Source organism: Podarcis raffonei, chromosome 15 (genome assembly GCF_027172205.1).
Source record: "Podarcis raffonei isolate rPodRaf1 chromosome 15, rPodRaf1.pri, whole genome shotgun sequence".
NCBI classification, from domain to species: Eukaryota; Metazoa; Chordata; class Lepidosauria; order Squamata; family Lacertidae; genus Podarcis; species Podarcis raffonei.
This window is the reverse complement of record NC_070616.1, coordinates 11,810,611-11,927,662: the sequence shown is the minus strand read 5'-3', so window position 1 is coordinate 11,927,662 and position 117,052 is coordinate 11,810,611. Positions and strand designations below refer to the sequence as shown.

Genomic DNA, 117,052 nt, shown 5'->3' with positions numbered 1-117,052 from the left:
GCATCCTCAGTGCACACACTACCCAAGTCTGCTTTGGTCATTATGGATTGCTTTGGAAGAAGTTTGGATTTCCTGCATCTTGGGTTGCATCCTGCATTTTGCCTTCTCGAGATGGGAAGCTAAAAAGCCTTGTAGGTCTGAAAAATCAGCAAGTTGTCTAACAAAGAGGCAGCTATCACCAGAACTGTTTCTGGAGTGCCAGCCCCCCAAACCGTGCAGATACCCTCGAGTTTCAAACACCTGCTCTAGCTGGGGGGTTGGCATAGACTAAAGGAAGCCCACTGCTGGGAGTTGATTTGGAGCTCTCCTAGAACTCCTCAGCCCCAGCTGTATACAATCCTCACATTTTTGTTAATGCATCTTCAGAACACAAAACAGACATTTAACAGGGATCGTGTTTTTAAGTCCCAAGACAGGGCATAACAGGCAGCCAGTAAGCCTTCCACAAGAACGGGTAATAAGAGTTCACCTCACTTGTCGAACTGGGAAATACAGATCAGAATTTCAAACTCAGAAGCCCCACAAAATCTTTAGGGTTCCATTTCACAGCACGTCAACTGATCAAATGATAGTGCAAGCTACAGCAGAATGAGATTTGGTGGACGTTGGAATCCTCTCTGAAGATCCATTTCTCTCCCTGCAAGGGAGTTTGAAACAAGGCGGCTTAGGCTAGGAGAAATAATTCCTGCTGCAGCCTCTTCCAGCCAATTCACAGGCTATGGTGGATTTCTCCCCTGGTAACACAATCTTCGGGCCAGTCATGCAGACTCAGGCTTAAAAACTTTTATTAAAAGTGCTTTACAGTGATTAGTTTTGTGCAACCCGACAAAGTCCACCTAGAACCCAAAAATGCACTGCCATCCTGGAAACACCCCCATTCTCAATTTCCAGGCTCTGTGGGGCTGTGTGCACAGGAAGCTTTTGCAGTGGATCATTTGCTCAAATGCTAACAACCCAGAAGGGGCGCTACTCTGCTTTTCTGGGTTAGTCACACACATGATGCCAGTTCAGAGAAATGCCTGTGAATCTAGAAAGGGGAACTTTTAAGAGAGGATCGGATTCATGGTGCATGACCGAGCTCCATTGCCGGCACCTGTGCAGTGTTAAACTGGCCTTGGAGAGGCCATCTGACGTGTCAAGAGACCATTCCCAGGTGAAATGCTACTTCCGCACTGCTTCTTTTTTCCTCCCCGCGCTCCTCTGGAACAAGCCTTTTGCGAAAAGGGCACCCCTTCCTAAATGACGTTCCTCAGGGGCAGAGAGACAAAGGCAGGTCAAGAAGGTGTTGAGACAAATTATTTTGGAGCAGAGGGCTGGGGGCAGGAAGAGGAGAGCAGAGACGAGCAGGAATTCTCCCCACAAGGTGATGGTGTGAAAAACAAAGTAAACCCACACATAACTGAAGAGGGTTGGAGTTCCAGTTCTTCCCCTGACAGAGGTCAGAAGGGCTAACCCCATTTGAAATGTATTGTTTTTAGCATCAATCTTCATAGATTCCCCCCACCCAAGTTGTCTTTTACTGCACATAGCCCAGGATTTTACTGAACATATAAAGCTGTTATATCCTATAAAAAAGTAGCACTGTGGTTTTTCAGGTCTTTTTACACACGAACATATGTAAGTAGGGGATGACACATTAGTATTCTGGGGGGGGGGGCAGAGGGGAAGAAAGAAAATGAGATCTGACATTATAAATGATATTTCCCTCTCCCCCTTATATATATATATATATGTACACAGAATGAAAAAGTAGTAGTGGTTACTAAGGTTAAGAGACACACATCCCAACCGATTCGTTCTGGAGCAGCGACAGAAGACTTTGCCACGTCCACCTCCCAGGACTTTGTTGTGTTTCTAACAAGGCAAAGAGCTTTATCTCTGAGCACGTGGGGCGTCTTCTTGCTTGCTGTATCAGAGTCTTCAGCGTCCGGGCCTGCTTTCGCAGGGACCCCCTTGTGCTCCTTTGGAAGAAACGGACCCAATGGACAAAATTAGCCATCGTGGAGAAAATGTGTGTGTGTGTGTGTGTGTGTGTGTGTGTGTAAAAAAAGAAAACCAGTTAAGGCCAGGTGATATTGGCCTAGCGTTGGAGCTGCAGTGATCTCGGCGAGCGCAGCTTGGATGCAGAGCTCCTCAAGAGGGCCAAGTCACTAACAGCATCTTAAACGGAGAAGGCCTCAGGGGAAAAAACCATGACAGCTGGAAACTCCGGGTGGTCAGCAGAGGTGCAGCTAGGACACGGCTGCCTTTGCGATCAGCTCCCACTGGATCATCACCCTCACATCAGGCTCTGTGCCACCGTCACCCCTGCCTTGTCCCACCCCGTCCATCAAAGCAACTAGCTGAATCCAGATGCTCTGTGCTAGCTCCTACACTGTGTTCCCCAACGCTGAGCTAGTCCAAACCGCTGAACCTTCCTTCCAACATCGCTGTAAACCAGCCTTTGCCCAGCTGCTGCCCTTCGGATGATCTGGACTCATGTTGGCTGGGGCTGATGGGAGCCCAGAACATCTGGCGGACACCAGCTTGGCGAAAACTGCTGTAAACATATGACTATTTGCAAAGTTATTGATATGTGCTGAAAGGGCCAGCCAGCAGCTTTTCCTCCCTTCCAGGAGCCTTTAATTTGGTAACGAAGCTCGCTTTCTCTTTCTGTCTGTCTGTCTGTCTGTCCTCCTCCTCCTGCTGCCTATTTTTTAATCTTTATTTTTAACATGGAAGAGAGCAGATTGGGAAGGGAAGATATCAACATTCTGACAGCATGGGAGCTGCCGTTGAGGCTCCTGTTCAAGCAGGAGAAACTGTAAAGCTTCTGTCGTAAGGCCACACAAAGGAATTCTTCAGCAAATGCATTTAAACGACAAAACCCTGTTTTGAAGACAGCAGCTTCTTCTGGGAGGGAACACTCACTGTGCATAGCACAGTTGCCCATTTTAGGACAAAAGCCAACGAGGGAACCAGAACCTTCTCTTCAGGAAGGTAACAAGAGGGGCTGGTTATCACAGAGTTACCCAGGAATTTCTTAAGTGCTCACAATATTCAAACACCCACCCCTCCCGCACCCCACAGTGTGATTGGGCTTCGAAGAAGCCCTGCTCACAGCTCGGCAGCCATTTGCACAGGCCTGCTATGTTACATGATCCACAAATGCAAAATTTTCATTTTCTCTGCCCCGCGCCAGAGTAAGGAGAGGGCCTCTCACTCAGTTCACATTTGTTCCCGCACCAACTTTGCAAGAGTTCCAAGTTGTTCCCGATCCAGTTTTCTAGCGTTAGCATTCGTACAAAACCCATTTATACTGGAATATAGTGTTTGCGTGGTCCCTTAAGTCAATCAGTTTCGGCCATTAACAGGAAGACAAAATAGGTGCCCCACCCCCTGCAACCCACATCCCTGCGATAGGCGGTTTGCAAGGAGGAAGGAGGGGCGTGGCCCGGGAGTCACTCTCCTTTGCGCAGGGGAACTAGGAAACTCCGCCCAGAGTCAAGACGTCAAAGCAGATGTTGCAGACCCGGACAGGCTTGTTCAAGTCGAATTTGATGATGGGGATCTCCTTGGTTGAGCACTTGTGGCAGAGAAGGCGCCCGCAGTGCCGGCTGCGAGAGAGGAAAGAAAATTTCAGCTGTGCTCTTTTCTGCCTAGCTGTGCTTAACAAGAAACCTCTCCTTTGCTTCCCAGTTTCCGAGGAAGTTTAGAAAGAGAGGGGGGGTGTTGCTGTGCCTTCAGGGGATCGTACCCCTTTGCCACCATTTATCAGGTGCTTACTCTGAAAGCTGGCATTGTGTCCTGAGCCCCACCTAGCAGATAGACCCCTGCCTGGACCCAAGACGACACAGTGCCAAAGGGAGCCATTTCTCTGAAGGGGAGGCCTCCTGCTGATTCATAAAGTAGCTTGTGACCGGGGATGGGAACTGGGCTGCCCAGAATTAAAAAGTCTGCGGTACCTTCATCGAAAGCAGCTCTTCAGTTAACTACAGTGCTATCAACAGAGATGGGGGAACCTGGTGACTTCCAGGTAAGACTCCCAACTCCCATCTGCCTCCCATGGCAACAGTCAGAGACCATGAGAGTTGTAGCCCAACAGCATCGGCATGGCCACAAGCTCCCCACCCTTGGCTTACCAAATCCCAAGAGGAGCAGAAAGGAGGGAAGAGCCCCTAAGAGCTCCAAGAACTCTCCTTCCTTGGCCTTCCAACCTGCTTCAGGCACTTTGGTGGTGGTCCAAACCAGGATTAAAAGTTATAGAGTTAAGCTACCTGGCCAGGTAGCACATGCCCCAAATGGTCCATATTGAAAACACTCCCCCACTGCGTGCAGAGCTAGGATGATGGGTGGGGTGGGGGGGAAACTATGGGGTGGATCCTGTGTTTTGGACCACAACCAAAGGCACATGGTCTTTATGTTTCTGTGCACAAGATCGCTAAAGCAAGCACGCTACTGTCTCATGCTGCATAGACTGCAGTGCTTCAGTGAAGAACTCTTTGTCCTGTCCACACTGCCCATGCCCTGCCCTTGCACAGCAAGTCTGTGCTGGCCCTAAAACCTCTCTCAATGGGCTTCTCTGCCTCTCCTCCCCTTCCCCAGGCCCAGTCTAGAAAGAGGTGAGAGGCGACTTTTCGCCTCCTCTGGAGGGAACTATGCCTTCAGCCCAGGCAGCCTTCCAAGGGTGGCGGTAGGTTCTGAGCGGAACTACCTACGAAACAAATCAAAGCTGCGTCCAAGTGGTGGATCAATCTGAAAAAGCCGCCCCTTACCAGTGATGCTTCCTTGTCGTGACTCCAAACTTGGCGCTGCATTCGTAGCAATTGGAGCCGTCGCACCAGGGGGGTTCTTTGGACAGCATGTCTGCGGAAGAAAGAATTAAATGCAAGAGGCTCCCCGCCAGCCTTGGCCACTGTGGCTTGTGACCTACCCAAGCCCTGAATTCAGCCATGTGTACGGCTGCCTGCCCGACACACTAGGTATCTCATCTCACCCTCTACATCTCACCCCATTTGTGCAGCCCCCTCAAGGGCTTGAGAACTGATTGTGCCTTCTGCTTGCCTGGGCAGAGAGGACAGAGAGGGGTGTGTGTGGAAACTAGTTTATGGGGCAGAGGGAAAACTTGCATTTGTTGTCACGCCCACTTTTGCCTCTGGCCACACCCACCCCTGGCATGTGGCCCCTGTAAGGTTGCCCTCTTTCAAATAATTTCACTAGTAGATCATCCCACTAGTAGAGATCTGGTCTAACTTAACGTGGCCCTCAGACTGAGAAGGTTTCCTGCCTCTCCCTCCCTGCAAGTTTTGCCTAAAAGGCCTCCTTCTTCTCTATGCACAGCCCACCTGCTGCATGACAGCAGGGCTCAAGGGCTCTTACCCAGCAGCCGGAAGAGAAGCTGTTTGGTCGCAACTTGATAGTTGAAGATGTTGACGCCTTGGTTGTTGTTCACGCCCAGACGAGCGCCGGCTCTCACAATGGCCCGGCACAAGTTGGCGTTTCCCTTCATGTAGGCCAAGAGAAGCACTGGGAAGAGAGAGAGAGAGAGGAGATTTCATTGTCCGTGTCTCTGCTTAGCCAGTCCCTGAACTGCCAATTGTCCTGCACCCAGGCAAGCAAAATTTCACAGGAAGCACCAGGAGCAGGTCGGCAATAAATCACATGGTGTCAGTGAAGTTAACTCAGGAGGCTAGGCAACTCTTCCCAGCAGGTCTTGCCCCAATGAGACAGTTGTGAGGACTCAAGGTCCCCACCGCTCTCTAAGGCTCCTCCTCTCCTAGGTCCTTCCCTTGAAATCTGAGACTTATTCGCCTTGTCTGTGTTTGCTCTCCCCTCTTCATCCCTCTTCTGGTTCTGGGAGATCAAGTGGGATGGAACTGGCTGCAGCAGGAGGGGGAGACCTCCTGGCTTCTTCTGCAGCCTGCTTCATCTCTGCCTCTTCTCTCTTCCCCCACCCGCAGCTTCCACTTCTGGACTGCTCTCTGCCACAGCCTCTCCCTGCTCACTAAGCCCTGTTGCCTCTTCAGCTTCTGACACCTCCTCCTCCTCCCTGTCTGTTCCCCTCTTCTCCCTCTGACCACTCATCATGGTCCCAACACCAAACCCCTGACTCTGGGCCTTCTCCCCTTGGGGACTCCTTCCACAACTCCTCTGCATCCAGCTAGTCCAGGACAGCAAGACACATGCAAAAGGACTTTGAGAGGCTACTTTGATGATGGCAGCTGCATGGCTTTTTTAGCCAAACCCATCGGCCGAGGCTTACCGGTGTTCCCTTCAGCATCTGGCTTGTCAAGAGGATACTCCGGCATACATTCCAGGAAGAGGTCAAAGATGGCTGCCGCATTGTCCTTCCCGTATTGCCCCAGGATGTGCATCGGGGACTGACCCCTGACAAGGAGACGGAGACGACGTCATGCAGGACAAAAGCCACGGCACAGACCCAAACCATTCACACATGAAAACAAAGTTCAACACAGCCAACCACAAATGAACAACCACACCCTAGGCCAACCCCAACCTCTCTCACCACCAAAGGAACACAAGTGAACAGGAAAGAACCTGCAGAAGCAACACTGACACCGAACCCTACATATAGTAAGCAAAATAGAAACATCATCACCCGACCCCACCCTGAGTCATCTTCCCCCCCCTCCACCCCCCTTTTCTTCCCAATGTCTCAACAAATGAAGCTGACTTGTAAAAATGTTACATGGGGGGAAAATGTAGAAGAGAGAGACATTGCACACACTTTTGAAAATCAAGAAAATCTTTAATAATGAAAAAAAACACCAAAAAAAAATCCACGGTGCAGGGCAAGAAGTCCTCTGCTCCCCACAGCAGGGTTACATTTTGGGGGTGGTACTTTTGGAGCAAAAGGGGAGATTTCTAAACCTCCTATGGCCCACTGCTAGTGCTTGCCGTTGCAACGAAATAAATATTTACGAAAGCTTGGTCCAAGTCCTGCTCCAAGACAAGACCCGGAGAGGGAACGGAACATCCTGACAATACTGTACTGCAAAATTACCAAGGAATCCCTTGCACAGCCCTTCCCCTGAATGAAGCAAGCGGGGGGGGGGGGGGAGAGAGAAGCCCGCCCCCCCACTACTGAATGAGAGAAAAAATAGTACAGAGATGCTCAGGGTCCCTTTTCCCAGCAAAGGCGGCTGTTACACTTACCTGAGGTTAAAAGCTTCTGCGTCCACAGTGCACTCTGTCAGGAGGGCACGGATGTTAGTCAGACGTCCCTGCATCACTGCCAGGTGCAGGGCTGAGAAAGGAGAGAGATGGAATGCATGATTCAAAGGGAAAGGGAAGATCTGTAGCCACCTCTCCGTGCCACTTAAAACCAAAGGCTGCATTCATATCATGCAAAAATAAAAATAAAAATCAGGTTGCATTAAGCCAGATTTCCATCTGTGCAAGAATTTCACCTTGAGCAATGGAATGTTTCCCCCCCCACATGCCCCCCCAATCTGTTCTAGAGGTTCCCTGAATGCTCCACAGCAGATCTGAGGGGCACACGGTTAGGGAGGGAGAAATCCCTCCTGTGGTAATCCCTGCGCTGGCAGGACAAATTAGTTTAATACTGTCCGTAGGCCCTTTTTTTTTGCTTTTTTTTTTTAAGAAATCATTTTAAAGAGAGGACTCTACACAAAAAGAGTCCAGCAAGAATAATGTAACCTGTCTGCATTTTACAGATTAGTATGATATTCGTTTTGCATTGCATAGTTTCTTCTGCACTGTGCCCTACTTGCATTTATTTAGCTGTGAATCCTACATTGCAGGACTCCGTGACCCTTTGGGTCCCTTCTAACTCTACAATTTTTTACGATTCTATGGCTTATCTTCACTTCTGCTCCTTATGGGCACACCTGCCCACCTTCCTGTTTCCAGGATCCCTTCACAAGCTTAGCAGCTGGAAACTTGGCAGTTCCTCTTTATAAGGAAAGCTAAAATACTAAGGAAACAGTTCTGAAGCCGATGCCATTTGCTACAGATGCTCCTACACAAAGGCAGCAGACACAACACAGACAAGGAAGCAGCTAGCCTCCAGGCTCCAGCTCCCATCAGCCCAAGTCAGAACAGGATGGCAGGAGTCACAGTCCAACAACATCTGGAGGGCCCCATCCCGACTCTGGGCCCCGCTGAGGGAGGCCTGGCTGGAAATAACACTATAGTGCCACCACAAATGCTGATCCAGCCTCAAAAGAATCCTGAACGGGATCTGTAACAGTACCAAGGTATCTGTTCTGGCCCAGGAAATCCTTTCCCTACAACAGCTTGGAGAAAGGCCTGGAAACGATGCCTTATGAGGAACGGCTAAGGGAGTTGGGCATGTTTAGCCTGGAGAAGAGGAGGTTAAGGGGTGATATGATAGCCATGTTCAAATATATAAAAGGATGTCACATAGAGGAGGGAGAAAGGTTGTTTTCTGCTGCTCCAGAGAAGCGGACACGGAGCAATGGATCCAAACTACAAGAAAGAAGATTCCACCTAAACATTAGGAAGAACTTCCTGACAGTAAGAGCTGTTTGACAGTGGAATTTGCTGCCAAGGAGTGTGGTGGAGTCTCCTTCTTTGGAGGTCTTTAAGCAGAGGCTTGACAACCATATGTCAGGAGTGCCCTGATGGTGTTTCCTGCTTGGCAGGGGGTTGGACTCGATGGCCCTTGTGGTCTCTTCCAACTCTATGATTCTATGATTCTAAAGGGGGAGGAGCAAGCTGGAGCTAATGATTTTGCCAGGAAACAAGCAAAAAAAGATCAAATCCACCCATCTTTGGACATCAAAAGCAGAGCTTACCATTGTTCCTGTTTTCATCCACAGCTGCAAAGTCCACTCCGTTCTCCAGGAGAACCGAGCAAATGGTGGGAAGGTCTTGCTGGGCAGCGAGATGGAGGGCTGTCTGGCGGTGCTTGTTCAGCTCGTTGACCTTGGCGCCTGCAAGCAGCTGTTGTGAGGAGAAGACAAGGAAGGAGGAGTTTCTCAGGGTCTATTCTAGCGGATTATATATGGCAGCCACCTATAGGCCGGTTGAAAATGTAACTCCTGTCCTCAAACAGCTGCTACACTGGTTGCCAGTTATCTCCTGGGACCTAGTTTCTAGGGCAATCGGATGCATTTTATTCTTCCTTACACCCCTGCCCCAGCCATGATGAAAACGGCAGATTTCAGACGCCACCGTCCACAACACGTACCAGGTTACGCACAATGATTTCAGAGCCAGCCTGCACGGCAAGATGCAACGGAGTTAGCTTGGAGGCGTCCTGGACCCTGGAATTGACGTTTGCCTGGACACTGATCAAGAAGAGCACGCTCTCGATATCGGAACTCTGAACGGCCACGTGAAGGAAATTCCGGCCTTTGTTGTCCACCTATGGCAGTGGCAAAACCATAATTAGTCACGTTTGTGAATTTCAACACATCTGCTTAGAACAGGGGTCAGCAAACTTTTTCAGCAGGGGGCCGGTCCACTGTTAAGACCTTGTGGGGGGCCGGACTATATTTTGGGGGGGAAAATGGAACGAATTTCTATGCCCCACAAATAACCCAGAGATACATTTTAAATAAAAGGACACATTCTACTCATGTAAAAACACGCTGATTCCCGGACCGTCCGTGGGCCAGATTTAGAAGGTGATTGGGCTGGATCCGGCCCCTAGTTTGCCTACCCATGGCTTAGAATGAAACCTAGTTGAATACCACCCCTGGTTTCTGACACACCCTGAGACATGTTTTCTAGTTTGAAAATTTGCCAGTGACTACCCTGTTCCTCGTGGGTTTCATACAGATTTTTCCTTGTCAGGAGGGGAACAGAAATAAAAGACTGGAATTTCTTAGGCATTGGATTGATGCAGTGTGTTTTAGGTTGCTTGCTTACACAGACACACACACACAGACACACACGACTCTTAACAAGAACTGCAAAATGCCAACTGTTCAGTGGGCTGATTTGAAAGATTGGTCATAGAATCAGAGAGCTGATTCTATGACCAAGGGTCATTTAGTCCAACCCGCTGCAGTGCAGGATTCTCAGCTAAAGCATCCATGACAGATGGCCATCTAACCTCTGCTAAAAACCTCCAAGGAAGGAGAGTCTACAACCTCCCGGGTCAGACTGTTCCACTGCCAAACAGCTCTTACTGTCAGAAAGTTCTTCCTGACGTTAAGTCAGAATCTCCTTTCTTGTAACTGGAAGCCACTGGTTTGAGTTCTATCCTCCAGAGCAGGAGGATAGGACTTGAACCAATGGACAGCTCCTTATTTCTTACAACAGCAGTTTACAGCTGGAATGGGGAACCACTTGCACTCCAGATCTTCTTAAATTGTATCTCCAATCACCTCTGACCATTGGAGATGCTGCCTGGGGCTGAGAGATGTCAGACTCCAGCCACATTTGAGGGCCAGAGGCTGCCCATCCCCAGTCTATGGATGCCATACACGCACATCCAAGTTTAGAGAGGATATGCAGGAGAAAAATGTTGGCCTAAGGATCCGCAAAAGGGGAGGAGGGAAGTCAAAGGGGATTTATTGATTATATTCTAATTGTTTTCTTTGTTGTCGTTTGTTAACCTGAAAATGCAAAAATAAACTCATTTTAAAAAATAAAAGTTTTTTCGTTTTGTTTACACCTTCTCTCTCTATCCTGGATGCAGGCCTAAGATGACACACTGACAGTGACCGTGATGCCTCAGTCACCGGGCTAACAACACAAGAGCGTGTATGACGGGGTGCACTTTGGTCCCCTGTACCTGCTCGGCCGCTCCCGGTTCCCGCTTCAGGATCGCCTCTGCCGCCTTGTTGTTCTTGTACGTCATGGCGCAGGCAAAAGGGGTCATGCCTTGCCGGTCCCGTATGCCGAGCTGGATTTCCGGGTGCGAGATCATCAGCTGGATAATGACACCGTGCTGGTTGATAATGGCAACGTGGATGGGCGTTCTGCCTTCTGCATCCTACAAACACAGGCTGGGTTAGCCAGCAGCGTGAAACAAGCATGCAACGCATGCAAAGGTGGGGAGGACATCAGTGGCGCAAGAAAGGAGCCGCCAGCAGAAATAGAATAAAGCCTACGAGGCTTTTTCTGTTTCATACCTGTGCATTTACATTGGCTCCAAACTCTAGAAGGCACTGCACCGTTTCTTCAAGGCCCCAACAAGCCGCCAAGTGCAAGGGCGTCTGTCCATCGCGGGCTTCCTCATCGCCCTCGCCGTTGGCCCCTGGCTGCCTCGGGCTGTTGACGTCGCAGCCGCTGGGAAGGAAGCAACAGTGCTACCGTCAGCCTCGACAACTGGAAGCACGGCAAGAGAACCCTGGAAGCTGCCTTGCACAGAGCTGGACCAATAAGCCACCTAAAGGTCCATAAATAGCAACACCTTAGTGGTCCCGGGCCCTAAGGAAGTTAGATTAGCTTCAACCAGAGCCCAGGGCCTTTTCAACTCTGGCTCCGGCCTGGTGGAACGCTCTGTCTCATGAGACCAGGGCCCTGCAGGATCTGATTTCTTTCTGCAGGGCCTGTAAGACAGAGTTGTTCCGCCTGGCCTTTGGCTTGGAGCCAATTTGATTCCCTCCCCCTCTTTCTTTTTCCTTTCTCCTCCTGTGATGAGGCTGCATTTTAATATTTTAATGTTTCAATATTTTGATGTTGTATTTTAATCTTGTTTTTAAGTTGTATTCATTCAACTTGTTTTTATTATTGCTTGTTAGCCGCCCTGAGCCCGGCCTTGGCTGGGGAGGGCGGGGTATAAATTATTATTAATTACTATTATTATTATTATTATTATTATTATTATTATTATTATTATTATTACTAAAGCTCAGGGCTGCCTACAATGACTGGCAGCAGCTCTCAAGGGCAGGATTTCCCAAACGTGGGTCGCCAGCTGGTTTTTTTGGACTACAGTTCCCATCATCCCTGTCCACTGGTCCTGTTAGGTAAGGATGATGGGAGTTGTAGTCCAACAACAGCTGGGGACCCAGTTTGGGAAATCCTGCTCTAGGATTTCAGTCAAGGGTCTTTTCCCACTCCTATGTAGAGACAGAACATGGCACTTTCTGCATGCAAAGCACGCTTTCCAAGCCCTTTCCCTAAAAAAAGAGCAGGTTTCCAGTCCTCAAGGTTGTGAGTAAAAGATTAATGGAAAGGAAGACATAGAAAATGGCCTTATGTGGCATCAAACCACTGGTTCATGTTTACACCAACAAACTGTATTTCTGGCAGGGGCCTTCCCAGCCCTTCCTGGAATCACAGACTCATAGAATTGTAGAGCTGGAAGGGACCCCAAGGGTCATCTAGTCCAACCCCCTGCCATGCAGGAATCTCAGCTAAAGCATCCATGGCAGATGGCCACACAACCTCTGCTGAAAAATCCCAATGGAGGAAGAGTCCTTGCAGATCCAAGGGATTTAGCCTGGGACATTCTGCATGCAAATAAGGCAATCTCCCATAAGCTGCACCCCCCTCCAAAGTATATTTGGCCCATTGGGTCCACACACAGCGGCTTGCCAACAGGTTGGCTGATGGGGAAGGAAAGACATTGTTTTCAGTATCCCACCAAGTCAATGTCCTATTGGGTTACAAAGCCTTAACTGTTGGCTCAAGCAGTTTGGACAACAGGTTTGTTCCCCACCTGCGGATAAGGAAGCAGGAGATCTGTTCGCTGTTCTCATCGATGGCCCTGTGCAGCAGAGTCTGTGAGCAACCTCCCGGTCCTGGACCCCAACACGTTGCATCGCAACCGTGTCTCACCTATAGGAAGAGAAGAGATGCTTAGGGGGGAACGTAGCACAGCGGTGCTTAATGTTTGGGTTCTTAATTTAAAACATTTGATTTTGATTTTGTGCTGTGAACCGCCCCAAGACCTCTGGATATAGGGTGGTATATAAATTCAATCATCAACAACAACAACATGGAGAAATACAAAGACTGGCTTCCGAAGGGCAACAGAAATCAAAGCTCTTCAGTTATTTCCCCCCTCTCTTTTAGAAAACAGCTTATTGTAAAGCAAAATAAAGTTATTTTTTACTAGAACTAAAAAGAATTTAAAGAAACAGATTTGAAAATAATGCACATTATAAAGCAGATGATATTAACAACAAAACAGAAGGAGCAAGCCATTTCTGGGATGAAGTTAATGATTTGGCACTTTTTTTCCTGCTTTTCTTACACAGGCAGTTAGTGGCAGCGAGGGCTTCTGTTTCTACAGTCTGTTCGTTGCTGAATAAAGACAACTGATTACCGAAGCTCTTTTTAACAACATGGCTTGCCTTTGTTATTCTAGTTTAATTTATAAGAGTACAGTATCTATCTATAAACCTGGAAGTCATTTAAAAATAGTCATTGTGGTGTGTAGAAATATCCACACCATAGAATTATAAAATCGTAAAATACAGAACAACCAGAAGGGGGATAAAATGAATTATCTAAAAAATGGGGTTTGCGTGGGTTAAGGCCGATAAAGGTTAAAGATACAGGGATAGTCTGGGAATCTGGAGGTCCCTAGCTCTATCTCTTTTAGGTGAGACTGATATTCTCAGGTTGCATCCTACTTATAATTTCCTCCTCCTTATACCTTTCTTGTTTGGACCTCAAGGTGAGAGGTCCTCTTTAATTATCCTCTGAGAGAACCAAAGAGAAAGCATAGATTCATATGGAAGTAGAAACTTTTCTATTGCAAATCACATTATTTCCTATGATGAACAGCCTTATTATTTTCTTACCTACCTCTCTGTGTGTGATTGCAAGAGGCCCACTCTCAAAGATCCACTAGTTTAAACACTGCTCACTCCGCACACCCAAAAAGGTTTCAGCAGATAATTGACTGTGTTATCTTATTAAAAACCATTGAGACACAGTGAAATGATAAAATAATAAAATACAGAACAAGATGACCAGGAGTGAATCAAAGGAATTCTCAAAAAAATGCCTGGACAACAAACATGTTTTCAGCAGGGGACGGAGTATCAGAATTGTAGGAGCCTCCCTGATTTCAATAGGAACGGTGCTCCAGAATACTGGTGAAGAGACATTAAAATCCTTTGCATGCATAGAAACTAAAATATGAGAACTGTGGGAGTGTTGTGCACGCAAACTGAAGGTGCGTAGGCTGCTCAACCTGTTAAATGAACAGCGTTTGTTCAGTCTCTCCAGTAAGCTATTAGGGTTTTGGCAGAGTGTGCGACCAACCAGGCCTTCTCAATATTGTACTGGAGTCTCGACGTCACTTTCTGTGTAGCATTTTTCTATCTGGTTTTAGGAACCTTGCCTGCTTTAAACATTTTACACTCCCCCGCCCTCTTTTTAAAAATATAAATTTAACAATGCACTCAAAATAGTGTAACCTGTTACAAAATCACTGAACGAACTCAGATGAGGAGAAAGAAGAATACAATGAGGATACCTTGTTTTTAAAGCCCTCATGGTGGAACGGAGGCTACAGGAAAAGCTCCGCCAGGAAGGCAGCAGCTACTCTCAAGCTGTTGTCGCTGATAGTTGAATACAACAGCCTTGCCTCTCGTTGCCTCCCTCTCTCCTATTCACAACATCTAGGCCGCTCTTTCCCAACCTGGTGTGCTCCACATGTTTTGGAGGACAGCAGGGTGGGAATGGCTGCCCCAGGGATACTCAAACCATATCCATCTGCTGTTTCATTGATTCTGCAACCAGTGCAGTGTCTGTGAGCAGGGGGGAAGCAGCTCACAACACTGTCATGCAACATCATGCATTATAGAGAGCGGGAGAGAAAATAAGGTCTGTGGCTCTCAACACCAGCCACAAACAAGCTTGCGATGCAGATCCGTCTCGGACTTCTCCCTAGGTTTCACCTCCCACAGCAAAGCCTTCTTTTTCAGTTCCTCCCTAGTTTCCTTATGCCCAATGACTTGAAGAACAAAACAACGCCCCCCCCCTCCACTTTATCCTGGCATGCATTTTGTACAGAAACATTTCCAAGTTGATTGGTTAGAGAAGAGTGATGATGACTGTGAAAAGGATTCCAATCTCTGATGGAAGAAGAAAGAGACTGCAGCAGTCACCGCTCTTACCAGAGTCGAAGCAATATCTTCCAGGTTGTTTTCCAGAGCGAGCCAGAGCGGAGGGTTCCCTCTGTCATCTGGCACAGACATGTCTGCTCCCCGAGTGCAGATCGCATCGACCACAAGAGGGAGCTGGTTTTTGATGGCCAGCTGGAGGGCCGTCTCCCCATCCTGAGTCCTGCAAACAAGCACATTGTGCTATACGCAGGCAGATAGCCACAGGCGTGCATCACCGACAGATTGGGGGAGGGAAATACAGTGGTACCTCCGGTTGCGAATGGAATCTGTTCCAGAGCTCCGGTTGCATCCCAAGGAATTCACAACCGAAAGTGCTGCTTTTGCACATGGCACGGTTTAGCGCCTCTGCGCATGCGCGAGCGGCGAAACCTGGGGAAATATTTCCGGGTTTGCCGTGTACGTATCCCAAAGGATACGTAACTGGAGGTGAACGCAACTAGAGGTACCACTGTACTATTTAAAAAACTGCAGAAAGAACAAAAGAGATGACAAAGGCTCAAAATGGTACTGAAAGATAAACCTTTATCAAGAGCCAAAGATTAATCATCCCTGAACTAATCAGCGAAGGCACAAGTGAGTCTGTGGTACTCCTTATTTTCTTTGAGGTTCTTTTAAAAGCACCATACAAAAACAAGTTGCCGTCTCATAACCATAGTAGAATATAAACGAAGATCCCATCCTTATGATGCCAAGATAATAAAGGTGGCATTTTCTGTTATCATCCTTGGTTCTCTGTGGTGTCAACCTCCACCCACCAGCAGAACCCACTGATGCCCCCTGAGGCAAGGGGGTGTGGGAAGAGCAGAAGCAACCTGCTCAACCCAAGACAGCGCCAATTCATTTGCCCAAGTGTGCCTTGCGGTGGGCACTGGGCCTGCCTCTGTGCTAAGACTCTCACACAACTTTGCAAGTACAACCAAGGCCTTTTTACCTGACGCTGATATCTGCTTGGTGCTCCAGGAGGAAGAGGGCGCTCCTGCTGTCCTGCCTCTGTATTGCCATGTGCAGCAGAGTCTGCCCGTCTGACATCGTGTCATTGATGGAGGCCCCAGAGCCAAGCAGCTGAGCAGCAATAGTGTGCATTCCTGCCAGGGGGGTAGAGGAAAGAAACGTGCAATTTATCCATTAGATTTCTGCCCTTTCTTTCCTTCAAGGAACTCATGACTGCCTGTAGAGCTCCCACTCTCTCCCCTCTCATTTTGGACCGTCAGACAAGGCATGAGAGAACAGGGTTTGAATCCCCAATCAGTCATGAAGCTCGCTGGGGGCCGGTTGCTCTCAGCCTAACCTACTTCACAGGGTTGCTATGAGGATAAAATGGGGGGGGGGGGATGAATGATGTATGCTACCCTTGAGCTCCTTGAAAAAAAGGTGGGGTCTAAATGCATTGTCCGTAGCTTTCATTGTCTTTTAGAAAAGTGGGACAGAAGCACTCGAAAATAAACAAATCCTTACTCTGGGACACTTCACATATTATGGTATTTAACAATAGGACTCCCCGAACCTGGTGACTTCCATATGTTAAGAAGTGGCACTCAACATCTGGGGAAGGTTACTGTATACAGATGAACCTTCAAACTGCAGTCCTAGGACCTGGCCTGCAATCCTGAGACTGTGCTCCCATAGTTGGAGTATGAAGCCATGTAAATTCACCTGTATTCCCCTTTTTTCTCTTGTCAAGATACTGCGAGAGGTTAAGGTTTTCAGGGATTTGCAGGCAAGTTGGAGTTTGAACTTTACTCCTCCCAGCAGCTTTAGACGCAAAATTTGCTTAGGTACAAATATGCCAGATTAAAGGGCTCACATATTGCACTGCCAGATGCACTTCTGTCAGACAAACACGGCTTTCTAGCTGTCTGCGGTCGGAGGCCTGTTAGTTTGTGCTACGTTGAAACAGGAGAGCAGATTTGTTTACGAGAACAACTATGACGGGTTCCACTGCTGCTGCCATCTACATAAGTAGACGCTGGTTTTTTAAAAAAATGAAAGCCCAACCTGTGGCTTTCCAGGTGCTGTTGGACTTCCAACCCCAAGCAGCCCTGGCCAGCCCCACAGCCAGTGAGCAGGGATGATGGGATTTGCAGTTCATAGTCTGTACTATGATGTACAAGTGGAGCAGATATGGCCTGCACAGGATGAGGGATGGGATCAACTAGCTACTCAGCATTAAACAGTTCACCTCCCCTCTTATTTGAAAGAGGCTCCAAGGTGGTTGTAGGGACGCGGGTGGCGCTGTGGGTAAAAGCCTCAGTGCCTAGGGCTTGCCGATCGAAAGGTCGGCGGTTCGAATCCCCGCGGTAGGGTGCGCTCCCGTTGCTCGGTCCCAGCGCCTGCCAACCTAGCAGTTCGAAAGCACCCCCGGGTGCAAGTAGATAAATAGGGACCGCTTACTGGCGGGAAGGTAAACGGCGTTTCCGTGTGCTGCGCTGGCTCGCCAGATGCAGCTTTGTCACGCTGGCCACGTGACCCGGAAGTGTCTCCGGACAGCGCTGGCCCCTGGCCTCTTAAGTGAGATGGGCGCACAACCCCAGAGTCTGTCAAGACTGGCCCGTACGGGCAGGGGTACCTTTACCTTTACCTTTACCAAGGTGGTTGTATGACAGCACACAGAGTGTAACAAGGACTGAGAGATTGTGGGGGGGGGGGCTCATTTAATCTCACTGTAAACAAGTGGTACAGTGACAATAAAGTGACAATAAAGTATTTCTATTTCTATTTCCCCCATGCCCACTACAGACAAGTGGATGGAAAGTCATAGCGCTTTATAAAGTCCCAGTGATTTCAATAGGAGAAATGGAACACAGACTTCAATATCTCTCCCTTTTGAAAGCAGCAAAAGTTGGATTGCTCCCTTAGGGTTCCAACTTTACTCTGAGAAAACCCACTGAATTCAATGGACTTATCAGTCACAACAATGGAATTTTAAAGCGTCAACTGCTGGTTGAATACAATCCTTATTTTTTTCTTTTTTAAAAAAAGGTTTCTTCTATTATTTATTGGAGTTGAGGCCACCTCTGCCCACGTGCCCCTAAAATTTCAGACCATCCATCTTTTGGCGCTTACCTGTCCATAAGGCTAATCCCAGGACTGTTTGGTCTCTGGAGTCCTTGAGACTGAAGTCAGGAATGATCTGCAGATTGCTGGTAGCATGAAGGGCATTTGCTGGAAGAGAAAACCATTAATTCTCTTTTAAGCCTGATGTTAATCCTGTTTGCTTCGAAGATACCAGGCTGCATACGCATTATACCTTTAAAGAACATTTCCCACCCTCCCCTAGAAGAGTTCTGGGCTCTGTAGTTTACCCTTCTGTAGTTGGGGGATGTAATGACTCTGAATGCCAGTTGATGGAAGCCAATGGGATGCAGGGAAAGTGCCCTTGTGCTCGGGCTTCCCATAGCTGCATCTGGTTCGCCACTGGATTAGATGGACCATTGGCCTGATCCAACAGACTCTTTTTGATGGTTCATTTATCTGCTTTTCTGCTCCTATTCCCTCCAGTTCCACCCCCTCCCGACCGGCAGTTCCCCACAGAAGGCTTACCTTTTTGCTCCAGTATGATGGACACCACATCTGGGTGGTTATAAGCTATTGCCATGTGAAGAGGAGTTTGCAGGCTGACGTTATCTGCCGTGCTGGGCGTCGCTGTCCCCTTCTGGGCAGGCACAGCTTTCTCCGTCTGGATATTAGGATTTGCTCCTTGCTGCAGCAACTCTGCCGTGAGGTTGGCTAGGCCATGCCGGCAAGCTGTGTGCAGCGGGGTCTCCCCCTTTATGGAAAGGAGAATTTGGAAAACTTACAAAAGACCATCGATTTCAAGAGGGAGAGAAAAGACTCGTGAATTGGGACTTTAAAAGCAGCTCCCACAGAGCTCAGTGCGCGACAAACAACTGTCAACACATTTGTGGCTCCTCAATTGTCTAAGCGCTGTACATATGCTAGAAGAAAGGGCTGCCTGCAGGTTCTCAATCTAAGAGATGCAATATAAAAGGAAAAAAGAATGGGGAGGGAAGAGGAAATCAAACAGGGGAGCAGCTGCTCCTTCACTAAGGCTGGATGATGTCAGCTTTTCAACATTGAAATGTATCACCGGCCAAACATTGAGATATAGCAATACACCCCAATGTTGAAAAACAGAGGGAGGAACAAGCTGCATTGGCCCCGGCCCCACAAGGCACTGGGGTGGAACTCCCTTGGCAGGATCGGCAGCGGTTTCACCCTGACACCCCATGGGGCCAGGGCCAATGCAGCTTGTTCCACACTCCGTGCGTCAGCCACTGGTGGCAGAAGGAGTCAGGTGCAGGCAAGCCCCACCTGCGATATACTGCCAGGTGAAGGTGCCATTGCACTCTGGCCTTCAAACTGGCCCTGGGCAATGAATCGATACATCGCCCAGGCCTAACACACACACACACACACACACACACACACACACACACACACCCTTTCTCCATCTCATCACAGTAAAATGAGAAATAGTCCAAACTATCCGCATTTTAATACTTGCACTCTACAGTAAGCACTTACGGGCTTGCTGTTAATTTCCCTCCATGCACCAAACAGATATATGGAGTGTCTGAGCAGAGTTCTATTTCATTTGACATTCCCTTCTCTTCACCTACCGCTTTATTCCGGTGGTTAACTTTGGCCCCATGAGTTGCCAGGAACAGAGCGGCAGCCTCGTTTTCTGCCCCTGCTGCTCTTTGCAGCAAGCAGTTTCCTATAGGCAGCCAGCCACCCGGGTGGGGGAGAGAGAAAGAAAAAGCAGAGTTAGAACAGGAGCCGAAATTCCAGCCGTCATCTTGCATTCTAAGCCAGGACACTGGAGGGCAGGGCACAACTGAACTGACCTGGCTTATTACTGACTTCCTTATTATTAAGTGTGCTTAAAAGGTAAAGGTAAAGGGACCCCTGACCATTAGGTCCAGTCTTGACCGACTCTGGGGTTGCGGCGCTCATCTCGCTTTATTGGCCGAGGGAGCCGGCGTACAGCTGTGGCCAGCATGACTAAGCCTCTTCTGGCGAACCAGAGCAGCGCACGGAAATGTCGTTTACCTTCCCACCGGAGCGGTACCTATTTATCTACCTGCACTTTGACGTGCTTTCGAACTGCTAGGTTGGCAGGAGCAGGGACCGAGCAACGGGAGCTCACCCCGTCGTGGGGATTCGAACCGCCAACCTTCTGATCGGCAAGTCCTGGGTTCTGTGGTTTAACTCACAGCGCCCACTTTTTGTCACAAGTGACCTCAAAGCGATTCTCTCTCTCTCTCTCTCTCTCTCTCTCTCACACACACACACACACATTATTACAAATCACAGAACACACTTAAGGCAACAGGAAAACAGAACCGCCAACCTTCTGATCGGCAAGTCCTAGGCTCTGTGGTTTAACTCACAGCGCCCACTTTTTGTCACAAGTGACCTCAAAGCGATTCTCTCTCTCTCTCTCTCTCTCTCTCTCTCTCTCTCTCACACACACACACACACACACACACACACACACACATTATTACAAATCACAGAACACAATTAAGGCAACAGGAAAACACCAGCAACATCAATAATAAAGCCACAGTATAAAAACCATACTATATCAGCAATACCAACAATAAAACCTCAAAATCAGTACTATAACATAAAACACACTTAAGCCTAACCATCACCACCAAAAAACTAGAAGAAGAAAAACAAACCCAAGTAAATTTCCATCAAACCATGAACCCCCAAACACCCATGCCTCCAGAAAGAAGGCGTTGCACAGCTGGGGCAGTGCCACTCAAGGCCCTTTTGATTTGTCCTCCCCTGATGTACAACAGCTGGAATTTTGTTTCCTCAAGAGACTCCAGTGTCTTTTTGCTCAATTCACAAAAAAATTAGCTATATGAAACATGCAGGCCACACACCCCTCCCACTGCACCCTCTTTTCAGTGCCCTCTGTGCTAAAGTAAACCAAAAGGTTGCTCGCTTTAAAGTTTCAGCTCTGCTGTTGCCTCTTTCTTCCTTTGGCTTGTCTTCTACCTGATTTCTGAACTGCTTTCTGAGTTACTGGGACGACACAATTTCTCTCACCGGTCGCTGTGTCGGGAGCGTCCGTATTGCTGCCACGCTGGATGAGCCTGGCCGCAAAGCTGTTCTCATCAAAGGAAGTGCCGTTTTCCACCAGGACATCCTCAAAGGGGTTGACGGACGGGTCAGAAGACACCGTGATATACTGAACAGCAAGCCACAAAGCAGTGCTTCCTTCATGATCCTTCAGTTCCAAATCGAGTCTGGCAACGACAACAACATTCCGATTATGCCCCACGAATAATTTCAAGTCGGGACTTTGTTCTCAGGAGACACAAATCAAGGCTTTCTAACACTGGCCAGTTCACTGGATATTACCTTGTTTATTGTGCCTTCAACATCCAACATTTTTGTATTTTCTGCCTACCTAGTCAACTAGCGTTCTTTTTCTCCTGATTGACATTTGTCCATTCTCACGGGCAGCTTTTCATTTACTGGGAGGTTTCGCAACTTGAATTTGAATCCTCCAAGACCTTTTAGTACAGAAACACTTCCATTCTGCCACCACTAAGCCACTTCCCCAAGCTCACCGTTCCAGACACCTTCCTGCCCTATCGAGAAGACCCACCCCAAGTGTCTGTTGCAAAACAGAACGATGATAAGAAACACACAATTCCACAGACAAGAACTGCCAGACAAGTTGCCGGCTACGAAGGGAAGAGCAGCTTTTAGGAAAACTCTGCCTGAAATTCAGGAAAAGTCCATTGTTCCCAGACGGTCTCCTAACGTACCCAAAACTTGACAAGGACATGGTTTCTCCTATTAAGAGCACCATCCAGATAGATCATTGTATTAATCCAGTTTGCACAGACTTACTGCTTGCATTGGAGAAGCTGGCTGAATACTGGGTCATTTCTCACAATGATGGAGGCATGCAGTGGAGTCCTGGGGGTGCAGAGAGAGAGAGAGAGAAAGAAAGGGGTCAGTTGAATTAGGGCACAAGGTCTTCCAAAGGTCAAGGAGCAAGATCTCTTTTGTAAGTCGGCAACTTCTTGGAGCACGTGACACTAGACTCCTCCCTCAAATGGCTCTACCTGCTTGTCTTATTTACACCGGAGACCAACATCCATTTTAATTATTAACAGCTATTACTAAGCATTCAGGCAGTTGGTTTTAGATTTACTTCTGTACCCGTCAACAGGTTTCACCTATTTTCAGTGACAGACTTAACAGGGTGCAGATATTTATTTATTTTTTTGAAATCCTTTTTATTTGATTTTACAAATATAAATTTATAACATTCCAAATGCATATCCATATACAGAGATTACTCTGAATCTTGAGACTTCCCGCCCCATCCATGGTTCCTACTGCCAGCATTTACAACTGCGTATTATTCCATATTCTATATTTTAAATCAATCCATAATATCCATAGTACATGTTACATTACAAGTGAGTTTCAAATTCTGCTAATGTTTCCATCTGCTTGCAGTGGTCTCCTAGATAAATTATAAATTTTTCCCATTCTTTTAAAGAAGTTTTTGTCCTCTTGGTTCCTGAGTCTTAGGACCCCGGTGTTTTTAACCCTGCTCCACTTCCTACAGATGGATATGAATTACCACCGCCAGGTCACCTGGCATCTCTCCCCGCCCGCTGGTTCAACACCCACATTTCAGTCACCAGATGCCTGGGATAACAGATACGTTTTACCCTGGCACCGGAATCCCATCAATAACATACATGCTTTTACATGCAAAGGTTGCAGTTTCTATCACTGGTACCGCTGCCAGCCAAAATAAGCAATACAACAACAACAACAACAACAACAATAAATTTTATTTATACCCCGCCCTCCCTGGCCAGAGCCGGGCTCAGAGCAGCTAACACCAATAAAATCACAGTAAAAACATAATAGGGGGGAAGGGGGGGGGAGAGAAAAGAAAAAAACCTAATTTAAAATACAGGTTAAAATGCAATTTAAAATGCAGCCTCATTTTAAAGTAGCTGATAAATCAAGACTATAAGGGGAGGGAAACATAAGGGTCAGACCCTGTCTTGCAGGCCCTGCGGAAAGATGTCAAGTCCACCACGTCTGGGCCAGTGCTGAAAAGGCCCTGGCCCCAGTTGAAACCAATCTAACTTCCTTGAGGCTTGGGGCCTCCAAAGTGTTGTTATTTGTGGACCTTAAGGTCCTCCACGGGGCATACCAGGAGAGGCGGTCCCAGAGGTATGTGGGTCCTAGGCCGCACGTACAAGGTTTGATGGACCAATTTTTCCAATTCTGCATAAAGCATCTTCAGATGTCCAGATCAACATTTCAAGCAATAGGTCAAGGAAACATACAAACACAACGCCACCGAATAGTCACCTTCCTTTGCTGTCCTGCATGTTCGGATTGGCTCCTGCCTTTAAGAGGGACTCTGCTATCTGTGCCATCTCTGCCATGATGTCCGGCTTGTGCTTCTTGGGGCTGTAGGAGGCCACGAGGTGCAAGGGAGTCTCCTGGTCTCCCAAGGTTGCAGCATTCACCCGGGCACCGTTTTTAACAAGGAAGCTAGCAGCAAATTTATCTCCTTTGGGGAATGACAAGGAAAGAGCAGAAGTCAGGTAGCAGGATTTTTAAAAAGCACTCACTCCAAAGAAACCCTCCCTAACAATCTTTCCCCATTTGCCATATCAGTCAGAAAAGTGTAAACGGCAGAATATTCCTTGTATCTGTAGAAAAGGAATAGGTGTGTTAAAAAATTTAAAAAGACCCAGATGCAAGGCTTTTGATGGAAAGAGGGTTAGTGGTCTCTATTCTGGGTGTGTTATTAACATTATGAGCTCAAGGAGGCTTCTTCCTGCCCCATTTCATCCCTAAAACAACCCTGTGAGGCAGGCTAGGCTAAGAGGCAGTGACTGGCCCAGGGTCACCCAATTAGCTTCATGGCCAAGTGGGAATTTGAAGCCTGGAATCCAAAATCCTAGTCCAACACTCTCATCACCACAGCACACTCACGTAAGAAGATAAAGCAAGATTATTCAGCAAGTGCCTGGGCTACTTGTTTGGCTCACTGTGTTAGTTCTGAAGAAAATACAAATGACACACGGAGGGCACACAAAAAAGTTGCTGGATGCCTCTCTCTTCTAAGTGACGGCTTTCCCTAGGTGTTTGGATGGGGAGAAGAATGGAAAATAAGCTGCTTAAAAGAGAGCCAAGAAGCAGGCATATTTGGGAGTATCTGAGGCTGCAACACAGCTAAGACTAAGTAGGCCTGGACCAGGTCGGTCTCTTAAATGGGAGACCACCAGGAACCATATATAAAAACAGAATAAAAAAATAAATCTTAAAACTTCTGATGCATCCACATGACATGTCAATTCACATACAGTTTAGTGCTTATGTCCTAAATGGGGAAACACCAGAAATAGTGGCCCTGTAATAATCCTATTTCTGGATTTTGCTGTTATGGAGGAAGCGCAGCCTGTGCAGGTTCCACAAACAGCCCATAGAATGGCCAAGAAAGGATGGGATGGGGTAAAAAGGATGGGAAGGAGGGAGATGGAGTTGCAGGTGCATGAGGATCACGAGGGCTCGACAGGCACCAGTTGTACATCCGAACTTTCCCATTAAGTGCTGCAGTGTGATGCATCTTCAGGTGCCTCCAATCATGGATACCCTTTCTTGTGCCGAGTAAGCATCACAGCCACCCATCAGCACACATCCAGCACAGGCATTAAGTGATGGCAACGTGTTCACCATGCCACCAAAAAATGGCCCCCACACCATTCTGCTGCTTTTCACAAGCAAGCTGCCTGTAACTGGAAGCGGTGCTGGGAAGCACAGAACACCCATTCCAGCACAGTGAAGGCAGATCCAAAGATTTCCTTGACGTTTTTGGCATTTTGCAATCTGAACCAGATGAAGTGACGTTGCTTAAAGAGCTTGCAAGATCCGTACAGTGGAGCCTCAACCCGTAAGATGGGCCAAGACCCTAAACCTGCTCTGGCAAGGTAGACTGTTGTCAGTTGTATTCCAGCTTCAAAAGAAATCTCCTGCAACGTCGGAGGCCCTTAACCTGCAGTTTCGTAACTAGGGACCAAGGGGTTTTACAATTCTGGTGAAATACCTTGCCCTTCTCCTGAACTGGGAGGAGTTATAGAGGTTCTCCCAAACCTCAAACTAATTTTCAGAATGAAGGAAGGCATCCTGCTGCTTTCAGAGACACTCTGAAGCTCAAAGCACCATGGACAAGTCCCTCTAGCTACTCAGCTCAGGGCTGGGAATGGAGGGGAAAGGTTTGCTTCCACCACCACCCAAAGTTGACACTCCTTGCAGGCTCATCACAGCCAATCCCGGGGGGCGGGGAGGAGAGAGAGGGACACAAAGGTGAACATGATTTTTGGCTAGCCAACCAAAACCCTCTGATCTTGACTACAGCTGGTATTAAGTGATATGGAAAGAAGTTTATCTTCATGGGTTACTCATACCTTGCAGAGGACTATAATTTTCCTATTATACATTTAGATGAAGTTTATTTTCTACAAGTAGTTAGCCCAAGGGAAGAACAGAAATTGCTGGCCATCGGCTTGAATTGCTAATAAAGAAGGGCAGGCAACAAGCCCCACTTTCTCTTTCCAGAAAAAGATGTAATTCAAGATGCTACTGCTCTGTTCCTTTGCTCTCACTGCCATGGCAACCAATTCCTGTCTAACTGTATGAATCCTCAAAAGGATCCCTTTTCTTGAACTGAAAACTTCAGAACCACCAAACACACCACATGTTTTGCCAGACTTTTGGAGGTTTTTTCTAAAGCTAAGTTAAGCTGCTGTGTAATGTCCAACATCAGTTCAACGACTCTCTAACTTGATCATGCAAGATGGCCCAGGATAGAAGACGTTTCTAGTCTGCAGAGATCTTTCTCTCAAGTTGGAGATACAGTGGTACCTTGGGTTACATACGCTTCAGTTTGCATACGCTTCAGGTTACAGACTCTGCTAACCCAGAAATAGTACCTCGGGTTAAGAACTTTGCTTCAGGATGAGAACAGAAATCATGCAGCGGTGGCAGCAGGAGGCCCCATTAGCTAAAGTGGGGCTTCAAGTTAAGAACAGTTTCAGGTTAAGAACAGACCTCCAGAACGAATTAAGTTCTTAACCCGAGGTACCACTGGACATGCTTACACACAACCTACTGTTTGCTGTGGACACGAAAAACAGGTGGGTGGAGGAATTTGCTGGGAAAACGTCCTTAGTTAGTTTTTGGTTGTTTGTTAATGTTGCTAATATTGTTTTGTGGGTTACAAGTGCTGTAATGCTTTGTGAATTTTATGACTTTTCTTGTGGTTGTGCTGTTCGGTCTATTTTTTAAGATGTTTTGTTAATAGTGTTTTATATAAGGTGGTTGTTTTAATGATTATTTGTTTATATATATCTATATATTTATAGTATATTCTTTACTGAAAAACAGGAAGTATAAAATTTCAAGTGCTCAAGGTAAAATAAGACGCGAATAGAAAAACAACACCCGTGTAAAGAACAAAAACTATAAACATTACATGACTGTTATTGTAGTTAACCTAAACTTAACCTAATACAGTGTTTATAAAAATGAATTCCAAATATCATTAAATTTGCCATGGCAAGCCTACGTTTATAGGTGACTTGTTCATGTGTTGCAAGTTTGTACGTATCTTCTATCCATTCATTTACTAATGACAGAGAGGCCTGGAGGCCAGCATTTGGCTACAGAGGGCCTGAGGTTCCCTACCCCGATCTACAAATTTAAATGCTAGCACCTATGAAATCTGAGATTCCTGCATTACAGGGGATTGGATTAGGTGACCCTCAAGGTCCCTGCCAACTCTATGATTCCATGAGGTGTTTTTGCCAGGAATGTACAGAACGAATTCTTAGCTGGAAAGCGAACTATATATTTTACAAACACAGTTTATTCTTACCCCTTTGAATAGCTTTATGCAGCAAGCTCCAGCCTTTCTTGTCCACCATGTCCACATCTGCCTTGTGGTTAACCAGGGTGGTTGCAATGCTTTCCAGTCTTCGAGAAAGTGCCAGATCTAAAGCAAGATCTCCGTTGTGATCTACTTCGTTTAGCTTCCCAGGCAGCTGCAGGGAAACAGGATTAGAAGTCAGGCACCGCACAGCGTGACAGCAAAAGCAGCAGATAAAAAAAAAAAAAGAAGACTCTGGTGTTTATTCTACATTTAACGTCGCTCACTAAGGAGCCACGCAGGGCGGCAGAGAAGCTTAGGAGAGGCCACGCTCAGTGACAAAGCATGACGCAAATCCCAGGCTCAAGAACGAAGGCCGACCTGGACTAAATAGAACAATGGTTCGAACGTAAGGCAGGCTTACGGACAGTTAAAAGAAAAGACAGTGGACGTTGTGGGGGAAGCAACAATCATTTCGAAGAGAAAGGTTTTATTAGTGATATTGGGGGGGGGGGACTGTAATTGCAAACTAGTGAAGGTGTTTGTTTTTAAAAACTCCTTTCAGATGCTAAAGTCTATTCTGCTTTCTTAAGACGCAGAGGGAACTGACTTTGTAGTAATGAGCATATTGAGAAATATCTCCAAAATTCTATCCTATTGCAGATTTAGGGGAGGATCTCTGCCTACCTGCGAATCCATTTCAATAAGATACAGGAAAACGACGTCTTCTCTCTCCACTTTAATAGCTTTGTGCAAAGGAAACTCTGTTTTGGATTTGATCATTTTATACAATAGCTGAGCACTCATACTGCTAAAGTCTTCTTTCCTCAAATCATCCTGGGGGGAAAAAATCATTAATCAAGAAAGTCACATATCTTGGCTCCAACCTTAGGCCCCCCCCCCCAGCTTCAGTCATTTCTCCAGCGCTATTTATTTATTTGTAGCATTTGTACCCTTTCCTGGTCAGAAAGGTTCCCAGAGCAGCTTACATGAAATTAAAACAACACTCCCCACAGAGCAAGCATAAAAAAACACAGAGCAAGCATAAAAAAAGTATCAGCCATTTCTACATGCACCTGTGCTTTTAGAAGTGTATGGGTAACAGGAAAAAAACCAGACTTTTGGGGGGAGTCAAACTGGAAAAGTACATTTGATTGTACGTGGTCAGATTTTCCCGCCTGCCTCTCAAAAGTCTATGTGGCTGAATACAATTCCCAAGCGTTCATTGGTTTCTGGCTTGAAAACTATAAATGCCGCGGCAAGAGCAGCACATGTGTTTCTGTGAATCTGTAAAATGATTTCCAACTCTCTTGTTTTCATTGCAATACCAGAGTTTATGGGTCTATGTTTTGTTTTGTTTTGGTTAGTGTACTATGTTTGTTCCTGTTTGTTTTATATTTTATTTTTACTTTACAAATTCAGTGTGTGTGTGTTTAAAGTAATGTATGCGTGGGCAGCACAAGGAATGGAGAAAGCTGGGTCTGAAGCTGTGCTACACTACTGCAAGATGGGGGTACTGTATAAATAAATTACCGCAAGCTGCTTAGACCAGCCGTCACCAACCTGGTGCTTTGTACTACAATTCCCATAAGCCCCAGCCAACATGGCCAATGGTCAGGGATGATGGGAGTTGGATGCCAACAACACGAGGCAGGCCACAGGTTCCCCACCCGTTTTATTGCTCTGGGTGGTATAAGAATGCTCCTTCCGTATCTTAGCTTTGAACACAAGGCTCTCCCATGGGCATGAATCATTGTACCAGGAACATCCTCCAACATTTTGTTGTCTCAACCTGTGAGATTATTTATCCACACATGTAACATAGGCTGATGATCTTTAATGAGGCACTTTTTCTCCCACGCTGCAAAATGTTTCCACGGGTGGAGGGGGGGGGAACACTCTGTGAAACTGAGCTATGATTCAATAATTACAGACCAGGAACCGCCTGTTTTCAGTACAGGGATCAGTTCTGCTGTCAATGCCAAGACATCCCATTTTAAGCAGATGCATACACCAAACTGCAGACCAAATGAAAACAAAAATCTCTTTGCGAGTTGGAAGCTAACAAGGCAAAGAGAATGCTGGGCTAAAATTCTTCTCTCCAACATGCTAGCTTTCCACATGCGAGGTGGCACTTGTTCTTTCCTGGGGCAACCTTTAAACACGCAATTCCCCCGCTGTACATGGTACAGCCCAAAGCAGCTGCAGAACAGAATGTGGGGGATTTCCAGTATAGTTTCAAATTTTACAGAAATCTTTGCCTTGGAAACAGAGTAAATGCTGCATTTTTAAATTAAAAAACACATATCCTCATTTGACCTCTTGAAGCACCCCATGCTCCTCTCTCGGCGCTTACCCAATGACTAGCAATTATCTCTGCACAGTAGTTCATCAAAGTGCTGGCATTCAGCTCCTCAGCTGTTTGATAGAAGCGGATGCAGTTTCTGACGTTCACAAGTGACATGACTCCTTTTTCACACCTACCAAGACAGACAGGGAAAGAGCAGGGGGTCAGCAAAAAGGGGATTTACTAGGAGATGATTTTCATTGCCAGCATCAAAAGACTTATCTCAGTAGCTAAAAAGTATGAACACAGACCTGCTTTATAAAGTATTAGTAAAACTGAAGAAGTTCTTTGAAAGATCTTGGCCCAGATCGGACATAACTATCTCAGTTAATTAAACTAAGATATGCAAGTGGCGTGTGTCATCCCTTCCCTCTTTGCTGAGCAACAACTGAAGAGTGCCTGAGTTCATTAACCACAGTTTCCCACTGCATCCAAACCAGGAAACTATGGTTTCCATATTCAGAGCAGATCAGTGTTCAAGGAGTAGCCTTCAGCTCTGAAGGAATTGCCTGTCCTGCACTTGAAGACTTCTGAAGTTAAGATTAATATTCTTGGCTAAAAGCCTAACACCCTGCAAGACATTCAGAGGAGGCATTCTGCCGTTAAGCTACCATTCATCCAGTTGAATGAGAGAGGCAAGACTTTTCTGCTTGTGCTGCTAACACCATCACCCTGTTGTAAATAATGTCCTGATTCAAGTATCATCATCAATACTTTATTGCGGTCCAAAGACCCATAAAACATAAACCATAACAATTTCAAAACTAGATACAGTTAAAACGACCATACAGACAGATGGTAGAACCAAGGCAGTCATTTTGTTTTATCTAGGGCATAATGATCTTTGTTTCTTATAACCTCCAAAAGAAACTTTGCCACAGCCAGTGTAATACCTGATTCAAGTAATATCTGAGCATTATAATCTATTAACACGCCCCTGGAATGTTGCCTTGCCCATACTGCCAGAAATAGGCAGATGCGATACATCTAGTAAAGCCAAGTTCATCTGCACACACACAAATGGGATAAATTAATAGGAGCACACAAGATCCCAGAGCAGAAGAGATTCTCTGTGTCACTACAGTCACGCTCGTTACTACAAAGTCAGTTCAAATGTATAGGTTTGACGAAGAACCTGGCGAGATTTCCATCATTTGCTGGAGGAAGCATCGAGAGGGCCTTCTAACCCGTGCGTGCAATAGGACAACCTTTACCTAAACCAACCTTCACCAGTGAGCCCAGAACACCTGGAGGTCACCAGGAAGGCTGACCCAAAGCATCCTCAGCAGATCTTTCCAAAGGAAAGAGATCCCACCACTGGTCCTGATCACAGCTGCATTTCTGAGAGTGCCCATCTTTGAATTCAAAGCCGCTTCCCAGAGGGATCCACAGGGGGAAAAACAATCACTTGCGTTAGGACAAATAGCCTGGTTAATTAAGAAACAAATGCAACCGCTCATTCAGAGGCTTGCCTTTCCCTGAGGAGCTGTAGCTGAAACCTGTTTGCTAGTTTCATCAGCTCGGTCAGGAACACGTCATCTTCTCTCAGCTCCAGCTCATCTGTATAGATCCAACGCAACATCGCCGTTGTCACGGCCGGGTCAGCATCTGTTGGGAGAGCATGAAGGGGATTATGATTTGGCCTTTAGAGGACCACCAGCATGCAGGGCTCTAGACCCTGTATGCACTTACCAAACCACCCCCCAACTGCACACTCAGTACTTATGCACCAGCAACCACACTTCTTATGCTCAAGACATTAGCAACGAACTTGTTTCTGTACTTACAATGTGTGTGGGGGGGGAGAGTTCCTGGCATTTCCCTCACTGTAGTAAAGAAATGCAGCATCACACTGCTGCTGTGAGTGCTAGGTAGGCATACAACCCACCCCCCGATCTCAGGAACTAGTAAAGGTGGTATTTATAGCTCTGCTGCAACAAGGGTGTTGGCTGCCTGCTCACCCTAGAAAGAGGAGCTGGCGGGATCACTAATATTAGAAGCTGTTTTCCAAGATGCAGCCAGAGATGTAAGAGGCAAGACGTCAATCATCTGGGGAAGCCTCAACGGCTTCAACGCCCCACCAACCCACAACTAAAACATAGTCAAGAGCAGGTGGCAGCCCTAGTGTTCTTCTTCCCCCAGCCCCACATTTCAACTTCAGAAACTGCTTGACACCTAAGTATTCTACTTTCACCTCCACTCCATTTTCATGGTGCTTAAAATGTGAGACAAGGGGCCAACAGGGAGACAGGGTTCAAATCCTGTCCACCGCCATGAGGTTCAGTTTAGGCCAGTCAACCACCCTCAGCCTAACCTACCTCACAAGCTCATTGCGAGGTAAAAGAGGGCTAGGTAAAGCCATGAATACCACCTTTAAGCTTCTTGGAGAAAGGGAGAGATAAAATCAGCTAAAATGGGTGAGAGAATTACTTTAAAACGGGGGGGTCTCCAACTGGTCACTCTCCAATGATAAAAAGCACCTTTTCGGGGAGGGGGGCAGAGAAAGAGGTCATTTTCAGGTATTCCTCCTCCTGGCCCAATTTGTTAAATAAACCCCTCAGTAAAACTCCTAGAGCAGTTTATAAACTAAAATAAACAAATAAAAAGTAGCAGCTAAAAAACAACAACCCGATGTAGAGTTCAGCAGAATGTATAAAACCCCCAATAATTTTCCAATCCCCTATATAAATTGGTATCCGATTTAGCATGTCTGATTTCCTATCTGGTTTGCAATATATGTAGGACACCATCTTTTCCCAATGCCCGGAAGCAGCTGAACTGAACCAATTGATTGGGGGGAGGGAATTCAACGAAGCACATTAGTGCAGTTTAAATGTTATATTCAATTACAGTCGTACTTTGGAAGTCGAACGGAATCCATTCCAGAAGTCCATTCGACTTCCAAAACGTTTGGAAACCAAACTGCGGCTTCTGAATGGCTGCAGGAAGGTCCTGCAGCCAATCGGAAGCCCCATCGGATGTTCAGCTTCCAAAAACAGCTCGCAAACTGGAACAGTCACGTCCAGGTTTGCGGCGTTCGGGAGCCAAAACATTTGAGAAACTAAAAACCAAGGTATGACTGTACTAAAAAGCTTTCCTTGGACTTAACTTCTAAACATTTTAAAACCTGACAGGTGCCTTAGGATTAACTGGATCTCCCTCTCCAAGAGAGAGAAGTCTGCCCTCAGAGGGAATTCAGGATCCCTATAGCTTCTATGTGAGGCTGCAGAAAAGTCCTGCATCCAGATTATCTCACTGACGCCAGAGTGGGCATTCTGGACCCTCCTATTCTGCCAGCATGACCCTGGGCTGGATGATAAAACTATACCATCGCTGGAGCTGGAATAGTTTATGTCCTTCCCACTTATTTCATTCCCGCCCCCCACCCTCACACAAAAAAGATCCAGAACAGGACACAACACAACACACCTTCTGCCCTCCAAATGCAAGGCCAGGCAGTTTCAACTGGACTAGTGTTGCATGCAATCACCATGTTATGAAACCATGCACTTTTAGGCATGGAAACCTTTCCATGGAAAAAACAGAGCAACTGTTTTAATTCTCTTTCTACCCCACATCACCAACGAAGGTCATCCTAATACGCAAGCATGGGTGTCCCATGGTGGAAATCTGCCACCTGACAGCAGAGCCACTACAGAGGCAGAGGTGGAGGAGAGACAAGGGATATGGAGACACTGCCACCACCTCTACTGAGAAGCCAGGTTCCTCCTACAATCTCCTACCATCCGGCAGCAGCCACTACATCAGGCTGCAGCAGAGGAAGGAAGAGAAGTAACTCAATTCATTAGCCCAGCTGAGAAACCAGTAACTTTTGGTGCCTCCTTTCCCTGAGCTGTTTTCGATCCCAGTGGGTCATCAGAAGATCCCGCAACTACAAATAAATAATGCCTGGGCTTGCGTATTTCCTCCTCTCACCGAATCCATTTTTCCTTTTGTGCTATCGTAAGCCCGAGGGCAGGGGCTGCCTTTAAAAATAAAGTGATCTATAACGCTCTCTTTTTAACACGGCTCATTTTATAATGCAAACTTGAAATTGGCAATATAATTGCTTGTTTAGAATCAACGTCTCTGGCCAGAATTTTCTCTCTCTCTCCATCGCTGCAGGTTTTTAGGGAAGGTATATGCATGGGAGGGAAAGAGAGAAAGGAAGAGAAAGAGGCGCCCAACTGATTAAAGAGCTAATTTCACTAAAGATAAAAGACTGGCGTCTCAACAGTTGCCTTACATGGAATTGCTACACAGGCCGCTCTGACACAGCAACCCTCAAAACAAAAGGAATAACCGGGCTGTTTCAGACGGCTTTGTCTCCCAGCTCTGAGCGGTCTCCCATTCTGTAAGACGAAGAGGCCACCACACTTAACATCCACCTCATTAAAATGAAAGTGGGATGGGCTACTGATTTAACTAGCATTAAACACAGAGCTCTCAAAGGCCCATTAGCATGTTCTGGACACAAAGGCTTCATAATTAATGGATCAAGTGCCTCTTTCTGTGGGCGGAGCACCTCCTGAAGGAGAAGACTGCAACCTCCTCTACCAAAGGGGCCTTTCATCTTTTCACTGCTCGCGCCCAAAGCCAATGAAAGCATCTCTCTCACCCCCCCCACCCCAGCCAATCAGAAACCGACCTGACAGATCCAGCTCCTCCGTAGACACCAGGTTGGCCAGGCTCCAAGTCTCGCTGCGAGCTGCCAATACAAATTTGTGAGCGCTGATGCGCCTGTCTCCAACCTTTATCTTCAGGTCACTGGAGAAACACAAGACAAACACACACACACACCTGTGCTTAGATGACTTTGCAAACTTCTGCACAACAGCAAGGAAACTCAGGGTATTCTGCCGTAGAGGAGAAAGGCAGAGCAGTGGCGATTATGTGGATTCCCCATGGCACTTTTGCAGGCTTCTTACGGTCCCAAACAGCCACAAAGAAGCCTTCAGAAAGAAGCAGGGAGTCTGCACGCTTTGTGAACGGGATAAGAAAATGCTGGCTGTGCACAAACAAGGAGGGAAGCTAACCGAGTTCAGCTTGTTTGCTATTCCCAGGCACGCGATTAAGGGGCAAACCGCTCATCTGAGAAGAAAAACGTTAGAAGAATTAGAGCGACATCTCCTCTTCTCTCAGTGATGCACCCACAATGGGCCTGGCCCTTCTAACACCATCAAGGCTGCATCTCAGGCCAGTTGTGGCTGTATGTCTGGACCTTTTGTATTTAACTTCTTTTTTTTAAAAAAAAACACAATCGGGGAAGCAGCTCTGATCCACCCTGTCCGTTTGGGCAGTGCTGGTAACAATTAAAAGGTTCATAGCTAAAGGATTTGCATGCTTGCTCACAGCCATGTGAAGGTTGTTTAAAGCAAGACTGGGGGTGGGGTGGGGTTGAGTGGGTAATGTGATGGGGGAATACGACAGAGATTTATAAATTTATTATTGCTGTAGAGCAAAAGTGGGGAGATAAATGAGGTAATTTAACACCGTGCGTCTCATCAGATTTTAAAAAAATAATTCTTAAGAGGCTAAAAGGATGCTGCCAATTAAACAAGCACCCATTTTTTAAAAAAATATGTATTTAGTAGAAGTAAAAAGAAAAGAAAAACAGAACCGGAAATGGCAAGCACCACTACATAGGAAGGAATGGCACCCCTTAAATAACTGCCACAAATGTTAAGAATAATCTTAGAAAAAAGCTGTGCCTTTTGCTTCAGAAATATTATTTTAATTATACGGAAATTTAAACTCACTGTCAAAGTGATGGGCTCACATGGCTTAAAAAAGGCATTAGTAGTTGATACATATACAGGAATGATATTTTAAGAATGAATACACTGATACCGTATTGGCCCAAATATAAGCCACACCCGAATATAAGCTGCACCTTTAAAAAAAAATTGGGGGGGGGGGGGGAGAAAAAAGACAATACCAAAATATAAGCTGCTCCCTTAAAATTCCGCAGGCACTCACACCTGTTCCGTTTTACCATATGTCTGTTTCAGCAGCGATATCGTAAAAGCAAATTTTTGTAAGGTCACAAATTTAAGCTGCACTTTAACTTTTAACGGTCGGAATTTGGAAAAAGAAGTATGGCTTATATTCGGGCCAATATGGTAAGTGCACATTGTTATACACTCAAGTATTCCTGTTTAAGTTGCTGAAATAGAAAACAAAATACAACCAAACAAAACAATCATACCCATAATCTCCAGGTTAGCTTCTATGTATACTGAACACAAATATCCTAGCAATATATTATCCCTGAGCCCTCGTCAACAGTTGTATGATGCTGGGGCTGATGGGACCTGTAGTCCAAAACATCTGGAGGGCATCAGATTGATGAAGGTTGCAAAATAGACCCCCCTCAGAAACACAACAAATAGTCTATGGCATTTATACAAGCTTCTATGTTATAGCTACAATTAATTAAACAGAACAATACTAACTTGCATATTATTTCTTCTCAATAAATTGAATGCATTAAACTGATTCCCAGTCCAAACCCTATATAGTCTTTATGTAATACATATAATGTATTGGGACAGGAAGCAAGCTTTCATAGCATTTCTATCTCTTTTCTCTTGCGTTATGACCGAATATACACCCACCCACCCATACACATTCTACAACACTATATATGTATATGTATATGTATATATGCATATTTGTGTGTGTATATATATATATATATAATCACAGAATTTTAGAGTTGGAAGGGACCACGAGGATCATCCATTCCAACTCATTGCAGTGCAAGAATATTTTGCGCAATATGGGGTTTGAACCCACGACCCCGAGATTATAAGAGTCTCATGCTCCACCCTATGGGGCTAGCCCTCAGGGCAATTAGGGATTATACCAATTCACAGGTGATGGCTGACAGGTCTACCAAGCAGCATTGGCAGCAACATATTTTTATATATATTTATAACCCACATTTCTTCTGTCGTGGAGTATTGGAGTATCAAGGTTCAGAGGCAGTCCAGCAATTGAGACTGTTCGCTAGGCCCTGCTTAGGGCCTCTCTGAAGTATTTGCCTGGCCACTTTGTGAAAACCAGATGATGAATTAGATGGCTCTTAAATACGATCCAACAAGGTTCTGTGCATTAAGACGTCTGGTGAGAAAGTGTTTAGGAGCTGAAAAATAACTCTTTCTTTGCTAAGTGTTTATCAGAGCTTGGGCTGACAAGAGAGACCCCTAACTGACAAATGACTATCAACCTGTAGGCCTGAAAGGCTGAGCCTGTCTTATGCTTAATCACTGTACCATATTCAAAGTCTTTAAGTGATTTTACCACCACCACTGCAGAATGCAGAACGGTGATCTCTGCATTTCAGCAAACATGAAACACACACAGCTTAGTTCCAAGGAAGAGGTTTGTGAATTAAGAAATTTGGTCTTACACACTAGCTGAAAAGTTATGAGTAACAAGTTATAGGGTGTGTCCCCTTTCTCTTTCCAAAAAACACTGTACACCAAAACAGCATGAACTTCCAGTTTTGAAGAATAGGAAGTGCTTAGGAAGCAAAGCAAAAGTATATTTGTCCAAGATAAATATTTAACTTCAAACTTAAAAAAAAAAGCAAAGTACATTTGTCTGGCTCTGTTTCCCAGCAAAATATGCTGCATTTATGTATTAAGTGAGCAGCAATACTTTAAAGCAACACTGTCTTTACAAGGGCCATTAACTGCACCTCTCAATCCTCCACAAATACATGCTTGGCCTGGAATCAATTATTTTGACACAAGCAAAAGAGTTTGTTTCTAACTTTACCCTGCAGGAAAACACAGGAAACTCCTTGCTTCCATTCTGTTAAGTTGGAGGATGAGCTTCTGCCTTCTGAAAGATTAGATTCGACTGCATTTCACCCAGTATAAGATCTTGGAACATTGTTTTTTCCAATGTTCAGAAGCAATCTAATGGCTTCCATGTTACGTGTGTGAACAATATGCCTACATAGGCAAGCGTCCTCTAAAGGTGTTTAAACTATTTTGCTTACCTGTGCTTAATGCATTGTCCCTGCTTTCTTGCAAATGGCAAACATAGTGTAAAATAGCACAAAGAGAAAAAGAGGCACAGCATTTCAGAAGAGACTGTACCCGGTAAAAGCTGAAAGGGTGTTGGTGGAAGTGAAGAATTGGTAATGGATGCAAAAAATGGAAAGGAAGTTAAGCTTATTTGTGTACAAATTTACAGCACTTATGGTTGCAAAACAAGGTTGAGGCCCAAGTGGGTAATCTGATGAAATCTTTAAAAGGCAGAGGCCGGATTCAAATGTCAGAGTCAAACCATGGCTTGGCAGATGGGGTCATAACTTAAGTTCTGCTTCACACAGCAGCAAAACCCAGCCCATGGTTCTGTCTTCACCACCACACGTTTACCTGTATTGCTCCTGCTCATACAACTCTGCTACGATGGCAAGCAGCCGACTGATGAAGGAGTCGCTGGCACTCTCCTTGTTAGACTGAGCGGCCAAGAGAGTGCATTTCCTCTCCGTCTCAGTCAGCTTCTTCTGCAACTTGACATATTCCTGACGGAGGAGCATCAGATGTTTTTCCAGTTTGGCCACCTCTTCTGCAAAGACAACGGAACAAAATTCAAAACGTGGAGCAAAAGCCGACTGGCACCTCTGCACCAGGCTGCAGAGCACAGGGAGAGGAGGGAAGCAGGCCTTTTCCATCTTCTCTACGAAGGGAAGCGCTGCCTTTGGCTCTCCCTCAACTCACACAGCGGCAGTCATTCCAACTGGCTTCATGAACTGCTTCAGTCCCAGCTGACTGTTATAAGATCTGTAAGACTGGTGTCTGAGTTTGCCTCCCTGCCTCTTTACTCATCCCTCCTCATCCTTTTTTAATCGTGTCACGTCTCTTAGATATTGAGTCTGAAGGGAAGGAACTACTGGTGTGTGTTTTTTGTAAGCTAAAGAGTGGGGTAGAAACACTTTATTTGTATAAATAGCTGAGTAGTGTAGCACGTGCTTTGCAACCAAAAGGATCTAGGGTCCTATCTATCTCTGCCTCATGTACCAGGCCTGGGAAGACCCCTGGCAGTCCAAGCAGACAGTATTGGCCTAGATGGACCAATTGTCTGGCTCAGTACAATACAGCTTCAAAGGCACAGAGCCAGCATAGCCAACGCAGGGCCTTCTAGAAGTTGTGGACTCCAACTCCCATGAGCCCCAGCCAGCACAGCAAATGGTCAGGAATGATGAGATTTGTAGTCCAACAACAACTGGAGGGTATCACACTGGATGGTCTATGCCAGGAATAACCAAACTAGGAGATGCCCTCAAGTTTGTCCCTTTGCATGCAGTTCTGTGGGGAATTAGTTTGTGACAAACATTCATTTTGATTCCATCAAACACAGAGGAACTTTCTGAGAATGCACACAATTGCACCATTAGTCATTCCACTGTATGATTGTTCATCAGTACATTCTCTCTGCGGCACCCATTTTAAAAAGATGCTGGACTATTTAAAAAAAGGTTTTGCGTGTATAAGCCTTGAGATAAAAGGTGAGGACAATGACAGGCAAGGATTTCTGAAGATGCAGAGTTCTACAGTAAACACGCTGCTAAACATCACAGAGCACTTGAGCACTAAAGCATCAGCAGAAGATCCACCTGCTGCTCCCACAAATAAATACATTTCCAAAAGCAGAAACTTCAGAAAGAACTACAGTATGCCAACGATACTCCTGCCTGGTGTGAAGATTCCTTCCCACCTTGTGCTGGCAATACAAATCTCCACCTCCACCCACCCCCGGTGAAAAGGAACAAGGCCAGCACAGCAAAAAATAGGCACATTTTTGTTGGTGTCAGTCTTTCAGATTCTAAAAAATGCCAGAAATGCATTCCCTGAAGTGACCAATCCGAATCCCTAATCGGACTAAAATCAATTTTAAGAGCTTCGCTCTTAAGACATACTTTGACAAAGAGACTTGCTCAAGTCAAAACTTTTGGAATACCTTTTGGAAGTACTGGAACTCTGGCTTGTTGGGACTTCAGGTAAGTTAAGAGCGAAAGGATAAAAAAAAAAAAAAAACTAGCCGCAGCTAAATGGTAGAGTACACACTCTGCATACAAAATCCCCCAATTTTGAGTCCTTAGATGTTTCTGGACCACAGCATGCATCATCCTCAGTCAGCATGGCCAATGGTTAAGGATTATGGGAAATGCGGTCCAACATCATTTGGGGACTCAAGGATAGGGAAGGCTGCTCCAAGAACCTGCTGGCTCAGACCAGCGATGCATCCGATCCAGCATTACATTCTCACAGTCACAAGCAGGAGATGTGTGGAACAGCAGTCTCCCAGTAATAAGCCCTAACAACTGGTATTCAGAGGTATATGAACAATGATACTGGAGGCAATATATAACCACCATGACTAGCAGCCACTGATAGTATTAATCCTCCCCATAAATTTGACTTAACACCATTTTAAAGCCATCTGAGTTGGCAGCCATGCCCTGTGGGAGCAAATTCCATAGTGCAACCATGTGCAGTGAAAAGACACACCTCCTTTTGTCTATCTTGATTCTTCCAGTGTTCAGTTCATTGGATGAGCCTGGGATCTAGTATTATGGGAGACAGAGGGAGAACAGAACCTCTCTCTGTCCACTTTATGCCACCCATAACTTCATATAGCTCAGTCATGCTGCCATCACAATTTGTCCCTAAAGAGACCCAAACAGTTTCCGTGGCATCTCTGGGGATCTCAGGTAGGAAGCCTAAGGAACGTCCTGGCTTTTATACTTGATACCCTTCAAAATGAGCAATGATAAAGGAAGTCTGAGGCTATAGGCTGCACTTCAACAACCCTTATAGTGGGGGAGGTGTATGCTAAGTTATTGTATCAATACACTGCATCTGATGACATTAAAGAGGCTTTCTTCATTGATCTTTATGCTGTCAAATCCACCAAGAATGACTAATTGTTTCCATTAAGTACCAGCCAGCAAGATTTGCTAAAAAGCCAGATATGTGGCATTAACTGTGCTTTGATACGCTGCTAGCAAATGCATCAAGGCCTGGCTAAGATCACCATTCACATTTTACACTGGTTGTAGATATAAAGAACTGACATCGCAAAGTAGGTGTACGTTAACAAAGAAATTCTGAATCATCTAACACAATCCTTACAAATCTAGTCCAAGCCTCTGGTAGTATACTTATTCCATACCAAGCATTTATTCTTAGGAAGGAGGTTACCAATATTTTAAAGGCAACTGCAATTTTAAAAGTTACACCAGAATTGAGGTTATACCTGGAGCAGGGGACCGGGTGTGCAAGAGTGTGCAAGAGTGCTGAGCAGTTGAGAACTGTGTGTCATGAGTCCCAAAGAGCCATCGTGGAGGGGCTGGTTGGACCGGGGGGGGGGGGGGCGCAGCTGGAGGAGCTGCCTGCAAACGACCCTGGGAAGGGGCCCAGTGGTTTGGAACAGACTGCGTCAGGGCCATGAGTGAAAGGAGATGCTTCAATAGTTATCAATGAGGAGTTGGATCCTGGGCAGGAAGGGGGTGTTCCATTGGTATAGCCTCCCAGTATGCCACTCTGAACTCTGCACCCACTCCCCAGGGTCATCAAGAGGCAATCCCTGCACCCTGTTCTGGTTTGACCAGCCCCTACATGATGTCTCCTTAGACCTCAGGATCCTGTGCAGGCTCCAGCAAGGTATGTTTAACAGTAAAAGGAACTCTACAAAGGATGCACACGGGCAGGGATTCCCTATTCAATAAATACTGGTGAGTAGTGACTCCATGCATGGTCCGTAAGCATCCTGGAACAGCTGCCTTCCATATTAACTACTGCACTTGGCCACAATCAAATCATTTAGTTTCATGCTGTTTATTGTGTGTGCATGTTTTAATGAAGTTCAATCTTAATTCTCAGCAACCTTGAAAGGCAGAATATGAATAATTGTAACCAACAAAATGAGCCAAGCAAACTCAACCGCAACTCTTCCCAGGAGTCCTACAGTCTGGACTGAAAAAAGGAGAATGAAGTCTTGCAATCTAAATACTGCCACTATATTATCCGGTTATTCTGAGTGTGATGCTGATAATGCCAAGGTTGCAGGTTTGATCCCTACACGGGACAGCTGCATATTTCTGCGTTGCAGGGGGGTTGATTCTCAGGGTCCCTTCCAACTCTACAATTCTATGATTCTATATAGAATTTACCTTTCATGGTTAAGAAAGCCAAAAGCTTTACAAGAAAATCACACACCATCACTTTAAGGCAGTGAAGGATACCAGTATTGATCAGGGAACTTTCACTGAATAATGCATAGTTAGGCATTGCATGGAATGCTTTCATCTGCAGCAGAGCATTCAGCATCTCTAGATATATTCAGAGCAGGTTGTGGTTGCTTCTTGTAGAAACCAACTACTTAGCTGGCCAGCAGATAAACCATTTGTTAAAGCAAGGGTTGGGGAAACTGTAGAGCTGTAGATGTTCTTGGACTCCAGCTTCCATCTGCCCATCCAGTATGGCCAATGGTCAGGGATTGGTAGCTACCAAGTTGGAGAAGGCTGGTCTATACCATTAGCTTGACTGCAACTATTAAAGGTAAAGGTACCCCTGACCATTAGGTCCAGGGTTGCAGTGCTCATCTCGCTTTACTGGCCGAGGGAGCCAGCGTACAGCTTCCGGGTCATGTGGCCAGCATGACTAAGCCGCTTCTGGCAAACCAGAGCAGCACATGGAAACGCCGTTTACCTTCCCGCCGGAGTGGTACCTATTTATCTACTTGCACTTTGACGTGCTTTCGAACTGCTAGGTTGGCAGGAGCAGGGACCGAGAAACGGGAGCTCACCCCGTTGCGGGGTTTCAAACCGTCGACCTTCTGATCGGCAAGCTGTAGGTTCTGTCATTTAACCCACAGCGCCACCCACGTTTAGGGCAATGCTAAAGTTTATCTCCTTCTATTTGAAGACTTTTGCAAGAAATCTCTAGATGTCCAGATGGGATTTTTCCAGCCTGGTTGATATTCAAAGATGACACATACAGTTCTTCAGTGACACAGACTGAGGATGGAATGTTAAAACAACCCCTTTTTAACTTAAAAAAGCATGTTTTAATGGCTCAATCAACTAAAGAACTGAAGCCTTATTTTGAATATAGCTGGTGCAAATGGCTAGTGTTTTTACTAGAGGACTTATCTCTTCTCAAACACAAGTGGGAATGTCTCTTAACTGCTGTAACATATCTATTATCTAAAAACAGGGAAGTATATGTCTTTCTTCAGAACTGCTCATTCATGTGCACAGTTATTCATATTCAAACAATTTACTCAATAAACTAAGTAACTTCTTTAAGTGGGCAGCAGTCCAAACTGTTGCACAACAGCGCCTCAACAGCTTTTTACCATTAAGCCAAGTCCTATTTACTTTGGAAAAACTTGCCCACCCACACTTTGTTGTGATTATTTATCTACTACCATTTGCTCACCCAGGGCACAGAGGGCAAACCAACCAAAGACAAACACTTCAGAAATTTGAGGGGAAAGAAACCTTAAAAGCAGGTCTCTTCATTATGAAGACCTGGGTTCTTCTTATTCTCCCAAGAAAACTTTATGAGAAATGAAACTGCGTGGACGGATCTCTGGCTGTGAGAGGAAGTCAGTAAAATCTGCCAGATCATCACATGTAGGTGTTGCACAATTTTCAGTACTGTTTAAAAAATCCAAGTCATCTCTGAACATCCCAGGAAAGTGAAATGACTATATGGAAAGCAAATAAAAATTTACTAAACGGATATGCAATCTGTGACTGTGTTTGCATGTCACAGTAAATCAGAAACTATTTGCATTTCGCAAGAGCACAGAAGAAACACACCACATTCCTTGGCTCAGCATCACATCCAAACTAAGATAGTAAACCAAGGATTGTTCTTGGCTAACCAATCATGGTTTGAGCAAAACAAACCGTGAACCTGGGTGCAATGCTAAGCCAAGGTTTGAGTTTGTTTCCTCCACAACACTGCTAGCATGGAGGAGCTAAACAAGCCGGATAAGGGTGCTCATTTCTAAACAATTTGATAGCCCACTCTGATCAAAAGCTTGTCCTCTACATTATCAACAAAAATTAGTCCTACCATCGGTTATTATATACATCTGTCATTATTTCAGCTGCAAAGTGTAGTTACAGTTAGGTGGGTATCCTGCCTAAGGTTGCCAGAGGAATCATGGCCTAAGGAGAATTAAAAAGTGAATTTTCTTAGATCAACCGTAGCCAATCTGGAACTCCTGAGAAGTTTTGGGAGGCAGCTCCCATTAGTTCCAACTGGCAAAGCTGTTGGCAAGGGCTGCCTTGGATCCAGACAATAACTCTGAAGCCACTTTATAGCACAGGTGAAGAACTGCTGGCCTGTTGGCCAGATCCAGTCCAGGGTATATTCCCATCTGACCCCCCTGCTTATCCTCAGCTCCACTGCTCCTCAATCCCACCTGCATTCCTTGCAGCCTCCCACCCTGATGAAATGGCAGTGGGTGGGGGAAGCACTGCCTGTTGGGAGCCACCGCTTGACAGAAGGAGAGAGGCAGGTGACGCATGCTCCATTCCTCAAAGCGACAACAAAAACAAAAGCATGTGGGTGGGCTCTTGTTTTTGCACATTTCTGAAATTTCCCTTTTATCTCGAATAGAGCAGAAATGCACAAGGGCAACGGATCTGGGCTAATAAAAAATTGGCCTCTTTTCTCTTTTAGAATGTAATAAAAATAATAATGTTCTTGGATATGCAACTAAACAGCTCGATCCTAAAGAAATGGTCATTCATTCATTGAGGTGAGACTAGCATTTAGGTATGGGTGCAATCTTATGGTCACTTACTTGGCAGCTAGTCCTTTCTAAATCTAATGCCACAATCCTACACACACTAACTAGGGAGAAGCCCCACTGAACTAAATTGGACTTCATGTCTGTAAATCTGCCTTAAACAGGACCCCATGAAAATATGACATGAGCTGTAGTCTTAAACGTATTTACAAAATAGTACATGGGGCTGGATTTATTTAGCACTGCAACCTAGGTTGCTTCATGCAACTCAACACCCTATTCTAAGTGCATTTACTACCAATGAAGACTCACTGATGTCACTGAAACCTTCCACAAATGGAAAGAGCTGGGTCAAAATCCCACATCAGCCATGAAATTAACCAGACGAACTTGAACCTGCCACTGTTTCTCAACCTAACCTGTTTCAGAGATTTGCAGGGAGGAAAATAAGAGGTGAGAAGGGATAAGTATGTATGCCACCCCAAGCTCCTTCAAGGAAAAGAAATACAAACCCTTACATACATTTTCTGCTATATTTTTCCAGGAACAAATACGTTCAAGGGCCCTTCCTACCACACACATAAGCCCAATGCTCAAGGAAACATCCATGAGATGGGTTGTGGGTTTGAGCCACAAGTTCAGCAAAAATATTCCTGCATTTGGGGGGGGGGGAGGTTTGGACTAGATGACCCTTGTGGTCCCATGCAACGCTACAATTCTAGGATCTTTCATCTTCCCGTCTTCCGCAAAAGAAACAACCAAATAAACTTCCCTTTGCTTTTAATTGCTTTTGTTCATATCCATCACCAAAGGCTAACTTTTTATGGACGCTTTCACAAAATTCCTTAGTCCTTATCTCCTAGTGAAATGAAGTCCACATAGATACAAGTAAACCTAATGCACATTCCCCTCCACTGTTAACCTTGGCTTCAGCCTGCCTCCCCCTCTGCCTCCATCCTCCACACCACCTCTAGACTTTTACATTGTAAGCTGTTTCAGGCAGAGACCTGTTGTCTTGCTGTAATTCTAAAAAGCACCATGCACACGGACTGTGTTATGCATAACAGAACGAATCTCTTCCAGCAGGAACCTTCCCCTGCCTTGTTTTGCCTTTGTAAAATAGCATGCACACCAAGGACCCTATTACTAAGTAAGTAGATCCCCGCTTTGGGCTGGATCTAGCACCACTTCAGTTCTTGGGCAGCCTTCTCCGTGAAGTGCCATACACACTGACGGTACTGTATAAATAATAACAACAACTGCACTCTCCTTGGGGCAGAGACATGTTACAGAAAAGCAACATGAATACACAGAGAATAATATGGAGGTGATTTTTATAACCCTTTACAAAAAGTTCAAAAGAGTTACTAAAGTGTCTTAAAGCCGCTGAGCTGTTGTGGGTGTGTGGGAAACAATGTAATTCAAGCTTGGTTAGGGGATACTAACAATGGAGGCAACAAGCTGAGTTCTAAGCAGCTGAGAAGGGTCATAAGTACAGAGCTTGCAGAAGGTGCCAGATTCAATCCATGGCATTTTCCACTGGACTCTTAGAGAGCTACTACTGGTAGGCAATACGCAACTAGAGGGAGAGACTGGCAGATCTGCACCATACATTAAAAACACACCCAGAGCACATTTAAAGTACATATATTTCCCCAAAGAATCTTGGGAACTATAGTTGGATAAGGAACGGTAGATCTGTGAGGGGTAAACTACAGTTCCCATGATTATTTGGAGGGCGGAGGTTGTGTGCTTTAAGTGTTTGCTGAATGCAGTTTAAATCTATGGTGTGGATTTGCCCACATGTAACTCAGTGGAGCCAACTACACTTTTTCATGTAGAAGGTCCTAGGTTCAATTAAAAGCATTAGGTACCAGGAGATAGGACAGACAAATGGACACACCATTGCCACCAGTCAGTGTAGAAAGACCAATGGGGTGACACGGTATAGGGCACACTTTATGTTCCTAAGTGGGTAGGTGGGTGCATGCATGCATACAGGGGTGGAGTGGTGCCACTATGACTCCCCCATTTCAAAGAAACACCTCCTATCTAGGAAGATAGTCTTCCTCTACTTCCACACATAAGCTTCTACTTAACTCACCAAGCAGAAAGAGTTGTTGGAAAAGAGTCTCTCACGCCCCACTGCATACACCGAACACACCACCCAGGGCCAAGTAACACTCACTCCCAGGTGACCTCCTCACAACCCTTGCATTGCCACAGTAGTTCATGCATCGATTACTTCAAGACTAGATTACTGCAATGTGCTCCTGATCTGGAAGTTGCAGTTCATGCAGAATGCTGCAGCATGATTGCTGACAGGAGCAAGGCATCGTCAACCATAACACCTGCGCTCAGAGCTCTGCACTAGTAGCCAATTTGCTACAGAGCCAAGTTCAAGGTGTTACTATTGGCATATGAAGCCCTCAACAACTCGGCACAAGTTTACTGTATCAGATGTGCACCCACTCAACGGCTTTGATCAGCGGAATCGGCAGTACTTACAGATGCCACATAATACCCGTTCCGTATTTGTAAGAGCTTGATCCTTTAGTGCACTTTGGAACTCCCTGCCTATTGAGAACAAGCAGGCGCCTTCACCATACTCTCTTTTTTGGCACCTGCTAAAAGTCTACCCAGAAAGCCGAGATAATTTTAATCTGCTTCAGTTATCTTAACTTTTGTATGTTTGAAGGCAGGGTTGTGAATTTTTCTATATTTTAGTATTTCATCCTTTGTAAACTGCTTTGATGTGTGTGTGTTTGCGTGCTTTTTTTTGTTTGCGTGCCTTTTAAAATCAATGGTCTATAAATTTTACGGCGCCAATAAAACAAACCCTGCGAGGTAGGTCAGGCTGAGGGGCTGTGACCTGCCCCCAAGGTCACTTGGCCGAGTTGGAGGCGTGGGGTGGGGAGGATTTGAACCCAGGTCTCTCCCAAGCCCTGGTCCACATTCTCTCTAACCGCTGCACCACTATGGCCTCGCCTACCTCCCAGGGCTCTTGTGAGGATATAAGACGGGGGTGGGGAAAAGGTCCACCTATCCTGCCTCGATCTCCTCGGAAGGGAATAGAGTTAAATAAAATACTAACACAAATAAACGAGGCACGCCCAAACACTCCCCCCCCCGCCCTCCAAGCCGGTTTCAATCTGCCCCCACCCCGCACCAACCCAGCAGCACCAAAACCACTGTTAGCTAACCGCTCCGCCCCACAGAAAAACCGCCTGAGGTGGGAGAAAAAACCCTCCCGCTCCTCAAGGTGCAGCTGGCATTGCCGCCGCCGCCGCCGCCCGCATCGCGCATACCTTCCGCCATGTTGGCCCTGGGCCGCTGCCTCGGAGCTCTCGCGAGACCTGAGGTGAGAGCGGGAGGCGGAGGGGCGAGATAGAGCGGGGTGGGTCGGGGAGGGAGGGGGGAGGAGAGAAAAGGAGGCGGCGCGCGCACGCGCAGTAGCGGCACAGCCTTCCTGACTGGGCTGAAGTTATGGCCGCTAGGAAGAAGCTGCAGGAGGACCACCGATTTCGGGTTTCGAAGGAACAGTTTTACATCGCGCGTTCTTTTCCGAGGTCTTCCTTCCCCGCCCCGAGGGCGATGTGCCTCTGAGCACGTGCAGAGTGCTCCCTGCCCGGAGAGGAAGTTTTGTCTTTTAAAAACGAGGCCATGGCCAAAGTGCCTCTCTGAGCATATTTTTAGGTATTTAACTCAAGGGTGGCGTACGTGGTTCTCCCGCACTCTCATTTTTAACCTCAACACACCAACCCTGTGAGGTAGGCCGAGAGGCAAGGACTGGCCCAAAGCCACCCAGTGTGAGTTGGGATTTGAACTGTGGCCTTCCAGGCTGTAGTCCAACACTTCAATCCGTTTTAAATATTTTAAAAAGGTAAAGGGACCCCTGACCATTAGGTCCAGTCGTGATCGACTCTGGGGTTGTGGCGCTCATCTCGCTTTATTGGCCGAGGGAGCCGGCGTACAGCTTCCGGGTCATGTGGCCAGCATGACTAAGCTACTTCTGGTTCACCAGAGCAGCGCACAGAAACACCGTTTACCTTCCTACTGGAGCAGTACCTATTTATCTACTTGCACTTTGACGTGCTTTCAAACTGCTAGGTTGGCAGGAGCAGTGACCGAGCAACGGGCGCTCACCCCGCCACGGGGATTCAAACCGCCGACCTTCTGATCGGCAAGTCCTAGGCTCTGTGGTATAACCCACAACGCCACCCGCATCCTAAATATTGTGCTTTAATATTAATACAGTATTGTGTTGCAATCTATCCTGGCACCTTAGGTTGAGGGGTGTGCAATAAATAATAAAAAGGAGAAAAGAGAAGACTGCCTTTTGTAAATTAAGAACACATGGCCACTCCGCTGCCATAACAGAAGTGTAAATGCATTTGCTACCTAACAGGGCTTTTGAAAGGTCAGTAAATTTTTATGAGTGTTTTAAAAAGATTTTTTTTTTTTTTTTGCACACAATAGACGAAGAGAACCAGCATGAATCCACTAACCAAAGTGAAGCTGATCAATGAGCTGAATGAGCGTGAGGCACAGCTTGGTGTACAAGATAAGGTCTCCTGGCATGCAGAGTACAGTGACAGTGCTTGGGTATTTGTGGGTGGTCTTCCCTATGAGCTGACGGAAGGCGACATTCTTTGTGTGTTTTCACAGTATGGGGAAATTGTGAACATAAATCTGGTGCGTGATAAGAAGACAGGGAAATCCAAAGGTTTCTGTTTCATTTGCTATGAAGATCAGAGAAGCACCATTCTTGCGGTTGATAATTTTAATGGAATAAAGATTAAAGGAAGGACAATTCGTGTGGACCATGTGGCTAACTACCGCCCACCGAAAGACTCTGAGGATATTGATGATGTGACAAAAGCTCTCCGAGAAAGTGGATGTGGTGCTAAAACACCTCCAAGTTCACCAGAGTCCCCCAAAGACAGTGAGGTGGTGGTAAAGAAACACAAAAAAGAGAAATGCAAGAAGAAGAAAGAGAAAAGAGAGCACCAAAAACGGGTGAAAGAGGAACAGCTTGCAGACTCGCCTCCTAAAACCAAGATCAAAGTGGAGAAGGAAGACCCAAAGTATGAACGGCATGCCAATGTGAATCAGCAGACCTGGAGTAGCACATCTGGGCACAAACATGCAAGCTGGGCACAACATGAACGGGAGTCTAAGTAGGAGCATGCGAGAGTTAGGTCTCCAGACAGCCACAGATAGGGACAGGAAAGAACAGAGAATAATCCACAGTGAGAAGCACAAGAAGGTAGATACTCCCAAAGAAAGGCCCTGAGCAACAGAAAGCAGATGAACCTGGGAGTGCTGTGAGAGAAGAGAAGCCCTGCAAGGAGGAGTCTTCAAGCCACCACAGACCTGACATGCAGGGAGCCCTGAATCCTTGGTGGAGTTAATATTGTGTGCTGTTGGCCTCCGTTTTTTAAGTAACTTTGGATTGGTTTTAGAAACAGAATAATAAAATTTGCATATAGACCAAGTCTTTACGTGTTGTTTTTGTGTGTGTAAAAATTAAATTCTGCTTCTCCCTGTCCTGTATGGGGGGGGGGGAGAGAGAGAAAATCTTTTCTGTAAACTTGTAAGTTGTGTGCCAATAACAGGAATAGCGATGGAGAAAAATAAAAATTAGAACAATAAGTGTTAGAACATTTATCTCCACTCCTTTGTAGTAGTACAGAATCTGGAAGAAAATGGGTTTCTAATAAACACTGTAATCCTTTTATGTACCTGAGAATAAGTCCCACCGAACTCAATGGAGTTTACTCCTGTGTAGGCATATAGACTACACTGCTAATTATGTCTCTGATTACAGACTTGGGCCTCTGTGGCATTTGCCAAAATCCAAAAGCAACACTACAGTAGAACTTTACATTAGGACCAAAGTAAGATTGAAAAGGAGCAAACCCAAGTTCAGAGTTTCAGTGAACTGAAGTATGATGCTACCACTGCATTTTCAGTTTTCCTAGTGGCCGCCATCGCTACCTAAAATTTGATTGTGCCAAGAGCTGTCTAGATCTTTAATATGCTATCCAATCCTAATATTTTCCAGGTTGGGAAGAAGGAATAAAGTAGCATTCTTTGTAGTATCCCACTGAATTCCATTAGTACTTGCTGTTGACATTTGTCTGACTCAAGAAACAGACAGATGGAGTGTGCCTTTGGAGGTCAAACCGCTGTGTTAGCAGCACCGAAGTAACCTCCCTGGGATGCAAGCCAGGGCAGTGCTAACAGAGGTCCTGGGTTGCCCAGATGACAAACCCCACCTCTCAGCCTCACTGATGTGTTCCAAAGGAAAGCAGAGCAATATGTTTTGGCACCAGCTTGGCAGGAGTTGCTGGAAGGAGGCATACAAAACACCATGCAACCGTCTTAGGAAGTCCACTCTAGATTTCTTCAGGGTTTACTCCTTAGCCTTTTCTTCTGAAGATGTGCAAGACAGTGGAGGTTTAGGATCAGTTTTCCTTCTCCTAGATGGGTTACCTTCCCAGGTTGACAAGCCTCATCTGCCCCTCACTTTCTTCTACAGTACATGCAGAAACAGCCTTCTTTACCATTGGACCCACTATTGGTCTCGTTTGTTCAATCCGCCAGAGCATGTATTCACATTTTAGTATTTCAGTAAGGTAAAGGTACCCCTGCCTGTACGGGCCAGTCTTGATAGACTCTAGGGTTGTGCGCTCATCTCACTCTAGAGGCCGGGAGCCAGCGCTGTCCGCAGAAACTTCTGGGTCACGTGGCCAGCGTGACGAAGCTGCTCTGGCGAACCGGCACCAGAGCAGCACACGGAACACCGTTAGTATTTCAGTAAAATTATTTACATCCTGCCTGAACTACCCTGGCCCATTGTCATGAATGATGGGAACTGAGGTCCAATATTTGGACAACCACACATTCTCCACCACTTTTACACTGGTGTGAACTGGCCTGAGACCTGCGGGTATAGGGTAGTATACAAATTTAATAAAGTATAATAATAATAATAACCACCATCTACCAAAGCCCCATGATTGCCTGTGGAAGACCTGACACCAAAATTAAATTTACAGATACAAGGGATAGGGCTTTACAGTGGTGACATTCCCTGAGGAAATTTAACATGTCTTTAGATACGCTGAAGACATTTTCTTGTAGTGCAATACTCAAAATCATAATCCCTATGGTCTGCATGCGTCCTTAGGTACTGCTTTTAAAATTATAAATTGAAGTGGTCTATGACATTCCTAAGAACTCAGGAAGCTGCCTTATACCGAGCCGATTTAATGGTCCATTTGCTCAGTATTGTTCACACTGATTGGCTCTCCTGTGTTTCAGAGACACGGGAGTTTTTCCTAGCCTTACCTGGCGATGCCAGGAATTGAACCTAGCATTTTCTGCGTGCAAAGCAGATGCTCTCCCACTGAGCTAAAACCCTTCAAGCTTCTTTTTACTATTCATACTTTTAGTAAGATAAGCAATGGAAATGTTTTCCTGAAAGACAAGATACAAATGATTTTAAAAAGTCAGGACTGGAAGAGATGTTTCTACTGAACCTTGGATCCAGTTGACATCTTGCCTCCTATGCCCACCAATATACCCTTCTGAATAGAGACAGGTCAGCCTTTCCTGCAGTTTGTGCAGTGACCTGTAAACCTCCACAAGGCAAGATAAACCTTTTAAACAAGCTGGTTAATATCCCAAGAACTGCACTCTTAACAGCCATCTGTATCAGGCCCCAAAGGAAGAATAGGAGACATTCCCATTTCTGAATAAGTGTTCTAGGGGTGAGGTTGGAAAAAAGAAACCCAGCTTATTTCCAACAAAAGAAAAAAAGCATGCAGTTGTCACCTTGTGGCATCCATCTGTCTCAAAGTGTGTGTGTGGTGTCAAACTGCTGCGTTAGCATTTTCCTCCTGGTCACCAACCAACCAATAACAGGAACTCTTCCACAGTAGTCCTTTAAATGGTGTAACAGTGTAAGCACTTGCAATCAACCACAACACAGATTTAAGCAGACATGTTCAGAACCGAAGAGTAAGTCTAATGCCAGCAGTAGCCAGGACACAACTTGTTATAAAAGCAAGCACAAAATAATGATGTAGCTTCATATAACACAATGATCAATTAGATTTTAGCCTTAAAAGTTTTGACAGCTTCTTCAAAAAGATGTGGCTTAATTTGTCTGAAGTGGGAAATATCCCCCAGCAACCCCCTCCCAAACCATTCTGGGTCCTTTAGAACTGACAAAAGAGTTAGATTCCTGCTGTCTCCTAGCCCCCCTCCCCTGCCCAATTCCAATGGAAAAGTCAAAGCTTTCCCACAATCCAGCTGGGTTCTCTGCTCAGCCCTGCTTCACCCAAGGTGACAAGAGAAATTCTCCTCCCTCTCAAACTGCCATCACTGCAGTGCAGTTTGTGTTCAAGGGACAAATAAGTGACTGCTTTGTGTAGACGCAAGTTGGGAGACCTTATTATTCCACATCCAGCTGGCCGCTTTTTGGATCACAATAGCTGCCCTAGAAACACTGGGATATTTCCCTTCATATTTTAATTATGGAATAGATGGCCAAAATGTAAGACAACCGTCCCCCCCCCAATGTCTTACGCAAGCAGAAGAGAACAAATGCTAGCCAGCTGGCTGGCAAGGACTCTCCTCCCCCCACCTCAGCAGGAGCCAAACAATTTTGGTTCTTGTTTGAGCAATTGTCTAAATCCAGCTATTGTGTCTGGGTACTAAACAGCTCAGAAGCAGCAAATACATCTGTCTGGCTAAAAAGAGAGCACTTAATTAAGTACCATTTCTAATTCATGGCAGCTTAAGAGTAACTTTATGCTGCTGCATGTACCCAGACAAATAGGACAAAACATTGCTGCTTTTAAAGAAAATCCAGAGGCAAGAACTCCCTACCTCTATTTCAGGATTTAATTGTTGTTTCTTCTAATTGGCAGGTACCAATGGTGATTCCCCTGGCATTCATAACTGGTACACTATTTTCCTCTCTGAAACCTACCATATGTTCCCCCCCTTCCCCATAATTCCTTTTGTTTGAAATGGTAGCCCTGAAAGCAGGCAGGTCTGGCCCACTGCTTATAAAAGTGCTTCTGCTTAAAGGTTGCTTTACAAGCACATAGATCCATCCATTCAAACCCAATGCAATTAACTGCGTTCAACAAAAAAGCCACAGAAGACCCATTCAACTCAGTCCCTCTGTTATGTTAACAAATGTTTCCTTCTACCAGAAGGATATTTACATGGCATCAGAGGCTGTACTGTCACTGTAAAATGAGGGCAGTTAGTATGTTTTGTCAAGAACTGCAGGGGCAAATGCATGATGCAGCACTACTAGGGACCTGTGTGTACTTTTTCGTTCGTGTCATGTAACTCAGCCTAAGTGCCACCTGCCCCCACATTATACCATAGGGAGGCTGCTACTATTCCTTTGTGGATTCAGAATTAAAGCAAGCAATTTGCCTCCAGCCACTCCTTTGAAGCACTGCTGTAAACAACAGAAACAAATTGCTGCAGAACGAAAAGACCAAAGAAGCCTACAAGTAAATCCTACAGTGAATATAACATTGCAAGATTAAATGCCTCAAATGAGGAGAGATTACACTGGCCCAGAACATAAAGCCATTGTTGCAAGGAGTTTTGCCATTAAGAAGGGCCTCTGCAATGGTGCCATCCCCCTCCCTATCAGTATGGTCATTTTATTTATTCTTCCTCCATATCAAAGGGTGTTGCTGGATGGATGTTGATTGCAGAATCAGTGCTCCTCAGGCATGCTTTTTTTAATAGTGTCCACACAAAGTTAGCATCAAAATACTAGCCCACATTTCCTTCCCCCATTTACTCTCCCCAGGAAAAACCTGGTAAATAAAATAACCATGGTTGTCTATGACCTGTTTGCAAATTAATCCCCAGTCTGGAAACAGCCTGAGTCTACAGTTGAATATTCTACTTGTCCAACTTTGGCTTATGTGAACAGTTAATTTCCAAAGGAACAACCACTCAGTATTTCAACCAAAGCAAAATTCAATGCATTTTTTTCTATCTTCTGCATTATCAGGTTACAGTCACTTTCCATGGAGGTTCACTGAACTCCTTAGAAGTCAGTTTCCAAGAATACGAGTCACCTTTTGATGAAGTCTCAAGCAGTTGTTGTCCATCGGCTACCAGCATCATCATGCTTAACGCTCTCTGAAAATGTGCTCTCATTTTTTATACTGCATAACAGCCAACTTGACACCAAGCTATTGGAAAAATTTATATTTTGGAAGAACTCACTACAGAAGGTGACAGAATTCCAAAATCAAGTTACATGAAAATATACATCGCAATTTGTCTTTATACATTAAGTGAGGAAAACCTGCAGGAGATCAAAAGGCAAAGAAATATAAAGAGGGGGAAAGAGGAAGAAGAGGAAAAGGGAAATAGCATTTGATAGCAAAACCAGAACTCACTTGAAAGCCTACAGCTCTGCATGCTTTTATTTATCCAACTTCAAACCAGGCAAGAAATCAAAAGAAAGCAGTTCATCCTATATTGGGCTAACATACTTAGCTGACCACTTCCAAAACAAATGCTCTCAACCCTTTTGGGAAAGATAACAGGCTCAAGGGTGCTCCACAGCTGTAAAATCTTATTGCTACATCCAAGCCAAGAGATGAGCACAGCTGGGTCATAATGCAAGGGAAGGAACTGCACCTCCTGATGACAGTGCTCAAGTCATCATTAGAATCAAGTTATAGATCTGTGTTGTATTTATGTAATCTGAAAAAAAGGTAAGGGGGAAGGGACAGCATTACAAAGGTATTAAACTTTATTAAAGTGAGAGATTTTAATGAATCTTCAATGGCTGAAAAGAAAAAGTTAAAACAGAATTTTTAAATCCTAATTTGTTTTAGACTGACATGCTTCACGAGAAATTTTAAAGACTCATAGGGAAAACCAGGGAGGGGGGGAGAAGAGAAAAATGGAAAACCTGCTAAAAATCTTTAGAATTTACACGATTCTTATTCTAACTACAAGACAGCATTATTTGGTACAATGTGTATTTGTGGATGTACATGAACAGTATATATTATCCGGATCATGTTGTGCTATGTACACATCTTTACAATTCTTCCTGAAGGTTAAAGCAGTTCCATTAGTTTTCAAAATGCGCAAATCCTTGTTGGCACTTGTTAGGCTCTTTGTCAGCATTAATAACTGGCATGTTTTATTGCAGCCCAGTTCCAGCCAGTGTCTGCCAACTTGGTATAAACAGAAGTCCAGCATTAGGTGGATAGAGTGCAGGAAAAACAGTGCCATGTTCCTCAATTGGAGACCTACAAAGGCAAGAACAAAGAACCATCAGCCAAACTAGATCTAGTCTTCATGGCATCATCAAATGACAGGCTGCAGCAGACCGAAAAAGAAAGTTCTCTGTGGCGAGTGCTTCCAAGATAGGCTGATATGAGAACTTTCAGTACCAGCATCTGAACTGCTGTTCAGAGCCCCAGTTAGGTTTGCACTAGGATTGCTTTCCAGAGGCCAGTCCTACAGGGAGCACACAACTAGAATACTAACACATTGAGCATCTTCTGTACTTAAGTATTTTACAGAGATTCAAATGAACTTTAACTGCCATTTCCTAAACTAAAAACTACGGTTTGATCTTCTGCAAGCCCCATTTAAAAAACAAACATGTAGAGGGGCACATCAAGTTGGCAGCATTGCCCTAGTGAAATACATCAGAATGTTCAAGTTACAAAAGACCTACACACATCACTGAAAAACCTGTGTTTTCAGCAAAGTTGTATTCAGCCACACATGTTTTAAGCCATTTCTGACAGGAACAGTTCACTCAAAAAGATTGCTCCATCTACCAACTGAGTGTGTAGGAGAGTCTGTTCTTTACGTTAGTGTCCTTTAGGTGCTACTTCCCATTATTCTCATTAAATATTTCTGTGAAACTTACAAATTTGTATACTTTGAGCAGGTTGTTGCCCAATTAAAAGCATCTTACTTATTTACAGCAAGAGCAATGGGAGCTGAAGTATCAGGGCTTCAGGGCTCACTTGCTGAGACCAAGAACACTATAACCTTAGTTGTCAAACCAACTCAGCTACAATACTAGTAGGGTTTCTTTTTCCCTCAGCAGCTACTAAAATTAAGCATCCCAAAAGCATCAATAGTAAGTGGGAGTAGCAGTACAATATACTGTGCCAAAATGGTAGTTTGGCAACTCAAACCGTCAGTGGCAATAACATGCCAGCTGCAGAGAGGAAATCTGCCTGCAGTAAAACATTCATTACAGGCAAAAGACACAAGCATTTATATGGCACATGCAGCAGTCCTCTACAATGTGCAATCGGTGGGATTGTTTTTTTTTGTACAGGCCATACAACTCAGCTAAGATATCCCTGCATTTGGAAGGCTTACTGCCCAATACATTTCTCACTGATTGCATAACCCCCAAACCCAAAATTAGAGATATGAAGTGTCCCGTTAAGGCTGTACCCACATGACCACCCCATACCCAATGGAGTGTTTGAGGGAATCTTGAAAAGGGACTAACTCAGCATTTAATAAAGCCAAGTGCAAAGTTCAACCACTGGGGTGAGGGGCATATCTGCCAACACAGACAAGCAGAAGCCTAGTTACCAAAAACAGCTAGTTCTCATATACATACATCAAAAGCTGCATGTTTAGTTTTCAGCTGGCAACACCAAGATTCTTTGGAAATCATCAGTTGCAGGATTACCATCAGCAGTAACCACAAGTGCTACAGAGACACATACAAGCAACAGAGACTAATGTTTTACCAACTCTGGCACAAATTATTAAGCAAAACATGTTCCATTCATGCAGGATGGCTTAGCTTTGGAGTGTACTACTGGAGTTATATTAGGCAAATAGGCTTCTGCTGAAGAGCTGACATTTTCCAGACACCACGACTACTTCTTTTGCTGGGGGCAGGGGTGGGATAAGAGTTATAACTTTACTTATAACCAGGTGTTGCATGGAGATATCAGTAGTGTCCAGTCCTGCTTAGTGTTCCCCACTTGTTCACTGAGCCCCTGACACCAGTACTTTGTCTTTGAGGAAACAAAAAGCTAGAAGGCTGCAATATTCTCGGGTTTTGTAAGTATCTCCAAGTACGTGGGCTAGTCTTTGACATTTATGTGTCTTTTAAACGACTTCTGAAACAGGTTCAGGCCCCAGGTTTGGGACCAATACCTAAGCCATAGCGTCGTCTGGTTCTGCTCCTTGTACACTCAGCCAGAGCTTGTGGAGCTGCAATTTTTTTTAACCCCACTTTTCCCTCCAAGGAAGGGAAGTGTGACAATATATGGCCCTCTCCCACACCGCCCCTTATTTCCACAGCACAGGAAGCATGTTACCCCAGTAGCTTCTGCTGCTGAGCAGGGATTTAGACTGGGTTCGCACAGCGAACTATACCACTTGGGCTCTTGCTTGGATTTTTCAGGGCCTGGGGCTATAGACAGTGTTCTATCACGTGTACCAAAACTCCAGTGCTGTATGCAATGTTTAAAACATGTTTGTTTAGCCAAGGCTATCCCGACGTGTAGAAGTTACATGCGTTTTCTTTTCAGCCACAACTGGTTTTTATCACCTTTTGATTATTTTTCAGACCTGTTTTTAATTGTTTTAATGTTTTATAATGTTGTAAACTACTTAGAGGGTTCTCCCTCCATCAGTCAGTATATAAATTTTGTATAAAGAAGAAATGGTGCTCTAATTTCAGTTTTAGGAGCCTTTTGTGACTGGAGTGGGAGAATTGTGGTGTGTGTGTGTGTGTAAAATATGAAAATACTACAATATATAAATATAATAAAATAATCTGGCCTGAGCATTAAAGAACTATCTCCTAGCAATAAAGGAAAACAAAATCTTATCTGCTGAATAAATGCAGAAGAGAGAGAGAGAGGAAATACACATTTGTAGAACGTGAATACTTACCTCACTGCCTTGAGCATTCAACATGTAATAAACACGTTCTGGATTTTCCAATGCAAAATGGAATTTTCCATTAAAAATTTTTTAAACCCTACTTACCCTGAAAAAAAGTGAAGCTACTAGCTGCTGAATTAAGTGTCACTCAAAAGCAGTCTCTTGGCTTTTTCTTACACAGCGGGCAACTTTCCTTTTGAATTCTCCATTTCTATCTTCCCTCCATTCTTTCTGTAAATTAAAATCCAAATTTCAAATGATTCTTCAAGCCACCACAAGTAACTTCATTATTTTTTCAGCTCCTCTAAAACCCATGAAGAGTGCTATAAAATACTTGGCAATAAAAGTAACCAACATTTGTACCGTATTTTTCGCTCTATAACACGCACCTGACCATAACACGCACATCGTTTTCAGAGGAGGAAAACAAGGGAAAAAACATTCTGAATGAAACAGTGGATGTATCATTTTTGTGCTTCATGCTGTGGCCACAGACATGTGATCTGATGGTGAATTTGGGGTGACCCAATGCAAAAATCCTGAGGATCCATGTGGATCCATGCTTTTTAACCACGTTTTTGCACCATTGCAGCCCCAGGCAACAGTGGGTGCGTGATTTTGGGGGGGCAGGCTGTAGCCATGGACATGCTATGTGATCTGATGGTGAATTTGGGGTGACCCAATGCAAAGATCCTGAGGATCCATGTGGATCTATGCTTTGTAACCACATTTTAAGTGGGGAGCGAAGGAAAAACAAAGAAGGGACATGAGAGGGGTGTGCAGAGAAGCAGCTGGCTAAGAATGCAGGAGAGGGATTTAACGGGAGGGAGGAAAGAAAGGCAAAAGTTTCCCCTCACCCAAGCCAGCCATCTCTCTCTCTCTCTCTCTCTCTCTCTCTCCCCCTCCCCCCTCTCCCTCCCCCCTCTCTCCCTCCCCCCCTCTCTCCCTCTCCCCCAGCAGCACCGGAGCACAGAGAGGAATTAGAAGGAACAACACTCTGCTTTCCCCTCTGCTTGCCTGGAGGGGAGGGGCTTTCCCTGCTCTTTGTTCCGTTTCAGCAAACACAGCAACGAAACAGAGGCGGGTGGGCAGTAAGACCCTGAGGCAGAATGCAGGAAAACAGCCGCTTCCTCTTTTCAGGTTTCCCTTCTCCGTGAAGCGCGATTTGATTTTTGCCTGATTTTTCGGCTCCAGGGACCACACATTCGCTCAATAACACGCACAGACATTTCCCCTTCCTTTTTAGGAGAAAAAATCTGCGTGTTATAGAGGGGAAAATACGGTAATTAAATACGAAACTTCCGGCATTAAAACAAGAGTTTTAATTGGTAGCTTGATGGGTGGTGTCATAGCAAGTGCTATCTGGGATTCAGTTTTGTTTTTTAAAAGGAGAACTTTTCCATTGATCTTTGATTGACAGTATACAAGCCATCCATTCTGAAGCCTGAATCAGGGTTATATGTATTCTAAGCTAGAAGAATCAACATTCTGTGCCAAATCCTGCATCTTGAGTAAGTTAATCAGATCTGCGTAATCAATCATCCTGCTCTTTCCACTTATCAAGACACACCAGGATCAAAGCAGAATATTGAAACCACAGTTCCTGAAACACTTCCTTCTATTTCAAGAATTCACAAGGCCACATGCTACATTTTCAAGTCCAATTTGGCAGTACCAGGAAAAACTCCAAACTCATGGACAATTAGATACCATATTCAATGCTTGTATAAGTTCAGTCAGAGGTTTAAAGGTATCCAGCTCTTTCTGAGACAAAGAACCTAAACAGAAGTGATACTCCACTATATGCAGTGGTGTATCAATCAAGTAGGAACTCTTCTCAACCTGAGCACACAAGATGAGCAGGAAAGGGCAGATACATATAAATAACCAACTGGACAACTATTATGTAATACAGTGGTATCTCCAGTTACGAACGGGATCCATTCCTGAGGCCCGGCCATATCCCGAAAATTTCGCAACCAGAGGACCGCTACTGCACACATGCATGGAGCTGCAGAGTGCTTCTGCACATGCGCAAAGCGCGCAGAGTGTTTCTGCGTGAGCCGCAAACCCACTTCTGGGTTTGCCACGGCCGTAACCCAAAGATTCCGTAACCTGGAGGTTACGCAACACAAGGTACCACTGTATTTATTACATACATGCCTGTTATTGAGGAGAAGCTTGTTCACACAGTTAAGAAAAAAAGATTACAAATATGGCTGCTTATTTAAAAAAATTCAGAGATGCTGGTCACCTCTGAAATAGGGAGAGCAAAATAGGGAGAGACTCCTATTACACTTGAAATTATACCATGACCACATTACATTTGTTCAACTCCTGTCCCTTTTATTACTAAAAAGTCATCTTAAGGGGATAAAGCTGCGTGCCGTGAAACCATTCCATGGTATTTCAACAGTAATGCTGGGAAGAGATTTATTTACAAGCTGCAAGTCATACCGCTGCATCAACGTTAGCAGGAGAGTCACCGTTGGGATCTGCCAGCATAGAAATTACACTAATCATTATGGTTTCCACAGTATGGATGGGAAGCCAGCGTTCTTCAGGTTTCTCATAGCCATATTTGTCTTCACCAGGTTCATGAAGGATGGAAATACAGACATCACCATTTTTATCAACTACCAAGAAGAAAAAAAATAGAATTTCAGAGCCTTAACATTGTAGCAGAAGTCCTGTCTTCAGATAACAATGAAAAGCAAAGTAGTGAGGCTGCTGGAGAGTTTTGTCCTCTGCTATGGCCATCAATTCCACCCAACTATTAAGGATAACATTAATAGGAATATTTGTCAGAAACATGGAGTACAAGTGTTAATAGTGAGCAAGATTCAGTCGACTGACAATAGGATTCACAACTAGTTAATATATGGAATTTGCTGCCCAAAGATGTGGTGATGAATGTTAGCTAGGGGAGAATAAACATATCAATGATTATCAGTGATGTTCATGCCCTGTTTGTGGAAGCATCTGTCTGGCTCTTGGGAAGGGCAAGTTGAAACAGATGGACCTTTGATCCACTCCAGTAGGGCTCTGCTTACATTCACAATATATGGATCCACCAGCTAAACTGGAAACTGCAATTCACCACTGCTAATTATCTTTATCTTCAAAATACACCAGAAGAAGTGTGCCGTTAGTTGATTATGGCAACTGCTGTGTAATCCCATACACAATTATTTCCATTTTAAAAATGGGGAACAGAGGCTAATACTAAAACAGGTCCCAGTGAAGGAGGCCCTATTCATTGTTTCACAGTGTGCAGATGTAAAAACAGCTTTCTCCATTGTGGCATCTATCTTGTGGGATGATCTCAAAGTTTCCACTGAAAATTGAAAATGTACTCAAGGCATTTCTCTGACCATAAATACTGGCTCCTGGCACTCCTGGCTTCTGTGGCTGACATTTTAACTTGGTTTTATTTAGTTGTTTTGTTGTGATATTTAGTTGTTTGGTTTGTGGATCACTTTGGAATTTCTTTTCAAAATGAAAGGCATAAAATATGAATTATTTTAATAAATAACTAAATAATCCAAAGGAACTAAGTTATCCAGAGTCAGATGAGGCTTAAAATTCCAGTTTCCACACTACAAATTTAAAATACTACCTAATTTTCTATATTAGACTGTATGCAAGCAGTGTACTGAGAGCCTAATCACCCAACTGTCACATGGATGAAACCTAACCAATATTTTAATAATTTTATTGCTGCATTTATATCCCACATTTCCTCCAAGGAGATAAAGGTGGTATGCATGTATTTTCACAACAATCTTGAGCGGTAGTTTATGTTGTATACCACCTGTGGCCAATATATCATACCTACAGTTAAAGGAAAGACACAGAAACCAGCAAAAGTATTTTTTCCTGAACCCAAATATTTACATTCCTTCCTAATAATTTCCCATTATCCAAAATTGGGGCTCTCAACTTAGTTCATATTCATTCCAGATGCAAGACAGAACACCACACTTTACACATGACATCAGCGTCTTACCATTTGGATGCCATATTTCTGTGATAAACTTCATTTTTGGCGGCCTGAGTGGATAGTCCTTTGGGAAAGTAAGGTGAGCTTTGAAGACGCCGCCTTCACTGAAAAAAAAAAAAAGGAAGAATTTTCAGTCACTGCATTTAGAAGTTTCAAGTGATTTAAGTTCACCATTGCTTTGAATTTAAGCAGTCATCAGATCCTAGTACAACACTTTGGAGCATTACTAGGAATGGTTATTTATTAAATGGCAGAGCGAGACGTGTATTTCCCCAAGTAATGCCTATTCTGGGGCTTCAGCATCAATTTCCCAGAATATATCTCAGGATTATTATTTATTCCGGTGGTTCTCAAACTTTCTACACCCAAAATTCACTTGAGACAACTGAAAAATTCTGAGGCTCACCAGTCAGAAAATGGTGGTGGTGCATCAGAGCCTGTCATAAAATGGTTGCAGATGAAGGCAGAATTTGGCACTATCAGTTGGCAATTACCAATATCTAATCAAACTCTGGAAATTTCTCATTTCTTTGCCACAGTGTTTTCCTTGGGGCAAGGAGTCCTAAAGCTCACCCTTTCCTCAAGCCAAGAATGGGCATTTGCTCTGGAGGTATTGTGACTCACTCTCCTCATTTTAGGAAGAATCTGCTGAACCACAGTATTATGTGAAGACTCTCTTTCATCTTTTCCCCAACCTCTATGCACTTGCCACTCAAAAGTAATTTTTGTATAATTTTATTTATTTTCAAGAATAATATCTAGGTACAGAATAATAAAAATGTCTTCAGCAGTTCAGATATTTGCCATTTTTGAGACAGTAAAGGTTATTGCAAAAGTTGATGAATGCAATACATCAAGTAACATAGAACAAATAATTATTCCGCCCAGGTAAAACTTCTTTTTTTGTTAGCGATCTACACACAGTGCATCCTCCAGAATAAAACTTCAGCAGAACCTCAAAAGTATTTTTTTACCCATGTCCTGTAACTACTTCTTCCAGTCTATCACATTCAACCTGTACTTTATTCTACCTCCTGCCCCCCAAAAACCCTACTTCAGGTTTCTTACATCTCTCCTCCATGGTCATTTCACATTCACTACTTCCTTCTACAACAACTTTCTTTTCTATTCCCAGTTTTATTTATTTATTTATTATTAACAAAAATACCCCTTTATCTCACTTTCTAATTTCTTTGAGCACCTCATCTGGCCCTTTTCACTCAGAAGAGGGATCCCTTCCTACACCTACTTCTCTATAGTCCAGCCACTTTTACTCAGCATCCAAAGAATCAGTGGTGCCAGCACAGGTTGAACCAAAAGGCTATGACATGGCTATGGAGCAAGGTAGGCAAGCAAGGAGGCACTGTGCAGTCTGTGGCCCACCTGAAAGTAGCTCAAGGCCAATGTTGGGGCCCAACCCACTATTTGAGAAAAACTTATTTAATCAATTCCTTAAACTTCTTCCTATTTCTCTTTAGTGAATGGCTCATTGGGTCAAGTCTACAATTTCAAGAGGAAGTACTAGAGAACCATAATGCATTTAGCCTAGGGTTTGCTAGTTTAAAAATCAGACTTAAGTGTCATGTGTGGCAAAGCCAACTGAAGTAAGTCTCACTGATTTTTAAATGGGATTCGTTTACAAGTACACATGCTTAAGCTTGGGCCTTAAGTTTATCTGCTTACAATCTATTTTGCTCAGTGTTACATGCAAACAGTATAACTTAAAGAAAGTGACACTCCAATCTACATGTACAAAGAGTAAAGTCTTTCATATGACCTTCGTATGGATTTTACAGATTGCTATGTATTGCCTTTTCTGCTTTCCCCCTTCACTGTACTGACGAGGTGGTACTCAAACCACTAGTCCAACTAATGTGTTGGTAATCACAAGTAGATCATGGTCGGGGTGGTACTGTGCCATGTTTGCTTTAAAGAAACACTGACAGAGGAAAAGTAGACACAGTCCACCAATGCACCAATAGAAGTAAGACCTATCTTTACTTGCCGTACATGAACTAGCTACATATAATAGATTACAGAAATTATATGCTAACACTCTATATGGCAAGTCTATAATGAACTCTTAAGTCTACCTGAATGTAACAATATTTTCTTTATATGAGCCCTATCAACTGAAAAGGCAAATTTTTAAAATGATTATTCACAACCCTCAGCTATTTGTTCTACTTTACTTTGCTCTTTTGTTGTTAGGGGTATGTTGGCATTAACAAAGCACAACAACAATAATAATAAAAAGATTGGGATGGGGTAGAAAGAAGGGAGGAGCACGTCTACAGTACAACTCTATCCCCTGCCTCCCCCCTGTCCCAATCTTTGGAATTGTAGTTTAGCTAAAGCACAATAAATTCAGATAGATATACCTAAGGCAGAAGAGGAAAAGCAGAAAGAGAAGGGGACATGTATATTTAGTTACGCTGGAACCCATATTGTAGGTATGGATTTGAACACCCACTAGAACACAAGACATCTGAACACCTTAAGACCATATGCAGATTGAAAATTTCACTAAAGGGGAATAAAAAAAACTTTCAGGTTTCTGTGGGTACAGGACTGGCAAACATTTGTTCCAAAGTAAGTGTTGCAGATCCACATACACATTTCACCATCATATGTATTTAATGAATAAGCCAGCTTGTTGGCTCTGTGCCTAAAATGGCGTTTTGTATGAGGCAGGTGTTAACACTAGGACAGATGCCTGAACTTGAACATATTAAATAGGAATAGTGGCAAGACATGCAGTTTCACATAATCAATCCCATTTGCAGCTAGCACCTGTTCAAGAAAGTAGCCTTGTTTTTCTGGCTCTCTTTTACATCAGGAGCACGACTAGAGAAATGTTTTAATTTCCTAGGCAACAGTATCACACTTCTTTCTAGGTGCCCATGCTACCAGACACCAGATATTTTTCCAGGCCTTGCCATTTGTATACCCAGCATTTATTCCAATTAATATGCCAACAAGCAGAAAGTGATTCATCTGCCACCTTCTATTTCACAAATGGTCATAAGCACATAATTCCTCAGAATTTTTCCTTGAGAAGTTACATTTAAAGCTTTAAGGCCCTGTTTTTGTAGCCAAAGGCGGAACAAAGACCACCCTAAGCAAACCAAATTGTTCAGATCAGAGCATACAATATGGTCCCCATGATCCTCAGAAGGGGGTGTATTTTGCTGGTTGCACCACCACCTACTCTGCATGGAAAAATGTGTATTTATGATGTTCTACTTTCCCTCCATGAACTCAAGTGAATGGCAAGGGTAGTCAGTGTGATGCCCACCAAGCAGTCTCCCATCAAGCACTGGCCAGTCCCAATACCTGCTTAGCTCTAGAAAAGTTGCTGCATTATATGCCTTAAGGTCCTAGGGATGTCTCCCAGCAATTTACACATAGTTGAGTGTAAATGATGCAAGCTTCAGCGTTTCCTGCCTCCAAACAGCAGGAGGAGCACAACCCACTTGCCCTGTCAAACAACTCTTGACTCCAGTGTAGCACAAGTAGATACTCTCAAACAATGAGCAGAGATCATCATCTTGCAATGGAAGTCCCCAAGCCTCATACATCATGGTGCATGTCATTTTTACTTGCAAACTGACAGTGCAATCCTAGGCATGTTTACTCAGAAGTAAATCCCACTGTGCTCAACACAGCTTATTTCATAATAAGTGTGTTTAAGATTGCCACCTCAATCTGCCTTATGATGCCTTAGGTACCTCCACCCGAGGAATATGGTAATGGCAATTGTCTTCTATATGAGACCCAAAATTAGAATAATATTATGTTAGCCAGCTGCCATGCTATTGTTGTTGTCAAGACCTTTTCTCTGGTCCTGAGCTTTGCTTATTGGTGCTAGCTGGATACTCAAGTGTTTCATTTTGGGAAAATGCCTGCTTTATATGTGTACATTTTAGTTCAAGTGATAAAAGAAGATAATTTATTTAGGTCTCAAACTTCATGAACCAAAAAAAAGAGAAAAGCTTGCCCTGTTCAAAACATTTATCCTTCACTCCCTCCAAAGTCTTAAGGGGAAGCTTGTATCTAGGTCTTGCTATAGTTTTGCTTTCAGTCAGTTATTCATAGTGCAGGTCTGTCCTTGTGCCCTGCAGGGAGACAGATTATTATCTACATGGAGACTGAAACAAGTAGCTAGTTTTACTTCTTACAAACACAATATTACAAGTTATCCCCATTAGATTTAGGATAGAATTACTGTAACCCAGGATAACTCAGACTTCAAATACATACATTTTATACCAATATTTAATTCTCCGCCCCATATCAAATCAGTTTTGAGAGGGCAGAAGAAGTTAGTTATCAAAATATTAGATGCTTAAGAAAGCAGCTATTTTAGTTAAACAGCTAGGGATACTTACTACAGTGTATCTGGTGGACCAATAATAAGAACTTCCCATCGATATAGATCATTGTCATCTATTAAACCTGCTGAAAATCCTTCCACTGGGTTTTTGTTGAGCTCTGTTCAAAAAAGAAAATATATATACTGTTATAGAAGAAGTAACATTTACATATGTCTTGTGCTTCATTTGTAACAAGCAAACAAATAACTTTCAGAGCTTATCCAAGTGCTCTTTAAGTTAGAACTCAATTGTTCTATGCCACATTCTCAAGGTCCCTAGTTTGCTCATTATCTCGTAAACACAAAGCTCATATTCAATGATATACCAAATGCCCAACACATAAAGCCATTTCAGAGAAACCAAGTTGCTCAATCCTAGCTATATGGTCCTACTCCCCTGTGAGCCTCCAAACTGACTTGTGGCTGGATTCTTCTTCCCTGAAAGAATGGCTATCTAATTATGCTACAAACTATAAATTCCAATAAAACATAGTTTAAAGTATTTTACCTTGTTATTTAGCCAAAAAGCCTGCTATGATCACCTGTACAAGCTAGTTGCCCCATGATACGTGAAGGCTAGGGGCAAGGGAAAAATTACCCTTTCTGCTTATTCTGGGCCTTCACATCTCTAGTTCCTTCTCATGGGCAAAAAAATGATGTCTTTTATAATGCAGAATACTCATACCAAACCTGACCATCAACTTCAGTTTGTCATTATTTACTTAGGCTGTAAGTTGGTCTAAAAATGTGTTTACACACTAAAAATATTATTGCTTTATTAAGATACAAATAAATCAAGGTTATAGGCTATCCATTAATTCATTTGTGTGAAGTATAAATCCAGATCCCAGTTGCTTTCCAGGAGCTGACTGAGAGCAGCCTAAATTGCTTGTGACCTGCATAAGAGCACTAGTTACCACGTGAACCCGCCAGGCAACCAAGGTCAGCTTCAAAGGCCCTTCTCCGTATGTCCCCAGGTAGTGAGAGAAAGCCTTTTTTGTGGTAGTGCCTAAACTGTCAAATTAATTCCTCAATATTTCACCAAGTACCTGCCAAGGTAACAAGAGGGTCAAAGTGGATCCTATTCCCTTGCATTTAGCATCCCTTCATTTTATCATGTACCTGTTGTTTTATTATGGTAGTTTGCTGCTTTTATTAACAGCTTGCCACTTCATTTTATGATTTTTAATGCTGTTTTTATGGTTTTTTAATTCATTTCTCTGTCAACCCCCTTGAGGACTTTTGAAAGTCAAGAGGTGGACATGTATTTCTTAAATAAGAAGCTATTAAACTCTTTGTGAGGCCTAGACAACCAGTTACCATTCACCCACAAGTAATGGGTATAGAACAAAGTTTTCCAAGCTTTTCATGTTGGTGACACACTTTTTAGTCACACTTTTTATTTGCATCATTTCACAACACAGTAATTCAGCTTTACTAGCAAACCAGAGGTTAAACTAACCCCTTTCCAGCCCCAGGAGGAGCATGGGGAGCGTTCGCACAACACACCTATACACTGCAGCCGACACACTAATGTGACACACAGCTTGGAAAGCTCTGGTATAGAATTTACTTTATTTTACACAGCTTCTTTGAAGTGCAAGCAATTTTAAGAAGCCTGTTCAACTGAAGTGCATACCCTAGATCAGGGGTTCCCAAACGTCATTCAGGTAGTCAGAGGCATAGCTGTGGATTTGTGGTTGTTCCCAAAAAATCACCAATGAATTGAAGTCAGCAATAATTATTTCCCATAACTGGTACCTGCAGTATCTTCAAACATTTACAGAAATGTTCTTAAGGTTTTGTTAGTGTAAGCATAGTCTTCTGATAAATTGAAACCTCGACTCTGTTGCAATCTAACCTCCCAATCTTACATTCCAAATACTTGGAAGAAAGTTTAACTGAAAGTATGGGCATGCTAAGGATCTAAATATACTTGGACAGGAGCAAAAAAAAAAAAAAAAAAAAAAAAAAAAAGACTACAGGGCAGAAGCAGCCATCTTCCAGATGTTGATGGGACTACAACTCCCATCATAGCCAATGGGAAGGGATAATCAAAATTTTAGTTCAACAATATCTGGTAGTCACTACATTGGCTGTTCTGTACTAGACGGTCACAGGCCCCAGATACTAGAAACAAACAGAAATGCACACATTACATTATCTAAAAGGTCAAATAAACATGACTGTGGATGTCATTAATATACCTAGAATATATCACTTGTGAGCCTTTAAAGTACATCCTGTGTATCACATTGGAATCCTTAAGAGCCACCCTATAAGGTAAGTCAGTAGTACTGCAGAATGGGAAGCTGGAAAAAATGTGGCTTGATATACAGTAATCCAAACTGGGGACTTCCCAATTTACATCCTGATCAACATTCTGTCTGTCCCTGGTGATTTGCAGAAGGAACAGCAAGAGTTGAATTCTGTTGCAACACTCTTCCAAGCCTTACTTTTTCCATACACTGATAAAATTCACTTGTCTCATTTCAATACACTTTTAAAGTGTTGCCCCCCTAGTAGAGAACAAAAAATCCACCCATAGTAGGAACAGCTGATTGTTTTCTCGCAAATCTTTTAAACAGATTGTACAGGAAACTTGATTCAAGGTTTGCAGGATGACATAATTTGACACAGTTGTGGTAAAGGGCAAAAGCAGAGTAGGCTGTGGACTTAACTGGATGCCACAACCGTGTTTCAGGTTGAAAAAAAATAGTAACTATCAAGGGGTCACAGAGACTCGAACACGACTAAGACAACAACAAAAACTGATGCAATGGACATGGTCCAAACCACAGAGGAAGAACTATGTGCATCTCCACTAAGGTTAGCAAACAGAAGAAACAAGTTAGTCTGCATAAAGCATTTCCCTAGTTATGCTCTATTTTTTGTTTTTCAACTGATGTTAAGAATGACCCACAGAGGGAGACAGCACTCTTGTATTTAGCAACAGCTTTAATCCCTTGGCTCCTTTGGTTTTTCTACGGTAAAGTTGCGGACTTTTGAAGTTACTCTATCTTTAATGCAGTGTTTAGAACCAAGTACAAAGTCTGTTGTACTGAAATGCCACTGTAAAGTAAATCTCAAGACCTTGCCATCTGTGCTGTCCTCTTGTGACAAAGTTATGGCCTGAAATGGAAATCTGACTCATTCTACTCCAAGAGTGCTTTCATTTGGTACACCAAGATGGAAGTGCCAAGAATTTAAAAAACCAAGTAAACAGTTTTGACTGTGCCATGGATCAGCAATCCAGTTTATAGCACAAGCTGGGATTTACAATAACTTCCACAACCAAGTCCAGGGTATAAGCCAAAAAGGAAACCGTGGCTGGGATATGGCTTTAGTTCAAAGCTGTTATGAGCAAGCAGCACTCCATCACTGGTTTACAGGGAGAGAGCCCTCTATACAAATCCAAGTGAATCAAATCGGTACAAGTCAACAAAAACGACTAAGCAGGAAGAGCCCTATGGCTAAAGGAGCAACTATGTATGGTATAATGACTTTTCAACTTCCATTGGCAGTTGCAGCTTGCCATTGCAAAGGAACCTGTCTGCCATAGCACTCTGAACACCAAGGAAACAAAGAAGTCAGGGCTTTCCTGAATAGCCTGTAAATGTACAAGCTAATAGAATCATAGAATTGTAAGCCGCCTTGAGTCCATCAGAGTTTGAAGGGACTCATAGGGGCATCTAGTTCCACCCTCTTCAGTGCTGGACTTGCAACTAAATAATCCCTGACAGATGGCCATCCAATCTCTGTTTAAAAACCTCCAATGAAGGAGTATCCACCACCTTAGATCAATTATCTCATCAACTGTTCAACTTTAGTATTTTGTTTCTGGTGCTGAGTCTAAGTTAAATTGTCAATTCAACAGGGCCTGTCTATATATTTAATGCAGCACCTAGTTTTTAAGTGCTATAAATATAAGCTGAGAAAACCAATACCTACAACTATTGATTTCAGGGAGATTTATTATTATATAGAAAAGAATACCAATAAACCATCACATATAAAACAAAAGAAAAGCACAGTGCTGATGAGAGATGGGGTGGAAACTGTTGCTAAGATCATTTGGTTGTTTCAGTCTGCTGACTTGCCTGTATTCTTTGTTTACATAGAAAATTTTAATTTTTGTCCTTATTGGACTTTAGCTTTGTTTGCTTTATGATGGAGCTGCTATTTTGTTATTTACTGAACTTGTTTTTATGGATTCTGTATTTTTTCTATATTATTTTATCCATATTGTCAGGGAACTGCCATCGGAGCCTAGAGTGGAGGTAAGGCTCCCTAATGATGCAGGAGAAGGGACCAGCAGAGAGAGAGAGCAAACTTCCTTTGAGGAAGGAAATAGGAGGGACACCAGGAAGCAAGGGGGGACTGCGGAGAGAGGGCTCCAAGACTCTTCCACAGAGACCAGCGGGGAGAGCCCAGGACCTCCGTTGGGCACGCCCACTCTGCGCAGGAGACTTCTGCGCAGGGAGGCTAGGAGGAGACTTGGGGTCAAAGAGTTTCTATGTTGGAAGAAGTTCAGAAAACGCCCACTGACGGATTCTGCCAGCGACTGACACAGCCATGGAGAAAGGGCTGTCCAGCCAGGGAAAGGTTTAGCCAGGCAACGTTGCCTAGAGCTGCAGCACCCTTTACGCACAAGCAACCCCCAATTCCCTTTACACATATATTTCTATATTGTTGTTATTTTCCCCTGCTCTGGAACTGAAAATATTCAATGAAGAGCAGGTTATAAATACTTAAATGATTAAAAATAATTTAAATTAAATTAAAACCAGCCAACAACTGAAATTGTGGCATTCAACTTCATAGTGGAGGCACCTAGGAAATATATAAATACAGTGGTACCTCAGGTTGAGAACTTAATTCATTCCAGAGGTCCATTCTTAACCTGAAACTGTTTTTAACCTGAAGCACCACTTTAGCTAATGGGACCTCCCGTTGCCGCCGTGCTGCCGGAGCACAATTTCTGTTCTCATCCTGAAGCAAAGTTCTTAACCTGAGGTACTATTTCTGGGTTAGCGGAGTCTGTAACCTGAAGCGTCTGTAACCTGAGGTACCACTGTATGGTGAAAAAGGTTCAGGGCTCCATGAAAAATGATTTTGGCAATCCCACCCGCCATTGAACCCAATGAGTTTTGACTGTAAGTGATTTTGGCTTTAGACGCAATACCCCCATGTAAGTTGTGGGCCTAATGTACTTGCCTGTTAAGCCCTAATGGTTTGAATTTCAACACCAACATCCTGAACTAGATTTGGAAACAGTGCAGCTATCAGCAAGGCTCATTTAATGCTGGTGAGATATGTTAGGATATTTCCGTTCCACCTTAAAAGGGAGCAGGATGTTTGTGTCACAGCCTGCGTATTTCCTGTTTCACAGGATGTTTCTGTTGTGTCTTTGCTTTCGTTTCTCTCTTGTTGACTGAACACGCAAGCAGGCAGTCATGTTTTTCTTTGTTCAGATCAACGCTGAATAAACTTGTAAATATGCTCTCCTGCTGTGCATCTTTCGCTGTGTGAATTCTGCTGATAGAGTGTGCACCAGCCCAAGAATGTGGCAAGCTATTTCTGAGGCTTCGTGTCGCTAATTGCTGATACTGCGTGTCTACCAGAGGTCGATGGATCGTCCGGCAGCCGGCTTGGGGGCTATGATGGACTTTGTCTCCCTGGCAGTATCCCAACAAGATACACTACAATATGTGGTCCTAGTTAGCAATCTACAGTGGTGCCCCGCAAGACGGAAAACTCGCTAGACGAAAGGGTTTTCCGTTTTTTGAGCTGCTTCGCAAGACGAATTTCCCTATGGGCTTGCTTCGCAAGACGAAAACGTCTTGCAAGTTTGTTTCCTTTTTCTTAACACCGTTAATACAGTTGCTACTTGACTTCGAGGAGCAACTCATAGAACGCAGTGTACATAGTAGCCTTTTTTGAGGTTTTTAAAGACTTTGGTGATTTTTGAAGCTTTTCCAAAACTTCTTTTGCAGCCATTTGGTAAGTTAAGCTTTTAAAACTTTTTTGGGGGGTTTTGGATTTTGGGTTGGGGTGTTTGGAATTCAAGGACTTGGTGTTGGGGAGGGGTTTGCAAGAATCTGGAAGCTTGTTTTCCCCCCTGCATTTTTATGATTTTTTGTGACCATTGGGGCACTCTGATTTTTTTTAAAAAATTTCTGGATTTGAATTTCTGTGTGCTGGGTGGCTGGGGGAACAGTTGGGGAGGGGTTTGCAAGAATCTGGAAGCTTGTGGGTTTTTTTTCTGCATTTTTATGATTTTCTGTGACCATTGGGCCACTCTGCTGTTTTTTTAAAAAAATTCTGGATTTGAATTTCTGTGTCCTGGGTGGCTAGGGGAACAGTTGGGGAGGGGTTTGCAAGAATCTGGAAGCTTGTGTTTTTTCCCCTGCATTTTTATGATTTTCTGTGACCATTGGGCCACCCTGCTGTTTATAAAAAATAATTCTGGGTTTGAATTTTGAAATGCTCTTTACAGTATGTGTGACTTTAAAGAGCACTTAATAAACTCTTCTTGTACCAAATTTGGCTTTGTTTGGACTTTTTTTGACCATAGGAACGCATTAATTGATTTTCAATGCATTCCTATGGGATTTCGTGCTTTGCAAGACGAAAAATTCGCAAGACGAAAAATTCGTGGAACGAATTAATTTCGTCTTGCGAGGCACCACTGTAGTTGCTTTATTTTATACTACGGTAACTTCAGTTTCTGATCAATATTCAAAAGCAAGCCCCACATATAACACACTGCAACAATCCAAATGAGGGGTTACCAGAAACCATGCCTGAACTATCCCTGCTTAGGAAAGGCTACAACTTCTGCACCAACCTAGGCTTGTAAAAGATGCACAACATCAGTAAGGCCTCCACTGGGGCTCCAATGGCAGCAATGCAGCTAGGAGAACCTTAGAGCTGTGCACCTGACCTATCAGGCGAGTCCAGCCCCATCCATAACAGGTTAAACACCTTATCATTATAAACCAACAAAACTCCTACACAGCAGTACACAGCTTTGCTTCCTCATTCCTTGAATTTGTAACCAAAGCTTAGATCAGTATTCTAGTACTGCATTGTCCCATGTGAATTAAACTACTGCAACATGCAAAATCGTATGCTACCTACTGGTTTCTTTGGACGCTAACATTCTGCTTTAATCCAGTCCCAGTGCTCAGTAACATGGTTGCAAGAGGGCTGTTCCCCTCTGGCCACTGTAGGCTTTGCAAGGCAATAAAGCAACAAGAATGCTGAGGAAAGGTCCTTTTTACATCACTATACTCCCAGCATCTCCACAACGTTCTTTATAAAGAGTTCCAAAACCCAGCAGCAGTTGATACCATCTGTCCGCTGAGGCCTCAACAACTCAAGGAACATCCTATTCAAGGAAGAGAAGATAAGCTTTAGTGAGAACTTCAGCGATTCCCAATTCCCAATACTACTAAACTGTAGTATAGATTGGGACTCCTGTTTTTCAGGGGTCTGAAAGTATTGTGGACCCTTTCCCCCCCCCCCAAAAGCCAAGACACAGAACACCTACTTTTGCAAATTTTGATATCTCTATGGTAGTTTTGTTATGTGAGTAGTCCCAATGACCCCCTGGGTGGGTTACGCAGACCCCTGGTGTCTGTGGGCCACCAATTGGGAACCACTGATCTAGATCATTTTGTTACCTAATTCTACTATGCAAACAGCTTTAACACCATATCTATAGATCTGTTTCAAGACACTGGCAACTACAGACGCAGGAATATTTGCTTTCTCACATTTCCACGAGATGTTTAAAATTTCCACTTTATTGCAATGTCAGTGCCTACCATCACCTCTTTTTCCAAGACTTCCAAGGTGTCCAATGACATTGGAAGGCTGTCTTACCACTTTTCACTATAGATTGTAGCTATCAAAAAGATGGCTCCCTTAAAAAATAAACAATTCCAGACTTCTGGAATACTGTCTTGAAAGTCCTGCTTCCATTTATGTTTATATTACTGCTATTTAACAAGATCTACAGAATTGCTAATATCTGGTATATCTTAGCATATTATTTCAATTTATTTATTACGAATAAAGCCCCTTATTATTTAAGCACTAAGTTATAGAAGCAGTAACCATGTCCCTCCATTTAATTAATCAATTGCTTCCCATAAAAGCATCCCAAAACATTTATCACAGTAAACGTGTACTTTGGGTTTAATGATACACTAGATAAGCTGGAGATCACCAGCAAACCAGGTATGTTTGAGCTGAGGAAATTCAGTAGTGATGCTGAATACACAAACTAGTCATCAGTTATCTGATGAGGGCCACTGAAAAGCACAGGAATCAAGCTGCAAAAAAGCTGGATTGGGGTGCAGCTATTTGGATCTACATGAGCAACAATGTTAAACTGATCCAAATTTGACATACTAATGCTTACTTGCCAGGAAGGCTGATTTAGGAAGATGAAGAACTACAGCTTTGTAAGAGATTAGACAACTGTACACCTGTTTCAGAATGGATTAAGTTTTCCATTAAGAACAAGTGGCCATACAAGTTATTCTTACCTGTAATACAAAAATGGGAAGGCGGAACCCATTGCATAACGCCAGTGTACGGTTACAGAAGCAAAGTTTTAAAACTGTAGTATAGAGTGGAAGTAACGTAAACATTTTCCTAAAGTTTCTGCAGAATGTGAAATTGCTTCAATTTATTTTATGGGAAGCAACAAATAAATGAAATTTAAATAAACAAGATTGTCCCTTCAACATTCTGCACCCCTTAGTGCTACAGTACTTTTTGGTGCCAGGTATACCATTTACAACATTAGAAATTTTGTCTATAAATTCATAACTAGCTATGGCAAAGTCTTCAAACCAAATAGCAGGAATAAAAAAGTAAATCTTTTCAAAACAGTCAGCATAAAACTTGACACAGCAGCTTTAGTTCAGGTTCCAACTAGGGAACATAGGATGATCAGCTGCTATACAGCTATACAGAGTCAAGCCATTAGTTCACATAGCTCAGTACTTTCTACACCATGGGTCGGCAAACTAAGGCCCACAGGCCGGATCAGGACCAAGTGCCTTCTGGATCCGGCCCGTGGACAGACCAGGAATCGCCACATGGATCGCCAGTGCGTGTGTTCTTTCCCTCTCCCTCACATGGCGGTGGCGGTGCCTCCTCCTCTCTCCCTCCTCCTGGCTTCTCCCCACCCTGCCTAGAGGAGGAAGGGGGCTGGGCTTTGTTGGTGCCAGCAGCAGCAGAGCTCGAGCAGCTGCCATTTTAAGCAGCCCCTCCCCGGAGCCCTTTCGTGCACCGCTCATCGTCCCGCCCCCGCCGCCAGCCCCTGCTGCTTGCAAGACAGCCACCAGGGCTCGTCCGATGCTGTGAAGGGAGGGGAGAGTCGTGGGGGGGCATGGCTTATAGTCCTGCCACCCAGAAGTTATCAGGGACAGGGGACCAGCCCCCTGCTGAAAAGGTTTGCTGACCCCTGGTCTACACTGACTGAACAATAGCTCCCCAGAGTTTTTGGCATGAGTCTTTCCCAGCCCTACTTGGAAACACCAGGGATGAAACCTGGGATCTTCTGCTTCTAAGGCATCTACTCTTCTGAGCTACAGCCCTCCCCTTGAATTTAGGATGTAGTTGCTATCCTTATCTGGCCCCAAGCCATTTTTTTCTGGCCACCCAAGACAAGTAGACACAGGCAGAGCCCAGCACCTTGATGAGAATGTAAATTGTCCCCAATCCTGGACATCAGAGTAATTATTTGATGACAGAAGTAAAAGCGCTGAGTCACCCCACCTTCAAGTAAGTTATGGGGAGAGAATGTGTTCCTGTGTGTGCAGTTTGCTCACACCCATATCTGGCATGCAGCCCTGAAGTGTGAATATGACCCTTGGGTCAAAAAAGACGAGTTACCTCTCATTTAAGGAACTGGATGAGCTTTTTTTAGGGTTCCAATACTTGCAGCAAAACTGTAACAGGTTCATGGACCAAACAGAAGCCATTTTCCTGCTTTCAGTTGCACCATGTTGCATTGTGCCCTTTTAAGTACAAAATAGATATTAGAATCAATTTCTTGAGGAAGTTTGGCTACATACATGGGTCATTCAAAATCCATTTATAGCCAGCATACTGGGAGACCACTCTAAATCACTGCTGTAGGTTGACACCTTGAACAACAGTAGTCCTTTCAGAATTATGCAGCGGCTTGTGTATTTTGCATGTGCACGCACAGACACCATACTGTAACATATGAAAGCATCCATTCATACATATTTTTTGGCTCAACTCTCTAGGGAGCAAGCAAAATGTTGTCATAAGTCCAAAACTGATCATACTCTAGTACACAAGTGATTAGGCTAGATGCAAGTTTTGGTGGGAGGAAGTAAGCTCATTAGATAGTAAGTGGTTCTACCGACAAGAGAACTCAAGATTTCCAAAGAGTAAATATCCTGACTGACTGGATTACGGTATGACCTCTTAAACTGAGAAGATAACCTAAATGAACATCAATCAATCAATCAATCAGTTTCCAAAACAAAAGGGATTCACTGTGAAGCTATTTAAATCTACTCACTAAGCTTAGCTTCTCTTTCCTGTTTTGTCAGTATGGTCTAACCACCAATAGCAGCAGTTGTAAAACAGCTCTGATGCCTCAGCTCAGGCTTGCCAACACTCTGTGCTCTCACAAATTGCAGTTGTTTTATTTTACACTTGGCTCAGCACAGGCCTGCTTGTTTATCTTTCCCACAAGCTAAACTTAACAGTACGGGACACCCTTCTGCCAATCCAATACTTCTCCCACTTCTGTATCACTGCCCTCTGTTTCAAAAACAGGTATGAATTGAGCATGTTGGCCTGTGTTCTCAAACTGTGAAAGTCTATGGAGACATGGTCACTAATGCAAATGGTGCAAACTTGTAACTGAGACTGACTAATGAAACATGTATCTAGCTTGCATCAAGCATAAACGGTTTGCTGCTGCTTTCTAGTCAGGACATACATGAAGAGTGCACAGAAACAGTGTCAAAAGCTGCTAAGGCAAACCTTTATTTCTTCATGACATTTTTACTTCCTTAGAAAACCTTACAATACTTTATTTTGTCCAGTACTCAGAGAACATGCAACTTTTCAGCAGGAATTATGATAAGAAAGGGGAACATAGAGAAATCAAGTCTATTTATTGTGTCAAGAACTTAAACAAAAAGAAAAGTTACACAGCACAATTCCTAGTACGAGTCTTTGGAATACCGGTAGCTTCTATTCTGCCATGGGAACTTGAATGCTTAATAAAATTACCATGTTGCCTAATAAAATTCAGTAAAAAACAGTTCAGCTAAAATAATTATTAAAAAGGCAACTATTACTAAGGCAATAAAACTCAAGCAGGATAACCCAGTAATAATGTTCACAAAAGACTACAATCATATTGAATTGGGCACATAAAGTTGTGCAAAACAAATATTTATAACTTTTCATTTATAATGGAATTTAAGTGGATTATTACCACAACCTTTTGCTTCATAATGCTCCAATAGAAATTGACACTCAAATTCAAGTTGACAGTATTTAATCCAGGCATAGGCAAACTTGGCCCTCCAGATGTTTTGGGACTACAACTCCCATCATCCCTAGCTAACAGGAACAGTGGTCAGGGATGATGGGAATTGTAGTCTCAAAACATTTGGAGGGCCAAGTTTGCCTATGCCTGATTTAATCACTTCATATTTGGACCTGGCATCTTCCTTAGAAACAAAGTTTGTTTCTACTAAGCCACCTTTGGTTGCCCGCCCCCGAAATACAAAAAGTGGCCACATTTCTCAATCAGAAGCTGTATATTCTTTTAAATCTGATTAGTCAAAAAGTTTGTCTTTTCAAATTGATGTAAAACAGTTTAGAATTGTAGCTAGTTTCATTCCCAGTATTTTGGATCCAGCTGCTTCTATATAAAGATTAGCTTTATGTATTGATGATGGCTATTATTGCTGAAAACCATTTCCTGAAGCTTTTGAGATTTATTAGGCTGTGTCCAACTAAGTTCAACTCCAAGTAGATTCACTGAAATTAATGGACCTATGTTAGTAAAGTCCATTATGTTCAGTGGGTCTACTCCAAATATTAGATACAATTCAATGCAATTTTGTATTTAATATAGGGCAATTCATATCCTATGCAAAAAAACAAAAAAAAACAAAACCCTGAGATTTTAGGTTTTGCCCTAGATTAAATATATAGCTTTGCAGAATTCAGTTCCAGCAAAGAACAGTATGATAAGCGAAACGTGAAGGGACAACAAGGATCAGTGACCAGATGTCATAAAGCAGCGACCAATACTGTAAAGGTTTCAGATTCTGAATGCTGCAGCCTTTTGCATGCACTGCCTTTGTAATGGGAAAAGTACATATCCAAAATAAAATCTGTTTGTTTGGGTTTTTCTGAAGCACAAAGGCTGAAATTCTTACAAATCTAAGTTTGATGCCAGAGACTAGATCCGCCTCATGCAGTGTTCTGCGCATGCGGATTTATAAAAGCCAAATAGTCCCGACAGTAAGCTGCTCTCATCACTGAAGTGATTTACTGTGCTTTAAAGGTCTTAAAGCATCTGTTCAAAGCTTTAGCTGCATTTACAATTTCTACAGCCTAAGAATGGGAGGTCTGAAGGCATCAAGTGAGATGTTGCCTTGCCTAATTGTGATCACATCTGCAAATTCTTGTTTGTGTGCCATATTCAACTAGAATTAATGCTGAACAGTGCTACTCAAGAGCTTCACATAATGAACCACACAGGATTTCCATACATGAAACTACATTACTGGTGCAAAGACATGCTTGGAAGAGCAAACAGTTCTCTTGAACCAAGAGCCTCAAAAGCAAAATATTCTGATGCTTTAACTCTTCTCAGTGAAAAGCCTGGTTTATCATTTGGATTACCAAAGCTTGAACATACTAAATTAACATTTTCCTTGTAGTCAAATCTGGGCTGGAAATACATGTATCCCAAGGAGAAAGAATCTTAGGAGACCACAAGAGATCATCTGGCTAATGGAAGAAAAGTATTCTCCTACTGGCAGAAAAATAGGTAGATACCTACCTCCTGGACCATTCAAAAATCAAAAGAACAAAGGGAACAGAACTGAGCTCAGCTGTATTTGAATAACCATCCATACAGCTGTGAAGAAGCTAACCTCACCCTTCTGCTAAGATGGAGTTCAAAGTTACTGTAAAGAACAAATGTTTTAGGATGGATCAGAGGGTGGTTATGAATGAATGAAGTGGAAAGGACACTTCAAGGGGATGTCACTAAAGATGGGAAACCAATAAAGAATTAACTAGTCAAATATTCAGTAGAGCCAAGAACACCACAATCTAAGAGACTGCTTCTTTTAATTGCATCATTAATTTTGTCATCTGACATAAAGGCAAGAGTCAGTTCTTTGCTCCTCATCCCTGTAGGGGGCAGGGTCCAGTCCCTCCCCCCACAACATAGTTTACAAAGCATTTAAAGACTGCCTCTCTTGTATAGTTTGCTGCATGTTATTTCATCCATTTTTAAAATGTCTGTAGCTGGTCTATTCTTGCAGTTCCAGGATAAGAAACCAAGAACTGCAGGTTGCATGAATATAAATCACACAGTTATTCTATGCATTGCACCATTTTAAACATTTAATAGTTTACAATGTCATTGCTTCATAACTGTCAGAAAACAGAATTAACTGGAAAAATTAGATACTTTAAAGACCAAAAGTTCATCGAGGATTGGGGGAAATTTGTTGAATATCTGAAAAGAATATGTGATGTGCAAACAACGCTGGCGGGGTTTCAAGAAGCACTGTAAAAGTTGAGATATATTGTTAAAAAGCAATAGAGGTGGGAGGGAAGATCAATGGCAATATAATCAGAGAAATGCGTAACTGTGACGTAAATATGGATGATTATCAGAGAAGCTGAAGGAAGTCAAAAAGGAATCAAATGTATGGAAATTTGTGCAATATGTATAATTGTTTTGGAAAATGAATAAAAATTATATATTAAAAAAAACCTGTCAGAAAAAAAGAAGCCCTTAACAGTTCACATACCTTTTAGCTTTAAGTAAAATAATCAGCTAGTCAAACAAGTCAACACTCTAGATTGTGACTGGAACTAGTAGGTCTCATACAAATATATCCATTCCACCAATATGTACTGGTCTGTAGACCAGGTGCAGCATGCAGCCTCTATATGGTCTCTCATTCCAACCCCCCCCCCCAGCTGTGCTCTACCCACTTCTATTATGGTCTCTTTCCAAATGCCAGATCACCAAGTATGGAACAGCCACACTAGCCACTACACTCCATAGTGGGGCCTTTCAGCTTATGCTGCAACTGTGCATTCTATGCTGCTCACTTAGGCATTTCTTCCACTTATCTCTCCACCAACACCACAATGAGTAGAGATCAGCAGATGGGCAGTGCAAGCTCAGAGTCCTTACCACACAGTACAGTAAGTGAGCCACCAAACCAGAACACAGCAGCTAGAGAGGTCTTTGAAAAGACGTGGTAAGCCCTCTGAGCTCATAGGGCCCACCACCTGGTCTCTCTCATTCTTTCTGTGAGACACACACACACTTCATATCATACAACACAGTTCATCATAGAATGTTACAGCCACATGTTCAGTAATAATTTCTCTTGGCCTCCCTAATCTCCATTAATACACCATTTGCATTGAATTCACACATTTCACTTTGTTGAAAAGGACTTTACTTAACAGAAGACTAACGAGACTTTCAAAAAGCTACATCTGCAAATTTAGAAATGTCTTAAGTATCAATTTTCCCACAGTTAAGAAACCTGATGATACTAGGCATAATGTTGCTTTAAGATACCACTTTTTTAAAAAAATGTATTCTATCTGACTACGCAGTAGAGTAATACAACTTAGAACAGTAGAGATACAGGTTCTATAAAGTGCACAAATATTTATAATAAAAAAACTTGTGCATCTTCTAGAATCTGCTGTTCTGTTCAGTTGCATTTCCAAACTGTGCTGTCCAAGCTCTTTGTTTCACAGTTGCAAAGTACTTCACACGCCAGCTAGGAAGGGGCAGGAAAGCGAGTAGGAGAAATGGAAAGCATTCTCCCCAGTAATTAATATATAATAATTCAAGACATTGTCTGCTAACAGTTCCATTTTAAAGTTACCCAAAATCTTCCTAATGTGAGAGTCAATGCCCCCCCCCCCCAGTCCAACAGTTTGAGAAACTTCCATGGTGAAGTTTCAGCATGGACAAGCTTTTTCAACAGTAAACCTTACATAAGAAGATCCAGAATTTTCTCCTTCAAGGAAAATTGTCATGTGAATTGCTATTAAAGCAAGGAACTTGCTTTTGAAACACACTGCTCTTTTTCCATTGCGGAAAAAAGTGCCATATGCAAAGGATATCCATTGTATGAAATACCGTATTTTTCGCTCTATAAGACACACCAGACCACAAGACGCACCTAGTTTTTGGAGGAGGAAAACATGAAAAAAAAATATTCTGAATCTCAGAAGCCAGAACAGCAAGAGGGATCGCTCCGCAGTGAAAGCAGCAATCCCTCTTGCTGTTCTGGCTTCTGGGATAGCTGTGCAGCCTGCAATCGCTCCATAAGACGCACACACATTTCCCCTTACTTTTTAGGAGGGAAAAAGCGAGTCTTATAGAGCAAAAAATACAGTATATTGATGCAGCTTTCTGGTTAGTGAACCTACAGATATCTTACTTATATAATGGTAGCACTAAGCTACTGGAGTAAGAAGTTACTTTTAATACTACATCACTACCAAGGCAACATCAGACTCAGTCACCCAAAAGGTGTTAATCAACTATGCATAGCTTCTGCATCCTTTTAAGCCACCTGGATTTCTGTCCAAACTGTAGGAATTATACTGCTTAAGGCATTGCTACTTAATGGGGATCAATGGCACCCTCAAATGTATGCTTGAGTTTCTCAGCTCTTGTAATAGTTACCTTAGTAAACACCATTCCAAGGGGAGAGAACACGATGTATCCCAAGTAGTTGTCTACAATAAATCTGAATCTTGTGGCATTCAATGACTAGCAGATTTATTGTGGCATAAGCTGCCACAAGAAACTTGTTAAGTCTTTCAGGTGTCACAAGATGCTTTCCCGCCCTGCAACAGACTAAAATGGCCAGCTCTCAAGAAGTTAAGTGCTTAATAACACAGCTGATGTATGTGTGACAGAAGTAGACAGTAATACAACTTGCTAACATTCTGTTTAAAGATTAGAACAGCTGAAAGTGGAACACAAGTGCCAGTGAACAGGAGGGGGGTGGGAACATAAGCAGCACAAGGGAGTAACCCTCTTGGAGCAGTCAGACATAGGAAACACAGAGCTGGGAAGTCTGAATTTCCTGATCAGTCTTTTGCGAGGGGAGTTCTTTAATCAAGAGGAAGTTTTACTTTGCAGAGATTCTGACACAGAACATAATTCGAACAGAGCCCTGTGAGGTTTTTGGCAGGTTTTTTTTGTTTTTTAAAAAGCCTTGTCTGGAATATGTATCTACGTCTACCAGATCCTGTTGTAACTAAACATACTGATATGGACACATATAATGTGTTATTATACTCACTTCAAAGGAGTTCTGATCCACATATCCTGAGATCTATCTTGGAAATTTCAACTTTTGTCATATTCACATTAACTTAGTATTATGAATAGCATTATATCATCAAGGGTCCACAACTTTTGGCTGGCCTTGGAAGCCAGATCAAACATTTGGGTCACCAGGACCTGACCAATCACTGGTCCCTGGCCTCACACTTTTGCACAAAGTATGGGACAATCCTTCATTTGAGTTTGGATCTGGACTTAAACAAGTGTTGCCCAAGTGTCCCAGGTGGCTCAGCAGCTTAGTGTCTAAAGAAGCCCACACCATCCTTTCCAGCTCTGGAAATGGGGGCAGGAGGGAGGTTGTCTGTTTGATTTAGCGCTGCCAAGAAACAGCCTTCAGCCTAGCCTTGGTACTGAAAAGAGAGCAGGGATCACTGCACAACAGGTGGGATTATTTCCAAGGACTTCTCCAGATCAAAGGCTGGGAGGAAGGCTGGGATCTTTACACTTGTCAGAGGGCAGCATGGAGAGCAAAAATGTAGAATCCTACCTCAATCCTGGTAAGAAGCACAAGGTTCTGTAGTCATATCACTTGCTGGAGTAGAAACTGCAAGTGTCAGTTGGATATACATCCAAATGTCAATGCCATCTTTCTCCCTTCCCTTCTCTGTCTCTCTCTCGGCCATTCACAAATAAAATTGTAACACAATTTTAAAAGGTGACTATGCAAAGCAAAAGGTAAACTACTTCACTGCAGAGTAACAATAAAATACAAGCAACTATCGATTCACCTGTGTCCAATTGACAAGTGACCGTGCATGAATGCATCATGGCGACCCAGAAGTGGCCAGAAAAGGGGGAGTAATGGGGCAATGCACGCTCTACCGACGTGCATGGGTGTCAGGAATGTAACCCCCATGCAAATCAGCCATTACCTGTAGCAGCAACCAATATAATTACAACAGTATAAACCAGCACCATTATTCAATTAAAAGCCGAGTTAAACCACTAATCCTTTGACCCATTTAAAAGCAGTCAACAGTGCTCCTCTCATAAGAAATTTCACAATGCTAGAGCCACCACTGAAAAGGCCTTGTATTGTGTGCCCACCAGCCTGATGGACCTTACCGGTGGCCCCATGAGCAGAACCTTTGCTGCCAATCTTAAGGTCCAAGTGCAGGTAATCCTTCAAATAACTTGACCCCAAGTAATTCAGTGCTTCAAAGATAACTGGCAGCAAGAATACACTGGCAAATAGTGCATCCGGTACAGAACTGGTATAATATGGCCATGGGACACAATAGAAGTTTAGCTAGCACTACCTCAGAAGGTCATCTCTCTAAAAACTGTGCTGCCTATTCACACTGCATTACTTCCAGTGGGTTGTGCAGCCACATCCCGATGCAATATCACTCAATTTTTACATGTTATTAGAACTGGATCAGGATGTAAGCATTTGAGATTGCACTATAAAAAACCCTAAAGGATTATAAGCATATGAAGGTGCCTTTTACAGAGTTAGCTCTGTAAAGTCCTAGACCTTAGGCAGAAGGGCAAGCCCAACTCACAAAGATCCTTTTAACCAGAGATGCCAGGAGTTGAACTAGAACATTCAACATACATGCACAGCAGGTACTCTGCTACTGAGCTATAACCATTCCACAAATTAATAGTACAGCTACCCTATCCAGGGCATGGATTTACACATGTGGTTTGATTGCATGTAGGCAGTGTTAGAAACCCAGATATACAATCTAATCACCAAATAGCATCTTGAGCTATGGTTGTCCCATTAAGTTTACTGCTACTACTACTATTTTCATTTCTATAAGCTGAAAAATTCACTTGGTGCCTGGCTAACTTCAAGCATTGCATGTAGATTTTCGTAAGAAACTCACAATGTGGAGTGCAGAGGGAGGAAAGCCTTACAGATCTGTTTATATTTATAAAAACCCTGTTTTTACATTATCCTTTAAAAAATTCTACCTAATACCAAGCTACATTAATTTCTTCATCTTTCTGCCATCAACCCAGCATTTTTATGTTGTTATTTATTTCAACTATTTACATATATTGCTTAACAGTACAGTTTCTAATTGGTGTTCCAAGGGGAAAAAATCTTCAAAATATAAATATTATGTTAACAGAAAAATGGAATCCTTAACTGTCCCTTCTATCCTCCCCAACCCCTTTGGGGTTACTAGAGGGCCAATGATGTGTGTTGCAGTCACAACTCAGAGTTCGTATTAGGGGCAATTCATACTAGTATCTTGTTCTTACTGCATGTTGTGGAGTTTGATACTCTGATTTTTCCATGCAGATATACAGGATAACATACATGATACAAAATAAAAAATACCTACTTTCGCATTGCTACAAAAGGCATTTTGACAGTTGACATAGTACTTTACACAACAATTAAAATAATGTAACATTTGTATTTAGCTGCTGTACTAGCATATTTGAGAGGCAGTATGGTGCTATTTGATAGAGCCAAAGCAAACAAACCTAGGTATTTACTTGCCTTGCATTTAAGATTAAAGGCAGCTTTATAAGACACCCTGCATTGCTTTTAGTAACTTTAACCTTCTGTTGGCATTTAATAGGCTCCTTTATTTTATACTGCTGCAGCAATCTCTTTCCTTCCCCTTGTACACCCCTTCTGATACTCTTAAACCAGGGCCTCGCCATTTAATATATCAAACTCCATATATCTGATTATTGTATTGTAATCTGCAAGTACCGGTATTTTTACACAAGGGAAGAGGAGGCTGTTAGGTTTGACCAACACCTTAATCAAAGGACTGGTGAATCTGTATGGGGAGAACGACTTCATTCTCACAGGAGGAGTCAGAGAGGCTACAAGAAAGCATGAACACAGGAGTTGGGAGGAGGAGGAGGAGAAGAGCAGTGACACATGCTGTTTTCTACACCCAGGACTGCAGCCACTGTTGGCTCATTTCTCTTTCGGTCTGGCAATGAGTAGCACATGGGGCTACATTGCATGTCTAACCACTCAGGAAACCTATGTGCATGCCTGCTGGGACAGGACAAGCTCTGAATCAGTAGCTAGAGTGTTAGCAAAGCAAGGCCAGGGACAAAGGAAGGGGGAGGGGAGTAGTTATGAAGCAAGTTGTGGAAGCAAATTAGATAAGTGAAGGAAGCAGCCAGTCTTTCCAACAACATCCTTTCCAGTGCCCCAAACCCCATAGTAAGGTTACAATCCTTCACAAATTTTATCCCCAAGCTTCAGATCTGGTCACTTCTGATCCAAAAGTTCACTACCCACATCCTGCCACTTCTGAAAAAAGCAGCCTTGAGACAATGATCACCTAGCTAAGCAGAAGGGGTTAGAAAGGAACAGCCTTGGCAGCAGTGTCAGCAATATTGGGGGGGGGGGCACTGAGGACTATGATAGCTCTCTCTGTTATGGATTTAAACAGTGTTTTTTTCGGGGGGGAATGCAGGGGTATGTATACCCCTAAACATTTTGTGAATCTTTGTACTTTTGTCCATTTACTGTATTTATTTCCCCTGATTTGAAGAATAAAATGGTGATTTTCTTGAGTCAAAATGAGAGTGCCCCTAAACATTTTTTTAGAAAAAAGCACTGGATTTAAAACATTAATTCCCCTGAAATATCACCACAATATAATAATCTACAAATGTCAACCTTACCCTGCTTTATTCAAAATAGGCAATGTACAATGTTATCCTATAGACTGAGCAGGAATCTAGATTCCTGTCCACCCACCCCAGTTACAGAAGACACAACTTGCTCCCAATTCCAGCTGCCCAGTAAATCCTCTATCACTCACATAAACAATCCTCAAACTTCAACCTGTTTCTCCTCTCCAGTTTCCAGTCCTTCACATGGGAACACTCATGGAGGAACAGGAGGGAGGGAAAGAAGGACAAAAGAAATCAATGTAGCGCCCCAAAGCATTCTTTAATAAACCAAATTAAATGCACGGTTGACCTCCCTTCACACAAGGTGCCTGTTAGCTATGCGGATGTCACTTTCATACAGTACCACTGAAAAAGCAACACAGTTGGTTACATTTTCAGTTCCTCAGGCAAGACCAGAGTTCAACTATTAATGCTTTAAACTCAACAGCTAAGGTTCCACCTCCAAATAATGGTACTCATCTTCACAACTAACCAGGGTCTGTTGCTCTAGTTATGATTCTAATCATTCCTTCTGCACTCTACACACACTTTATGTTCCCTTCTGTTTGTCACCTCTTTATCTTCCATCACCATTTTGCACCCCAAACATTCATGTCCACCCCAGCTACACAAGCCACACCTTGCTCTCAACTCGATCTGTCAAATAACTCACCTATCACTCACATAAAGAACCTCAAACGTCAGAATGTACCTCCTCTCTAGCTTCCCCCCACTTCATCTAGGCACTTTCAGCCCTTACTTAACCCACCCCAGCCTGCTTACTCTTCCTTCATTTCCAAGTCTCACTCAGAGCTCTCAGGCCATCCCCATCAAACTTTACAGCTACCCAAAGTTTGCCTCACTTAAAGTCTCCTTAGCTACTGTTTGCCACCCTGTTCCCATTACCTCTCAACTTACCCAAACTTACCACCGCAACTGATCGCCAAGATCCTTCTCGCACTTCTCATGCCCCTTCTCCAACTGACTCAGGTCTCCCCACCCCTGTACTCCTTCCCAGGACACTTCCAAGCCACTCCTCCTTGTTTTAACTCCAGCTGCCCTACATAGCCGGCTTACCATCTCCCAGCCCTTTATCACACCTCCTATCTTTCCCCTCATGGTGCCTAGCTATCTGTTCACGTTCAGTTCTTTGCCAATTTCTGTACTAGAGACTGGAGAGCAGGAATATTTAAAACCCAGTAATGCTTCTTTTGTACTTTCGAACTCCTCTTTCCATGCACAAAGATTGCCCCCACCTACCTCAACCCCATGATCTGCACCCCCCCCCGACCTCACCCACTTATCCACGCACTCCCTAAGTTGCTTTTACACCCTACTTGCTGTGTCAGAGCCCATGCCCTCTGGCATCTATCGCTCTATCTAACCCCACCTCCTTCGTTCCAGACCAGCCACCTTTTTTACTCCTCACCTCAGCACTCCCTACTCAGGTGGCTTAAGTAAGGCTTCTCCCACCTCCAACTAAACTACATGGAGCCCCTTTCTGGAATAAGCATGCCCACCCCTGCCCAATGATCTCCACACTCCTCCTAGTTACTTAGCACCTATTTATCACCAGTTATCACCCACTTATTACAATTCCATATAACCCTCCTTTCGGAATATAAAAACCTTCCAAGGCAGCTGACAAGAAGTCACCAGAAACCTTCACCCAGAGCACTTGGTGGCAGATCAACCAGCAAGGGGTGGGGAAAAGCCCACCTAGAGCCCCCTACCTAGCCTCCAATATTCAGGCGCCCCACTTCACTTCCACCCTACCTCAACACTCCCCACCCCACTTCTTACGTTCTCCCCCTTTCCCCAAACACCAAAGCCCCCCACCCCTCCAACCTAGTGCCCCCTTTTCGGGGAACTTTCCTCCCCTTCGACCCCCACGATCCTTACTCCTGCCTCACCCCCTACTTTCCGCTCTTCCCCCGCTCCCCAAACCAGCGCCCTCCGACCACGTTTCACACCACCCCTCCCCCAACCCCACTTCCTCCCACCGCCTCCCCTCAGCAACCCCAGGCCGGCCAGGTCCGAGGGGGGCAGGGAGAGACGGGCCTGCCTGCCTCTGTGGTGTGTTTTGCCCCGACCGACGGACGGACCGACCTGCCAGCTGTCTCCGCAGTAGCAGCGCGGACTGGAGCTCCGTCATTCTCCCCGCCGGTGCCCGGGGAGGGGAGTCTGGGGCGGCCGCTGTGGAGGCGACGGCGTGCTCCTCCTCCTCCTCCTCCTCTTGCCGGGCTAGAGCCAGCCGGCTAGCGCTCGCCCCTCCTCGCTCAAGCCGACCCCGCCGCCGGGGGCCTTCCCGTCCTCTCAGCGGCGCCGCCTCGCGTCCCTCGTCCGGGGGTTGGGAGGGGGCTGGGGGGGGAGGAAGGGGGCGAGGGGGAGGGGGAGCAGCCGCCGCCGCTCCTGAGGAGATTCTGAGGCGGTGGCGGGCGACGCGTGGCGGAAGAGGAGGGGTCCCGCCAGCCCCGCGTTTCTCTGTCTCTCTCTCTCTCTCTCCCTCACGGAAACCTTCCCCTCAGCTTCTGCCGCTTTTTCTCTTCTTTCCCTCTTCCTTTTTTTTTAAAAAAAGGAAAAATCTTTCCTTTCTCTCTTTTCCAGCCCCCCCTCCCCTCTTCACGGAATTTCACTGCACTCGGGCGCCGCGGCGCGCAGGCGCACTGCTCGCTCCTCTTTCCGCGCAGGCGCCTTCTCTCGCAATTTCGCCTCCTTTTCTTTCTCTCTCGATGCTCCGCCTACAAAGGAGCGAGGGAGGCGCCCGCCATGTTTGGAAGGTCGACGGGTGGGAGGGAGACAAGCGGCGCTGTGTAGAGCGTAGGGAGGAAGGGGGGGGTTGATTCAGTGAACTCGGCGCCATCTTGGGAAGGGCAAGAGCCGTCCTGACTGACTTTGCTAACCCTAAAAGTTTGTCAAAATGGGGGGGGGGAGAGAATTTGTTACTCCAACTTCGGACAAAGAACGCACACAATTTTTAAAAAAATGTATTTAAAATGTTTATAATACGTCCTTCATTGTATAAATTCGTGTGTGGACCAAAACTGTAATACACAAATTGTGGCTTTCAAATCTCACGGTTGTGTGTTTTATTTGTAGCTTTCTGTAACTGCTGCCTTTTTATTTTTATTTTATTAATTTTAATTTCATAAATGCAGAGCATATTAACAATGCAGAGCATATTAGAAAATAAAGCAAATACTTCATATAATCAGGTCAAAGGTTGGACAAAGAGACAGTAGTACATTATTGAAATGGTAGAATCTAAGATTAAATACAATTATATAAATGATATATCTCTTCATAATTTAACAAAAGGATCTTTTCTTCACAGTAACCAGCGATACAGACATTTCAGTGAACTCGCACCGTTGCTGAGCTTATTAAGGCCCAAGATTTCCTTGTTTTGTAATTGTATGTTTTTATTTATTTATATGATGCTCTTTTTAACCTTTTTCATGGTGCTTTGTGGGATAGTATTAAAAAAAAATCTGGTCTTAAACAGCATTTGCAACAGCCCATGACATTTGTTTGTTTATAACTGAGAAACGTCAATCTCTCGCCTTCCTTCCTGACACGTTGTGAAAGGGTTTTTGTTGTGTTTTTGTGTGTGAGAGACTTTAACAGGCAGTAATTTTCACAGGTGAAAGCTACACTGTGGAATTTCTGCCTGCCTGGCTGCTTGCAAAAGCACGAAAGCACCAGCAGAAAAGGAAGATGGCAACTGCTAGTCTCAAACCTTCTGCCTATTGACACAGTGGTGAGGAAACAGTATTGCAGTTTCGGACTTGGAAAAAGCACGATTAAAAAGCATGTGTAACTGAAAGCAGATTTGGGGGCTAATCCTTGGAGAGTACTATATTTTGTAGAAGGTTCTAGAAAGGCAGGTAACAGGACTCAAACAGCAACTTCTGCCGCAGCAACCTTTTGCCCTAATCCCTGCAGTGTGGGGATTTTCTCTCATAATGAAATAAACATACTCTTGCTCCTGCATGGGGCATCTTAATGTATTTTTATTCAGTAAATTCCAGAGTTGGGACCTCAGACTGCTGCTGTTTGTAGTGCTCAGCATTCTTTGCAGCTTCACAACAGCCCTGCAGGGTAGGTTGCACTTAGTGAGAGAGTGATTTGCCCAAGAGCTTCATGGCCGTCAAGTTGCTAAACTACAGTCTACAACCATGGAGGCTGTTTCCCTTGACTCCCATCCTGCAGGGCTTTCACCACCTCATTCACACACAAATCTGTGTGTGATCTGAGTTGCAACCTGGCAACTCTTACCAAGCCGTGTCCGCACCACTTAAGAGTAAAATCTTCACGGTTGTGGAGCAGAAAGGCATGCCTGTGCTGCCCTGTTTAATAAATAGATCCAAAGAGATAAATGAACTTCATTATTAGCTTCCTCACCACTTTGTTAATTATATACATATACATATACAGTGGTACCTTGGGTTAAGTACTTAATTCGTTCTGGAGGTCAGTTCTTAACCTGAAACTGTTCTTAACCTGAAGCACCACTTTAGCTAATGGGGCCTCCTGCTGCTGCTGCGCCGCCACTGCACGATTTCTGTTCTTATCCTGAAGCAAAGTTCTTAACCCAAGGTAATATTTCTGGGTTAGCGGAGTCTGTAACCTGAAGCATATGTAACCCGAGGTACCACTGTAGTTAAATAGAACTGTGAGCAACACCTGCTACCTCTCACAGAACTATAGTTCTCAGCACCCTGAACAAACTACAGCTCCCAGGATCCTTTGAGGGAAGGCGTCAGGGTTCCAGGAAAATAGCTTTGGCAATCTCTCCCGCCATTGAGCCCAATGGGTTTTGATTGTGTGATTTCGCCATTGGTGCAATCCCTGAAACATAGCCCCATTGTAAGTTGTGAGCTTACCGTATATACCTGGTCATTTGTTTTATGTATGTGCCGTGTACATCAGATTGCACGTAAGTAGCATCTGCTTAAAATAAAAATAATAATTAAACATAAATGCATGGTGTGGATGTGCCCAAAGAAGCCTAGGTAGGGAGAGGTTGGAGGCATACTGAAGATGCACATCAGCAATTAGCACTAAGGCAGCCGACTAAGCAAGCCCAGTGAGGATCTGGTCCCAGGCTTCTCTATTATGGAGAAATGCATTTCCATTGAAATGACAGCAATGATTTTGACATTTGCATTGGTACATTTAAATCAACACAAGCAAATTTTATATAAATCTGTGTGAGGAATTAGCCTGCTCCACCCTCTGCCCTCTCCCGGGAAAATTTCATGTGCACATGCACAGTGCGCACAAACACAAAATCTTTCCGCCCCCCCAAAAAATTCTGAACATTCCCATGGGAAGAGAGATGTACAGGGTGAGTCTTTTAAAAGAGGCCCCATGGAACATGTGTACTCTGTATCCATGGGGCCTCTTTTAAAGGACTCACCCTGTACATGTGGTCTTTCTCTCTCTCTCTCTCTCTCTCTCTGTGTGTGTGTGTGTGAGAGAGAGAGAGAGAGAGAGAGAGAGAAGTTCATATATGACTGACTGAGAGAGAGGTGCACATGTGCTTAATCTGTGTGGATGCATGTGAGTGTGGTTTGGGCACCTTGTATATTTTCCTGGGACAGGGGGATACTCCCAGTTGTTATTACGCAGCAACAGCATAATTGTGTGTGTAAGAATCAATATTGTGTGATCTCTACAATCAGGACCAGCAGGACATCACTGGCTGACTATGGTAAGTCTGAGGTTGTCCAGGACAAGGGGAAGCAGCAGTGAGTGCTTGCTCTAATTTTGTGGTTATGGCATACCCTTAAAGGGTAAAGGGACCCCTGACCATTAGGTCCAGTTGTGGCCGACTCTGGGGTTGCGGCGCTCATCTCACTTTATTGTCCGAGGGAGCCGGCGTACAGCTTCCGGGTCATGTGGCCAGCATGACTAAGCCACTTCTGGTGAACCAGAGCCGCGCATGGAAACACTGTTTACCTTCCCGCCAGAGCAGTACCTATTTATCTGCTTGCACTTTGACGTGCTTTCGAACTGCTAGGTTGGCAGGAGCAGGGACTGAGGAATGGGAGCTCACCCCATTGCGGGGATTCGAACCACCGACCTTCTGATCGGCAAATCCTAGGCTCTGTGGTTTAACCCACAGCGCCACCCGTGTCCCATGGCACACCCTTACAACAGGCTTTATCCCCATGACAGCCCCTTTGTGACTGGTGTGATGTTTATTGGGCCTGGGAATTTGTTTGATTTTATGTTTTTGTAATGTTTTATTGGTTTTTTGTTTTTTTTTAAAGGTGTTATTTTGTTCTTAAGGGGAGGGGTCAGGACTGCCGGGGAGTAGGTCCCAGCCAACAAAATGGGTGGGGCATGTTCCACAGGGGGGGATGCACTGGGACAACCGATCTCAGTGATCACGGGAGGAGGAGTTACGCTAAGACCAGACCATGTCATTACAGAGGAGGCAGGTTTAGTCGTTGTCTGAGGACTATCCCTGCCTCCGGGTCTGGTCCTGACCGGATGGATACTAGAATCAGCAAGGGATACCCACATGACCTGAAGGTGCTGCTGTGCAATGCCAGGTCAATGATTCATAAGACCACTGCCATCCATGACTTGATCATGGATGGAGGACTTGAACTGGCATGTGTAACAGAGACTTGGTTGGATGAAGCAGATGGGCCTGTCCTTGCCGCTGCTTGTCCACCAGGTTTCTCTTATGCACAGCAACCCAGGTCATGTGGGCGGGGAGGGGGGGTTGCAGTGATTTTTAGGAAGTCATTAGTTTGCACCAGGCGTCCTATTGGGAAGACCCAGTTTTCCGAGTGCATGTTCTGGAAGTTGGGCAATAGGGGCGGTACAAGATTCCTTTTGGTGTACCAACCTCCCCGCTGCACCAAGGATTCCCTGCCCGAGCTGCTTCAGGTTGTGGCAGATGTTCTCCTGGAGACACCTAGCTTGGTTGTCCTAGGGGATTTTAACATCCATGCTGACACGACCTTACAAGGGGCTGCTCGGGACTTCGTGGAAAGCATGGCCTCCATGTGGCTGTCCCTGAATAAGTCTGGCCCAACCCATAGCCGCGGACATGCCTTGGACCTGGTATTTACCTCTATGGATGTTGGTGATCTGACACTAAGTAAAAGCGAAACGAAAGAAGTGCCATGGTCAGATCACTTCCTGGTGCAACTGGACTTCTCTGCGACCCATCCCCTCTGCAGGGAGGTGGGACCGATTCGGATGGTCCGCCCCCGCCACTTAATGGATCCAAATGGTTTCCAGAGAGTGGTAGGGGATGCTTTATCCCATGTTGATGGCCTTTCAGCCGATTCCCTGGTGGCCCGCTGGAATGTGGAGTTAACCAGGGCTATTGACTGTCTGGCTCCGAAGCGCCCTCTCCGATTGCATGGAGCCCGGGCAGCCCCGTGGTTTTCCACGGATCTGAGGGCAATGAAACAAACGTTGAGACGGCTAGAGCGCCAGTGGCGGATAACTCATTCCGAATCTGACCGGACACAGGTTAGAGCTCAACGTCGAGCCTACCAAGTGGCGATAGCGACAGCGAATAAGACTTTCTTCGCCGCCTCTATTGCATCTGCAGAAAACAGCAGCAGGAGACTTTTTCAGGTGGTTCACAATTTAGCGGAACCACCTGCGACATCGGGGCCCAGTACGGGCCACATGATCTCCTGCAATGATTTTGCAAAGTTTTTTGCAGATAAAATTGCTCAGATTCGGGAAGTAGACTCCACCGTGGGAGCAGGGCCAGGGCAGGAGAGTGCTAGAGTCCTGTCTAGTCAAGTTGTGTGGGATCAATTCCAATCTGTTACCTCCGAGGATGTGGACAGGCTGCTTGGACGAGTGAAGCCAACCACCTGTCTCCTGGATCCTTGCCCATCCTGGCTTATAAAAGCTAGCCGAGAAGGACTGGGCGATGGGCTTCGTGGGGTGGTGAATGCTTCCCTCCATGAGGGAGCCTTCCCAGACCCGCTGAAAGAGGCGGTTATTAAACCGCTTCTTAAAAAACCATCTTTAGGCATGCATACTTGTGGTATGACAAGGTTAAAGCACACAAAAGTTTTAAAAACCATATTGTCAGGAAAGCATTATTAAATGTTTGGGTCAGATATAAAGATTTGCTGGAAAATAAAACTCCAAGGTGGCTGTCGCCAATGGAAGCTAAGGCAGTTAAAAAGTTAAACATGGAGTCTAAGTGGCCAAGATATTGGGAAATTTTGGAAAAGGAAGGGGACAAACTGAGATTGCAGAGTTTTGAGAAATTAAAAGGGAAGGTGAGAGATTGGTTGCACTATCATCAAATAAATGAAGCGTTTAAAGTGGACAGTAAAATTGGCTTTCAGGTGGAAAAATCAAAATTGGAGACAGAACTGTTAGAACCCAGTACTAAGAATTTGTCAAAAATGTATAATTTGCTGCTGAAATGGAATACAGAAGATGAAACGGTTAAATCAGCTATGATTAAATGGGCTCAGGACATTGGTCATAATATTTTGTTTGCTGATTGGGAAAAGTTGTGGACCACCGGGATGAAATTTACGGCATGTAATGCCTTAAGAGAAAATATTATGAAAATGATCTATAGGTGGTACATAACCCCAGTCAAGCTTGCAAAGATTTACCATTTGCCTGACAATAAATGTTGGAAATGTAAAGAAAAGGAAGGTACATTTTTTCACCTTTGGTGGACGTGCCCGAAGATTAAGGCATTCTGGGAAATGATCTATAATGAACTTAAAAAGGTATTTAAATATACTTTCACCAAGAAACCAGAGGCCTTTCTCTTGGGTATTGTTGGACAAGGGGTGTTAAAGACAGATATAACTTTTTTTATGTATGCTACAACAGCAGCTAGAATACTTATTGCGAAGTACTGGAAGACGAAAGATCTACCCACACTGGAAGAATGGCAGATGAAGGTGATAGACTACATGGGTTTGGCAGAAATGACGAGCAGAATCCGAAACCAGGGAAGAGAAACAGCGCAAGAAGAATGGAAAAAATTCAAGGACTATTTAAAGAAATATCATAAAGTTAATGAAAGTTAGAATGATGATGGATTGAAAGTAAATGGTTACTATTAGTAATGGTTAAGACAAGGAGAATAAGGAAGGTTAGCTTAAACTTAAATTAAAATAAGGGAAGATTTGCTGAGTAATTGATAAGAATTTGGAATACAGAAAAGGGAGGCATGAGGAAGTCGGGGAAGGAAGGTATAAGAAATTAGGATATGAAATGGTACATGTTTTTTGTTTTGTTTTTGTTTTTGTTTTTGTATGTTTATGTATGTTTATGCATGTTATGTTTATATGGAAAATTTTTTGAATGAAAATATTATAAAAAAAAAAACAAACCATCTTTAGATGGCCACGATGGCCAATTATCGCCCAGTCTCAAATCTTCCATTCTTGGGCAAGGTGATTGAGCGAGTGGTTGCTGAACAACTCCAGGCACGCCTGGAAGAAGCGGACCATTTGGATCCCTTCCAGTCGGGATTCAGGCCTCATCATGGGACTGAAACTGCCTTGGTCGCACTGCTTGATGATCTCCGGCGGGCTAGGGACAAAGGTGAGAGCTGTTTCCTAGTTCTGCTGGATCTCTCAGCGACGTTTGATACCATTGACCATAACATCCTTCTGGACCGTCTTGAGGGCCTGGGAGCTGGGGGCACTGTCATACAGCTGTTCCGCTCCTTCCTCCTGGGCCGTGTTCAGAAAGTGGTGGTGGGGGATGAGTGTTCAGACCCCTGGGCTCTCACTTGTGGGGTGCCTCAGGGTTCTGTCCTCTCCCCCATGCTTTTCAACATTTACATGCAGCCACTGGGAGAGATCATCAGGAGGTTTGGGCTGGGTGCGGATGATACCCAGCTCTACCTCTCTTTTAAATCAGAACCAGTGAAGGTGGTGAAGGTCCTGTGTGAGTGTCTGGAGGCGGTTTGAGGATGGATGGCGGATAACAGATTGAGGTTGAATCCTGACAAGACAGAAGTACTGTTTTTGGGGGACAGGAGGCGGGCAGGTGTGGAGGATTCCCTGGTCCTGAATGGGGTAACTGTGCCCCTGAAGGACCAGGTGCGCAGCCTGGGAGTCATTTTGGACTCACAGCTGTCCATGGAGGCACAGGTTAAATCTGTATCCAGGGCAGCTGTTTACCAGCTCCATCTGGTACGTAGGCTGAGACCCTATCTGCCTGCAGACTGTCTCGCCAGAGTGGTGCATGCTCTGGTTATCTCCCGCTTGGACTACTGCAATGCGCTCTACGTGGGGCTACCTTTGAAGGTGACCCGGAAACTACAACTAATCCAGAACGCGGCAGCTAGACTGGTGACTGGGAGCGGCCGCCGAGACCATATAACACCGGTCTTGAAAGACCTACATTGGCTCCCAGTACGTTTCCGAGCACAATTCAAAGTGTTGCTGCTGACCTTTAAAGCCCTAAACGGCCTCGGTCCAGTATATCTGAAGGAGCGTCTCCTCCCCCATCGTTCTGCCCGGACACTGAGGTCCAGCTCCGAGGGCCTTCTGGCGGTTCCCTCACTCTGAGAGGCCAAGTTACAGGGAACCAGGCAGAGGGCCTTCTTGGTAGTGGCGCCCGCCCTGTGGAACGCCCTCCCATCAGATGTCAAAGCGATAAACAACTACCTGACATTCAGAAGACATCTGAAGGCAGCCCTGTTCAGGGAAGTTTTTAATATGTGACATTTTAGTGTATTTTTCATCTTTGTTGGAAGCCACCCAGAGTGGCTGGGGAAACCCAGCCAGATGGGCGGGGTACAAATAATAAATTATTATTATTATTATTATTATTATTATTATTATTATGGTGCCCACAGCACACACTCAAAATTCAAAACATGCCCCCTGGCCCAAAGAGGTTAGCAGCCCCTGACCTAACTAATCCAGCACACTGAGCCTTGGGAGAGTTTTGATGTTCTGAACTGAACCTGAGCTGTCATTAATGAATTCTGACTCAGAAGAAAACTCCGTAAATCATGCCATTTATATAAATACAGAGATAATAGAATTTTGGGTGTGCTTTTTTCTTAGTCTCCCTCTCCGGCCCCACCACACAAACACCCTACCACCCCGACAGAATGATAACAGCATATGAAGTGGGGGCAGAGGAGGGGTGGCAGTTGGGGTGAGGCAGGTGTGTACTGTGTTCAAAATGGGGGCGACGGGGCAAGTGAGTAATGCAAGATGGAAGATCCATTAGCTAAGGTTTTTGGATGAAAGCCAAGTTAGACTAATTGAGTTAGGAATTTATTAGTAATAATGGACACAGGCCAACCACAGTTGATTATATTATTATTTTATTTATTTTATTTCTACGCCACCCTTGCCATCTGTGGATCACATGGCGATTTACAATATAAAAAACACAAAAAATGCATACCGTAGTAACAAACAAAAGCTATAATTCCACACATACATTGAAAGCATACAGCTTCCCCAAAGAATCATGGCAACTGTAGCTTACCGTGTGCAGAGCTACAATTTCCAACACGTTTAACAAACTCGCAGGTTTCTTTGGGGGGAAGTAATGTGCTTTGAAGGTATGGCGGGTACCCAGTCATAAGTTCCCAAGTGGCTTTATGTACTGTTAGCCAGAGACTTCCGCCTGGACTCTGAAATTCCTGACTCTCTCACCATCTCTTCTGCTCATGTGGCCCTAGGAGTGATGAGGGGGGTCCAAGAGCTGGCAAGAAACCAAGGCGGCTGGTGTGGAGAGCTCCAGTGCTGAAGTGGGGATGTCTAGATCAGGCACAGACAAAGTCGGCCCTCCAGATGTTTTGGGACTACAACTCCCATCATCCCTAGCTAACAGGACCAGTGGTCCGGGATGATGGGAATTGTAGTCCCAAAACATCTGGAGGGCCGAGCTTGCCTATTCCTGGTCTAGATCAAGTGGTTCCTCCAGGTCTGTGGTGGAGTGAAGATCTGCTTGAGGGACCTGCTCTTCCTCTTAGGAGGTTCCAGGTCTGAGGTTCCAGGTCCTCTGAACCTTTCATCAAGTACGTATAGGATGGCTCAGTTAGCCACTAGGCTACATAACCACTCTAAAGGGTTTTGTAGTCTGGTGGCATGTGTAAAGGGAAGCTTTAACTCTTCCGACATGCTAGGACGAGCACTTACCATAAATCAGTCTTTAAAAAAAAATTAAAAAAGTTTTGCCGGCCATCAATCTGCCTGCGAACACACACTTCTGACAATGCTATTAATAGAAAGCTTGATCACAGTTCTGGGTACTGAAGGTTACATGCAATGCTCCAGTATCCGAGCCATACTGTGCAATATCATAAGGTCATCTGTTGACAGCAACAACGTACCCTTCCTTATCTGAGCTGGAATCTGGCCTGAGGATGGCATCAGGTACTATTTCAATGTTGGTGTCGAAACCACCTGCATTTCAGCCACCACTCGAGGTCTGGAGAAAGTGAGGGTCTCTCTTGCCTTCCTCTCCCACTGCAGGGTCTTGTAGGACTCACTGGCTGCTTGCCATGCCTTCTGATTTATAAATAAACCCTGGACATTCTGTGGATCAGCTGTGGCCAGACAGCCACGACTTCTCTGTGTCAGCAGGGTCACGGCTGGGCTTCCCCCCAGCCCACTCTTTCAATCCAGTCACCAAACTGGATCTCCAGGGACCAATCTCAATTTCACCAGGCTACGATGGCCCTATAAAACTGACTTGTGATATGGTCTGTGCTCACTTGATCCAGCTTCTCAGCTACCTCTTGTCAGGGTTGTCCCCTCAGCCTGGCAGCCAGCAGATGGTGGGCGGCCTAAGGGTTCGTTGACACATTGCACCAGGTGGTGTGTTGGAACTACTTTGTCTTTATAATGAAACCCTAAGATCCGCCAAACAGAGCCAGGTGCCAAAGAGCAGCTCAGGGGGAGAGGAATACACTTCCAATTAAGGAACAGGGAGTCTGCTCAGACCAGGGGTGATTTGTGCTGGCTGCAGCTGATGGGAGCTGTAGTTCAAAACACCTGGAGGGTGCTTCCAGTTGTGGAAGGTGGCTATACCCAAAACCCCAGCTGTCTAACAATAGGTTATCTAGTTACAGGTAGGTAGCCGTGTTGGTCTGCCGTAATCGAAACAAAATTTTAAAATTCCTTCCAGTAGCACCTTAGAGACCAACTCGTGCATGCACACAAAAACTCATACCAATAACAAACTTAGTTGGTCTCTAAGGTGCTACTGGAAGGAATTTTTTTTTAGTTTGTTTCGAATAGGTTATCTGCAATTCAGTGGCAGGCTGTGTACTGCACATTGCCTTGGTGTTTGTGTGCATGTTTCAGGATGTTTCGGGTTATACTGGCTGGCACTGATGGGAGTTATAGTCCAAAACCTCTGCAGGGTGCCAGATGGGCAAGAGTTGCTCTAGAGCCGTCACCCCGTTTTACAGCACCCCGTTTTACAGCACCTTGGGCCAGTCACAACCCTCGCAGGGTTGTCGGGAGGATAAAAATGGGAGAGGAGAACCCTGTACCCTGTACAATGAAAGGTGGGGTATAAATGTAATGTCTGGATGGATGCAGAGGAATGGTGGGAGGCCCCAGCTGGGGAACCCCCAAGGGAAGAAGGCTCAGAGCCTGGTGGTGGGGTGGCAATGAGTGGTCAGAGGGAGAAGGACTGAGAAGAGGAGGCGTCAGAAGTTGAGAGGTAAGAGGTTCAGTGAGCAGGAAAAGTCTGTGTCAGAGAGGAATCCAGTCTCAGAGGCAGAAGCTGAGGCTGGAGAGGAGGGGGACCAGGAGACAGAGATGAGGCAGGCTGCTGAAGAATCCAGGGAGTCTTCCTCTCCTGCTGCAACCAGCTCTCCTCCCCTCTGGTCTCACAGAACATGCAGAGAAATGAAGAGGGTGGAGCAGTGAAAGACAAGATGACGGAGCCTTAGGCTGCTAGGGGAGGACCTGAGGGAGGAGGAGACTTGGAGAGTGGTGGCAAGGCCTCATTGGAGCAAGTCCTACTGGGAAGAGTTGCTGGGATCACTAGGCCTGCTGCTTTAGTGGTGTTGTTGTTTTTAATAAAGAGTAAATTCAGTCATACCAGGGTTTTTTATTGTGAACCTACTCCTGACTCTGGCTCCAGGGGGGGAAAAACGACATATACAAACATGGGAGGGGAAACCCTGGTGGCGGAATCAAAACAGCCCCATAAGGACTGAGCATGCTGAGTGGACAGAATACTGGCTGACTCAAGGGGGAAGGGGAGTGAGGGGAGGGAACGGGATGGAATGTTCTAGAAGGCAGCATGACTGGCTAGCTTCCTGAAACCCCAAAACAGGAGCACTCCGCACACACTGCAAAATTTTGTTGCAGGTCCCTGCTTGTGTAGTATCTAACATCCCTCTGACTTGATGCCTTGCTCCATTTTGGATTATATTTCCCTACAACGCAAGATCTATAGCTGTCAACTTTCAGATTTGAAAATAAGGGATCAGCAGCCTCACCTGTCTTGGGGACAGTCTAAGGGATATCTAACAATCCGGGATAGCAGCAGGTAGCAGCGGGAAACAGCGCTGGAATAAGGGAATTTCCCACAAAAAAGGGAAGGTTGACAGCTATGGCAAGATCACACTGTTGGGCTCATATGTATCTCTTCACCTCCTAGCGTCTGTAGTTGTTGTGATCTGAGAAACCCTTTGGGGTGAAAGAACACATGGCTTCTCTTGGTTATATTTGGTGACTGAATTTCTCCAGGCAATTCGTCTGGTGGCTTTACTCCTCTGTTTTCTCAGGAGCCCCTTTGATAAACCTCCAGATCATGCTGCTTCGTGCAGTCTTTTAAGCGAAGGAACTGTTTTGAAATGGATAACCCGCCCCCCTCCTTTGGGGCCAATCCTGTCTGATTTGGACACCAGCAGCTGGCAGATGGAGAAAATGTTAGATTTGGACATTGGAAACTGAAGGTTTGGGTCCCCAATGAAATGAAGCTTACAGGTCATTTACAGGTCAGCCTAGTCTACCTTACAGGGCCGTTGTGAGGCTAAAGCAGCACTCTGTGCTCCTTGGCAGAAGAGAGGCAGAGTGCTAAAGAAAGAAATAAAAACAAGTATTTAATTTGTTTGTTGTTCATTAATAAGCCCTGAACATTGACAGAATGGAAGGGAAGGATATGAATTATTAGAAAGAGGGAGAGTTGGGAGAGTGAGCAGGTTTGACCACTTTGCCTCACGCTAGGTTTTCAGGGGTTTGAGACATACTTCAAGAGCTGCAGTGTGTAAAACAGCAAGCTAAGCGCTTGCATCCTTCTGTGATTTGATTTCTAGAGACTCTCCAGGGAGGGAGTTGAACCCCCAAGAGCGAGACCCCTAACAACTGCACAAAATTTCAACAAAGCATTTTCTCCTCAGAGGCAAAACGCGGACAAGGGTTTGGCAGAAAGCTGAGGTTGTGTCTGGTAAGCGCAGACAGTTATTCTGTGAACCATGTGCAGATGCATGGCTGCTTTCATCATGGACTCTGGATTTCAAGATGTGGATTGGCCTGGCAAACGTCCGTTTGTTATGGGCAGGAACCTTTTATTACCTTTTATTGGCGTCTGCAGACGTTGGTGTGTTACCAAGGCGGAATGCAGAAGACTGAATCATCTGGAAGGCAGAGGCATGAGTTCATTGGCAAGCTTTCTGGACTGCAGCCAAGTCACTGTTTTCTTTCCAGTCATCTCTGCCGGGGAGATCTCCCCAAAGGAAGACGAAGAAAGACATCTAATCCCATGCATATCATTTCAATGCACATCCCATACACGTTTCTCTCGGCGACGCCAACTGTTTTGCAAGCACTGGCAGTGCAGGAAGGCTCTGTGCGCCTGCTGCTCAACACTGTGCCTCTGAAAAAAAAGAAGAAAAAAAAAGAATTATACTTAATGGGATAAATGCAGGGAATTGCGTAAAAGGTGCCAGATCATATGCAAAGTATTCTTGGATGTCTATAAGGAATTCAAGGAACACACTGTCTCTGTAGGCTGCCAGTTCGAAAGTGTGTTTGTTATTGTACACAGGGAAAAATGTTTGTCCTAGTAAATAGATCAGCTAGGAAGCCGCCTTGCACTGAGTCAGATCCTTCGCTGATCCACCTTTAGCCTTGTCTACACACTGACTGGCAAGGTTTCAGACATTCCCAGCACTAACTGGAGATGGGGGGGGGGGTTAAACCTTCTGCATGCAAATCAGGTGCTCTGCAATTGAACTGCAGCCCTTTAACATACTGTTTGCTGATGCTCTTGTTAAACCCAGTGGCGTAGTGTGGGTTGTCAGCACCCGGGGCAAGGCAAGTAATTTGCGCCCCCTAACCCGTGGATTTGCGCCCCCTAACCCTAACGCCCAGATGTTGCGCCCGGTGCGGCCGGCCCCCCTGCACCCCCTACGCTACGCCACTGCTTAAACCATTGAGTTTCACCACCAATTCAAACGCAGACCCCCTCCCCAGAGACCCTAATCTACCTCCTGTCCATCTCCACATGCATGAAGTTCCTACATGGTCCCCCATCCAGACCCTGACTAGCTCCAAATCTGCTTAGCTTCACCAAAGGCTGCTGCATCAAACTAGCACAATATTTTGGCACTGGTTTGGAGTCCAATAGACAAGGTTGGATTTTTTTTGGCGTTAACTTGTGACCCCGATTTGCTGTGTCAGTTACTCTGTGTGGTGTAGTGGTTAAGAGCAGTAGTCTCGTAATCTGGGGAACCGGGTTTGCGTCTCCGCTCCTCCACATGCAGCTGCTGGGTGACCTTGGGCCAGTCACACTTCTTTGAAGTCTCTCAGCCCCACTCACCTCACAGAGTGTTTGTTGTGGGGGAGGAAGGGAAAGGAGAATGTTAGCCGCTTTGAGACTCCTGAAGGGGAGTGAAAGGCAGGATATAAAATCCAAACTCTTCTTCTTCTTCAGTTTGGGGGGACAGCACGAAACGTGGGGTTCGCAGCAGTAAACTAGCACAAAACTTTGTCATCTGTTTTGGATCCAGAATTCTGGGGTCACACATTAATGGAGCTGCTGCAGCTCATCATATGATGATGATGATGATGATGATGATGATGATACCTTTATTGTCAATGTACAACCTGTATACAATGAAATATGCTTCTAGATCAGAGACTCTCCAGATGTTGGACTGCCACCAGTCCCGGGCAGCATCGCCAGTTGTCAGGGATGATGGATGTTGGTAGTTCAACAGCATCTGAAGGATCACAGGTGTTACCTGTGCAGAATGCACTGGCAAAGCAGAATCCCACTTCACCCCAGCAGCTCAGCTTTGGCAGGTGGGTGGGATCAACTACCTACCCACCACCTGGCACCAGAATGACGTCAGAGGATTGACGGGTGAGATGCCTGGTCCACCTGCCAAAATTGGCCCATGGGATGGGGGAGATAAAATCTGGGCCCTTGGGGCCAAAAATATCACTTGCCCCTGACCTAGTTCATTTCTCCGATGAAAAGAAGAGTTTGGATTTGATATCCCGCCTTTCACTCCCCTTCAGGAGTCTCAAAGCGGCTAACAATCTCCTTTCCCTTCCTCCCCCACAACAAACACTCTGTGAGGTAAGTGGGGCTGAGAGACTTCAAAGAAGTGTGACTGGCCCAAGGTCACCCAGCAGCTGCATGTGGAGGAGCGGAGACACGAACCCGGTTCCCCAGATTAGGTGACTACCGCTCTTAACCACTACACCACACTGGCATCCTATTCTGCATCAGGAAGATTCTCCCCTATTTAATCTTGCCGTACACATAGACATCTTACACACATAGACATCTGTCACCTTGAACCAATTACAACCTTTCTGCCTAAGCTACCTCAGAGGAACGTTATAAAGAAAAAATATGCAAGGGACATGATAATGTACGACGACTTCAACAGATAAAGGGAACAAAATAAAATTTTAGCTTTAAAAAAAGGTGAAGGACCCATGGATGGTTAAGTCCACTCAAAGGCGACTATGGGGTTGTGGCGTTCATCTCGCTTTCAGGCCCAGGAAGCTGGCATTTGTCCACAGATAGCTTTCCAGGTCATGAGACCAGCATGAGTAAACCACCTCTGGCACAACGGAAACCAAAGAGCATGAAAATGCTGTTTACCTTCCTGCCGCAGCAGTACCTATTTATCTACTTGCACTGGCATGCTTTTGAACTGCTAGGCTGGCAGAAGCTGTGACAGAGCAACGGGAGTTCACCCCATCAAGGGGATTCGAACTGCCGACCTTCTGATCAGCAAGCCCAAGAGACTCAGTGGCTTAGATCACAGCACCACCCTCTCCCTCTGAATTTTAGGTGCCTTGAGTTTCTGTCAGGAAAAAAGGCGGGAAATAACAACAGCAGCAGCAGCAGCGAGAATGATCAGGAACATACCAGAGAGTAAATCCTATTGAACTCAGTGGGGCTTAGTTCTGAGTAAAAATGCTTAGAATTGCAGTGTAAGACTGCCTGCTTTCCAGTAGCCACTGTGAGCTGCCCTGGGGAGGAGGGTGGCAGCAGCAGCCACAGAGAGACCACGGTGAAGGCATGGAGAGGCCACAAAGAGGCAATGGGGTGCTCCCTTGCAGCCCCCACTGCTGCTGCCAACATCACTCGGGACAAGCGCCAGCTCTTCCTCCTCCCCAAGCTCAGCGGTGGTGGTAATGGCAAGGGAAATAGGGACATTCCGGGATCAAATCAGAAGCCTTTTGTAATTCCAAGACTGTCCCTGAAAAATAGGGACACTTGGAGGGTACAAGAACCACATATACCACTTGGCACTGCTTGGAGAAAAAGGTGGGATATAAATGCAATCAGTCCGTCAGTCAAAAGATTAAGGGGGGGGGGGCAGAACGCAAATTGCAATTGGCCACAGACCTTGAAAGGGACCACAGAAAGTGTTGGCTGTACTAACTTGCTGCAATGCTGTTGTTTAGTCGTTTAGTCGTGTCCAACTCTTCGTGATCCCCTGGACCAGAGCACGCCAGGCACTCCTGTCTTCCACTGCCTCCCGCAGTTTGGTTAAACTCATGCTGGTAGCTTCGAGAACACTGTCCAACCATCTCGTCCTCTGTCGTCCCCTTCTCCTTGTGCCTTCCATCTTTCCCAACATCAGGGTCTTTTCCAGGGAGTCTTCTGTTCTAATGAGGTGGCCAAAGTATTCGAGCCTCAGCTTCAGGATCTGTCCTTCCAGTGAGCACTCAGGGCTGATTTCCTTCAGAATGGAGAGGTTTGATCTTCTTGCAGTCCATGGGACTCTCAAGAGTCTCCTCCAGCACCATAATTCAAAAACATCCATTCTTCGGCGATACATCACTACTGGGAAAACCATAGCTTTAACTATATGGACCTTTGTTGGCAAGCTGATGTCTCTGCTTTTTAAGATGCAATATATCACCCTAAATTTCTCCGGTGGAGAAGTAACCTCAAGAGCTGCTGTGCCTTTAATTTCTGAGTGCCAAGCCAAACTTCACACCAATTCCACCAACTCCTTGCTTGGAACAGCGGCTGACTGCATATCCTTTGGAGACTGTAATTGGGAGTGAGTCTCTTTTCTGCTGTGAGTGAGGAGCCTGGGAAAAACAAGCATCATTTAAAAACAAAAGAGGGCTATTACTGTCACCACCGGCTCTCTCGAATCATTATTGGCTTATTTACTTATATTTTTGCAAGTGGGTTCAATGCAGCAATTCTCGTGCCTCTCTTTTCCCCCCGCCAGCCTTTTCTGGGGGAACCTGGGGTTGCTCTGTGGTACTTCCCTGGATTGAGGTATGAATGCATTGGATGGATGTACAACCTTCTGGGCTCGATCGGCCTTATTGGGAGCAAGCGCTTCTTCCTGCTTGCAGCTGATTGGCTGGTCCTTGTGAGGATAGGAAGCTGCCTCCCCTTCCTGCCTGGACCAGCGTTTTAAGATTTAACATAAGACATTCCAAGAGTTCTCTGGTTGGCTGCTAAGCCACTCTGTGGATTGCCATATCTGTCAACTGCCCCAGAAAAAACGGAACATCCCGTTTTTCCTCGCAAGGGGACAGTGGCCAAAATGGCCACTGCGGTCTTGTGTGATTTCAGGCTGTATGTTTTGGGGGCATGGGACCAAAATAAGCGTGGGGGCCCCCACACAAGATCACTGTACTTTTGGGGGGCAGCAGTCTTGCACAGCACCCAAAAATGTGCGTTTTGGGGTGCCATGTAACCTGCAGCTGCAACTTTGCCAAAGTGCCCAGGCAGACTGCTTCCAGTAACAAGTTTGAGTGGCACTGCAGCAGCTGGCAAGGGGGGGACACTAGTTCTGGTGGGCTGTGGGAAGGCAGCAGTGAATGTGCATCTTATCACGCTGCCTTTCCAAACTACTGCCCAAGATAAGTGCCCCAGTGTGACTCATGATAGGGCTGGCCTTGGGCTGCACAGCCTCATTGCATTCAATATTTTTTCTCTCCACTGTATTTTGAAAACAAAGACATGTACAAGGTTGCAGCAATTACTGGAGGTGGATAGCACTGACTGGCTAGTCTCCATCTCATCATCAAAATCTCTCTACAATCCCTAGGGCTATTTTCCAACTCCCCCTGCCCCAAACCAAGTTTCCTTGTTTAGAAGCAGGGGGAAATAAGCTGAATGGTGAACATATAAACAGGTAAAGCTACCTTTAATTAAACATAGCAGCAAAAAGTGGAGGAAGAATTAGGTGGAACCGAACTTGGAAGAAAGAGTGTGCATCTGACATATAAATTTTGATGCCAGAAAGGATCTGAGCTTGTTAACCACTGTGGGTTTTTAAAAAATCACATCTGTCTTCAACCCTTAAAAAAAAAAAGCAATTGTCTCCTCCGGCCTAGAAACTCCACCAAGATTAGAATTCAAGGTTACCTGTTGAAATAAATGAGCGAAGGTTCCATGAGACAAAATAAAGTACTTGCTCACACAAGGCATAAGGAACACACAGGATTCGCTGGGGAAGGGTCATAGCTCAGTGGGCAGAGCATCCGCTTTGCATGCAGAAGGTCCCAGGTTCAATCCCTGGAGTCTCTAGGCAGGGCTGGGAGAGAGTCGCTGCCTGAAACCTTCAAGAGTTCTACCAGTCAGTGTAGACGATACCGATCTGAATCACGCAGTACGGTATTGCGTAAACAACAAAAAGACCCAAGGCCTGAAAATTGACTTCTTGTTGTTGATGCCCTGTTGCCAAGGAACCATATCGCTGTGCGTTCTTCCTCCCGACTCAATACCAGGCAGTTTCCTGTGTTCTTATAAGGTGCCATTTATTTCCAATGGCCTCGCTCTTGAGCAGTTCCTGCTCCTTTCAGGAAGGTTTCAGCAGCAGAACCTCTTGACCCTGAAGTATCTGTTCTGACTGGCAGTGGTTGCCCAAGAAGTCAAGCACAGCTCTTTTCAAGCCTCGCTCCCCGCTGCTCTTTTCCGCGGAGCTACTGAGGAGGCAAAAACCTTCTGTACACAAAGCACCCGCTCTCCCCAAAGCAACAGCCCCTTCAGAACTTGGCCAGCACCATCCGAGTGTCACACCTGAGGTCAGGAATGAATAAGAAGAAGACCCCGTGCCCTGGCCATGCGGTCTGCATCTGGAGAACGCCACTACCTGCAAACCATCATCCTAGTCATAGTTACCCGTTTGTACTTTCCATCTTGTTGAACATTTGGGATTGTTTGCTGTCTGGCAGATGGAAAGAAGAGAGACAGCTTACGAGTGACAAGTCCTTTTCTCTCCTTTCCCACACAAGCAAACTCTATGCTTTTGGTCACGCTGCACCCCTCATCTTGATAACAGCTGTGGGATCCTGGTTTTGGGTGGATGGGTGGGTGGGTGGGAAGAGCTTGAGACTAGTAAAAATAAGAGAGAGAGAGAGAGAGAGAGAGAGAGAGAGAGAGAGAGGGAGGGAAAGAAACCCTGTCATCCTGTAAGGTGTCAAAAACACAGGGATCTGTATGTAATCATCACGAGACCCCATTCAGATCCACCTACAGTGGTACCTCGGGTTACATACGCTTCAGGTTACAGACTCTGCCAACCCAGAAGTAGTACCTCAGGTTAAGAACTTTGCTTCAGGATGAGAACAGAAATCGTGCTCTGGCGGGGCGGCAGCAGCAGGAGGCCCCATTAGCTAAAGTGGTGCTTCAGGTTAAGAACAGTTTCAGGTTAAGAACGGACCTCCGGAACGAATTAAGTACTTAACCTGAGGTACTACTATATTATGGAGGCTTCAACCAGGACCCCACAGAGGGTATGGATATACTCATGGCCTCAAGGCTTTTAGGAATTAGGAAGGTCCAACACGCACCCCTGCGACTGACATGGGAGATTTACAGTCAAATTTGACAATGCATATTCTTGCGAGTTAGCATGGGAAGGGAGAAGACCACAGAGCCGCATTGCTGATAGGCAGACCCAGAAATGTAATTGCTAGAGAGGACTTTATGTGATGTCATTTCCCCTCCTCTCTTGGGCAGGAAGTATGGAAGTAGTATTTCCTGTTCCTTCCCGCTCTCTTTTTTCTCTTCCACCACCAGCAATGGGAGCACACACAGATCCAACTGCACCAGCATCAGGCATATACCTGAGGCTGCCTATACTGTGGATAGAAGTCTTTTGCCTGCATTTATTTTGCTGCTGCTGCTGCTGAGAACTAACACATGACTGTAAGTAAATAATACTTTAAACTTACTTCTCAGTCTGTTGTCCGATTCTTTCTTAAGCGGGGTGAGAAAGGGGGAGCTGTAGAGCCAGCTTGCTTTGCAACTGGACTTAATTAAAAGAAAGCTATACTTTTGGTCCTATACTTTTGGTTTTTCTGAAATCAGGTAACTATTATGGACAGATGTGTTCTGAATTGCCTGATGGAGTAGGAAGGTTTTCAGCAGCCATTCAAAACAGAAGACACAATATCTTTATTGGCAGACGTTATTCTCCCATGCCCCAGTGAAGCAAGTTGGGACATTACCCTGATGGAGCCCCTGCCCATCTCACTCAGCCCCCCCTTTCAGCTTTTGGCTCCCTCCTCCCTCCCTTGGGGCTCCTCACTCCACCCACACCATCCCGCTGATGGACCCTTATGCACCTTTGCCTGCCTTCCTTTGCCCACACATCTCTGCTGTACTTCCAGAAGACAGTGCCACTTCTGGGGGGAGGAAGAGGAGGGGACGATACGCAAGCAGAAGGTGAGAGTGTGGTACACAAAAACACATGCCTTTTGGTCCTATGCTCTGGTGGGAGCCAACTGACTCTCACCAAACTGTGGGATCGAAAAATGTGCATCTTTTGGTGCTGCTCTCTGGCATGAGTAGATTAAGCTGGCAGGTAGGAACAGACTGTACAGTGGTACCTTGGTTCTCAAACTTAATCCGTTCCGGAAGTCAGTTCCAAAACCAAGGCATTCCAAAACCAAGGTGCGCTTTCCCATAGAAAGTAATTCAAAATGAATTAATTTGTTCCAGACTTTTAAAAACAACCCCTGAAACAGCAATTTAACATGGATTTTACTATCTAATGAGACCACTGATCCATAAAATGAAAGCAATAATCAATGTACTATAAAATAAATAAGACAGTATTGTAGATGATAAAAATTAAGATTTTATTTTTTTTACCTGCACTGATGATAGTCGTTGTTTGGATGGGGGGCTTTTATCCATTTCTGCAGTCACACAATCAATCAATCAGTAGCTGAACTGGGTTCCACACAGTCACAAAAACAAATTAACCGAAAAAACCACAAAAACGCAAAATAAATAGCAAAAACAAAAGCGCCAAGCTTAATCTGTCCCAGAAGTCCATTTGACTTCCAAAATGTTCAAAAACCAAGGCACAGCTTCTGACTGGTGCAGGTGCCCAGTAAACAATAGCCGACAGCTGTATCAAATGTTCGGATTCCGAAAAAGCGTTCGAAAACTGGAACACTTACTTCTGGGTTTTTGGAGTTTGAGAACCAAGGTGTTTGAGAACCAAGGTACCACTGTATTCCTCCTCTAGACACTAATTCTGTCTTCTCCTCTTAATGATTAGTTTAGCCTTGAGGAGCTTGGAACATTTCTATCTTATGACCCATTGTTAGCCCTGGAGTGGAGAGAATAAACAAGAGGCGGTTTTATCATTGCAGGGAGGAAACTCTCATATTGACATTGCAACAGAATCTGGAAATCCCTTTCAAGGTTATGGAATCAGCCATGATGTTACACAATGGCGTTGGACGGAACGCTATTGTGGCATGTGGGTAAATAACTAAATCTTGGTGTAGCTAGAAGGTAAACATGTTTATTTAATGGAGCACTGGCGGTTCATCGGGGGGGGGGGGGCTTGCCTAAAGGTGATTCAATGCTTGATGATACGGTGTTAGACCTTTCCCTGCAGGCTTGGGCGAGGTTTGGAGAGAAACGTTTGGGAGCAGTGATGTAGCAGCAAAGTCACTGGAGGTTCTGCAGCCAGCTCACCAGAAACAGGATGGGGGGGCAGAAGGGGAGCAGAAACATCAGTGCATGCTGCTTGCTTTTGTGGATACTGATGATGTGTCACAGATGAGCTCAGTCGATACTCAGCTTGCACGTTTGGATAGCAGATACACCGAGAGCCAGGTGCGGTGGTTTGAGTGTTGGACAAGGACCCAGGAGACCAGAGTTCAAATCCCCACTCAGCCAAGAAGCTCCTTGGGGGACCTTGGGCCAGCCACCATCTCTGTCTAAGCTACCTTGCCGGATGGTTGGTTTGAGGATAAAATAGAGAAGGGGAAGAACCATGCGAACCATCTTAAGCTGGTTGGAGGAGAAGCAGAATATAAATATAGTCATAAATAGAATCAGGAGAGTTGGAAGGGACCCCGGGGGCCATCTAGTGCAACCCCCTGCAATGCAGGAATCTCAGCTAAAGCATCCATGACAGATGGCCATCCAACCTCTGCTTTAAAACCTCCCATGAATGAGAGTCCATAACCTTGGTTCGAGTCCTGCTATCCAGAACAGGAGAAAACAAACTGGCTCCATCTTCCACGTGACAGCCCTTAAGATATTTGAAGATGGCTATCATATCTCCCCTCAGTCTCCTCTTTTCCAGGCTAAACATACCTAGCTCCTTCAACTCTTCCACATAAGGCTTGGTTTCCTGACCCTTGATCATCATGGTTGCCCTCCTCTGTACGCCTTCCAGTTTCTCAATATCCTTCTTGAATTGGGCTGCCCAGAACTGGGCTCAGGACTACAGGTGGGGTCTGACCAAGGCAGGTTAGAGCGGTACCCAAGATCTGGAAGCTACTTCCATTGGTGCAGCCTAGAATTACATGAGCCTTTTTTGCTGCTGCATCACAGTTGACTCGTTTTAAGCTTGTGGTCCACTAAGACCCCTAGATAAATAAATGCAATAAATAAATAAGTGCAATATTGCGTTATATTTCCAAGCTCCTTGTAGGAATGTTTCTGTTCTCCAGCCAGCCTGGAAAAGGAGACTCAAAATGCTGTTGGGTATCTCTGGACTAAACTAGACATTTTTGTAGCATAATTGTTCTCCCAGTCACTCCTGGGTTGTTGTTTTTCCCCAAAAAGAGCTATTCAGTCCAGCATACATCTCCACTGAATGCCTGTATTATTATCTTTAATTTAAAAGGAGCCTGGTCAATTTAAAATTCCCCATTTTGGACAGAGCAAAAGTTATATTTATGAAACCTAGTAGGAAGTAATCACCCATTCCCATCTAGTTAATGCTAGAAACAAGTTGTAGAGGGACCTTCACGCAAAACCAAGTATGGTGCTCTGGCATGCTTTTCAGGAATGTGCAGTTCCTGGCCCATCACAGGTGTCTTTTCAATTTGTGCAATATGCGATCCCCCTTTTAATCCTGCTTGGCCCTGCAAAATTCCAGTCAGTGCCTGTCCTGTAGTTTCCTGCTGAAATCTGGTCACTTTTCACATCCTGAATCTCCCAGGGTTGGGGGTTTTTTTTGGTCCTACTTTTGTTGCACAATAACACAAGAGTTATCCCTGGAAAAGACCCTGATGTTGGGAAAGATGGAGGGCACAAGGAGAAGGGGACAACAGAGGACGAGATGGTTGGATAGTGTTCTCGAAGCTACCAGCATGAGAGAGGCAGTGTGGGAGGCAATGGAGGACAGAAGTGCCTGGCGTGCTCTGGTCCATGGGGTGACGAAGAGTCGGACACGACTAATGACTAAACAACAACAACAACAACGCAAGAGTGCCCCCGCAGTGGCAATAATGTCACTTATGCACTGTACATTTAAAGCATGATGAAACCACTTTAAACAGTCCTGGCTTTCCCCAAGGCATCACAGGAGCTGTGCTTTGTTAAAAGGTGCAGAGAGTTGTTGGGGAAGCCTTATAATCTCCCTCAGAGAACTGCATTTTCCAGAGCTCCCTTCGAACGGGGATTGATTGTAAAACCACCCTGGAAATCGTAGCTCAGTGAGAAGACTATGGGGTCCCCTAACAATGCTCAGCACCAACGTATCACAAGCAACAGCTCCCAGAATTCTTTTGGGTTAGCCATGGATGTTTATAGTGGTATCATGGTATACCTATGGTGTGAATTTGGCCTAATATTTGGGAAGCATCACAGAACAACTAAAAGCTCAGAATGTTACGTGGATGGTGCAGTAAAAAAATCTTCACTAACGCATCATTATTGGGTCAGTGGTGTGCTGCAGAATATACCCACAAGACCCCTCAAGTCTAGATGGGTTTTCCAGAAATACAGTGGTACCTCGGGTTACATACGCTTCAGGTTACATACGCTTCAGGTTACAGAATCTGCTAACCCAGAAATAGTACCTTGGGTTAAGAACTTTGCTTCAGGATGAGAACAGAAATCGTGCAGTGGTGGCGGGACAGCGGCAGCAGGAGGCCCCATTAGCTAAAGTCGTGCTTCAGGTTAAGAACAGTTTCAGGTTAAGAACAGGCCTCCAGAATGAATTAAGTTCTTAACCTGAGGTACCACTGTATGTGGTTAAGCCTGTTCAGTATTGCAGGATTGCCACTTTGGGCAGTCGCTGTTTATGCAAGGGCTGTTGGGAACCAGTCCCAGCCGTGTAGGAGCCTGAAATTTCACATCACTTCCACTTACTGTGGCTTTTATGTGCTTCTGCGTGGGCTCCCAGCCAACACCCGGTATGCAAAATGAGGAAACTGTCAGTTGCATGCAAATGTTGAGAACGCTTCACATGGTTGGTGAATATTCAGAGTTTTAGAGTTATGTTAATGAAAGTGGGGCAGTTACTATTAGGGGATTTCCTCAACCTCCACTGCCTTCATGGGCCACACGTCTGATGAAAGAAGTACTTAGCAGTGATACCTTATGGAATTCTCATTCCGCTAGTCCCTAAGATGTCAGTATTTTTTTGAACTTTTTACGTATTTGTTCCTAAATTTCTGATTTAATACAATGTAAAGCGGGGAAGCAGAGGAATAAAGCTGCATACTGTGCCCAGATAGTTTTAAATCACATGTATTTGTAGACTGCACCTGGGTTTTGTTTTGTTTTTTAAACGATACAAGAGACTTTTCTTCTTCTTCTTCTCAAAACAATCTAGTGACATCTGGTGGCCTGTTGTATAATGGACTCAAAAACGATTGCAGATAGAAGGGACAGAGAGCCATGGCTGATTTCTGCTGGCATCTAATACGGTGGCCACGGGAGAAGCAAGAACCTCTTGGAGTGTTAATGCTGCGAGGTGCTGGGAAGTCAAATGATGTACTGTAGAAGGATAATGAAGAATGGGTGTACTAATTTACTGTAAAAGCATTTAAAAACCAAATATCAAGTAGTCTCACCAAATCATGGAATTGTAGAGTTGGAAGGAACCACAACGGTCATCTAGTTCAGGCATAGGCGAACTCCGGCCCTCCAGATGTTTGGGACTACAATTCCCATCATCCCTAGCTAACAGGACCAGTGGTCAAGGATGATGGGAATTGTAGTTCTAAACATCCTGCAATGCAGGAATCTCAAATGACGCATCCATGACAGATGGCCACCCAACGTCTGCTTAGAAACCTTCAAGGAAGGAGAGTCCACCACCTCCCCAAGGAGCCCGTTCCACCGTTGAACAGCTCTCATCGTCAGAAAGTTCTTCCCGGCATTTCGTTGAAATCTCCTTTCTTGTAACTTGAACGCATTGGTTTGGATCCTACCCTCCGGAGCAGGAGGAAACAAGCTTGCTCCCTCCTCCATGTGACAGCCCTTGAGATATTTGAAGATGGCTATCTTATCTCTCCTCAGTTTCCTCTTTACATTCTGAACCATTGGTGGAGTATCCAAATATCGGCTTCCCACAGCGCTCTCCCTGTGGCATTCCAGCAGACCCAAAGAACCATTCAGACTTAGCTGCACCCAGAGTGAACCCCACCCCACTGAACGACAAGGCATGGCATATCGGCTGGATCCAGCACACCTGACGCCATCAAACGGTGCCAGTCCTTAGCATGATCAGGTAGGGGCAAAACCGATAACCAGTGTTGTGTCTTTGCAGATAATAATAATAATAATAATAATAATAATAATAATAATAATAATATATTATTTATACCCCGCCCATTTGGCTGGGCTTCCCCAGCCACTCTGGGCGGCTTCCAACAAAATATTAAAATGCAGTAATGCATCAAATATTAAAAACTTCCCTAAACAGGGCTGCCTTCAGATGTCTTCTAAAAGTCTGGTACAGTGGTACCTCGGGTTACATACGCTTCAGGTTACATACGCTTCAGGTTACATACGCTTCAGGTTACAGACTCTGCTAACCCAGAAATAGTGCTTCAGGTTAAGAACTTTGCTTCAGGATGAGAACAGAAATTGTGCTCCGGTGGCGCGGCAGTAGCGGGAGGGCCCATTAGCTAAAGTGGTGCTTCAGGTTAAGAACAGTTTCAGGTTAAGAATGGACCTCCGAAACGAAATAAGTACTTAACCTGAGGTACCACTGTAGTTGTTTCTCTCTTTGATATCTGGTGGGAGGGCGTTCCACGGGGCGGGTGCCACTACCGAGAAGGCCCTCTGCCTGGTTCCCTGTAACTTGGCTTCTCGCAGTGAGGGAACTGCCAGAAGGCCCTTGGCGCTGGACCTCAGTGTCCGGGTAGAACGATGGAGGCGGAAACACTCCTTCAGATCTTCTCTAACTTCCAGTTTGGCATTTCCATCACTGGGGAAGCAGCAACAGCCCTACCTGTTAGTCAATCTTTTTGGCAGTTTGAGTCAGGAAGCTTGCTTCACAGACCTTCCCTCCTTCACTCTCCTCTTCCCTCCTTGCCTGCAGTTTTGGGCATTAAGCAGCTACAAGCCGAAGCTGATTTGGGGCAGTCTGCCCCACGCTGTTCCCCTGAGAGACACAAGTTAAACTATGGAACTCACTTCCTCAGGAGGCAATTGCTGGAAACCACAGGAGGGGAGAGTGCTCTTGTGTTCGAATCCTGCTTGAGAGCTTCCCACAGGCATCTGGTTGGCCACTGTGAGAACAGGATGCTGGACTAGGTGGGACACTGGTCTGATCCAGCATTGCTTTTCTTTTTCTTTTTTTTTGCATTCTTTTTTCGGGGAATATTTTATTAGTTGAATATAAGAACAACATATAATCAAATACAAGCAATAAAATACAGTTTTCCCCTAACCTCCCCCAAAAAACCAGCCCCAACTACGTCCAAGTAATTACATTAGTAATATAATCAAATGAAAAATTATTTCTGCAGTTGCTGGTTTAAAAAATATCATTCCACGTGCTCCCATGTGTCTTAGGTGGTTTAAATGCATGTTCTTTCATTGATGCATATGTAATAAAGGAGGACCACGTTATGTAAAAGTTATGTAGTTTCTCACGTTGTTTTCTTTCACGTACCCTTTCCCTTAACTTTTCCATCAAAATTAATTCCCAGACATAAGAATACCAAGCTTCATATAGGTTCACGTTTTTGTTTTTGTGGGATGAATATATTTGATTGAAAAGCAGCTTTTTAATTTTTTTTTAAAAAAACAACACCTTTAATCGTCTTATGCTCCTGCAAGGCTAAGCACATTGATGCATGCTTAAGTCCTGTCGAAAGAAATGGAATATAAGAGTTTATTCTGGGTTAAATTCCAGGTTAGGACAGCGGCTTTCCGTAGACAGAAAACTGGCATTTGGCTTCCTAAATTACGAGTCCATCAGTGAAGATGAAGACTGCTTTTATTTTGTCCGCTTGTCAAAGAAAAAGATGGATTTTCATAGACACATATCAACACAGGCATTTTTTTAAAAAAGGGGGTTGAAATTTTGATGAAACATAAGGAAAAACTTCCTGCTGTCACAAGCTGTTGGCAGTGGGACAGACCCCCTTGGAAGGAGGTGACCCCTCCATTTGTTAGAAGTTTTAAAGCAGGGCCTTTAAAATGGGCACTTCTCAGGGATGCTGAAGCAGCAAACGTCCTGCA

At 44.6% G+C, this 117,052-nt stretch overlaps 3 protein-coding genes across 6 annotated transcripts; 1 reads left to right on the top strand and 2 right to left on the bottom strand.

Annotated features, from left to right (window-relative positions):
- Positions 1 to 2,702: 2,702 nt before the first annotated feature.
- On the bottom strand, positions 2,703 to 47,488 carry ANKFY1 (ankyrin repeat and FYVE domain containing 1). Of its 2 annotated transcripts, none has more exons than XM_053367930.1 (25): positions 47,410 to 47,488; positions 37,705 to 37,897; positions 33,960 to 34,078; positions 30,784 to 30,919; positions 29,321 to 29,444; positions 27,652 to 27,801; positions 26,974 to 27,139; positions 23,400 to 23,604; positions 21,906 to 21,974; positions 21,093 to 21,292; positions 19,646 to 19,743; positions 18,567 to 18,792; positions 18,090 to 18,188; positions 15,958 to 16,111; positions 15,018 to 15,186; positions 12,605 to 12,723; positions 11,070 to 11,226; positions 10,730 to 10,930; positions 9,176 to 9,352; positions 8,781 to 8,928; positions 7,156 to 7,246; positions 6,242 to 6,366; positions 5,359 to 5,505; positions 4,755 to 4,845; positions 2,703 to 3,596 (listed from the first exon to the last, which is right to left on the bottom strand). In XM_053367930.1, exons 1-25 carry the CDS (start codon positions 47,417 to 47,419, stop codon positions 3,464 to 3,466), a joined length of 3,507 nt encoding a protein of 1,168 aa, XP_053223905.1. In that variant the 5' UTR covers positions 47,420 to 47,488; the 3' UTR covers positions 2,703 to 3,463. The 2 variants fall into 2 exon arrangements, with proteins under 2 accessions (XP_053223905.1, XP_053223904.1); XM_053367929.1 differs by lacking the exon at positions 47,410 to 47,488 and adding an exon at positions 39,290 to 39,473.
- A 63-nt stretch (positions 47,489 to 47,551) lies between these two features.
- LOC128402834 (RNA-binding motif protein, X-linked 2-like) lies at positions 47,552 to 49,598 on the top strand. The gene is made up of 2 exons (XM_053367232.1): positions 47,552 to 47,871; positions 48,581 to 49,598. Exon 2 carries the CDS (start codon positions 48,596 to 48,598, stop codon positions 49,283 to 49,285), a length of 690 nt encoding a protein of 229 aa, XP_053223207.1. The 5' UTR covers positions 47,552 to 47,871; positions 48,581 to 48,595; the 3' UTR covers positions 49,286 to 49,598.
- Positions 49,599 to 54,346: 4,748 nt separating this feature from the next.
- Positions 54,347 to 89,468, bottom strand: UBE2G1 (ubiquitin conjugating enzyme E2 G1). 3 transcript variants are annotated; one of them, XR_008327728.1, is made up of 7 exons: positions 88,802 to 89,468; positions 66,446 to 66,548; positions 62,061 to 62,158; positions 60,509 to 60,687; positions 58,157 to 58,282; positions 56,769 to 56,861; positions 54,347 to 55,422 (listed from the first exon to the last, which is right to left on the bottom strand). XR_008327728.1 is itself a non-coding variant. In XM_053366701.1 (6 exons), exons 1-5 carry the CDS (start codon positions 88,845 to 88,847, stop codon positions 58,196 to 58,198), a joined length of 513 nt encoding a protein of 170 aa, XP_053222676.1. In that variant the 5' UTR covers positions 88,848 to 89,466; the 3' UTR covers positions 54,347 to 55,422; positions 58,157 to 58,195. The 3 variants fall into 3 exon arrangements, 2 of the variants coding, with proteins under 2 accessions (XP_053222676.1, XP_053222677.1); XM_053366701.1 differs by lacking the exon at positions 56,769 to 56,861 and having other exon boundaries at positions 88,802 to 89,466; XM_053366702.1 differs by lacking the exons at positions 56,769 to 56,861; positions 88,802 to 89,468 and adding an exon at positions 87,621 to 87,711.
- Positions 89,469 to 117,052: the final 27,584 nt, after the last annotated feature.

Bases quoted from the DNA above. Each gene is read 5' to 3' on its own strand.
- UBE2G1 (XM_053366701.1), bottom strand. From the start codon at position 88,847: ATGACGGAGCTCCAGTCCGCGCTGCTACTGCGGAGACAGCTGGCAG. The intron at 60,688-62,060 runs GTAAGACGCTGA...TCTTCTTGGTAG, and splicing joins AGAAATATGGCATCCAAATG to TTGATAAAAATGGTGATGTC. The intron at 58,283-60,508 runs GTATGACTTGCA...TTTAATTTACAG, and splicing joins CTGCTAACGTTGATGCAGCG to AAAGAATGGAGGGAAGATAG.
- ANKFY1 (XM_053367929.1), bottom strand. From the start codon at position 39,458: ATGATGCATGCTGTGGTCCAGAAACATCTAAGGACTCAAAATTGGGGG. The intron at 18,189-18,566 runs GTAAGCCTTCTG...TTTCTCTTCCAG, and splicing joins CATCATACTGGAGCAAAAAG to CAAATGCCCTTCATGCTACC. The intron at 12,724-15,017 runs GTAAGAGCGGTG...CTCTTCCTATAG, and splicing joins AAGATATTGCTTCGACTCTG to GTGAGACACGGTTGCGATGC.
- LOC128402834 (XM_053367232.1), top strand. From the start codon at position 48,596: ATGAATCCACTAACCAAAGTGAAGCTGATCAATGAGCTGAATGAGCGT.